The following is a 144,179-nucleotide window of genomic DNA, read 5'->3' as shown; positions in this document are numbered from 1 at the left end:
ATAGATGTTGGTGCCTTCACCAAGAACGCCTGCTCGTCTCTCGATGGTTTACATGAATGAAACAGAAAAAAGTGTGATTGATGAGTAGAGAAACCGGTTCAGTTTACTTGTGAAGTTTCCCACACACACGAAAAAATTTAATTCAGAAAATGAACCCATATTGATAAAAACATCCTAAAGAAAGCATTTGGTTGTGAAAAAATATTTAGGTCAGGTCGCATGCGACAGAAATAATGGCGCAGTCAGCTGACAAAAGAGAAAGTGTGCTTATGCAGGATGAGTTTTATGAACTCGACCCCTTTATTCCATGATTGGTTTCCTTGATTCAGCCGTAAATAATAGATGTTTTATTTTACAGCAAAAGTTACGTATGGTTAGGTGAACTGTGAAATTGTTTCCACGAATTTCGACAACGCTCTTCATTGGCTACGCTATCAGTTGCGTCACTCTCTACGTCACGTCCAAGTGCGCTAGCCATTAGCAGCACCGTTAGTGACGCCGTTGTCGGCGTTGTCAAGCACGCGAGCCATTGGCTCTACCCTGCATGACATCATTCATCTCTTATCAGCCGTGCCCACGAGCTCATGTGCAGCAGTTTCAATTGACAACTTTCACATAGAGAGGGCCTGCATCGTACCAACACCCGAACAGCAGAGAACTGTCCAAGAGCAATGCTGACAGCTGCTCTATGAGGTAATTTATGTTTGCCGTGCTGACGCAGCAGTACGACCACAAGTGCAGGCTCAGGTGGTGAAGCGTCAGCGCCAACTGCGCACCGAACATCCGGCAGGCCTTCGAGTTGAATGCAAGCAACATTGGCAAGCCGGGGAAGCTGCGTTAAGGACAGAGCAAACTCTACGGGGAAATGGTTTGAAAGTGTTCGATGGTGCCAACACCCGCTTTAGGCGAGAGATTCTATAGCGACACTCAGGCTTCGGCGGGGACTGATGCAACGATCCGTCGCTAACCATCTGTACGTAGTGCTTAGGCGGTCTTTTGTTTCTTTTTTTTTTATTTCGTTTCACCCTGGCACCTTGCTTTAGTTGCTCTTTCCAGTGCCCAACTACAGCTTCGAGAGCACGTAACAATGTTTTATTACCTACCTTATTTATAAAATGAGCAAGTGCGCATAATGAAATTCAAAGCAAATAGAATGCTTATCTTTTTGTTACGGCAGCGAAACAATAGTGTAATTTGCGGGGCATATACACAGTGATGTTCTATACATCAAGTTACATGTAACTTGATAGTAAATATTTTGCAAACACCTTTAATCCCCTGTTACTCTGATTACTGGGAATGTCGATCGGCCTTGTGCTCAAATAATTGTGGGCGTTATCACGTAGAAATTGGTTATGCCAGCAAAAGAGGCGGCGAAGCTAGACTGCTGCAATATGCCAGTGCAGCACCTGACCCAAGCTGATGCTATGTTTGTCGCTCTGTTTTTTGCGTGCGTACTGCTCTGGGCTTACCATGAGATGGCCCTCTGTATTCCATTTGCTCAAACTATTCTGTGGAGCTGTTCATCTTTAATTGCGTTCTGTTTGTGGGGTCATCAAGACATGACTTAGTGATTGTGCCAATAATTCCTTGGTTCGTGCGATCAAGCAGGAAGCGTTCGACAGAGTATAACACCTGCTGTCCACCTTAACGCCACTTCTTTGTGACCTCCGGTACTATTGTTGCACATTCTACAAATACATTACGTCATTTTCTTTTCCACTGGATAAATAAAGTTCACGGATGCATAAAAGTGGCAGATCCCAGATACAGTAGGATTCAATGATATGCGAAGAACGAATGAGGAAGGTCGATGTATAATTTATAATCAGCACTACGTTATAAGGTGGACGAACGTATGACACATTGGACACTATTAGAAATGTTGTGAGCACTCACGTTTCTAGATAATATGCAAGTATGTTGTTTATAGTCACCCAACGACAGCACCACTGTCGTTTGCAATACTAGCATTAGCAGTGGTAGGCATGTAAATTATAGCGTATATGACTCCCATTTCAAGATTAGAGTATTTTGACGTGTCGTTTATCTTTGTCATCTAGTACCGTCACGTGATACCAAATTTTTGGATATGTGAAGCTAGCGAAACGGCTGCGAGAGCACTGAACGTACTCATGTTTTTATGTTTTACATGACAGACCTGTCATCAGTATCACGTTTGGACGTGTCATTTATTTCTTTAGTCTATTCACGTGACGTAATACCAAAATTTGGTATATTTGAAGCTCGCTAAAACGGTTCACGAGCGCATCATCAGGGTGCTGTGTAGTCATGTTTCACATAACACTCCTGTGATCATTATAATGTTTGGATGTGTCATTTGCCTTTTTCGTCCATTTGCGTCACGTAATACTGAAATTTCGTATATGTGAAGCTACCAAACACGGCTACGAGCACATCGTGAGGGTGGTGTGTAGTCATCTCTTACATTACATGCCTGTCATGATTACCATGTTTGGACGTGTCACTTACCTTTTTTGTCCGTTCGCATCAGGTAATACCAAAATTTGCTACGTGTGAAGCTACCGAAAACGGCAGCGAGCACGTCGTGAGGGTGGTGTGTAGTCATCTCTTACATTACATGCCTGTCATGATTATCATGTTTTGACGTGTCACTTACCTTTTTTGTCCGTTCGCATCAGGTAATACCAAAATTTTGTACGTGTGAAGCTACCGAAAACGGCAGCGAGCGTATCGTGAGGGTGGTGTGTAGTCATCTCCCACATTACATGCCTGTCATGATTACCGTGTTTGGACGTGTCACTTACCTTTTTTGTCCGTTCGCGTCAGGTAATACCAAAATTTTGTACGTGTGAAGCTACCGAAAACGGGAGTGAGCGTATCGTGAGGGTGGTGTGTAGTCATCTCTTACATTACATGCCTGTCATGATTAGCATGTTTTGACGTGTCACTTACCTTTTTTGTCCGTTCGCATCAGGTAATACCAAAATTTTGTACGTGTGAAGCTACCGAAAACGGCAGCGAGCGTATCGTGAGGGTGGTGTGTAGTCATCTCTTACATTACATGCCTGTCATGATTATCATGTTTTGACGTGTCACTTACCTTTTTTGTCCGTTCGCGTCAGGTAATACCGAAATTTGGTACGTGTGAAGCTACCGAAAACGGCAGCGAGCGTATCGTGAGGGTGGTGTGTAGTCATCTCTTACATTACATGCCTGTCATGATTATCATGTTTTGACGTGTCACTTACCTTTTTTGTCCGTTCGCGTCAGGTAATACCGAAATTTGGTACGTGTGAAGCTACCGAAAACGGCAGCGAGCGTATCGTGAGGGTGGTGTGTAGTCATCTCTTACATTACATGCCTGTAATGATTATCATGTTTCGACGTGTCACTTACCTGTTTTGTCCACTCGCGTAAGGTAATACCAAAATTTTGTACGTGTGAAGCTACCGAAAACGGCAGCGAGCGCGTCGTGAGGGTGGTGTGTAGTCATCTCTTACATTACATGCCTGTCATGATTATCATGTTTTGACGTATCACTTACCTTTTTTGTCCGCTCGCGTCAGGTAATACCAAAATTTGGTACGTGTGAAGCTACCGAAAATGGCAGCGAGCGTATCGTGAGGGTGGTGTGTAGTCATCTCCCACATTACATGCCTGTCAGTATTATCATGTTTTGACGTGTCACTTACCTTTTTTGTCCGCTCGCTTCAGGTAATGCCAAAATTTGGTACGTGTGAAGCTACCGAAAACGGCAGCGAGCGTATCGTGAGGGTGGTGTGTAGTCATCTCTTACATTACATGCCTGTCATGATTATCATGTTTCGACGTGTCACTTACCTTTTTTGTCCGTTCGCGTCAGGTAATACCGAAATTTGGTACGTGTGAAGCTACCGAAAACGGCAGCGAGCGCATCGCGAGGGTGGTATGTAGTCATCTCTTACATTACATGCTTGTCATGATTATCATGTTTCGACGTGTCACACACCTTTTTCGTCCGTTCGCGTCAAGTAATACGAAAATTTGGTACGTGTGAAGCTACCGAAAACGGCAGCGAGCGTATCGTGAGGGTGGTGTGTAGTCATCTCCCACATTACATGCCTGTCATTATTATCATGTTTTGACGTGTCACTTACCTTTTTTGTCCGCTCGCTTCAGGTGATACCAAAATTTGGTACGTGTGAAGCTACCGAAAACGGCAGCGAGCGTATCGTGAGGGTGGTGTGTAGTCATCTCTTACATTACATGCCTGTCATTATTATCATGTTTTGACGTGTCACTTACCTTTTTTGTCCGCTCGCTTCAGGTAATGCCAAAATTTGGTACGTGTGAAGCTACCGAAAACGGCAGCGAGCGTATCGTGAGGGTGGTGTGTAGTCATCTCTTACATTACATGCCTGTCATGATTATCATGTTTCGACGTGTCACTTACCTTTTTTGTCCGCTCGCTTCAGGTAATACCAAAATTTGGTACGTGTGAAGCTACCGAAAACGGCAGCGAGCGTATCGTGAGGGTGGTGTGTAGTCATCTCTTACATTACATGCCTGTCATGATTATCATGTTTTGACGTGTCACTTACCTTTTTTGTCCGCTCGCGTCAGGTAATACCAAAATTTGGTACGTGTGAAGCTACCGAAAACGGCAGCGAGCGTATCGTGAGGGTGGTGTGTAGTCATCTCCCACATTACATGCCTGTCATTATTATCATGTTTTGAAGTGTCACTTACCTTTTTTGTCCGCTCGCTTCAGGTAATGCCAAAATTTGGTACGTGTGAAGCTACCGTAAACGGCAGCGAGCGTATCGTGAGGGTGGTGTGTAGTCATCTCTTACATTACATGCCTGTCATGATTATCATGTTTCGACGTGTCACTTACCTTTTTTGTCCGCTCGCTTCAGGTAATACCATAATTTGGTACGCGTGAAGCTACCGAAAACGGCAGCGAGCGTATCGTGAGGGTGGTGTGTAGTCATCTCTTACATTACATGCCTGTCATGATTATCATGTTTTGACGTGTCACTTACCTTTTATGTCCGCTCGCTTCAGGTAATACCGAAATTTGGTACGTGTGAAGCTACCGAAAACGGCAGCGAGCGTATTGTGAGGGTGGTGTGTAGTCATCTCTTACATTACATGCCTGTCATGATTATCATGTTTTTACGTGTCACTTACCTTTTTTGTCCGTTCCCATCAGGTAATACCAAAATTTGCTACGTGTGAATCTACCGAAAACGGCAGTGAGCGCATCGTGAGGGTGGTGTGTAGTCATGTTTCACATAACATGCCTATCATGCCCAGTTGAAATACCACCAGTGTGTGTCTGGTGCATTCTAGTGTGATCTGGTGGATACACCGGAACACGCTGGTGTGTTGGGTGTAAACATCAGCCTAGAGTGCTGTGTTCTGGTGGGAACATTCATTCACTCTGGTGTGTCCTGGTGGGATGTGTTCTGTTGTAAAAGTTGATCCAGGGTGGTGTGTCCTGGTGGGTACGCTCACCAGGCTAGTGTGCTCTGGTGGAACATATTCTAGTGGGAAGACCACACTGGTTTGGTGTTTTCTGGTTGGGCGTGTTCTTGCGAACTCAAGAAATATATTTTGTGCTTGGGGCTTGCACTCAAAATTTTCTTCAACCGAATGCACTCGACATCACACTCCTTAATATTTTTCTCAACCAGACTCACTTGTACTTAACCTCACCAAAGTATTACTGAGCCGGTCGTTCTCAGACTCGTGGCTCAATCATTTTCAATGAGTTGACTCATAAGTAGGTCAACTTATAATGAGCTTTTCTAACCATGGTGTGAATGATCTCACAATTAACCATGGTGTGAACACTCACAATTAACACTGAAACCAGGAAACACGTATAACAAAAATTGGTTTCATTCCGATGTTTTTGTTGCCATGAAGAGTGCGCTATGCCCTTGACAAACAAATACCAAAATCATCTTGGCACATGCAGCTTATTGATGCACCGTCGTATTATGGAAAGCATAATGCCATGCTTCTTGCAGTACTATTTCAGCGTATTGTGGCATACCTGCATGGTTTCTCAAGCTTTGTTAAATTGTCCACATCCGTATGGCAACCCCCAAATCGACAAGGACAGTTCACTTTATTTGAAAACTCTGTGTCTGTGTGCAACCAAAATTTATCTTTGAGCACCTGCGAGTTCATTCATCCTTTACTGTTTACATGCATCACGTACAGCCTACAGCGATCTACTCAGTGGTTGTTACTATCCCCTTGTGACAGACATATGCTTCACTGTTTACATATCACTATAATACCACCACTTCAATATCAAAACCAAACAATTTTAGGAAGTTGTATAAAAAATGAATTAACTGCTCTCCAAACAACTATAAATTTTTGGCACTGCAACTTTTTTTAGAAGCAACAATACAAAAACTGTTGACTTTCATAGTACTCCTTCAATGCTAATATTTACCATATCTTGTGCTCCGCTTAGTCAGTCCATTGTGACCTCGTACATTTCAATATGTTATCAGTGGTAGTTTAGTAAGCACACTTTTATTGAAAGGCAACTCACACAAGGTATTTTTATCAAAATAAAGTCCTGTGAAATAGATTGTGGGCTAAGGATGAAACCCACTACCGTAAATTATGCCTCTTATCAACAAGTATTTAGATGAAGTATAAAATGTCGTGCGCTGAAGCATGTGGGTAGGCAGAAAACCTGAAGAAAGAGAGAGAGAGAGAGAGAGAGAAAATTTATTAGAAGGCAGAGAGGTCGGCCGGAGCTAGTTCGCTCTAGCCTGCTACTCTACACTGGGGTTAAGGGAAGGAAAGATGGATGAAGGAGGATGATGGCGACAAGAAGAGGTGGTGTGTATGTACAGTACCAACATGGCATTGTACCATACCGTCTAGTATCTAGTCCAGTTCCTTTGATAAAGTCTAAAACAGCCTTTGTAGCAGTTTTTGACACTGTTTTGTCGTTCATTGCTTACAATATGTGGCTTTCACTCAATGGCGTTCGTACAATGCTTTACAACGTTACAGTTACCATTTTTCTTTGCGCCACGTTTAATGCGCAGTCACAAAATATGTGAGCTAAAGCTTCGTGCACTCGGCAGTGCTCACAATTCGGGCTGTCCGCATGGTCGATTAGGTGGGTGTAGTGAAGAATGAAGGCGAGGCCCAGGCGAATCCGATGAAGTATATTAGGATGTCTTCGGCTGATTTTAGCTGGAAGACGAAAAGTTATACCGGGGTCTGTTTCCCGCAGACGCTTGTTCCGATGATCTGGTAGTGACCAGTAAGTGGCAGCGCATTCACGCATGAGTGATCTCAACAATGTGTTGACGTCACTTCGCGAATACGGTACTTTGACGTACATAAGAGCGTTGTAAACTGCCACTCTTGCTTCGCTCTCGGTTATTCCGTTGCCAACCAGGCCGCAGTGTCCAGGAATCCATTGGAGTGTAATCAAGTGACCGCTCCTGTGCGTTAGGTCAAATGCTTGGACAATTCCTAATGCTAACGCGTAAAACTGGCCTCTTCTTGAGCAAGAATGAATAGCTTGAAGTACTGATTTTATATCGGGCAGAATCGTCCATTTACACGGGGCTTGGTCGTTGACAAATTTTATGCCTTGCTGTGTAGCAACAAGTTCTGCAGCTGTCGAAGATGACCTGTGATGAACAAAGGCCGACATAGGACTGATAGTAATGAGGTTGAGTAGATAGCTCCTTAAGTTTACAGAAAAGAGGAGTTCATGCATGCTCACTTAGGAAATAAGTTTTGTGCGTATGGCTCACTTGAACTCATCCCCCAAAATTTTCTGTTAAAGTCTCTTCGATTAAAACACACCAAAATGTTACTCACCCAAACTTACTTTGATCAGACTTGCTGCTTGATCTGAATGGGAGTTAGTTGACTCATGAGTAAGTTTGCTTACCTATGTATACCAATCTCTGGTATCTCATATTTGTTTGCACTAACCACATCTTGATGTGGCACAACACAACTAGCCTGGCCAGGTGATTTCCAGTTCATCAAAGAACACAAGACAGTCCTACAATTTACTGTGAACAGGAAATGTGTACACGTTTTGGAACTGATGACCACCAGAAGGCACAGAAACCGAAGCTGCGCTGTAGTTCATATACTTTATTTCAGAATACAAAGTTAATTACACTAACAAAAAACTTTTCCATGGCAGTTGATAAGTACAAGATATTGCATAATTTTCGTATTATGCTTGCCAAACAGATACTAATAGTAATAAATAATTCAAAAATTCAACACACAACTGTGCAAATTAGGTACTTGAATATGGGAGTACCTAAATTCTGCATTGTATTGTTTCATAGCCTTCACATCGCAATAAATACAAAACTAGATTTAAAGCAGTCATTAGTACCAAGCTCGTGTGTATGTCTGGCATACAGCAAACACATTTCTGTATATATGCGTGAGGGACAATTTGACAAGGCATCCTAGGTTCAATGACAGCATTTTACATGGTGTTCACCAGTGCAGCACATTTTACAATGTGAAGAGCCACACAATTATTGTAAAAATGTATTACTTTTTTCTGTACGTGAAGATTTGACTTCCATGAGCACAAGGTACTATTGATTGCAATGTTGAGAGGTGATGCAGATTAAAATGGAAAAACTTTACAAACTACCTCAACGTATACGGGGCTTGCCAAAACTAGAAAAATAGATAGATAGATAGATAGATAGATAGATAGACAGATAGATAGATAGATAGATAGATAGATAGATAGATAGATAGATAGATAGATAGATAGATAGATAGATAGATAGATAGATAGATAGATAGATAGATAGATAGATAGATAGATAGATAGATACGCTGAAAGTCGCTGAAATTCGGTAAGAAATGCTTCGCATTTAAAATATTAAGAAAACCGAGAAGCTACCTTAGCACCTCTAGCAACTGTGATCGTGCTTTATGACCATCATCGTATGAGCAACGAATACATTCACGAGTGCGCATACATATCTTCTCATTTCTTTCCTTCTCATGTTTGTTTATTTTGCAATTCTGCTGCTCTTTGGCTCATTGCGCTAGACTGGCGGAGTGGATGCAACCTAGTTATCTCTCTCTTTTTTCTTTTATCTCAAGCTCATTTGCTGCGCATTCTTCAACGCTTTCCACTCCGTATTTCTCTATATTGCTTAGCTTCTATGTGATTGAGAATGAGTGTCCAGGTTGTAGCGAAGACCGAAGAATTGATGCTGCCGCGACTTAAAAAATTCAAAGAACTTTAAAAGCTTCAGAGAAGACATCTCTTTATTAAGTGACGCTCAACTGCTCGCTACGCTTGCACCACCGCAAAGTTTGGCGTTACCGGGCCGTCAGCATGCGAGTTCTTATGAGAAAGTGCACAATGCTCCTTTATCATTACATGGGACTTGCAAAATAAAGTTACATCACCTAAGAAGTGGCAGTATGAGTGATTTTATGGTGTACATTTGTCACAATAAAGTCACGCATTCTGGTTGGCGAGATATTTCAAAAGGCTGACTGACTGTAAGGGTCGAGCGAGTAGAATCCATAAAGGTGAACACTGCCTTCCATTCGGATATATTATGAAGACCAGAGAAACTTGATGTCAAATTATATTTCAAACTATGGATCTGTACATCCAAACTATCCCAGTACTGCAAGATCTGAGTGAATTATCTATATCTGCAAATTTTAAATTGACTCAAAAATTCAATGTCACTCTGAATACGTTGTTTCTTTATGGAGATCTATACGCATAGCGTACATATATGCTGTAACATTTTCTCAGCACCTTCGCTCACAGATTCATGTTTTGTAGGACACTATTCTAAAATTACAACAGCGTACGACAGTTGTGATTTCTCTTATACTTCTGGCGTTGTGTGGGGTGGTGTACTCCTGGTCCAGCCAAACAACAAAGAGGAATCCATAGCTAGGATGCCGGAGGGAATATTGAAAGGTAGGTGAAATGAGCACAAACTGCAGCACAAAATTCAATCTGTATCATCTTTAAAGTTAGAGATACAATATCTGGGATAATGGTGACGTTGGAAAACGATGGCCTCGGAAAAGGGCCAAATGTACACATTTGACACTAAACCTGCAATGTATATTTGCAAAAGGTGGTATCTCCTGATGTAAGTTGGTGTCGCTGTTGAAGCAGATTTGGGCATTCCAAGACAAACTCTCTGATTTCGCACATGAATAGCTTGAAGTTAGTGAATATTTCTCCAGCAAATGTTTCCAACAGCAAACAAAATGCACTTATATAAGCACAAATAGTGCTGCGTGCAACTGCAGCGTTACGAGTAGCTGCTGAAGTACAAAGTTTTCTTGAATAAAATTTTAATAATTGGAAAACCGATGTCACTTCCAGTTTTTTATATATGACATCAAATCTGTGGGAGAGATCTATCTCCATGGTAATGCTGAATAATCTGCTAGCCAATGTGTGAAAAATCTGGCCGTTGATGGCACTGGCGTAATGTGGCACTTTCGAGTAAACGTCAGCAGTGCATGTTTTCTGTTGATCCTTTGAAACCTTTTTTGTGCAAGTAAATCGCTACCAAGTAGCAGACTTATAATTCATTGCACGTATCTTGCGACATGTCACACGTGAAACCCAAATACCTATACATCCTGCTTACGTAGAAACCTCGATGAAGTTGGCGAAGTCTCTAGGATGTAGAAAGTGCAATGCTGAACAAGCTAAGCTTTAGTATTCTTTACCTAAATGATCAATGATTTAGATCTAGAGCGGTAAAGTTGGGCCATTTTCGATACACATAAAAGTTTATATTTCAGTCAAGTAATTGTAGAAAAATTGAAGGGCTTGCCTCCCGAGGGGAACCATTCGAAAGTACTCAGAGTGACCTTATTAAATACATCTCTATATGCGCCTAGGTATTTTGCTTCGGGAAGCGTATCAACGGCCCACCCTGCCATGCAAGGAGCGCACTTATCAAAATTTTCACAAGTAACGATTGGATATTCTACTTGCTTCAGGTATGAATTACCCCAGCAGAGGGCAAGGAGGCACCTTCGTGAAAACTCCGCGAACCACCTGGTCATCTTCACAGACAGGAGCTTCCCTCAACAATAGGAAGTGAGGCCCATGTAAGGAACAACCCAGCATTGTTTGATAGATCGCTATATCTAGTAAGGTGGGAGTTCCAATGAAGGCAAGCGTCATTGAAAAAGTTATTGAATTGCTGAATTTTGTCAAACCTACTCGCTTTCCATGAACGAGTATTTCTTCGGGCGAGTTGGTGATCGATAATCAAGTTTCAACTCTACGCAAGAGCCAAAGGCAAGAAAACCAAGGTCGACGTCATACGAACCTCCCAATGTTCTCTAGAGTATCAGCATCATTTTTGTCCTCATAGCTGACATATTCCTCATCCTATTTCACACATACACATCTGTTAGAATGCTTGCTTTACAATGAAATGCATTTTGTTTATTCTCCTCGAAGACATGTTTGTTGACCCATTCAGACTGTGTGGAGCGCCAATAGAACAATGTAAAATAAATTTTGACTATGACGAATAAGACATTGGTGCTGCTTGTAGGACTGATACTACGCCGTGAAAACAGTACTATTCATCGGAGCGTGTTTCTGCCATACAACTACAACTGCTCTTCGGTTTTCGCACAGTCTATACAATTGCGCCGCGGGCGGTACGTCTCGACAACAAACGGCGTGCTTGAACGCTCACCAATTTCAGTTCGGCGTTTGCGTAAATCGACCTATAGTATTTCGCAAAAATATTGATTGCTAAAATGCCATTATATAGCTGCTTAGGAGTGTATAGCATGCAATTTGTATATTTCGTTGGGCCAAGAATACAAGCTTTGCTCTAGAAGTATTTTTAAAGTTATATATAATACGCGTTACCGAAATGCCAGAGATTTGCTTCATCGGCTATAATGAGCGGCACCACCACGGCCGCTGCCCTACAGGCATCACGAAATTTTCGCGTGTGCGTCGAGCTGCAACTTAACACACCACTGAACAAGCGGCAGGGTCGTGTTGCACGCAGGCAGATACATGCCTGGAGCACGTTGTGTTCTTTCGAGCGCAGGCTACGAAACTTGTTACGTAATCACCAATTTGCATGATATATTTTACTGGTAATGGTTCTTCTAGAGATGCCAGCGTTGAAAGGTGCCGAACTCTTCTTGCTGTAAACAAGCCGTCACAAACCAGCGGCGATGATCGGCGAGTAGCGGCCTGAGCAGTGTGCTTCGGGGCCGCTCTACAAATGGGATGAACTGGTTGGTTTATAATACGCGCGGCTGCGTTACGTGCACAAGCGTAACGCAGATGACCACGCTCGCCTGTAGAGAAGAACGCGAGTGAATTATTGATGACAATGTTCTCGCATATGGGAACTCTTTTAGGTGAATATGAACTGCACGCTTTGAGAAGAATTTTGGCTTGGTCCTAAATACTCGTCCACGAATTTATTTCACGCTGACTTATTGCCGCAAAATACCCCAACCGATAGTCCTTTATGCAACTAACGTTTCACTCAAATATCTCACAGCGACAGGCAAGAACAGCCTGGTGCAGTCGAAAATAAATGCGCCAACCACGAGCGGTGCCTCATGTGGCATACTTGTGGAGTTAGTTCTACGTGGCTTCTGTTGTATTAATGCTGTGTTTCTGAGTCTTCGTCTGAAAGAAATGATAATATGGAGGCTAGGAATTTTCAAGGTTACAGCTATCTTAGGGTTTCGCTAGGCAGATCAGCCTCCTTCACAATATTTGTATACCTGGGAACGTGGTCTTGTTAAGCTTACTCATCGTCAATCATGTGAAGGCATCAATTTAAGAGATAGCTCTGTAATGTGCCGTTTTAATAAAGGTTGGCGGTATCTACAAACGTAAACGACAATGTTTTAAAGAAAAAGAATGTAATTATTTTCCAAATGGCAGGCTTTGAATGAGTGTGTTGATTTAAGTTTCATTAGTCTCCAACGTTTTACGGCAAAGCTTGTGGGGTTCCTGAATGAGATCACCGCTCTCGGAGCGAACAAACACAACAGATGCAGTCGAAGCGAACCAAACATTATGTACCATAATTCAATTACTTTTACATTGATGATTTCTTCAGCTGAATCAAATACGTCCTCCTTGTCACGCTAAAACAACCTTATACGATATTCAACTACACTCAATCAAACCGAAGAACAAAAATTGGCCCCGTATCTGCATGGTACACTGGAAATGTCGTCGAAAGACAATAGTATTATGTCTGGAGAGAGTGAACAAAATGTATATTTGATGTTCTGCGCAAGAAAATCGGTAAATGGTATTCTGGAGGCGCTGCGTTAGAGTGCCTCGAGCATGCAGCGGAGGCGAACGCGCGCATCAAGTCACGTCACACGTGACACATGAGCGCTATCTGGCAGTTATTTTGGAAAACAAAGCGCGCGGTGTGTGCACTCGTCTCGGAGGTGATAAGGTGTAGAACGCAAGGTGACGGGTAGGTGCCATCACTGTGTCGTCTTAGTAAAGCGTTGGAAACACTTGCTTTTTTGTGCAGGCGTTGCATGATCAGCGCAGCATGATAAACGCTGTGGTCCTTAGAATTACTTATGTATGTCTTTTTAGTAAAAAAACACACATACAGATTATTTACGTGTTGTTATAATGCCTTAGATATGCGCAATATTTTTTTTCAATTGACAATCACACCATTATAAACGCTGAATCTTGAGCTATTAATATTAGTGGGGGCTGCGGATGGGGTCGGCCGTTTAGGATATCGTCTGATGCCTTTTAGGGTGCTGTTAATGGCGGAAAAACAGATAAGTGTACAAGCAGACAGACCAAAATTTTTCGACGAGGGTCCCTAAGAAAGACTATTGTCCTTAAAAAAATGTGGCTCATCTTTCTTTCTAGTTTTCGGTAAAACCTGAAAGTTAAACGGGACTTCAGAGAGATAGTAAAGGGTTTATTGTTCACTGTTTCACTACAAGGCCAAAGGAATGAATGTTAGAGCAACAAATTGCAAAGTCACGCGATGAACGGCAAGCAGCAGCAGCTCGAAACTTGCAGCGCACATCACAAGCAGAAAGCACGCACGAATTGAGCATAAACAGGAAGACCGTGGACTAACAACTGTCACAGCTCGATACTTAAACCACGCTGTAATTAAAGAAAGAAATGTGTATGAAACGAACGGACAAGTATACACAGGCGAAGTGCCAACAACTGTCCGAGTTCTTACTTTTCTGTATCTGACTTCTTTCAGCAGCGTGCTTCTTCCGTAAATGCGGCCACGGCAGCAAGGGACGTGACCTTCGTGCTCTCCCGAATCACGAGTCTGATAAGCGCGCGAAGGAGAGACCACACTGCGTGGAGGAGAGGCGACGACCTTTAGAGTAGGCCCAACGCACGCTCGCCGTGCCATCTTGCTACTGATGACGAAAACACGCCGTAACAGGCAAGCTCTGAGGACAGCCAAATGGTATATGGTGTATACAAATGGCTGTCTGATAGCGCTCGTGGCTACTTGCGCACTGTGGTGTATACAGTGGTTAGCGTCACACGCTGTAGTTGGAGAGGTCGCTGAATCGACGCCCCACGGCCTTTGTATGCCTTCACATATCTTCTCTCCACTCTCTATATATTTTACACATCATATCTAGGACGAAGCACGTCAGCGAAACGGTGGTGGAACCAAGCATAAAACACTTCCGTGTTAAAAGGTAACACCAAGGCGGCGTTGCGGTGCCCCACTCGTCATGAGGGGCCCACGGGAGACGACTCGTGGTGCTGCCTCCATTGGCCTACCACGGAAGACGACCGTTAACGCAGCCGCAATAAAATAGAGCCTCTAATGTGTCATGTGTAACCAACCAGCCTCGCCGCCAGGCGTCCCTGCTGGTGCTGGCATCATAAGCATGGTGATGATGAACTCAGGCGTGAGCACAACGCCACTTATCACTCGGTGGTTGTCGACCCTAAATGCCACCTATCCGCAAGACAAGTGTGCACCACGCGTCGCAAACGACTTTAGAGGAGGTGATAGCACCAACACAAGTTGTATAAAATATAGCCCAGTCGTAACTTCTTGAAGAAAAACAGTGAACGCAGCCAACTTTATCGCAATATGTGCCATGAAACTTCGGTAAGCACCGCTACTCAGCACATGTTTGCTAACGATAACGATTATAGTAGCAAAACATTCATTAAAAAAAGAAAGGATTTCTGATAGGTGGCTGGGCTTTCAGTCTATAGAGCCGCTGGCACCAGCAACCTGCTATGCCTAAAGTGTTGCTTAGGCCACCTGTTCTCCGCTGGGGAGCAAACTCTCGTCATGCTCCACTCTGAATGTTAGCACCGGAATGTGAAGCGAGTCGCCCCGCCGCGGTGGTCTAGTGGCTAAGGTACTCGGCTGCTGACCCACAGGTCGCGGGTTCGAATCCCGGCTGCGGCGGCTGCATTTGCGATGGAGGCGGAAATGTTGTAGGACCATGTGCTCAGAGATTTGGGAGCACGTTGAAGAAACCCAGGTGGTCGAAATTTCCGGAGCCCTCCACTATGGCGTCTCTCATAATCATATGATGGTTTTGGGACGTTCAACACCACGTATCATCAATTTGAAGCGTGTCAATATTGGGTGGCATTAGTTCACACTCCTACGTAATGTGAGCGAGAGTTGGCTGCCCTCCACATCAGGGGCGTATGCCACCTTACGCGATTGCGTGGATGGCATTTTTTAAGCGCAGGTGCACATTTTTATTTACGGTGTCACCGTTCGCTTTTTTTGCACCTGGCTGAGGGTGTGGTGAGGAGTATCACCGTCGTTGTCTACGCGGGTGTTCTAAGATATCGCGAGGGGTGTGGCCCCGCCACGGAGGTCTAGTGTATAAGGTACTCTGCTGCTGACCCACAGGTCGCGGGTTCGAATCCCAGCTGCGGCGGCTGCATTTGCGATGGAGGCGGAAATGTTGTAGGACCATGTGCTCAGAGATTTGGGAGCACGTTGAAGAAACCCAGGTGGTCGAAATTTCCGGAGCCCTCCTCTATAGCGTCTCTCATATTCATACGGTGGCTTTGGGACGTTAAACCCTACATTCAATCACCGAGGGGTGTGGGGCGTAGGTTAGTAGTAGGTGGCTATCCGGTTATGCACAGTCACTCGGTGAGCAATAGCTGGAACTGCACTGTCCATTCTATCATTGCTCGTTTATAATATATGTCCGGGCACTATGTTATGTAATGTTCATTGTCTAGTTTTGCACCTAAGGGACGCGCGACACATGCAGATGCCCAGCCGTTAGTGAGATCATCATCATCATCTGGACTACACCAACTGCGGGGCAAAAGCCACTCCCATGTTCCGCCAATCAATTCGGTTTGGTGCTTTCCGCTGTCCCGTTATACCTGCAAACTTGCCAATCTCAGAAGTTTGCAGTCATTTATCCCTTAGTGAATCAACAACATTATATTTTGGAATTCGTAAGGATATGGGAGCTCTGCCTTATTATTTTTAGTTTTCGTATATAATGGTACGAATTAAAACAGAAAAATTCAACTGAGCTTATGTCACTTGAAAAAAAAAAAACAGCTTTCGACACGGCTCAATGTAATGGGTGAAAATTTTGTGACCTTCTCTAGGTTTCATCAAAATTCAGTCACCTCACTGGCGTCTGCGACGTGGTTTCAATAGTCAGCTGCCATCACTGAGTATAATTAGTGTTAAGAATTATAGTTATGCCCACAGGAAGAAGTGTGACGTTGCAAGACTAGCTTCAGTGTTTCTTACAGAGCCACAGATAGCAATGTAATGCCATTTGGCCCTGAGGGTATTATAAATAAATAAATAAATAAAAATGTCGTACGGGACCTTCTTTCCACTCTGAGATAGCTTTTCACTCTTCAAAATGTTTTTGACAAAACTCTCTTCGCCCATTTTCAGAAAGGCTGCGGCGAGAAAGCACTCCTCAGGACCCAAACTTCATGAACTTCATGACCTTGTTGTGTTGAGGAAATGAAAACAAAAAAAAGGTGGTGTGAAGCACACGTTCAGCTATCCTAAAAATTATTATGCAGTGTCACTTGGCAGTGGCCTGTAAACAAGCGTTTTCGTGCCACGGTTAGATAAGTGAAGGAAAACGTCTTCCTCTTTCGTGAGGGAGAAAAGCCAGTTCTTGAATTTTTCGGAAATGCGTGTTATTTTGTGCCTGCTTATTTACAAGTTGGAAAAATTTTTCGAGCATCGGCTGTGCTTAAGCCGAAACTCCAACTTTTAGCACCGGGGACCATGTAAATCAATCCTTGCTTTTTTTTTCCCTAATCATGAAAACTTTTGGATTGAAGTACTTGTTTTCCATTTTCACTCGAATTTAGCAAACTTTTCGAACAATAGCAAATTACGCCAGCTTTACACCAGTGGTGCCAAGCCAGAAGTGTGCAGCAGAGCGGCCTTCCTTGTTTCATTCTAGCTAGCTCTTTCTCTTTAGGGGCGAAGCGCTTCAAGGCGTGAGTTTGTCCGCCAGTGGCTATCGTAGCCACTCCTATAGTACTTGGAGTACTTCCTTAAAGGTGCTACAGCGCTCGCTCTCATCACTAGCTCGTTCACGCGGCCGCAACTAAAGAGTGGTGGGTGCGATTTCATGGACCAAGCGCTCAACGAAGACGTGGAATTCAGGCCGGGAGTACCAAGCACGGTAAAATACCAGCAAGAAGACCACAACAAACTCTTTGCTATGATTCGCCAGCTTGGCAAACCACACGCGTTCCTCACGCTTTTTACTGCGGAAGTACACTGGGACAGGCTCCTCTAAACTTGGGAACGGCTGCGACAGAGATTCATAGTTCGCCTCGTGAATTTGCTGTGAGTTGTTTTTCATATTCATTTATTCCATCCTTTTATTTCGACAGCAAATATATGGACACTGTCGGCTGGGTTTCGACGCCAACGCTGGTGGCGAAATGCACCGAAATGCACCGTATATATACACGTAAATATGCATACGAAAACGCAAGAAAAAAAAAGATCACAGAGAGAAGACTCCGGTGCGCGGAACAGAAGTTGGGACCTCCGCATCGTGAATGCGACGCGTTAACCACTGAGCCCCCAAGAGGTACCCCCTCAACGTTCAAACGCCAAGCTATTCATATCTGCGACTTACCGCTGTTGGCGGGCATCTCGAAGGGGGGCGGGACTATCGTGTTTTCTCCATTATCAGCAAGATGGCGCAGTGAGCGCACGGCGGCTCTAATCTCTCACGCGTACTTTGGCCTGTACCTGTGAGTGCGTTGCGTGCGTCCTTTGTGCGTTAGAAACGCTGGGCACATTTCGATCTGCTTGCCGTTCTGAGTGTAACTCTCCAATTTGTTGCTGTCGCGTTCATGGCTTCGCCTTTGCCGCAAAGCTGTTACTTTTTTGGTCTTTTGCTACTTTTTTTTATTCTTTTATGCATGTCTATCTTGTTATGTTTCTTTTTCTCTTTTTTATATTTTGCACTTTACTATTTCACCCTCCTTCTTTTCATCCTCATCACCGCTACTTGTCTGTCCACCCCTTCATTTACTATACTACATGATACCGAACTATACTATACTATACTATACTACACTATACTATACTATACTATACTATACTATGTATACTATATTGTACATTACAAGGCTACATAAGCAATGCTTAAGTTGCCTGCCTATTTGCCACTGCAATTGTATGGGTGCCATCATTCTTTTTATTTCCTCGGAATGAAAAAAAAAAAGCTTGGCCCATTCCCACTCTGGGAATGGCAGGCAGTTCAGATTCATTCACGGTATTCTTCCATGTAGGAAATGAATGATGATAGTTTATTTGAGATAAGAATGAACGCCACCTTGAATATGGAGTCATGAGGTACATTAGGAAGAGCCAAAGATTGCAAAACAAGTTAGTAAGGTTGATAGTTGGTAGCTCAGTGGCATATCTCGTACAGCAAAACCACACTACTTATTCCCATGGAAGCAGTTCTCCAACTACATATGCCATTTTAATGTTCCTAATGTTCTAACGATTGATGTTTTCATTCTTAAAGCTTGAATTCATTAATGCTAAATTGTGAACATAGAGTAGTTTTATGTTAATAAAAGTAGTGTTTAAGAAGAGTAAGCAGTTCTTCCACGTGACTGGAGCGGTATTAAATGTGGAGAAAACTAAACTTTGGTTAACGGAGAACAAAACGCTTTAAATCTAATGGTAATATATGGAACAGTTTATTGCAGCTCGGGCACCTTGTGCCTTTGCATTATGCAGAACACTTGGCCACACGGCTTGTCAGCACTCACGCTTGTCCAGGCCGCCTCGCAAGCATGAATGTGGTGAGGAGAACTTTCTGTGTTCGCCTTGCGCAGGTATGCAATGTCTTTGTTGTCACAATCATTATGTACGTGTGTCAGGTACTAAACTATTCCTGAGATAAAGATTAGGCTGCACATACAGTATTCACCACTTACGGAGGGGGGGGGGGGTTCTCAGTAGGAACCAATGTGCAGTAATAATAATTTTCTCCCTTCATTACCTCTTCGGACAATGCATTTTATTGTAAGATATCTTTTGCCAAGGTTTCTGTTTTACGAATTGGCATATTTCTCACACTTTCGCACCACGCCTACCCTTGGCTATGGCTAACTCAAGGTGCACCTATAGATTGTGTTGTGGCCTACGACTTTTATGAAACATGCACTGAAGCCTACCTGACTAATGGTAGAATATTACAGTATTACAATTTAAAGGTGTTGCAAAATTAGTTCCTCCCCAATGTCCTCTTTGCTTGGCGATACGAACACGAATATGTGCGAGTCGTACAAACTAAGCGAAGTGAAAAAATATAACAATAGCAAAAAAATGATCCCACCCCGGAGTACTGGGACTGTGGGATGACCAGTTATCAGTTCAATATTCAGGAACGTCTGATCTCCTGGGATGGAAATCCCGAACGGCTTACCTTCAGAACATGGTCGGCAATTGGTCAGCATTTCTGTGGTGAAAGTTGACGTCATAAAAAATGCTAAAGTACTCTCGTGATTTTATATGCTGCAATAATCGTTGCCAGTAGTACAAGGCTCAAAAAGAAGCTGTTGTTTTTTACTGCGATTTTATTCAGCGAACTTCTGCAACAAAATGTCAGCAGCTGAATAAGCACTTCCCCGCCTAAATTTAATACCCAAATTGTGAATGACGCCACTTTGAACGGGTGGTTCTAAAAAATGCGATAAGAATAATACCGTCTACCTAACCATGTGTAGCGCTGACTTGCTCAAGCGTGAACCGCTTGACAAAGGAGCTTGCTTGGTGGTGCATTATGGCGGTGCTTCTCTAGCTGCAACTAGGCGCATCAATGCCAACCGGGCGTCCCTCCAACCTAGAAACGAGCGAACGTGGGTTTTAACGCGATAGCCTTAACGAGATCGTGTGGCAGAAAACCCGCCGCCGGCGTTGGCCCCGTTGGTTGTGAGCGAAAAACCATACAATACCTCGAGAGCACTTAACTGAAATATGACGAGTCTTATCTCTTCAATACAGTTTCCAAGAGATACACACCCTAGAAAAAAGTCCTAAGCACTCAGATCCTACACAGAGTGTGTCAGAGAACGTCAGAGGAGTGGTATCTCACTCACGTCGTTTGAGCCTGGGCGCGAAGCATGGGGTCGATGCAGTTGTCGTCGTAGTTGGCATCGGTGCGGGGCAGCTACATGAACAGTAGGAGAAGCAGCCTTTGTAGGCCGCCGGTGGATGCTGTACAAGCTGACATTGCATTTCACGCACTGGCCTCAAGGTTGAGTCCCGGCCGGAGAGCCTCGCCTGAGCTCGAGCCCGAAGATCGACAGCTCAGACCTGTGCACGGACACGGGAACGTCTGTGCAGCCTGGTAGTCCTGGAGCCCCTCAGGTCACGGGACGATGGAGGTATCAGCCTTGGCTAGGGTCCGAAACCCGACCACCCTGATACGTGGCTGGTCTTCCTCTCTGGTGACCACTGTGACTCTTCTTTATCTTCTCCGTCACGGACGTGCTCCAAACAATCGCTGCGTTGAACTGGGGCTGCAGTCATTTATTGTTTGTTGGTTCACATCCGTACCAGCTTTTTCCTTGTTGCCGAGTTTCAACTTGGTTCACGGCGTGCACTCAAAATTCGACTCACTCAATCCGTTTCAAGTTCCGCGCAATCCAATCACTTTAAATTCCGCGCACTTCTTTACAGCGTGTCATTTACCTTCGTCGTTCGTTCGCGTCACGTAATACAAAATTTCGTATATGTGAAAGTAGCAAAACAGCTGCGAGCGCATCATGAGCGTGGTATGTAGTCATGTTCTTACAGTACACACATCTGATAATTATCATTTTTTCACTAGCCATAGACCTTTGTAATCCATTAATGTCCTGTAATACCAAGTTTGGTACTCTTCAAGCTAGCAAAATGACCGTGAGCGCACTATAACGCGGCGTGTAGTGATGATCTGCATGACATGCATGTCATAATTTCTACGTCAGGGTCTGTCACTTATGTTCGCCATGTAGTCATGTCATACTATACTAGTTTTTCAATATGTCATGTGAACTCCTAGTCTTCCGCAAGAGCAGGAAGACTAGGAAATGCAAGCCATAATATTCATGACATATATATCATGATTTTCATGTTATGAGTAGTCACTAATGCTCGACATACCGTCATGTTACTTTATACCAGTTTTGATATCAATAGCATTATCAAAACAGATCGGAGGGCTAAAAGTCGTAGGTGGCTAGATAGATAGATAGATAGATAGATAGATAGATAGATAGATAGATAGATAGATAGATAGATAGATAGATAGATTCGCTCAAAGTTGCCGAAGTCCTCCAAGAAATGCTTCACATTTACAATCATGACTTGCACGTCACTGTTGTCATTATATGCTGATGTTGAGCTCGCACTTGTTACGCTCGCTAAGTATACACCAAAATCGGTGTTGTGTGACGTGACTGTATCACGAACATACCAAAGGTGGTACCATAAAATATTGATAGGTATATAAAAAATGTCATGACACGCTGTGAGCTCGTGGCCATCTCACTCGATTGATGTACACCAAAACAGACTGTATTACGAACGTATTTGACAGGGGACAATAGGAAAGTAATAACTTGCATGTTATACATAGAATTATTTCCTGCCATACTCACGGTGACCTCAAGATCGTTTCGGTTGCTTGATATACGCTAAAATTGGTGTTCTTTATCGTGGCACTATAACAAACACTTAGGTCAGGTGGTAACAGAAAAACAATGACATGTACGTCATGATTTTTCTGGTGGACGTGCTTCATGGCAGTCAGTCGACCCTTATACAGTGTAAACTTTTTTTCTGCTTCTAGTTTCCAAAAGAGTCAGACTGGTTCCCGAAAAAAGTTAGGGCACCTTGCCCTTCTTTTGACCCTTCATTTTGTTGGAGTGCACACAATATTTAGATGTCTGTCATTTAGAATGAACTGGTCTTCAAATTGCAAAAACTCGTAGCAATTTATTCATTTATTCTATTTACTTATGTAGCCTACATAATCTAAAGGGACATCATTGTTGGCGTAGATTAACGAACCACACAGTTGTACTGTCAAAGCAACAAGATACACAGCATAGCCTGTGCATCTCACCGAAAACACACATGTTACATTGAACAATACCGTTATTATGGGGTAGACTGAGAACACAAACATGCAACCTATTCTGTTCAATAATTGTAAAAGAATAAAGATGATTGAGCGAAAACACCAGTACGACAGCTGACCTCACAGGTTTTTTTTTAATCATCATTACTATGTTATACGCGTGAAATCAAATAATGAGCCAGCGGTGCGAGAGAAAGTACAGAAATTCCGAGTTTCGCTTCAGAATAGATTCTAGAATCTAGAAAAGATACTTGGCGTTAGCGTTGACACAATGAACGATAATCTTACAAGTATCATCAAAGATGGTGCAATGGAAATCGTAGGTAGAGTCACTAGACAGGACACTGGCCAACTATTTCAGTAGACAAAAAATCTTGCTAAGAGACAATAAACCACAAAGACCTTAATGCAACGAACGATATAGAGCCAGTGTAGCTTTCGAAGTTAATAATACGTGCAGGATAGCCGACATTTGAAGGTATAAAACGGAGAGAATCGCGCAGGCTGTAAAAAGCGGCAGAAGCCTAAAATCTGCAAAGGCAAAATTTACATAGGCAAAATCGGACGTACAGAATAAGGGACAAGGAAGGCAATTTTACAATCAATATGGATAGGATAGTTGAGGTGGTGGAGGAGTTCTACATAGAGCTGTACAGAAGCCGAAACCACCAGGTTTATGTCATAACAATCACTAATAGCCGAAAGGAATTCGACATTTGTCCAGTAAAGACAGAGGAAAAAAAGCCCTGGAAGAAATGCTAGGAGACAGGGTCGTTGGTGAGGATACGGTAACAACGGACCTGCTAAAAGATGGCAGAGAAATCATGTTAGAAAAACTGATCACCTCATGTATGTAGTGTCTTATCACAGAAAGGGTACCAGAATCTTGAAAGAACACTAACATCATTTTCATTAATAAGGAAAGAAAACGCCAAGGACTTGAAACCACACAGGCTGATCAGCTTGTCCGTTCTCTAAAATGTATTTACTAGAGTAATCGATAATAGAATTTAGGCGAAATTAGAGTTCAGTCAGCCAAAGAACCAAGCAAGATTTTATGCAGGGTGCTCCAAAGTACGCCAAATTCATACAAACAATCAGATAATAGAGAAGTGCGCGAAATAAAATCACCTCCTATAGATACTTTTCATAGATGACGAGAAGACGTCTCACTCAGTCGAGAGATCAGCAGCTGTGCAGGCACTACCGAATCAGGACATCAAAGAACCCTACATAAACTTACTGGAAGAAATCTACAATGGATCCCCAGCCACCAAACTTCTTTATTAAGAAAGCGACAGAATTATGAAAAGAAGAGTGCAAAGCGGAGAGACACGATCTCTTCAATGTTAATAACCACGTGTTTATAGAAAGTTTTCAAGACTCTTGATTAGAAGAATTAGCAATAAATGTTACTGAAGAGTATCTAAGTAACCGGCAATTCGCTGATAACCTTGTCTTGATGAGTAACTCAGTGGACGAACCATGTCTCAAGATTACAGATATGGACATGAAACCTGAAAAGTGGGTTAGAAAATTATTATTTACAAAACTAAAGTAAAGTGCAACTGTCTCGGCAAAAACAGCCCTTTGCGATAGGTGGAGAGACGCTGGAAGTTGTAAAAGAATAGATCTACTTAGTAAAGATAGTAACCACGGAGCCAAACCATGAGAGTGAAATACCTACAAGAATAAGGATGGTGTAGATCACATTCGGCAAGCATTTTCAAATCATGACTAGTAGTCTGGCTATAATCCTTAAGTAGAAGGTATATAACATCTGCATCTTACCTATGGAGCACAAACCTGGACGCTTACAAAAAGCGTTCAGCCGCATTTGAGAATGACACAGAGAGCGATGGAAAAGAATTCAAAGATGTAACCTTAAAAACAACAAGATAGCAGAGTGGGTCAAGAAACCAACTGGAGCTAAGGATATCATAGTTTAAATCAGGAATGAAAACTGGAAGGTCGCGGGTTCCAATTCCGGCTGAGGCGGCTGCATTTCCGATGGAGGCGGAAATTTTGTAGGTCCTTGTGCTCAGATTTGGGTGCAAGTTAAAGAACCCCAGGTGGTCGAAATTTCCGGAGCTCTCCGCTACGGCGTCTCTCATAATCATATGCTGGTTTTGGGACGTTAAACCTCACATATCAATCAATCAGGAATGAAAACTGGACTATAGCCGGGTCCATAGCAAGTAGGTTGGATTAACTGCTGTTCATTAAGGGTAGCTAACTCGATTCTTTGAGAAGGCAAACGCATGAAAGGAACACAGGAAGTTAGGCGGGCCGGTGAGAATAAAATGTTCACAGGTGTAACATGGGACCAGAAAGCACAAGACCGGGTTGATTGGTGGATCGTGAGAGAGGCGTTTGCCTTACGGTGGACAGAGGGAGGCTGCTTAAAAAGATGTGATAAGTAGTACGTGCTCCACATGCATATCCACCTGTTAATACGAGTTTTGTCACAAAATATGGAGTAGCAGAAGATTACTAACGGAGTACACTGGAAAAAAGTTGTGACTAACTTATGGGGTGGTGATAGTGTTGATGGTGACGTTCCGCCAGGGGTTTTTATCCTAGCCCGCATTATCAGCAATACATTATCGCCAAAGCTTTTCTTAATGTGGTACAAAAAGTTAGCTACTTCGCAAGTAAGTTCTTTAATCACGTAAATATGTGGAGTATTACAGATAACTGAGAACAAATGTTGGGTGGCGTTTTTAGCGTGCTGTAGAAATTGGGGGCTAGCAGTGTTGAAACAAACGAGAGCAGCTCGCGTACTGCAGCTTCAACTTTGTCATTTCCTCCAATCGCAAAAAGCGATGGGATTCAAAAATAATTCCTATCAAAACGCCTGTTCTAAAGGAATTTGTATCGCCTGTTCCCCTGTTCTAAAGGAAAATTTTATCCCCTGTTAAATTTTATCAATTGTGTCCTAATGCAAACTAGTCGGTAGGACTTTACGGGCGAAAGGATCAACAGAGAAGGGCACCGGAAACGTTAAAGCGGGGAGCCAAACCTCCTAATCTCGCTTCAATCTGTCCACTTTCACGCTTAGTTTCACTCTTTACGCCGTAGACAGCGCTTTGTCTTGTGTCCTGTTTTGTGTGCTGTTTTTTTCTTTGTATTGAGAAACACCTGCAAGCCAATATGTAATTTTCGTAGCACTGACGTTTTCTTCTCTTCAAGTATAAACATGAACCAGTATTTGATGTATTGTGAGTGTGCGTGCATATGGGAATTATATGGTTTGCCGCATATAAGTATGCGTACATATGGAAATTATATGGTTTGCTGCATATATAATAGGCCGCTAACACCAATCGAACGCCATTGTTTAGGTATATATTAGCCATCTCTTAACAAGACCGAAGCAAACAATTCAACCAAATACTAACAACAAATTTGTCAATTGTCTCAGTAAACAATAAAGCTATAGTTCCAATATATAGAATTATTCTCGAAATATTAAAATTTCCAGGCCCTAACTGGGCTTCAATATCTAGCTAAGTAATTAGCACTACTTAGTAACTATTACCCTTCCTTAGATAAGACTAGCCAAGCTAGAACTCAGTAGCAACACAAAAATTCAATTTGGCCTATTCAGAGCTACATAGATTTTGACTGTTGTACGTAGCCTAATTATACTTAGCAAATTAGGTATACCTCGGCTCGACTAAGCTCAATTAAGCTTGGCCTTAGTTGCCATGGCTTCAGAAGTAATATTTATGGTGTGCTCCACTTGACGAGATAAGGGGAAAATTATCATGAATACAATAGTTTTCTTTTTACGCCACATGGATAAACCTCCCCTACAACATCTCTCCTGTAAAAAAACTGTTATTGGTTTCTCTGTAAACAATTCCATTACACACACACACACATACACACATACACACACATATATATATATGTAAATGGGCTGCTTTTGAACTTGGCTTCTCTTTGGTTTGTTAAGAAGAACCAATATATATATATATATATATATATATATATATATATATATATATATATATATATATATATATATATATATATATATATATATATATATATATATATATATATATATGCAAATGGGCTGCTTTTGAACTTGGCCTCTCTTGGGTTCGCGAGGAACCAATATTTGTCAACTACTAGAGGGATTCCTCTCGACCGAGAACCAACATGGCTAAAACCAAGCTAATGCGCAAAATGTGCAACGTACCAGTACCATTTCGACATTTCGACCGAGGATTAGATTGGGGGTATAGAAAGGGTTTCTGCCGACTTTGTATGAAAAGGTTTTGAGAATCCGCAAAAGGCTGCAGGCTTAACAAACATGTTTATAAGAAGCCATGTTAGGCTCTAATTAACAGCTGTAGCATTCTTTGTGCATTGTTGACCTTCCGTAAGCTCGAGGAGGGAATAAAATCGAACCACTGTGCGCTTGCTTATGGAACTAAAAATGTAACTGCGAATAACTGTGAAGTATTTAGCTAGGATGTAGTGTTGTTTCGTCTCATCTTGTGGCCTTATGAATGAGCACTTGATTGACCTGCGCTTGCACCCTCATACTTGCACCTCTTTGATGTATAAAAGGACCACGCCATTATTAAAGAATGCCAGTGTGGGTGATTGACGAAGGCACATATCACTAACTTTCAGAATGTCCGCAGCGTGGCGCACCAGTTCATTAGACAGCAGGTGAGACAGTTTAAGGAAACTGTTGAGCCCAAAGTCATCAAGAGCAATAAATGCGGAAGGTCACTTCAGTAGCATTACGTTCTTTGCTCAAACGGTACAGCAATATTTGGCATAAATAGCTATTTTAACATTCTTTTGTTTTGAAGTATCTATATATGTGTGACAGAGTGTGTTTTTGCTAATGCTATTTTCTTTTATTAAGCCATGAAGGGCTTTCATTTTTCTGTGATAGCACAACTGATGGTTGTCTGCGCTAAAACTGATTCAAAACCGATTTTAACTTTTATGCAAGCTGTAACACGCAAACTGACTGCTGTATGTTTTACATGGCAGTGCGAACTGCATTATGTGAGTCCCATTTATTAAAAATCCAGGGGGTAGTCAGCACCGTAATTTTTGCCACATATGTTTGCCACAACATATCAGTATAAATCTGATGGACACAAAGTGACAAAGTGAAACAAAATTTCCTTTCTGCCTCGCGATTTCCTGCAACGAATCGCACACCCTGGAAAATGAAGCTTGTGTTGCTCATAAGGTTTCTGCCGTTTTATAGCGGCAATCCTATAGAAGTGAGAGACCATGCTGCTGTTACAAATTAAAAGCGACATGTTGAGAAGTTGTGTATCAGTGAGAAGCAGCAAACTTTTGTAGCGTCAGTCATTGAGATGTCACTCTTCTTCCGGTGACCTCGCTATTTGATGCCATATGTAACGAGACGTGAATGATGACCCATTATTAACCACTTGTGTGACTCTGTCAACTAGTAATATTTTTGTCTTATGATATCGAAGAGAACAAAGTTTAGACTAGAGCACTGGATGGGCCCGGGCTGGCTCAAAAGCCTGGACACGCCCTGACCCTTGGGTCAGGCCAGGCTGAGTAGGCATGGCTGAATTAGGCCCGGGCCGGGCTCGAATCGGGCCCTAGCTCGAGTCATCCCTGTACTAGGCCCGGGTGTTATATAAAGGGAGTTTCAAGAAATGTGTCCAATATTTTTTGAAAATGTCACGAGTAGGGCACACGCAAGCTACTTGCGGCGTTTACTTTGGCAGAAGGCTTCTTCAGATATGTACAAACATTAATAGTGGAGTAGTTAAAAAATGTAAAACAATCAACTTTTATACAATAAAAAAACTTAGCTTTTAATTGAGAATATTTTCAAACTGAATGGTAGATGCGGTGTTTGGTGCGTTGGCTTCAGTTTCGCCTGCTAAATCACCCAAATTTCATCACTCCGTGGTCATTACCAGAGCGGCGACCGTCTTACCAAACGTTTTAGAGTGGCTATTGACTATTCAAGTAAAACCTTTATTTGCCCTGTTTACCAGACTGGCTGTTTCCACTGGTAATTAGTTAACTGTTCTCTTTCTGTAATTAGTACAGAACGAAGATGTAATTGTTTTTATCTGCGGTGACATTACTGAATCTTTAATGAAGAATAGACTTAACGACGTCATCATTGCAGAAGGTAAACCACTGGCGTATGCAGTTGTTTTCCAAGCGTCACCGGTGAACCCGGAGTAAGTCTTCGGATTAGATCCAACCGATTGCGGAAAGTAATGCCAAATAACAGCAAAATTCGTTGGGCGTAGGATACCAGAGCGTTTATTGCTAATAACTGGCAAATAGAGTGGGCTCTTCAAGGACCATCATCCCTGAAAGAGCAAGGTGGGAAGCATGCGAGCAGTGGTATCTGCGTTCTGCGAACAGATATCTCTGAGGAGGAGACTTTCTCTCACTCGTCAAAACAGGTTTCGGGGCTCGACACCAGTGGTATTGCAAGAAAGATATTCCAAAAACAAGTCATGGACTCGGAAGATTCAACGAATCTATCAATTTCTGACATTTTCGCTATGAAGGTACGCTACTAACGACACCTGTGAAGGATCATCGCAGTGTTGCCATTTCTTTAAATAAAAGAACAGTTGAAAATTTTGTGAATAATATGAAGCCACACAAGTCATCGAAAATGTAGAGAATATCAGCACTCATAAAAGTTCCGAAGTAATTAGCCAAACATCTGCGACAAGAGCTCAAGTTGCAAACGGGCCACAAGAGTACCATTCGATGTCCAAATTGAAGAGGTAGTCAAAGACAAACACACTCTTGGCGTCAGCTCTCACTTTGACAACGCAACTGGCCTGAATGGCTGCCGCCTTATCACAATCATGCACAACTTAATTCGAGTGAAGTGCATCGTGGGCGTCGTGATTGTAGCCTTCGCGAGAACTCTCACTGAGCTATGTGATCGGTTCTGGTCACTAAAAGGAAACTCACGTGTTAAACAAGTGTGCAGCAATTGTGATGCATGAGTGCGATTTATGCTCAATGCTTCCTCAACAGCTATAACACCTTTCCAAAAGACAGTGTGTCTCGATAGAAGCTGCTTCCAATCAACAGAGTTGACAGTGTTGTGAATGGGGCTGTGGGGGGAGAATACGGTGAAAGGGTATATTGTCGTCGTTAAACGTGTGCAGGTTGAAGCAGGGCACATATTTAAAGTGAAATTGCGGCTAAACATGGATCTCAGAAGGCTTTTCACTCCTTTATTGCACAGAATTTCATAATACAATAAGGATGTAGTGCTCAAGACAGGTAGTCGTGAACTGAAATCGGCGCTTTAGACAAACATATTTTTAGGGTTTCTCTACAATCGCGCAAACAACGTGAAAATTGTAGCTGGGCGTTAATTGTTGTAAGAAAGATTTGTGGAATAACGATACGAACTGTGAAAAGCTGTCTGTGAAAAATATTGAGGAAATATTCAGTAAATATAATTACCGGGGTGAACGATCTAGAAAAAGTGCGCACGACACGAACTGAAGAGACGAAGAAGGGTAGCGGGCTGATTTTTGTTCTTGGAGCGTTCGAATGTACGCTATGCTGTAGATGGCACTGCGCTGAACACCAATAAAGGCTCCAGAGAGATTTTCCCACAATAACATACCACTTTAAAATATCGAAGGCTGTCGCAAAAAGACGATGAGATCGGCATATTCAGGAGTAAACGAGGCCGGTGGCTCACTTGCGAACGAGTGTGGCTCGTTGTGACAGATTATGAAACTACGGTGGCGGCTGCTCGGGAAGAAGGATAGGGAAAATAACTTTCTTGTTTTGACCCGCAGAACATAGTGTACGTCGGAGACTGCCGAGAAGTCAACAAGACAGCTTTAATTTATGCAACACTGCCCAGCGTAGTGTATTCCTCCCAGAGTAAGCTAGAGTATGCTGCTACTTTTTTTTATTTCACGGCGTAATAAATGACGTTTTCCGGAGATGTGTTAAAGGCCCGGCTGGCATGCATTTGTGTACAATCATAATAAAAATGTGTGCCATTTTTTCCGCTTCATCAGGGTACTATATTTCGTAGTCGTTCGTTGAAATGGAAAAGTCAGATTGTGTGGCTAGCACTGCATACACGAGGCAAACAACTATACCTACAATTATGTTTTATATTACCTTGCGAATATACTTTAATATTGTTAGAGCTGTGATTAGCTGAAAGTTGAGAGTATGCCAGGGAAAGTCGTGACACTGAAAGAAGTTTCAAAACGCCCACTTTAGCATATACCTTGTGTGAGGAATCTATCTTCTCTTTAAACGACAGTTTCTCGTTCATGTTCAAGGCATGACTGGTTAAAATAGACGAGGCTGGGCCGGGCCCAAACTTTTCAGGCTCTTGGCGGGTACAGACCATGTTTCAGAAGACCAGGACAGGCTCGGGTGGGTCAGAGCATGAAGTTTTCGAGCCGGGCCGGCATGATACCGGAAAAATTGGCCTATGCAGTGCTCGAGCTTACATCTTGGTGAAAATGTTCCAATCAGGTTACAGAACTTCATCTTTTGTCGGGCTTTACATTTGTCCACTTGCATTTCGGACCTTCGAGAGACGGATCTGCCATTTAAAGGGATAACGAATAAAAATTATCGAAAATTCAAGGAAACACGGCAATTCTGTTAGAACGGCGCGGATGTTCCGCTAAACAAAGTTCACATAATTTCGAGTAATTTGGTTGTATTTTTGGTAGATTGTCATCGCGCGGCGGCAGCGCGTGACCCTTGCTGTCACATTATCCGAGGCGCACGCAGGGTGCAGGTGTTCAGACCATTCTTGTCCCTGTTTCCACTTCTCCTTTCATGCTACTCTTTCTTACACAAAAGTGCTGATGCTTTAGCTCCAAGCCGGGAGCATTACTCGCTGCCAGTGCCGTTCGTAGTGGAGTCACTCCACGCCAAACATACAAGCTATTTTAGCGACCACCTCAAATCGATTCGGAGAAATATCCTGCTGATTGACTGCATTGAAAGCTGTGAATCATTAGAATATTTCGACAAGAAAAAAATGTGGTCACGTGAGTGCTTTCCGGATTTATCTAAACGTCGTATGGCTGTTGTTCGTAAAAAAGTACCATTTAAAGTGTCACTCCCTCTTTCAATACCAAATTTAGTTTACATAATAAGTAATGGTGACTTTGCAAGGTGTTTTAACTAATCATTATTAGTGCAATTCTTTGGCCACATACACCTACAAGAATTTACCAAAAGAAATTATGTTTGCAGTTTTTCTATTGCCTTACTGCTCTTTTAATGAATATCTGAGAAATTAGTAATTACTCTATAGAAGGTATATTTTGCGAAAAAAATTGCCTTTGCACCCCTCAAGTCACAAAACTTTACGAGAACAAAATCATAGATTTCCCAAAATCATCAGTTTTGTCCTCATAGAGGCCAATTTGCAGCACGTGGTGGTCTAAATAAAGATAACATTTATATCCAACTGGAAAGCAAGTGAGCAGTTCTTTAGATATCCCAAGTTTCTTTTTGTTTCATGGAAATAAATAACTTTTTTAAGTTTCCAATTGGCGGCTATCTTCCCATTTGGTTATATGACAGCTCCCCTCTTGTTCCCTGTGGCCCCGGCATTCCTCAAGACAGACAGGGTGTTTCTTTTCTGTCTGAGTATAAATCAACGACATGCTTCGCACACGGGTGATGTTATCGCATGCGCCCTTCGTGCGACTGAGATGGGTCGGCTTGCTTCTCCTTTGCTTCAGCCGCGTTCGTAGTGCTTGCTCACGTTCATTTACCCACGGCTAGAACACACAATTTCAGGGGGGCTGTTATCGATTTGGACTTTATAAGGTGCGTGACGGCGATGCCGATATCGGAAACACGTCAATAGTATTCATAACACAGTAAAAAGATTTAAGGGGAAACTCTGAAAAAACGAATGTTAGTTACACACACCCAGGCTCTTTGTCAACACATCGTGCCCCCAAAAAAAGTGGCCCGGTAGTGGCATTTCGGCTAGAAAATAACTAATAAAAGCAGCCAAGTTCTAGACTTTTCTGTAAGGTCCACTGAAGACGGACATTGTTCGCGTATCTACAATAACAGCACTACGTCCGTTGGCATCAACGGCCATTTTATCCTTCTTCCCACTACCTGAGAGGCACCCGTGAGCTTTACGTCGATCTTTGCCGTGCCTCTGACGAACAGTTTTTGCAGTGAATTGCGTTCCTGATAGCATGACACATCGATATTCGCCACTCCGTGTGTGGGCACCGCACTCGCGGAGAAATGATTGATTTAGGATCAGGGATGTCTAAACTGTGCTTTACAGTCATTCTAACACTTTAGAATTGTGCCTACTTAAAGTGACAATTGCCGGCAACTTGTACACCGTCGTGGCCACCATGAAAGGCCTCGCCAGCACGGGGCACTGGGCAAGGCCGCTATAGAAGCAGCTAAAATGCGATGCTTGAGGTTTCTGCATTTGAGCTTCGCAACATTTCTAACTGTTACCTATACTGTACCTGAAGTAAGTAGAAGGTCAGTCATTGCCAGCAATGCCTTTACGGAGTGGCGATACCCAGTGAAAGCCGCTTTCTGGCCTCCGCTGGCAGTATACAGCGGGCGTGCCAGTGTACAGATATATGCAGTTATATCAGTACCAACAATTAAGAAAACACTAATAAAAATACTAATGCAATCCACTGAAAATGTGTGCGACAGAGTCAGTTCACGAAGGCGTACCAAATTAAAACTGTAAGTTGCATGTTCTTACTTATTAGTCAGAAAAGTACCGGCTAAGTGCAGCCGGCAGCTTTCGTGTACAGCCTGCGTAGCTGAAAGCGCGACGCATCGATGGTCAGCGCTCCTTGTGTGAACATCGAAACAAGGCAAAATAGTTGATTTAGGTTCATGGATGTCTAAACTATACTTTACAGTTATTCTCACACTTTAAAGTTGTGTGTAAACGAAGCAAGAAGCGCCGGTAACAAATATACCAACGTTGCCGGCCCGTCAAGCTTAATGCTCACTGGGCCAAGCACTGGGCAAGATCGCTCTCGACGCGGTGCGTTGGGATGGTTGAAGATGCTGCATTTCAGCTTCGGAACATTTCTAACTGTTACCTGAAGTAAGTAGAAGGATAAGCATGACCTTACATCCTTCATGCGGTGTGGCGGAATTGAACGACAGCTTTTTTTTCTCGCCTCCGCTGCAGGAAACCTTGCGAAGTGATCGAGAGAGCTCATTGACGTTTTTTAACGGCGGCAAAAACCATGTCCTATTTCTGTTAGGAGTGGCATGCAGCTGCAGGCTTACAAACACCGCAACTTGGAATCGTTACAGCAATACACGGATGATGCGAATATGGCCGGTATACGTGGGGGCATATGCAGAAAAGGTGCATTATAATTGTTGCGATACGTACATGCGCCGCAAAAGTTACGTATGCTCGGTATCTGTTAGGGTAGCACCTCTCCGTGTCATGAAATCAAGCGTTTTATATTCAACGACACCGAAACTTACCACGGCATACGCTACGAAAGTGTGCCCCGCCGCGGTGGTCTAGTGGCTAAGGTACTCGGCTGCTGACCCGCAGGTCGTGGGTTAGTATCCCGGCTGCGGCGGCTGCTTTTCTGATGGTGGCGGAAATCTTGTAGGCCCATGTGCTCAGATTTGAGTGCACGTTAAAGAACCCCAGGTGGTGGTCGAAATTTCCGGAGCCCTCCACTATGGCGTCTCTCATATTCATACGGTGGTTTTGGGACGTTAAACCCCACATATCAAGCCAATCACGCTACAATAGTGTGCACGCTTCGCTGGTAGAAACAGTGCGGGCTTAAGTATTCACCAGCGCTTCGCAGTGTGCACCAGCATCACAGCCATTAAGCCAGTGCCCCTACCAGTGCGATACAGCTTTTTCCCCGTACGCCCAGCGATGTGCCGATGATTACAAGCGTGTACCAGTGTCTCGAGTGTGTACCAGTGCCACAAAACGCACTGGCATTACGCTGGGGATGCTATTTTTTGTAATAGGGTAGAGTGACTACTGCAGCAGTGGGTTTTGCAATCCTTAGCACGAACAAGATCACGAACACATTTTTTTGCGTCACCATATTTCTTTCCGTTAGGCTAGATATAGGTAGTCTGTAGTGCGCCAAACATAAAATGGTCGCTCGAACTCGAAGCATCATTGCGTCAGTATGCACAATATATATTGCAATGAAGAATTGAAGAAAGAGAACATGTAGGCATTAATATAGTTTACACGGTCACACGCACTTTCTGAATGTAGGGAATCCGAGATTACAATATGTTATCTTACTTCTCCCCCCCCCCCCATCCTAACCTTCGGTCTTACTAGACATTCTGGAGCGTGAAACGTGATGTCGGTTGAGGACAGTTGACAATCATTGAAAAGCCAATATGAAACGTTATGACTGAGCATGTGTCTCTAGTACAGCATACAGCGTTCAAATGACTGAAATTGAGAAATGCATTTTTACCTTAGAAAGTAAGTTTAATGAAACTCTGCAAAAGTGCCTATTTTGAAGGCTGACGTGTGTTTACTGTACATAGCAGTGCCGTAAAACCACACCGTTTACGCTATAGTATCACCTTTCCATGTTACCACGCCACGATCTACGAACCAATTTGTCTGCGTGGGTTTAGAGATGCACACGGTAATGCAATGATGGTGATGATGATTGCTTATAAAGGTCTTCCTTCAACAAAGCAGCGCTTGAGGAGTGTTACAAAAAAGGTCACAGCTTTGTTGCAAAGGCGAAGCAATGAACGAAATAGCGACAAATAGGAAGGACCCGCGCAGAATGGAAAGCAGATGGAAACGTGCCCCGCGTTACTCATGCGCATATGACGCACGAAACGTACTCACAGATTCAGATGCGCATGAATATGTGTCTCAGTTGTTACTTCGCGGTGTCTGAAAAGCGCGCTTTTTTCGCAAACAAAGACTTCAATGATTGCAGTGACCTTTGTGCGCCCGGTAGCTACAACAGAATCGTTCCAGGTGAAGCCCGAGGCCAGCCAAGATGTATCCGATACTCCCCGTGAGATAAGGGCGCGCGAGGGAGCCTCGCCTCTGCTCTAAGCGGGGCAATCAAGTACGCGTGGAAGACTAGAGCGCGCGCTGTCACGCGGTGTCACGACGTGCGCTTATTGCGCCATTTTGCTGGTAATGCTGAAATTACAATAATTCAGCCCCCCCCCCAAATCCTGTCAGCAGACGTAAGAGGTAGATATAAATAGCTTGCCGCTTGAACGTTGAACGACGTGCTCTTCAATAGCTAAGTAGTTAACGCCTCGCATTCACGACGCAGGCGTCTCACGTTTGATTCCACGTGTCGGAGTTTTTTTTATTTCCTGCATTATCACATATATATATATATATATATATATATATATATATATATATATATATACATGTAGGATACGATATCGCAATAAAACAAACGTTTAATATCAGAGATTATTAAGCCGGCTGTAATATGTTCAACTTGAACAAAAATCCTCGGGGGAGTATGTGCCACAAAAATAGGGCAAGCCTCACTGCTTATGAAAGGAAGCGAGAACGAGCATGTGAAAGAAAAGAGAGAGAAAGCGCTAAACAACAAAAATAGTTACAGCGAAAATTAGGGAAATAAAAGTAATCAGATAAAAACAATTGGGGGATCAACAATATTCGCGTTTATGAGATGAACGCGATTGCCATATCTTGTCTATACTGTATACGCCCACCACTTAGTGCATACTTCTTACTGTATAACTCAAGAATATAAACTCAAGAAGTTTATATTGAGGATTACTACTATGAATAATAAAGTTGAAAGTGGCTTGTGTCAGCGAGGCGTTTTCATGTGGCATCAGTTTGGGTAATGGGTGTAATGGTTTAAACCACGAGCAAATATGCGCAAGCAATTTATTCCAACTTGCTGTGCACCCACTAAGTAGTCTTGAGGAATACGTGCAGTAGCGTGTGTGTTTTTGTCATAAGTGGCTGGCTTTAAACCACGACGTCGTTATGATAATCACATGTTCTGACAAATCGGTGGCAATGTAAGCTCAATCTACGCCATATTAGTGCAATAATACATATTATATTATGAAGCCCGCATACAGGACGCGTCTGTTTGTAAAGCATGAGCAATATTTTCACTGATTTTACAAGAAGATAAGGTTACTGCAACTGTATTTTTAAGTAAACTGTGTGGTAGAACACCTGCTTGCCGCACAAATGACCTAAAGCCGATCTTCACTCGTGCCAGAAAAAAATATTATTTATTTTATTCGCAGTTTCTCGATGTATCAGTCACGCACAAGATGACAATTTTCCCTCAAAACCAACGACTGCGACACCGAAATATATGTGAAACGACCTTATTATTGCTATCAGGTTATAAGATAGAAAAATAGAGGAAGACATAGACACAGAGAGAAAGAGATGCAAAAAATTCAACAAAAAAAAGGCAAATCCGACGTACATTGGGAATATATGATATGCGAAGCACGAATGAGGAGTGTTGATATGTCATTAAAATCAGCACAACATTACTAGGCACATAGGTGCAGTACACAGTAAACAGAAGTAGAATGATTATGCAAACTCGGGTATTATCTAGATAAGATGCAAGTATGTTGTTTATAGTCGCATGACGATGGCACCACTAACATTTTGCAGTACCAGCACCAGCAGTGGCACGCATGTAAATTATTCAGTACATGACTTCCACGTTAGGAATAACATGTTTGCACCTAGCATTCGTGTTCGCCGTCCATTCACGTCACCTAATACCAAATTTGGCATATGTGAAGCTAGCGAAATGGCTACGACCTCATTATGAGAGTGGTCTGTAGTCATGTTCTTTCTGGACACGCTGTCATGACTATCACGTTTGTACCAGTCGTATACCTTCTATCCATTCACGTCACATAATACCAAACTCGGTATAGGTGAAGCTAGTGAAGCGGCCGTGAGCGCGCTATGAGCACTGCATGCCGTCATGTTTTACATGACAAGCGTATCGTGATTATCATGTTTCGATATGTCCCTTACCTTCATGGTATAATAAGGTCACGTAATACCAAACTTGGTATATGTGAAGCAAGCGGAACGGCCGCAAGCGCATAATGAGCATGATATGTATTCATGCACTCATACACAACACATATGTCATGATTATCACGTTTGCACCTGTCATATACTTTCGTGATTCATTTTTTTTATTCACATCAGGTAACAACGAATTTGGCATATGTGAAGCTAGTGAAATGGTCGCGAGCGCACTATAAACACAGCATGTAGTCTTGTCACACATAACACGCATGCCATGAATGTCATGTTTGGACATCCCATTTGCCTTCATCATCCGTTTGCCCCACGTAATACCAAGTTTGGTATCTGTGAAGCACACGAAATAGCCGCGAGGGTATTATAAGCGAGGTATGCAGTGATGTCCTCACATGACACGCATGCCATGATTATCTGTTTCCACCAGTCATATACCTTCATGATTCATTCACGTCCCGTAATACAAAATTTCGTATATTTCAAGTTAGCGAAACGACCGCGAGTGCACCATGAGAGTACGGCCTGTAATCATGGCTTACATGACATGCATTTCATGATTTCATCGTTAGGGCCTGTAACTCATGTTCGCCAGTCAGGTCATACTATACCAGTTTTGCAATATGTCATGTGAACGAAACCACCACAAGAGCAGCAAGACCGTCAAATGTAAATCATGACATTCATCACATACATATCATGATTTTCATGTAATGCCTAAAGAATTATGCTCGTAATAGAGTCATGTCAAGCCATACAAATTTTAGTGTAGATCCCACCATCAAAAGAGCTGGAAGTCGTAAGCGGATGGATGGATGGATGGATGGATCGATGGATGGATCGATGGATGGATGGATTGTATTTTGTTAACCGGAGAATCGTGTTTATGAAATCAGCCTCCACTGTCTTTTCTAGACGCCCCCAACCTTCGACTGAAGTCCAACAATTCGACGCTTTTTTGTCTACTTGGCCTGTTGACACAAAACGAGCGCTCAAAAAAGGGCGCGCCGTCAAATTCTCGCGACGAAGCTCCGGAGAGACGCCCTGAGGTCCACGACAAAAAAGAAAACAAGCATCCAAATACTCCCCGGCGCACGCGTCCCTCTCCCCTCGGAAGCGTAGGTTCGCCGACGAACCTCCTCACATCGGCGGCCGAGCCAGCCCTGGAAAGTTCTCGATGGAAAGGGGCCGGCTGATGCAGGGTTGCGTCATCTATCGTGGACGGCCCTCGGACCGTCTCGCGCTTTCCCCAGCCTTCTCTGCGCATCGCGCCGACGAAATGATGAGAATTTTCTGGAATCTCGCGCGGAAGGTATTTAACCGAGCAGCAGAGACGGGACAAAGCAGAAGAAGAAGGAAGTTAGCACCAGTGTGCGTGGGGTTATTCCGCCGCGTCTGTCGGTGAAAGTTTTGTCCTTAGTGACAAAGCAGGTGAAGAAGAAAGTATGCGCCGGAGTGCGTAGGGTGTTCCGCCATGTCGTCGGCGAAGGTTTTGTCTTCAGTGACAAAACAGGAGAATAAGGTAACTCGCGCCAGAGTGCGTAGGGTGTTCCGCCTTGTCGGCGAAGCCTTTTGTTCTCAGTGACAAAGGAGAAGAAGAAGAGGATTTCCACCTGAGGGGTGAAGACTCGAGCTACAGGCAAAAGTGTGTGTCTACCGCTAGCGAGCGAAGACACGGGGCAACAGCTGCGTGTGTGAAGCCGACCTGTTACCGGCAAAGAAGTTTGGAGCCTGAAGAGCGGCCAATTGAGACGCGAGGTTTCCTGGAAGAGAAACTTCGGGGGCAGTGGAGACGACAACAACGCTGGACTTTGAGTGAGTGATTCTCGGTAGAGTATCATCCAGACTTTTTTCCAAGAACTTTGGACTGAATAAGTTTCCTAACTCTTTAGTCTTTTTGTGTCTTGGTTGTTCGATGCATGCGACTGCATTGTAGTGCATATTGTTGACTGTGTCTGTTGTTTCGAGTGTGGCTGATTGTAGTGTGTAGCACATTGTTTGATTGGTGACATATTGTATTCAACTATCGTCGAGGGTGCATTCTTGTGTATCCTTTTGATCTGCCATAATTGAGAATATAATTTTGTTTTGTTTATCAACTCTCGGCTCTGACTTGTTCTTTGGGCCACAGCCGGCGTCCGCTGGCGCGCCAAATAGGACCATTTCTAAATTGTCCACGCTTTCGTGCTGCGGTTCGGGGGGCCGAAACTTCGGCCCTTGGAATTAGCCCGGCGATCGCCTCCCAAATTAACGGGACCCGTGACACCTGTCATGCCTAAATACCGTGTGTTGAAATTTAGGCTTTATAATTTTCTCAAAACCAGGCTCTCGAGAACACGTGAGAACCATTCGTGCAAATAAGTTAAACAGCCAGGGAGACAGGAAGATGAGAATTGTCGCTGTCAGCATCAAAATTAACTAAAATATGAAAATTAACTTTTTATAGGCTGGGCTAAGTTGACATGTTTTTATTTTTAAAAATGTGGGTAGTTGTGTTTGTACACACTTTCAGTTGGAATATTTTTTCTAGCTCACCTGAGCTCCGAGATATCTAGCTCAAAAATTTAATCGTCATCTGCATGAATACGCATTCGAAAGCTGAAGGCAGCGCAAAGCTGCTCCCTAAAGTGACGCATCTCTTGTGTGCGCTGCTTAGTGTTTGAAAAGGGTGGAAGTGTAGGCATAGGTGATAACAGTTAGACTTGCACTCTCGGCCGTCGAAACCAATTATCGAAGAACCCTTGCAACCAGTGTCGTAACATGCAACTGCAAGGCCTCTAACCATATTTGGAGATACCTAGCCGAGGTAATTACGCGAGCGGAGAATCTCGATGCCAGTGCACGTGCGTAATAATGACTAAAGAGACGCGTGCGTGGCCATTGCCTGGGCTGCGCGAATAGCGTGACTTATGATGTCCGAGTACCGTAACTTTAATTGAAATGAAGAGCAACAACTCCACCTACAATAACTGAAACAGTTTTAGCCTTGCTACTGCATATTTCCTGCTGCTACATAAGTACATAAGCTAAATTCTGTTGTGCACAAATCTCAACAAAACTATTCCTCCTCCAAGACATCAATGCCTCAGAAAGTGTTCAGAATGCCTGCCTTCGGCAGCAACGCAAAGGATACACTGCTCTCGCGTCGACTCGATGACTCGGCCCACTACTCCTGCAGGAATACTCGCGCAGCCAGATGGTATTCCGTCCTTCATGTCATTAACATCACTGGGCTTAGTTTTGTAAATTCAATATTTATTCATTTATTTATTTATTTATTTATTCATTTATTTATTTATCGATACTGCAGGCCAATATGCTGGCCCATGCAGGAGGGGCAAATACAATAATACAATGACAAGGCATTCACAAAAAGACTAACAATGCAAGAAGAAAAACGTACAGTGCAAGACGCATGAGATTCACGACACAATTGCAAGAAATGTTTAAACACTGATCATATTTATACTAAATATTAAGAGAAGTGGTTTTCCGATTCTTTTGTAAAGGTGTCCGATTGTATGACGTGAACAGGTAAAGAGTTCCATTTTTTTATGGTGCGCGGAAAAAAAACTGTTTATGTGAGATTTGGTATTCAACCTTGCCCATGTCGAGCGAGAAAAGGTGATTAGTTCTTAGTGCCAAAGTTATCGCTCCTATGCACCCCGAGTCCACTGTTGTGGAAGATGTCTGTCCAACTAGTTCTTTGCACTGGTCGAAAAATGTTGTGGTGCTGAATCTTGCAGAAACCATACTTGGCACAGATTATTCAGGGAGAGACTGCAGACATGGTCATCAGTGACAACACCTCATATTTTTTTCCGTGTACATCTTACCCTTCAAGTTGTCCACATAAGAGTGAGGCCTGATGATCTTGTCCCCGGGTATGCCGCACAACACATTAACACTCCAGCGTACTTGATGCCTGTGTTGCCTCAGCCAGTGTGAATTTTCTTGTGCCCACTATAGGCGTTGTGAAGATTAATACGTCCATTGCGGCAAAACCAAGCTTCGTCATTCTAAATTATTCTATGCCAAAAGTCATTTTCTTGATGAGTTTTGATGATTGCCCAGTTGCAGAAGTCAACTTGCCTTTCAAAGCCTGCCTCATTTAGGTCCTGATGAAGGTAAACGTGATATGGATGGAACTTGTGCCTTCTCAGAACATTTGTGACTGTTCCGACGCTGCAACTGCACTGATCGGCAGCCTGTCGGATGCTGAGCTCTGGCGTTGGGGTAACGCACGCGACAACGCCGATTTCAAAGTTTTTATCGACGATTGCTTTCGTGGTTTATCTTCGAAAGTGGACAGAGCCTGTTGTGCAAAAGCGTCCAAATAGGTTTATGAAAATGGGCCTTGTTGGAAAGGAACGGTGTAGGTGGCGACACGCATAAAGCTTCATTGCTAATAAAGCGTTGTCATTCATTTAAGCGATTGCAAGCACCAGGTATACTTTTTCTTATGTAGAATATCTCATGCCAGAAGCAGGCATATTAGCTCAAAAGGACTCCACGTGTATTTCCTTAGTAGACCTTCAATACAGGGACGCTGCGCTACCGGAGTTAACCTAGTATAGGAAGGTAGAGCTAACGCGTTCACAATATATCTCCGTTTGATATACACTGATAAAAAATCTGCTTAAATTGGTCTTCTGTTATCGCATTCATCGGGATCATGTCTAAGGCTCATGGCGCACGACGCTGTCACAGTTTCATTTCGCCGGCCGAGAGGAAAAGGGTAATTGTTATCATGTATGCCTACGCTTCCACACTCTGCCCACACTAAGCACCAAACGCTACAGATGCGTCACTTTAGGGAGCACGTTTGCGCAGACCTTCACTCTTTTGCATGCGTAATCATGCCAAGACAAATAAACTTAGGAGCCGGATATCTCGGAGGACATTCGTGCTACAAAAAATCTACAACTGTAACTGTGTACAAGCACCACTACCTACATTTTTTAAAAAATAAAAAAAGCCAACTTACCGCCACCAGCAAAAAGTTTAATATTATATTTTAGTAAATTGGGCTGCTGACAGCGAGAATGATCATCTAACTTTTTGTCCCCCAGGCCACTTACTTATCTGCAGAAGTGGTTCTCACGTGCCTTCGAGCGCCTAATTAAAAAAAAAATGTAAATATAAACTTTGAACACCCAGTTTATTGTCACTTTATTTTTACTATTTATTTAGTTGAAAAGGCAGATGAAACTTTGAAATTGATGTTATTGTCCCTGAATACGCAGTCCTCAGTAAACAATTACTTAATATTTGCCTTCACTGCGCGCGCGCCCGTGAATTTCATTACTGTCATTTTCTATACGAGCACCACTTTAACTCACTTAACATTTTGCCAGAGATTCCAGACTTCAGTTGGGAATGGTCTTCTAGTTGGTAATGGTCGAACTCGATCAAACATCACTAAAACTGCAAAACTCACTTGGGGTTCATTAAACAATAGCGGAATGCGCTTTTGAATTATCGTCAATTGTCATTTGAGAGATAGGTTTCATAGCGACGACGTTGTGTATGTATGTATGTATGTATGTATGTATGTATGTATGTATGTATGTATGTATGTATGTATGTATGTATGTATGTATGTATGTATGTATGTATGTATGTATGTATGTACGTATGTATGTATGTATGCATTGCCACTTTCCTTTCCTCAAGTTTTATCACCCCGTTACCCTACGTTCCGCGCGAACCGCAGCTACGATGTTCGAAAAGCTTCGAGGCTGTAGTAGATCGTTTTGTTAAGATTACGCCCACTTCGTGAACATTTCAGGTTACTCTAGAACTTACGTTGCCGCTAGCGATAACGCTAGGACATTTGATGGCGAGTGTATAAATGCCAACGCGCTTCGCCGCCTGTCATGACAGTTGATCGACTGCCGATGCTCCGTTCGTCACTATCAGTGCAAGACTTTCCGTTTACCATGCACAGGTTCGCCCAAACAAAGTTTACTATTAGACCTGCAGCCTGCTTCATTCGTTCGCGTCACGACTCCGTGACGGTATGTATGTATGTACGTCTGCATGTGAATGAATGAATAAACTTTATTTGAAGTCCATCATTTTCTTCCGGGTGAGGTGGGGGAAGGGGAAATTAGCGCCTGTCTCTGCTCACCTTCCGTCGACTATGAAGGCTGTGCCTAAGGTGACCGCTCGAAGTCCTTAGGCGCTGATGGAATTCTTGGCTTGCCAGACGACAGTTTTTTTATTGGTGTTCAGAGCACTTGAGCTGTGTGAGTGAGCGGGCAATCACCTCGTTCGAGAAAGTGCATACCTCTCCTTTTCGCTAAATTTTATCTTCTACTGCACTTCCACAACCTACGACGTCGCTCCATACTTTTTTATGGAAATTCAAAGTAAGCGCCTTCCTCATCATTCAAATAGTGTACGGATTTCTCCTAAATTTATTCGCATACAAACTGTGCGGCCTGCCGTAAGTTTCATCGCTTTGGGGAGTACGTTTTACTGCATATGTGCAAATGGCCCATCTGTTTACTTTTGTCGCCTTCCTCGGCGCTCCTTCACGTACATCCACGAACTGAAAAAAAGTACCACGCGATCTCTCCTGAATAGGGAATGACGTCACTACGTGACGCCATATGACGTCGCCATCAATTGAAGTTGTGCAATGGTGAAAGCTTGGCCGAGGCTGCATAGGAGGGGGGGGGGCAATGTCTTAATGGAGGATCACGAGAGCACCATGCGGCAGTTGATGCGCAGGCAGTGGGGGAACATTTTGCGGACCACTCACCCCTACAAGTATGATTAGAAAAGTCAAGCATCGGGCAACAACAGAAATCATGGAACCATTCGCTATAAGCAAGAATGAAAAAAAGTGTCAGTGTCTCGACGGTTCCATCGTCCGGTAAATAACTTGAATGTCTGAACGCAAATCTTGCAGATGTGAATCTGCAGATATAAGAAAACACTTCGGAGTGCAATGGTGCACATGCATTTGTGCCCAGTAGTTTTTAAGTGTGTATACACTTTATAAGCGACCCCAAACCATTCACCGCCGTCGGCGGCGTCCACAGTCTTCTCTCTATCTTTAAAAGAAAGAGGACTTGGCGGGCCGCAGCGCGACGCTCTACCGAATAAGCCACGGACGCGACGCTGATATCGGTGTCAGTAACGCGCCTTATACCCCCTCCCCCTTCGCTCGCTCCTCCGCTCTCCTCGCTCGCTGCAGCTGCGCGCGCACCCCTCTCTCTCGCGCGCCCGTTTTCTCTCTCAGTCTCCCGTCGAGAGCGGGTCGTGCGATGGATGTCCCGGAGGCAACGCTACCATCAACAACGAATGCAGTACAACCGAATGCCAGCACTGCCCCCGTCGTTGGAGGTGACGGTACCGCGGTGGTTTCGCCGACGTTGGAAGACAAGGCGGCGCTGCGAAGGGCTCGTGAGAACGAACGTAAGCGGGCGAAGCGTGCAGCGGATGCCGAACTGCGTGCTCGCGAGGCCGAGTGCAAGCGGGCGAAGCGTGCAGCGGATGCCGAACTGCGCGCTCGCGAGGCCGAGATGAGGCGTCAGCATCGAGCCGCGAACGCGGCACAAGAAGCGGAACGACAACGCAAGCGTCAGGCGGAGAAGGGCGATGAAGGCCGGCGTCAAGACGCCGCTCGCAATCGTCAACGGCGAGTGGACGTTCCCGAAGCCGTTCCAGCCAGTGAACGTGCCGCGCGGGAGAGGGTGCGAGCCCTGGACTTTGCTCGTCCGGACGCGTCATGAAGTGTTAATAAATAATACTTCGTATATAATGTATCTGTGTACAAATGCTTCATGACAAACAACACTAAAAATCATGAATTACACTTTAATCATCATCATCAGTAATAGAACTCCCAAGCATTTCCCCGAGGGTGAACATGGTTAAGTGCGAATGCACGGGTGATGCTATGAGAGGGAGTAAAGTTTAAATCCGTTGGCATTCGCCAGTGAGTTAACGTAAACTCCCCCGTGTGATCAAATTGCGATTCCCAGGAACCATTACACCATAAAGGCACCATAGTGTGATTAATAAATATAATAGTGCGAAACAATAAATAACCCTCATAGCATCACCCTGTGCATTCGCACTTAACCATGTTCACCCTCGGGGAAATGCTTGGGAATTTTGGCCTTTCCGTGAGGTTTTTCACTACAAAGGCATTGATGTGTACCAGCTTTTCTGTGTATGTGTTTCTTACTTCTGTCTGCGCCTGGTTTTTGGGCTACGAAATAATGTGAATAAATATGGTTACAAGTGACTCTAACCAGCTAGGCCGCGTCACTGCCTTGATGATGCCATAGGCAGCGCAACAACACGTGAAGTGCAGATACTGCAGCGGTGTGGTACGCCTTGCGTAGGTGTTTCGCCGGGCCAATCAAATAGATGGGTCGCGCTGGTGCGCTCATGCGTGGCAAAGATGCGTCGACTACGCATTTTGGGACCACCTGAAGAGCTGAACGCTTTTGAAGAACGCTCACGCGAGAAGAGGCGAGAGTGCAGCCGTCGGCTTTGTCGGTCTACCGCCTTCAGAAAGTGCAACAGCTCCAATTTATTTTTAACACAAAAGTACTTTACGCCGCTGCCCTCCACGGCTTCGCTGACATTCTGCCCTTACAAAGAACAGATTACAAAGAACAAACTAAACGGCTATCATTTGTCGCCCGTAATCGAACCAGATACCTCTTGATTCTCAGTGCGTGGCGCTCACCACTATGCCACAGAGTGTACGTTGTTAAGCGTGACAATCCAATTATAGGCACTATACACCATTTGGGAGTCCTTAGAGCTTCGAGGTATTAGCGCGTTTTTGTTATCAGTGGCGAGATGGTGCTACAGGTTCGCGTTGGGTGTGCTGTAAAGGTTGCCGCCTCCACGAAGGGCCACCTCCATGGAGTGTGATCTCTCCGGCACGTGCGCTTATCAGACTTATACTCCAGGAGAGGACGAAGGTAGCTTCGCACGCTGCTGACACATGGCTCCAGAAGAAGTGTGACAGTTGGCGCTTGGCCTGTGTATACTTGTGCGCTCGTTTCGTGCGTCTTTTTTTTTTTTTTGAACAGCGCGTTTAAGCGTGAAGGTCTGACCATCGATATTCAGCGCTCGTCATGTGTATGCTACTTTAGTGCGTGCTCTCTGCTTGAGGTGCCTGCTGCAACTTTTGAGTTGCTTGCCATTCGTAACGGGACTTTGCAATTTGTTGCGTTGCTGAAACAATGCACAATAAACGCTCAACCAGTTCTGTTAATACACGTTTCATTTGTATAAGGAAAGACACGTTTCAATTTTTTCTTATACGGATTCCTTTATAGGGAGATCAGGCACGCTTTTATAATATGTGCCTTCGCACCCGCTAACGTTTTTGTATTTCTCTTGCTCTTATTATCGCAGGGTGACATACGATATTTGCACTGCCTACACCTCACCATGTCCATCTCTCTTTTTTCTCTGGGTCTCCCATGTTACGCTTGGCTGTGTAGCTTGCGCAATCTGCGCTCAGAGCTGTTCAACCGAGTAGGGTCATTGAATACTTTGCGCTAACTGAAGTTATCATGGCCATCAGGAACAAACTGCAGCCTCTGTCGATTGTTCTACGTGTAGTGACCGCATCACCAACTCACGAGGGGAAAACGATGCTTGCTATGTATGTCAAGCTAACAGTGCTTGTGGCAAAATCATCAACGCAATCGCCTCCTCATGAACCAACAGAGTTAAGTAACTCTTCATGAAGCTGTAGATTTGCCAAATTCGGAAGCATTTCATTCTAGCCAACCTAATGCATTGTTTACTGTCTTTTATTATGTGTGTAGTGATGGCTTCATTTTTTGTGGTGATATGAGCGGGTGCTTGTCCACAATTTTACGTGTAAATGTTGATGTTTGCTCACAGCGTTCACATACACAAAAAAATGACGCGGCTGGTTTCACTGTGTTTGCGACACGTCAAAACGGGTCGAATTTTGATTAACGAAGTATTTAGATCCATGCATGAAGGTACTCTGGCGTAAGTACAACAATGTAAGTATTTATTTTGTTGCTTCGTACTTGAGGCTACTTACCAATAAAAGTTTAGTTTGTTTGGTGCATGAGCGCAAATTGGTTTTTTTTTATTTGGACTTATCAGGAGAACCAAACGCGACAAAAAGCCATCAAACTACTTTAGGCAGTGTCTTGAGGGAACCATCTACTTACACTCAATATATTGTATTTTTTTTTCTGTTTTGCAGGGTCCGGACGCATTGGAGAATCTCCTATAAAGCGTTTTGGTAGAAAAACGATAAAAAAAAGCACTGCTTCCTGACATGGACAGAACTCATTCTACTTTTGCTGCATCGAGGTTGTTCCGTGTTCCCAAAGATGCTCCCGAGAGGTGTTCTCAAGAATCTCCAAGTCAAGCCGTTCACAAACGCGGGTTCGAATAGAGTTTTAAGGAAGGCTTTTTTATACCTAAATCTGAAAAATAGGCGCTAGAAATTCTCAAATGCATTGCATCACGAGCAAGGTGGACGAACTTTAAAGCCAAAAACACCTATGCTTTTCTGCAATAAAACAGCAAAAAGTGGTGAAGAACACTGTCGGACATATTTAGCTTCAAATCAATAAATAATTTAATGAACTGGAAGCCTTCAACAAAAGGTATTAGCACAAAGAAAGACTGATGGTGTTTTATCTGCTAGGAGTTCGGAGGAAACAATACGCCGAGTTCTGTCTAAATTCAATACGTGGAGAGCAAAAACTGGGCTTACGAAAACTGCATGAGCGCCCACAGAGTGAACTTAAAGTGCTTCTACAGCAACAATTGAAGAGATAAAATTTTTTTCACACTTTTCTGTTGCCCCGTAAAATGGAGCAAAATAAGACCCTCGGTGCAATTTTTCTTTTTTTAAATAAACTGTGTATTTGGGGCAACGCGATCATATTTATTTAGCTCGTGCCTTGTTCCCGAAGGAAAAATTCTGCATTGATGTTGAATGGTAAAGAGTTAAATAAAAATGTAGTCTTAATATTAAAAATTTTGTCGCATTTTCCGCCACCCTGCCCTGGATGGCACGGTATATATAAGTTGTTTCTTACCCTATGAGTAACTTTATGACTCATAATTCTAACATATTTAACGAATAATAACAAATCTACCAGCACAACAAATTACGAGAAATCTGCCAGCAAAACAGCTATGAAAAATAGCCTGCTAGTTTAATATTTCGGAGCTCGTCATAAACTTTCCCGTTTAGCATTGTTTCATAAAAACTTCACAACACAAGATTGCATGATCAATTTATTCATACTCCGCACTATGCATCGCGTCGCAACGATCGCTCTCATATTGTTCAAGTTCTGTCTAGCCACCACGTCACGATTTCCTATTGTTCATCTATCGGACATTACTATCGTGGAACCACCTTCTCTATAACATTGTATCTATTAGTGATAAATCTTTGCTTCGTGACACATTCAACAACATTGCCAACTAGAATTGAATTTCACTTTAGCCATATATTTTGTATTTCTTGTTTTCTTTCTCCATTTTGTGAACTTTGTATTTCTTTTCTACTCATCCTTGACGTCGAACTGTTAAAAGCTTTTTAGATGCCTCACTGATTGCTTTTTGCACTTTTATATTTCCATTTCTTGTATTACTTACTTTCGCAAAACACTTTGTAACAGGTTCAATATTTTCACCCATTGTAATATATTTATACATGATTGTGCTTTATACTTACGTTGTACCAATCCTCATTGTAACCTGTAACCCGATACCCTTTGAAATGTCTTGTTTGGCCCTGAGGATACAATAAATGAATCGAAATGATAGTTCAACGTGTACACGTGCGCGAATGTGTGCGATGGTGCCTAAGCGTTGTTTGCGCATGCATGCGTGCTTGTGCGTACGTGTAAGTGGGTACGCCTTAAAAGGTTTTTTTTCTTACCTTGTTTTTTGGGACAGTTTTCTGCTCCAAATGTGTTCTGTATTATTCGCCACGTTACTTAAGTGGCAGGTCTCCTTATTGTCCTCGTTGTTCTCTTAGTCCGTTGTTACCCTTTTTTGCGCTTCAGCTGTTCAAGACATGGAATACCAACTAGCCCGCTCCCACACCTTGCTCCTCATCAGACCAATAAATATTAGTTCATCAGAGCAACGTCCAATAATTGAAAATAGATTTTGAGGGCCTGTATATAGAGTAACACTCATGCGCTAGTGTACCAGCGCTCGTAAAGAGATACAGCTATATCGCCCGTTCCCGAGGGTTGTAGAAGCGAGCTCCTTGGGCTTATACGATCACGTAATCTCCTTCGAGAGCTGGCGAACTTCAAAGAACATGTTTTGTGTTCTCCGCCCACTCTTTTTGTTCTCTAATTTATCAAACTTCATATTTTTTCAATGTCCAAAACTCCAAAGTACAATCGCAGCCTCGCTTCAAAGTGTCTACCGCCTCTGTTTATTACGGCAACGTTTTATAAGCGACGCTACTGCGATGTCAGAATTGTTTAGTTGCCTTGATCACTGGAAGCAAATTGGAAAACAGCAGCTTTCTGAGACAGTCTGCTAGACGTCTTACGGGAACAACTCGGAGTGCTTTTATGGGCCCGCGAGGAGGGTAAACAATCACTCTTTTCTAAACAATTACACTTTGAAGAAATGAGAGCTGCTTCAACGTACCTCTGCAACTTCTAATAAATTACGGATTAAAAGCGTGCATTCCTAAGGAACATTATCGTCATGAACATTGTGAAAGACTAAAATAAGTGCGAAGGGAAACAAATAAGATACTGCACACACAATAAAGAGAGAATTGTTTTTGAGGGCTTCATTCGAGGTGGGAAGAAAATTTTAGGTAAAGAGCAGTCTCTAAGCCTTTGCTGTAGGGTATTTCTACTTCAAAGAACCTCTGCAATAATAGCTACCAAAGTGAAGGGGTTCCTCATGACGAGAAAGGTCGTAGCTGTCTTAAAACGATTCCATTTATTTAAGGTACTGTTTACTCTCACCTAAAGAAATAATGACATTATGAAAAAAAGTTCCATGATCAGGACAAGTATGATTTGCGCTTTCATAACATGGTTACTTCAACGCAGCATTGATATTGCGAACTAAGCTAATTGATTTGCCGTCATCTGGTGAACCGAAATAACAAATGGCGACAAACAAGACGAACGCTGCCTCACAGTTGCTATAGTAAGCGTTATTCCTGTTTGTTCTTGTTGTGCAGTATTTTGTTGTTGTTTTTTTAGTTTGGCAAAACTGGCAAAAAGAATACGTTAGCACTTATGCTCTGGAGCATTTATTTTTATATGTACGTGGTTGCAAACCATAACCAGGGGAGGAGTGTTGACAAGAAAAAGAAAACTGTTATTCATTTGACCGGGAATTTCAAAATTGGTAACATTAAGGAATTTTAACTATTTTATAATTCATTATATGTAGATCTTATATATTATCACTTTCACCTAATTATTCGTTTCTTGATCAATCTACCAGAGTGGGTGTGAACTATACACATAGTCAGTCATCATCATCATTGTCAGAGACTGGAACGTTAGGAACGGAGAATGAAAGCTTTAGGCGCCTATAATAGGTCATAAAAACTGCCATTTAGGTATAAATAGGCGGTAAAATCTATCGTTTAGGTATATATAGGCACTATTCATAATTACTTCACTACCATGCACAGGACAATTATTCAACTTTTAACAAAAAGTGCAGGCAAATTCTGTGCTTTGGAAAGCTAAATTTATTTTTTTCGTGAAAAGAATAACAATAAGCATAATCATTTCAACATATTTAGGTGAAGTCGGAGGTAATTTAACATTGTAGAAAAACTATAAAAACTATGACAAACCAGCATCATCTCAAGGTTTTGGGCCTTGAATTGTGCTTGCTTTCTGTCAGTATTTGCTTTAATTGCATCCGGAACATTTGAATCAGCACTACTCGAAACTTCAGACACTTGCTTTAGCACATAGAATCCCGGACTCTTTTCAAGGCAGATTTAAGCTTTCAGACAACACTGTCAGCGACCGGTCTATTGGGGGACGGGGCGAACCTTTCCTGCACGTCCGAAAAAAAGAACTGGGTATCCTTAAGCTTTGTGTTGAATGCGATAGCGATATTCTGTCCCTAGTGCATACTTCAACCAATTAGTACGCAGTTTCTATTGAATAATGTTGCTCGAGAAGTTTAAATTGTGAATTGCTCTATGTGGCTACGTACTGTGTAATGGATGCACTTGAGTTCGCAGATGCGTATATAAAAATAACAAAATGAATTTCTGTGCCGATGGAATGACCACAAAATACATGTCATTTGCGCAGATTCACAAGTTATTTAAATAAATTGGCAGTAGCGTAAGATGTTGGGGAGTTTTATGCTTATGCCATTCTTCAGAGTGGACGTCAAACTGGAAATACTGTTGGCTTTTCCAACGCTTCCCTGCTTTTCACAACCACCGTTTCTCGATCGACGGATTGCCCCGCCGCGGTGGTCTAGTGGCTAAGGTACTCGGCTGCTGACCCGCAGGGCGCGGGTTCGAATCCCGGCTGCGGCGGCTGCATTTCCGATGGAGGCGGAAATGTTGTAGGCCCGTGTGCTCAGATTTGGGTTCACGTTAAAGAACCCCAGGTGGTCTAAATTTCCGGAGCCCTCCACAACGGCGTCTCTCATAATCATACAGTGGTTTTGGGACGTTAAACCCCACATATCAATCAATCAATCAATCAATCGATCGACGGATTAGCGCTGTGATCAACTGGTCCATTGCGTCCCAAGTACCCTTCATGGCTTCTTTTCATTCCGCATTGATAGGCAGACTTCCGACAGCTGCCGTTATGAGGAACATAAATGCCAACAAAGCTTACGTATAGGCTGTATACGCGGCAGCACTAGCCTAGATTATTTTCGGCTGATTAGAGTACGTTGTAGCTACACTGTACTCTAGCCTCCGAAACGCAACCGCCGGGCTGCATACTCTCGAACCTAGCGACGGGGACCTTCAAGGGATAAGGGGTACACTAGCGTTAGCCTCTACTCGCTTCGCTACAGTACACTCTAGCCACGCTCGCGCAACCACCATGTTGCATTACTTTCGAACCAAGCAACAGAATTTTTTTAGGGGGGCCAGCTTAGGGGGCAAGCGCGTCAGAGTTTATACAGTTAACATCGAACGTCTTAGCATTCTTGCGAGTGGTGACGTAGGTTTCAGAGTAATGTGCAACGTTCACAAAGTAATCCTAACAAAATGATCTAGTGCAGTCCTGAAGCTTCGCGAACACTGTAGGTGCACTTTGCACCGAGAATTACTGACAGTGAAATGGAGTTATAACAAAACTTGAGGAAGCAATGTGGCAATATTGTCGTCCTGATGAAACTAAGCATCCAACAGATTTGTTGGGCTTAAAAAGCTATTAGCAAGTAATTGACATCGCTGAGCTCAAGGGCCTTTCTTTCTCAATTCAAAAAAAGAAAGCGTGCAGGCATACCAATATAGCTGCTAACGATATTAATATACAGAAGGATAGAAAATATTGATGCAGTTAAGCAGGCTTCATTTGTTTCAACGTAGTACGGTACAGGTAATTTGTAAATCGTTGTGTTTCTGCCTTCGCCAAGCTTAACTTTGCAACGTCTGATGAGAACTCATATTTAGAAGTTTGCATTATGTTTTCCGTGGCAATAGTGGCAACTGCTTAGCTAAAATTAGTTTTTACACTAAACAAGGCCTCAACGTATGTACGCCTAAAGACCTTCTTATTTCAGTGAGGTAATGATAAATGGAATCAAAATAGGGCAAGTGTGATCGCTCGAAGTATCGATTCTAAAACAGTAAGATAAATGAACATGTTAAGCACTTGAATAAAATTATATTTAATTGGAGGAGTTTGAAAATATTTAATGCTTTCGAAGTACTGCAGTGCGATAAACTAACCAGGTGGAAACGAGACGACGAGGACAAGCATTTATCAGCGCTCGTCCTTGTCTCTTCATTGTGCTGCAGCATTTCACGTTGAAAAAAAAAATGCCCCAGCCTGATCAATTCGTCACTTTGAGCCAATAATACTCGAAGGTTTATGCTACATGCATTACATGAAGTGCTTGTCTGGCCTCCTGATTGATTTACAGCTTCTGTCATCAGTATGGATAATATGAGATAGGGTTACCGTCGGAGTTTCTAGATAAGTTTCACAAGAGGCTCTTCGATTTCGCAATGCCGTCATTCCTGTCTTTTCCTTTCACGTCTCATGATATGAGCTGATGAAAGATGGAAGAAAAACAGAAATACACTGTCATCGCTTCGCCGGTGGTGTCGGTGTCAAAGCTGACATTTACTAGCTTCGATGAACATCGCTCATATGTCTTCTAACTTTATTGCTTAAAATACCTAGGCTTCGGAGATTAAGCAATCGAGGCGTAGCGGGCAGTACAAAGACCCGAGGCGCAGCCACGCGTGAGAAGAGAGGAGGTGGGACTAGACTCGCATCATCAGCCAAAGGGTGGCGCAACGTATACCCGTCAGTATCCAGCGGAGATCTCGTTTTCACTTGCCGGCCGGATACAGGAATCCTATCATGAGGTAATAAAGGAAGAGCGTAACGAAAAAAGGATTGCTACTCTAGCGGCAAGACAAGAATGAGGACAAAAACCTTTTTATATGATTTAAAACTGAAAAAAAGTGCAGAAGTACAATTTTTTTGTTCAAGTTGAAGACAGACGGTAGCGAAAGTTAGAGAATATGGGCTTTTTTATTTGATTTTTTGTGAATCTCAGTGACAAATCAGCTGAAGTTGCTTTGGCTCAATGAGTAATGAAAAAAATTCATCTTTCCTTAACCAAGTTTCTTGTGCCCAAACTACCCCACTAAAAATGTGGCGGTGCTTACTATTTTGAAGGTTCTAAGTGGTTGTTACAACATTCAGTGGCTGTATAGCAAGTGCAGCTAGTGACAATCTAATGGGACCTTTGCTACCTTGACAGTAACTTCAGTGTTAATCGATCAATTTATACAGACAATAAACGCAAATAAAGAGTGACAGGGCTCAGCATTGTCATGTTACGCTGATGAATATTTCCCAATTAGTTGAACTCACTACCCCGGTAAGTGTACACAATAATTACACGTAACTACTGTTTACATACAAACGAGAAAAATCACAGAATACTGAGACTTTTACGCGACATAAAAAGGCGTGAGCACGGGGTGAGTGACAGGGGGAGTGGCCACCCACCCCCCTAGTCACCTAAGAGGGGAGGGGGGTGCGAAGTGAGCTTTCTACGCTGACCAAAAAGGAGTTAGGCGCAAAGTCAGAATCATACCTTGACATGGTACGGAGAATGGGCTTGAGCACTACCCGGGCTGGTTTTTTTCGGCCCGGGCTCAGCCGGGCTCGGCCGGGCTACGAACTTATTTAATATTGACTGCTGGAGCCTTGCCCAGAGACTCGAAGCGATACCTGTACCCGAAGGAAAAATTCGCCTACCCGACCAGGCCTGACGACAGATCGGGCCCGACATAGGCCTGAGCTAATCATATAGGTGGTGTTGGCCGAACGCGCAATCGACCACAAGGTGTTCCAAGTGCAAATATCTACGTTTTGTTTGTAGATGCGTCCGTAACAATCGTACTTCAACTCACAGTTTCTTCTTGTAAAAATAGGCTCACGGTGGAAACAGCTAAGCTGATATACAAGGTGCAATGTTTGTTTGCTTGGCAGTGGTACACCATGTCTACTTTTTCTGCAAACACTATGAAAATGCAGTCATATGAAAATGCTTCAACAGACACCCGTCTGGTCGGGAAAAATAATTGAATAAGAATACGAGGATATCGTCAATAAGAGAAATATCAGTGCGTTGACGTTGCACGACCCGGAATAGGACCCTCGTTCACAAAAATTGTGAACAATGCTCCAATTCTGGGGGCTGAAACATCAACCACAAAGTTTATCAAGAGTGTTTCGCAGCATATATTGTACCATTTAAACTTCTTTGTTGTATGACTATAGTTTCAATACAGAACGCAATGAAAACAGCACATACCAGGAGCAGAACGCTCTCTTCTGTTTGTTCTTATAGCGGTCTGTAAAATTTATGGCATTCTGTAACGACAAAGCGAATAGTGCGCTTTTCTGGATATGTATCATCTGTCTTCAACATAGTAGCACCTTGCCACAGCAAGAGAAATAAAGAAAGCCAAAGTCACTTCCTTGTTGTTACCACGCCAACTCAGACAAAAAGGTATACAATGAACCACGTGAGAAATGAAGAAAAAAACATTAGGTCACAAGCCAGCATTATTTTCATTTATGACACTACTGCTAGTACATAGGTGACGACCTTGAGAAAGAAAGACTTAGCAGATGACACGCCCAGCAGAGCGCATATTCACGTCATGCGCTTACCGCCGTCCGGTTGAAAACTATAGCCCCATTGTACGATGCTGGTGCATAGAAAAGTCACCGCTCGCGCATTATAGTTTAAGGATTTGGATGGCTGTACATCACACGGCACGGAAATCATAATTGTCAATTTTGAAGCCGACCCGTCAGCAAATATATTTTACCTGACGCCTCGTTTAAGGTAGGGCAGGACAAAATGAGCGAAAACTTGAATATGGTGGATATACATATTTATTTCACTCGTTATTCTTTTCACTCGTTATTTATTTCACTCGTTATTTTACCGTTAAACATCAATGCAGAAATTTTCTTTTGGGTATAAGGTGTGTGCAACGTAATATGACCATGTTGTCAAATTCTGAAACTTTAGTTTAAAAAGAAATAAACAAACACCAGGCATGCCATTTTACCCCAACCTGTCGGGCAATACAAGAGTGTGCAAAAAGTTACAGCTTCTTCCGCTAAAAGGAACCATGTGTAGATGCAAAACAGCGGACGCTAATGCATACACTAGTAGCAGCGTAGACACTGGCGCTCATCAAGTCATTCCGCGAGAGATAATCTTGAGGAGGAGAAGCACGCAGTGAAATTGAACACAAAGACCCGTCGTCCACTTTAGTTAATGCACACGGTGCGAATTTTTATTGTTTAACAACGCCCTGGTAAAGTTTCCTCCGGCACTACAGTGTAGGTCAAGATTCAGTGTCTGTACATACGGGGTGACCAGTGAGCGGTTATGCAGTGCCAGCAGTCGTTTTTTTTCACTCAGGAAACTCGCTAGCAGACGTTGCTTGCGTCGGCGTTGCCAGGCGAGAAAGGGGGGAGGGGTGTAGGAGAGGGACGCTGATGGGCAGTTAGGGTGGTCACGCCACACACTAGAAGGAGCTCAACCATTTGGTGCTTCAAATCTAAAAAAAAACTTCATCTCTTTAGTTGTTCCACTTGAAGCACTGAGCATTCACTCCGTAAGCACTCACGCAATCCTCAAAAGCCCAGTTCTTGCACTCCCCACATTGAATCGAGACAGACTCCGCTGCTGTGTTGCTCCGAAGCCTTTAAGCTTAATTGATACTCCGATTTCGCGGCACCTGCGTTACTGCTATTATATCAACTGAATGAAAAGCCTCATCATAGTCTGTAAACGCTATGTATAAAGGTTGGTTGTATTCCGCACATCAGCTGATTGATAGTATGAATATGGTATTTTGTTAAGTGCCATGTGTGAAAGCCTGCTTGGTCATTTGATTTAAGTCTAGCATCGTCTTAATTCTATTAGTTAATACTTTGTATATAGCTGGTAAAGAATGCTCCGTGTGCATATCATCCTGTTTTCTGAAGTCCTGAACGTCTCCTTTCCTATGGATTGAGAATATGTTCGCATTCTTTCAAAAGTCCTGAGATACTTCGTATACCGAATGGCCAGTTTTTTTCTACGATCTCTCCACCATCTTACAACAGCAGGTCTGGTATTACGTTCTATTTACTAGTGGATTTGCCTCTTTGCATTGCCTTTAGGGCTTTCTTTACTTCCCCTGTCATTACTGCTGCTATGTCAGGTTGCTCTAGGCTGCTACTACTTCATTTAGAACATCATCCCGGTTGTCTTCAGATCACTGCAGATCTCTTTAGAACTCCTCCGCTGCTCAAACTTTTTATTCATATTGGTTGTGAATTGCTTCCTTTTTCCTTAATGAACATATTTTCTTTTCGCCTGTGCACAGTCTTGGCTACACAGGTTTTAGGTTTCTTCCTCTCTTTAAAGCACGCCCAATTTTCTCCATGTTATACCGTCTTATACCAGCCACCTTACGCCTATTGAATAACTTCGAGAACTGCGACAGCTCTATTTTGTGTGTTGCTTTTGAGGCTTTTATGGTTTGACGTCTCTTAATGAGGTAGTTTGTCTTCTGGGATAGTTTACTAGTGTCCTGTCTAATAACTGTACCCCTAACTTCCATTGCACACAACCTAATGATACTAGAAAGATTGTCCTGTCTAATGACTGTACTCCCAACATCTATTGCACACTCCTTATGATAATAGTTAAAGTATTTTTCATTCCACACCAACACTAACGTCAGTTTCCTTGGTTAAAGCTGCGAATCTATTTTGAAGAGGAATTTTGAATTCCTGTTCTCTTCTTTCTAGGTGCTAGTTCACTAATTGACTTCTTGCATATCAGTTCCTGCTGTTTTTCTCAAGTTAGGTGAATTTGAGACCTCGCGGTTCTATGGACGGAACCTGTGAACTACTTCCACCAACTACTTTCATGCACACAAAACAAGTCTATTTTAATTTTTCCACGCCAATAAAGATACAGTATAACACTGTAAAACGTTTTCTGATTAGGACGAAAATTAGAAGATTGTTCATCACAATGGCGGCAATGAGTATGCTTTTGTCTCATTAAAATAGTTATAATTTCATTTTCATGTTGACAGTCGACAAAGACTGACCATAAGCGTCACCCGAAACAGAGATGTTGCCAATCTACTGGAGGGACGAGAAATCCTCAAATATTGGCTTATATTTCAATAAATTAAAATTTTATAGCTTGAAATTGCATTTTATACACTTTAGGCAGACTTAGCTGGCCATAGAGAAAAATTCTGCTTTCTTTTCTCGCGCGTTCAAAGAGGCGTTTGGTGGCACGGCTGGCGGCGCGTTTGCTTGCCTGTCTACGGCGGAAAAACGCGAGCACTGCTTCTCGCGGCGCTCATGAGTACAAACGAAGCAAAAGAAAAACGTTTTTGACGAATATCGGTGTGACAGACTTCATCGAATTTTCGAACCGAGCTTGAGAATCTAACGTAGTCTAGTAACATTGCGCTAGTCCTCGTGCGTTAAGTGCATACTAGAATTACTCTAGGTACTTCATTGAAGATTCTGCCATCCCGTTCCGTTTCACCAAGACGTCCATGCTGGCTCTCGTAGGACGTGTGGAACACAGAAGATCTAAACATACCTTGAATACAGCATGAACGTTATGTTATTTTGTGAAGCACGCCTTATGTTTGGTGTGATGGCACATTTGACACGAATGGGACCCCTACAGGTTGTTTCACAAAACCGCCGTGCAAGTGCTGCCGGAACGCACAACTTTTCTGATCGACTGGTTCGCTTTTCAGACTCAGTAAAAAAACCTGGAGAAACTGTGGTAATAATTGTGCGTTTGGCTCTTTGCGTGCTTCAAACCATAACTGCTACGTTTTCCACTGTGAAACAAAACTGGATGAATCCCGTAAAAACTGCAAATGTTTTCAGTTTTGGACTTTCACCGACACTAAAATCGTCATCAAGCCCGCCAAACAGTCTTGTTGACATTCATCACACTATTGAATGAAGAAGACCGAACGCAGATCGGAAATCCTGTTTTAAAAACTTCCACTCACTCTCCAGAGAAACCGCTGCAAGGTTGGACATTTCAGACGGTACGTTTTCTGTTGCGATTGAAAACCGGAAAGTGATGAAGGACAGTACACAGTGCTTTTAAGACTCCTTCACGTTCATTTACGGTTAGCCCATTTTTGTGGAAGGTATTCAAGACAATTTAAAAAATTACTTCGAGGTTGGAGTAAAACGGTTGTCCTCTAGCATCCCCCCTATCCGGAGCAATTTTCGCTCCGGCTCGCCGGGGGAATCGCGTAGCGCACCCCGAGTACTTTTAAAAGTATTTCACTCCGGCGGACTGGAGCAATCGCGTGGCACCGCCGGAGTACTTTGTACTGGCATTTTCCTCCGGATGGCCGGACTGATTACGTGGCACCCCTGGAGCATTTTTTGCGTGTTTTTCACTACGGCTGTCTGGAGCTTTTATGTGGTACTTCCGGAGTGTTTTACGAAGGTACTTACTTCGTCCGGACAAAGTTTCAGTAAGGTGGACCAGTACTTTAATTAAAGGATTTCCTCCACTCTTTATTTATTCTATGATGATCGTTTCACGTATTGGATAGATGAAGGAAGTTTATACTCTTATGCAAGCTCTGCAGATGTACTGTGTAATCTTTTCCACAGCGCTGTAATAGATAAATTCAGGAAAACAGTTGAGTTTTATTCTTTGATTTATTGAAAATAAGACTCCAATTCTGGATGATTACCTAACATTTAGTAAAAGGAGACACGAATAAAAAAAACGCGAGAAAAGACACCAAAAACAAAACACGTCAAGACAAATCAGATGAAATCAACATCACTCAAGCTTGAAGCGCATAGCTTCAAAATGCTCCCTGTAATGCTGCAGAACGATGCACGACAAACGAAGAAAGCGTGGCCACCGAGAACAACTCTTCACTATCTCCGAAGGACCATCCATCCTATTCATTGATGACGCAAGGGTTGAGCTGATTGCTTCCTGCAAAATTTAGCAAAAAAAAGTTATACATAAAAACTGCAAATCATGTGAGAGGCACGGAAACTGAGCCACGGACACTATACAGTCTGAGAGTCTATGAGAAGAAGCAACTTCTACAGCTGACCACACATGCGCACACACGCAAAAACATGATGAGCGTTCAATATCAGGAAGCAGATCCGATGTAATCCTTCGTGAGACAGCCGCAACATGATAAAAACACACCTCCCTGACGCGAACCAAGTTGAAAACCTGGTGAATTTTTTTACATAATTCTAAATCTATAGCTGTACTTTTTCTGAAACATTCAGAAGCAATTTTTGACCAAAATAATTTAATTTCAGTACTCTTGTAAACGACATCACCAATGCCCCTCCAGATAATTTTCTGATGATCGATATCTGGGGTTTAACCTCCCAAAATCACAATAATTTTCTCATTTTATCAATTAATATTTCTAATTCTTACAGTCCCATTTTAGTGCATGCTCATCATCATTCTTTTAGCAAAGTGGGCCCTTACAGTATGCTTGGTTGCGGCCTGTCTTTAAGAAAAGCCTTGCTTCATCTCCTTTGTACAATTATTTTCGAGATAATTTTTCAGTGTTTTATTTTTTATTCGCACTGCCCGCTCTGTTTTGGTACTTGTCGTTGTGAACATTTTTCAAAGTAGTTGTTGTATGAGCATGTATTTCTTCAAGACAAACAGCTTGAAGCACAAAATAAGAAAAAGTTCACTACAACGTAAAAATATAAAAAAATAAAAGGCATAAACACTACGCCATTTAAGCCAACTGAATTTCCACAGAAATAAGGGAAGGCTGATCAGTTTCCTCGAATGAATGGTCCAGGCACACGTTCGGAGGCCACAGAAGGTGATGCACGTGCAAGCGTCACGACGAGTGTTCCAGGCTCGAAGAGCTGATTTTTTTTCTTTTCTTCTGTTCACAAGGTAGTGTCGTTGCATTTCCTAGGTCAAAACTACGCCTCAGCACTCTTCCCACTCCCGTATTTTGCAAAAAAAAAAAAACACTGCAGCCACAGTCACAGCAGCACGACTGGAAAGAGAAAAAAATACAGCAGCAATGCCAGTTATCTCTTCCATTATCGTCACAGAAAATGCGGCCAGTTTCTTGAAAAGGTGCCTTCTCCTTTCTCTGTTTTTTCACTACAATGTCCCCTCCGTCTTAGAATGTTGAGCCGAGCCGGGCTGTCATATGGGTTAACTTTAGTACCCCCCCCCCCCTTTCACAGTAACGTCGAGCGCGGCACGGCTCATTCTGCCAAGCAACTCCTTTTTCTTTTTTTTTTTGCATTCCCCATCTCTAATATCATCAGTTTGTCTCGCTCATCTCTTTCTTTTCCTGAAAGCATCACGTCCCGCGAAGAGCCTAGTATACTTGTAGATTAATATCTCAGACACCATTCATCCACCCTCAATAACTTTTTCGCAAGTATGAGTGCGTGTATACGTTATAACAGTCTGTATCATTTACAATGTCCTACCCCTATTCACTACATTTATAAAGAATTAACACTGATTTTAGGTATTCAAGCTTTATTAGTTAAGCTCACATATTCTATCAAAAAAGTTTTTTCGCAGTGGTAGACCTCGACGTGGCATTTATTGATATTGATAGCGGGCAAATGTCACCGTTTATGTGTATTGACAACACCAAAAATATATATAAACCACTTAGGTTTACCTATGAAAATTATTACCGTTTCATAGAATCAACCTAAAACTATGGTATTTTCTATTGTCGCATATGTAATCAGTGCTCCAAATAATACAGCAACTTCATTCAATTTACCGAAGGCTTTATTGCGTTAATGCTGCGCAAAACAGGACGAGTAAAACAAAACAACGACAAGGGCTTGTGTTATTGACTTTTTTGCGCTACATTTACGTCATAATGAATCAGTACCGACTCGCACATCTCTCTGTTTTGCTTTACCGAAGTTGTATTAAGAAAAAAAAACAAGTAGTTCAAATAACGCACTATCGGGATTTCGCTGATTTTCATTTACGTCTTGTGAAATTAGCCAAATATTGTATTAGCCAGATTGTATAAATTAGCCAAATAGGTCGAATTAGCCAAATGGTATAAATAGCCGTACCTGAGAGAGGATGAAAATATACGCATATGACAAGTACGTGCAAATTGATATAAAGACATCGGTATAAAATATGATACACAAATACATTTACCTTCTATTCTCGTACAGCACTTCCGAAGCTGTCCCGACAAAAGCGATAGATTCCAGGCCTCGCAGATGCCAGTGCACACTGCCACAGCCTTCTGCATGATATGTACCGACGGCTGCACAATAAGATTGTAAAAATAGTTAAATCACACATGACAAAATATGAATAGGCATGCATATGACAAATACGTGCAAGATGAAATAAAAACATACGTGTGAAATATGACATGCAAATAGTTTCACCGTGATGACACACATCATAAAGACGCATTTTGATCCCCGTAGCGCAACAGCTCAAGTTCGGTGGCCGCAGCCATAACTGCGAGGCGCCGCGAACCACCGTGCCCCCAACAAGTCGGCGAGTTCTAAGCAAGCAAACCTTGAACAAGAGAACGAGCTTACGCTGAGCCGCTGCCACGAACAGCGCCGAGTTGCTTTGGAGCGAGCGCCACAGAAACTGATGGTAATGCGGCCCTTTTTCACTCACACTCGAGCGAGTGTGTCACTGCACTCACACTCGAGCGAGTGTGAGTGCAGCGAGCAAACGTGAGTCCACCGGCGTGGCCGCTGCCAACAGCCGGCGCCGAGCTGCTTGCGACCGATTGACGGAAGAGCCAACTGTAATGGTGCCCAGTTTTCGCATACTCCGTTCCAACACTACCTAAAGTCCCACCAGCCCGGGCCGGTGCACCTACAGCGTGCGACAAACTACAACTAACCTGGTTACGAGCAACCCCAACGTGTTTTGGACGACTTACAGCACAGCGACGAGGTCTCAGCCCAATATCTTGAGCTTGGAGCTCATCATGACCGCGAACATAGGCGAGCACTCGATGAGCAAGCGTCCGGGTGGCCAACGTCAGCGGCAGCGAATTGCAAGGCGATCAAAACGCACAGGCGAACTGCAAACGCTTAAGCCGTCCTTCGCGGTGTATTTCGTGCATGCGATTTACAACACGACGAAGCCCGTTGCCGGCCAGCGCGACCCGTATTGCACACGCTACAAGTACGGCTGATAATGTATCCTTCTCAGCTGCCATGTTGGCCTTAGTTCCCAACCGGTGGTGCCGTGAGTTGGTCGGGACCATCTTGGCTTAGTCAGAGATATACAGCGCGGCGTGGTGACGTGTCGGTACCTGCTCAAGACTTTATGGGTGCGGCGAAACGTAAAAGCAGCAGCGCACGCTCTTCTAAGCGACACAAAGCACCGTGGTGTGATTCCTGGATCGTCAAGCTATCCGAGTGTGACGTAACGCCAACCATCACTAACATAATACGGGAGAAGACGGAGCCAAGAGAGAGGAGGACCGCTAGTGTCCTTGACGACGCTTTGCGCACCGCCCGCATCTCCCGGGTGGTTCATCCATTCAAAGACTATGTGGTTTGAAACTATGTGGACTATGTGGCACGCACCCCTCTGTGGTTAATCTTCAAGGGTCTATCTGTTCATCGCGCGCGCCTATTGGGCTCCGTTAGACGTTTTTCAGGTAATTTTGCCTTAGAGTGTGAGCTTCAAAACTTGCCAAGTAAATTGGGTAAGTAACTTGGTTCATAATCGCACCCCTCTAGATGTTGTTGAACAGGGGTTTGAAACTCAAGCCAGGTGCGGCAATATAACATAATTAAGCCCTTCAAGTGCCGACTCAAGGATGAAGGTAACAATGGGGTGTTGGCAAGGGGTTGGTTTGCACACACTATCGGCAAACCTAACCAATTAAAAGGACGCCTTTTTTGTGTCTCAAGTAGTACAGGTTATTCCTGAATAGTTTTGGCGGCTGAGTTAACATCCAACAACATGTTGATACCAATCTCTGAAATTAGCAGGGGATGCCGAATCTCAAAGACTGCTTTCGTTTCAAGGTTGCGCTTCAACACATGGTGACCACATAGGGTGCCTCATCAAAGCAGTGCTTTAAACCTTTCATGCCTGCGTAGCTCACGTACATACGAAGTATGAAAATGAAAAAAAAATGTGGGGTGAAGATAGTCAAGTGCATGCCACCAGCTGCAAGCAACAAGTTCGCGAGCTGCATGCGGCCCGCTGGCCACGGGTTTGACACGCCTGTGGACTGAAGTCCGCCTATCCCCACAAGGTGGGCACGCGGCCGGGTAAAGCGTTGGTTGTATCGCGCGTAATTTCAGTATATGCTGATATACGTTGCTTTAGATTTTCGGAGGGTCGGCGGCCTCTTTCCCATCAACGGATCTGTGAGGTGTTCCAGGTTCTTGTCACATTAAGCACTGGTCAACAAGAATCCACAAATATACCCTCGTAGAAATATTCCCTGTAACACGTTCAATTTTAGTATATTGGTTAATTTTAGCTTGAATAAAGCTTTTCAGTGTCATTTTTCATTTCATTTTCATTCATTTTATTACCTCAAAGACACCATTTGGGATATTACATGAGAGAGTGGGTGATAGAAAGGCTATTATTATGAGGGTAGTAATGATGGCATGTTTTCATCGAGCCCAATGAGTAACTGCTTTGTACATATATATTGCATATTGTGCTTTCCCAGCTCTGTCACTGTGGGGAAAGGCTTATAGTGGGGTATATAAGTAAAACTACATAAATAAACCTACACAGGAATAATAGGTATCATCTACAAAACTAGGGGATTTACGCTCGGTTTCTAAACGTGCGAGCTTGAGCGTCCACCCTTACGTTGCCTTCAAACCCTGAGTTTCCTGTGAACCTGATCATTTATACTAATCACGTAAGCTATGGGTAGTCTTTCGGTTGGTTGGTCAGTCGGTCAGTCAGTGAACCAACTTTATTGTAGTCTTAAGGAACTACTACGTCGTAGTTGCGGGCCGCAGCCACGTGGAGGCGGGAATACCATGGTCCTCCGCCAGTTTGAGGTCTTTTTGCCCTGTCCTTAGTAGGTTCTGGGGATAGCCGCTTTGAAGTGCTTCCGGCCATTTCTTCTGTTTATTAAAGGAGACAGCTTGCGACGAAGGTCATTGCGGGAGCGAGTGTGCTAATGAGCACTAGTCTTCACTGCACTGAGGGCAGTGTAGGTAGATGTCTGAAGCAAAGCGACTAAAGTTTTCTCTCAACGAGAACAGGCCCGTTTGCAACAATCTCAGTGTCGAACATTGAGGTTTAATTAGATGTGGGTGTGGACGCGAGAGTGGGAACTGCCTGCGCCTAACGTGATGATGTTTCGCTATCTAAATAGACCAAGTGGTCGAAGTTTTGCTCACATTGCGGACTGCCATGCATATCAAGTCCGTCACGGTGTGCTAAACTTGATACTTAGTCATTAACTAACTCGTTCGTATTAAACTTGCTGGGTTTTACAATGGTTTCTATGTGCACCGGGAATAATGATATATTGTGAGAAGCATCAGATTGTCTTTTCTTGATTACAGACACCACCATTTTCAAAGTTGGAGGGTAGAGAGAGGCTGATATGGCTGATCTTGGGTCAGTGCAGATGCAAGGCCGGGAGGGGTCGTTTGTAGTTAACGCCATGGTAGGTGGTTCAGCCACTTCTACTATGAAGTACCTCAGCGAGACTGCATAAAAAATTTCCCCGTTGGGACCAGCTACAACAGATATACAAAGGGGCAGTTTCCTGGTCTCACTGCAGTAGGCTTTAGTCATCTCCTCTAACGTGTATGCTCCGGGCAAATTGAGCAGACAGAACAAGAACATAGGGCCGCATATATTTCTATAATAACTCTGTTTACAATACCACATGCGTCTTCCCACTTTGCTTGTATCGTTTCCTGAAACGGCACCTCCAACTTGGAGTAGCAGGTTATGGAGCCACCACCTTCTCGGCCCACTTCTTCATCTTCTTTCATTTTAACGTTAGTGTTCCTCTAGATAGGCGGCTACATTACAGACAACGAAAATGACCCACAAAGGCAGCCACTTTTTATGGCGCTGAAATTTTACTGTCTCCTACATAAATATTTCTCGTTGCTGATGATTAGATGACTGTTGAAACTCTTAACCAGTTCTGAATAATTAACCTGCCCGGCTAATAGCAGGTCTTGGTTTATCTTGGTCTCACGTCTCGAATAGCTATAAATCTTGGCTCATATTGCCCCCGAGGTGGCAATCAAAGGCGTGAATTCAGTCTCGTAACCAGCACCGTTCTGGTGGTTCTCTCTTAATGCCGACACAAGCAGTGTTTATATTGTTCTTCACCCCACCTTGTATAGCTTTCATGCAGTAAGGATGCGATGAAAACCATGGAACCATTAGTGGGATGAACTGATCCCTTGAGTGTCGTAGCTGTCCAGTTGCACCGAGCCTTAGTATACAGCGGTGACTCTGCTTCTATGGCATGGTCCCGTATTTGTATACATTTTATTGTTTCTTTATGATAGGGTGAATGAAAAGGTTTTAGCAATACTTAAGACAATAAGGTGCAGGTCAGCGTTTTATAATTAATAACGATGTCTTGCTTATTTCTAGCTAACTTAGAAGCTCGCTTGCTACTTTTCAATTTTGTCAGTGGGATAATCGTAAATTGTACCATGAGCAAGAAAAGAGGTAATATAACACGGCTGACTGCATACGGTGTTTATTTTATCCTCATAGATTGCTTCTTGCTCATTTGGCATGATATCCTTGCCTCTATATCTATTGCAAATCCGATCAACTATTTAAATGGTGCTTTATGCTGTGTGACGAGATTTGACGAACATAGAGGCGAATTTCTATGCCCACTTTTACCACAACTGGTTGTTTCGCGTGTTGATGATGTAAACCATGTTATGCCAGTGGGCGAATGAACATCAAAAACGGTAACACACTGCAAAAACTGCAGCATTTCTTCCGCTCGAAAACAGATACCTGTAAGTACCAGGCATGGCACTACACTCACTCGAATGATTGCACATTGTTTTACAAAAGAAGCTTTCCTAATATGAAATGGCTGTAATTGTAAAGACGAAAGGAGAAACATTACTCCGCTGTGATATTTATTTACCACCAGCATTTTGATGGCATTCGAAAAGGTTTACAAAAACACAGACACGCACGCGCCCGCACACACATTGCGGTGTATGGGGTAATGTGTTTACAGATTATGAAGATGCATTTGTGGTGTAACTCTGTAGACTGACGCAAAGGAAAAACGCAATAAAACTGAAAGGCAGCCGAGTTGGAACTTTTTCATTATTGGGCAGGTCACAAAAGAAACATACAAGAACAGAAAACAAGACAAGTGCTGGTTTTACAACTGCAAATTTATTTGAATTTGATTGATTGATATGAGGGGCTTAACGTTCCAAAACCACCATATGATTTTGAGAGACGCCGTAGTGGAGGGCACGGGAAAGTTCGACTGCCTGAGGTTCTTTAACGTGCACCCTAATCTGAGCACAAGGGCCTACAACAATTCCACCGCCATCAGAAATGCAGCCGCCGCAGCCGGGATTCCGCGCCCTGCGGGTCAGCAGCCGAGTACCTTAGCCACTGGACCACCACGGCGGGGCTGCCCCGCCGCGGTGGTCTAGTGGCTAAGGTACTCGGCTGCTGACCCGCAGGGCGCGGGTTCGAATCCCGGCTGCGGCGGCTGCATTTCCGATGGAGGCGGAAATGTTGTAGGCCCGTGTGCTCAGATTTGGGTGCACGTTAAAGAACCCCAGGTGGTCTAAATTTCCGGAGCCCTCCACTACGGCGTCTCTCATAATCATATAGTGATTTTGGGACGTTAAACCCCACATATCAATCAATCAATCATTAATATTGTGTCAAAACACGGAAAAACGAGCCCTTAGGTATACGCTTCTTTCGCTTATATATATATATATATATATATATATATATATATATATATATATATATATATATATATATATATATATATATATATATATATATAAAGAAGAGAGAGAGAGAAAATTATGCGCCACACAAGATTACATCTGATCAATGAAACCATTTTCTTGCTCTCATGAAACAACTGATAGCTGGCTAACACAATTGGCAACACACTTCGCCATGTGTTAGGTCTCGACAATCTCACGTGTCCGTTGATCGTGGTGGCAATATATGATTGATATCTGCTCAAAGGAAAAAGTGCAACTGCACTCATGGTCAGGACTGGTTAGGTGAGGACGATACCCCCCCTTTTAAAATATTGTGATGCTACCGCAGCCTGACTTTCACACATCTGCCGCTCTATCTCATACAGACACTGCCGCACGTGAAAGGAATTGTATGAACTACACTGGTCAAACACGCATTGTACTTGTCAACGCCCTCGATTGTGCAAGCGTTATCAACCGCCCTTGTACTTCCCTTTACGCATATTTGAATCTTGCCACATAGGCTACCCAATTTAGTTCCACCATAACAAACAACATCAACTGCATGCATAGGCGGAAATGTTGTAGGCCCGTGTGCTCAGATTTGGGTGCACGTTAAAGAACCCCAAAGAACCCAAGTGGTCGAAATTTCTGGAGCCCTCCACTACGGCGTCTCTCATAATCATATGGGGGTTTCAAGACGTTAAAACCCACATAAAATTAATCAATCAACTCTATGCATACTGCCTCCCAATTTTCTTTAGTCTACTAAAATGGAATGATTGTATACGGCAGAAAAACGCTTACGCTCATACTGAGAGGTCACTAGTTGGTTGGTAGACGGCGCATTACTTTTTACTCTCTTTAGCAAGCACTCAGAAGCAGAAACCAAAAAAAGCCGAGGGAAAACCTGCTGTTTTAGGCCAATCACACTTTATATAGAAACTGTCCTCTGTTGTCTATAAACAATATTTTGCATTAGCTGAATGTAGACATGAACTGACTATAGCCTTATTCAACAGTTTTTAGAGGGTATATTTAAAGTTTAGCAGGAATTTTGCCGATCCCAGAGCTTATAACCACAGACATCCGCATCGTGAAATTGCAGAGTTGGGTCAAGGAGCTGAAGCTTATTTTTATCATTGGTGACTTCGCTCGTAAAGTCAAGACTATGCCCCCTTTCTCTAAATTTTTTCAGAATGTTTACCTTATCATGAATGCTACCAACACTATAAAAACAAATATTCATCTGGCGATGAATATTGGTATGTGGTACACGTACTTAAACATACGTGTACCACATACCACAACCCCCAAATTCTCATTCGAGATCGCGATCAATTCTACTGGACAATATGCCACTGAAGACACGGGCAACTCTGGGGCCTATGCAGACCCCCGAGGCCTCAACAAATAACCCCCTTTGCCAAAAAACAAATGTAGAGCCAATATAAAAACAAAGAAACTCAAAAAAAACTTTGCACATCTTTCAAAATACCACGTTTCGTCATATAGTTCAGTAATAGTTTCCTTAACACAAAGTAACAAGAGCTTAGGCGGCAAGGAGTAGACATCGAGATCAGTGTGATTGGCTTAAGACAGCGGGTGTTCCTTCTGCTTCTTTTTCTACGCCTCAGCACTTGCTCAAGAGAGTAAAAAGTAATGCGCAGTCTACCAACCAACCAGAACCTCCTAATGTGAGCGTACGTGTTACACTGTCATGTACTACGTTCATTCCATTTCACATAAAATGAAGGAATTCCGGGGCAGTAAGGTGTTAAAGTTGTTTTGTCACGTGGAAATAAATAGGGTAGTCGATGTAGCGACATTCAAAGACGCGTAAAGAGAAGTACAAGGGCAATTGATAACGCTTGCTCAATCAAGCACCTTAAGAAGTACACTGCGTGTTTGACCGGTGTAGTTAAATAAATATTCTTGAACGTGCGGCAGTGACTGCATCGGACAGACCGGCACACATGTGAATGTCAGGCTGCTGGAGCTTGACGATTCTTCAAAGGGTGAAATATCGTCTCACCTCGCCAGTGATTGCCACGAGTGTGGTTGCACTACTTCTTTTGAGCAGACATCAATCATAGATCGCCATCATAATCGACGGACACGTGGTTTGAGTAGGCTCACCACATGGCCAACTGTGTTGGTAATTGCGTTAGCCAGCCATCTGTTGCGTTTTTGAGCAACATACTTGTTTTATACATCGGATCTAATCTTGCTTGGTGCATCATTTTCTCTTGAGTGTACACACACACACACACACACACACACACACACACACACACACACACATATATATATATATATCTATATATATATATATATATATATACTATTGATTGATTGATATGTGGGGTTTAACGTCCCAAAACCACCATATCATTATATATGATTATGAGAGACGCCGTAGTGGAGGACTGCGGAAATTTCGACCACCTGGGGTTCTTTACCGTGCACCCAAATCTGAGCACACGGGCCTACAACATTTCCGCCTTCATCGGAAATGCAGCCGCCGCAGCCGGGATTCGAACCCGCGACCTGTGGGTCAGCAGCTGAGTACCTTAGCCACTAGACCACCACGGTGGGGCGTATATATATATATATATATATATATATATAAACACAAAAGGCTAGCCCTTAAGTATACACCTGTATTCCTTATTCATTAATTCATTAACGAGGGTCTCGTAGTGGCAGTTTTGGTGCCTTTAGGTTGTATACGGGGGACAATTGGTCCGCTACCAGTTAGTAACAAGTTCACGTGCTACGTGACGCCAAACAGGCTCATAAAGAGTGTGCCATACTCGCCGCTATGGCTACTACTGGCGCTGACTGACACTCTCACGTTTAAATTGACATAAATACCCAATAAAGTGGCTGGGGTATCGCTGTCGTGGTAGCCTGGTGGTACAGCATCGAACGCGTTATTCGAAAGTCTGAGGTTCGTATCCTGCCCACGGCAAGTTATCTTTTCATCCACTTTTTTTTCTTCTCAATTACATTACAATTGGCATAATAGCTTCCCTATTTCTTCCTTGGCATTATTGTCTTTTAGATCTCATTATTATTGTGTGAAGCACGAAAGACGAGCCTTTAAGTATACACTTGTTTCCCTTATATATATATATATATATATATATATATATATATATATATATATATATATATATTCAGGGGATAGACCAGCGCTTCGCCTGTTTTTTTCTTTTCTCTTGTGTGTGTTCTTTTTTGTGCTCCCACTTATAGAAAGTAAAATCGTCGCTAGAAACGAGATAGCCTGCAATATATTTAGAATCATTAGATGATAAATAATAATAATCCTCTTTCCATGTGAATAAAGAGAAGCCAACCGAACATTTCTTCTGGTTAACATTCCTGTCTATTTTTTTTAACCTTTCCTACTCACGCTGCATTCCTTCATCGTAATATTTTTGTAATATGCGGAAAAGTGTGTATTCGTAAATTATCAGTCATGCTGACAAACACTTCATTTAGTCTATTTTTTTTTTGCTGTATCAAAAAGCTTTCTGAGACAAAAAAAGTTGGCAAGCAGACAAAAAAAAAAGGAAAATAGACATGCATCGAGCAATAAAAACTGGATCGAGAGTGTATTAGCATAAGTATATACCTAAGGGCTCGTGTTTCCGTGTTTAGACACAATAATAATAAGATCTAATGGACAATGGGGATGGGGATAAACAACAAGAGGGAAGGCAGGGAGGTTAACCAGGCACATGCCCGGTTTGCTACCCTACGCTGGAGGAATAGGAAGGGGGCATAAAGATGAGAGAGAGAGAGGAAAAAGAAGAGAAAGAGAGAAAAAAAAACAAAAAAGGAGGATTGTCAGTCAATAAATGCCAAGGAAAGTATAGGGGAAGTTATTAGACCAAATTGTAATGTAAATGTGAAGAAAGAAAAGTGTTTGAAAAGATAACTTGCCATAACAGGGAAACATGAGCCCTTAAGTATACATTTGTTGCTCTTATTCATTAAGGAGGGTCTCGTACTGGGAGTCTTGGTGCCTTAGATTGTATACCAGGGACCATTGGTCAGCTACCAGCTCGTTATAAGTTCACGTGCTACGGGACGCCATAGAGGCTCATAAAGAGTGTGCCACACTTGCCGCCATGGCCACTTATGGTGCCTAGTGACACTACCACGTTTAAATTCACACATATATACTCATTAAAATGGCTAGGAGGATACCCGCCATGGCAGCTCAGTTGTATAGCATCTAACGCGTTATTCGAAGGTCGCCGATTAAGTTCCTGCCCACGGCAAGTTATTTTTTCACCGACTTTTCTTCCTTCACATTTACATTACAATTTGGTCTAATAACTTCCCTCATAGTTTACTTGGCAATATTGTCAGTTAGATCTCATTAATATTGTGTCAAAACACGAAAACACGAGCCCTTAAGTAAATATTTTTCTCTTATTCATTAACGAGGACCTCAATGATTGAATGATTGATTGATTTATTGATATGTGGAGTTTAACGTCCCAAAACCACCATATGATTATGAGAGATGCCGTAGTTTAGGGCTTCGGAAATTTTGACCACCTGAGGTTCTTTAACCTGTGCCCAAATCTGAGCATACGGGCCTACAGCATTTCTGCCTCCATCGGGAATGCAGCCACCGCAGCCGGGACTTGATCCCGCGACCTGCGGGTCTTAACGAGGGTCTCGTACAGGCAGACTTCGTGCCCTAGGTTGTATACGAGGAACTATTGGTCAGCTGTCAGCTTATATTGAGTTCACGTTCTACGTGACGCCATATAGGCTCATAAAGAGTGTGCCACACTCGCCGCCATGACTACTGATGGCGCTGCTCAGTGGTAGAGCATCGGACGTGTTATTCGAAGGTCGCAGGTTCGGTTTCTGCCCATGAGAAGTTATCTTTTCACTCACTTTTTTCTCTTCACAATTACATTTCAATTTGTCTTAATAACTTCCTCTAAACTTCACTTGGCATTATTGTCTGCTAGATCTCATTATTATTGTGTCTAAACACAGAAACACGAGCCCTTAAGTATACAATTTTTAGATTATTTATTAACGAGGGTCTCGTACTGGGAGACTTCGTGCCTTAGGTTGTATACGAAGGACGATTGATCTGCTGCCGGCGCGTAATAGGTTCACATGCTACGTGACGCCATAAAGGCTCATGAAGAGTGTGCAAGACTCGCCGCCATGGCTACTGATGCCACTGACTGGCTCTCCAACGTTTAAATTTACATATATCAAATTAAGTGGCTGGGAGGATAGCCGCCATGGTAGCTCAGTGGTAGAGCATAGAGCGCGTTATTCGAAGGTCGCCGGTTCGGTTCCTGCCCATGGCAAGGTATCCTTTCTTGCTTCATATTGACATTACAATTTGGTCTAATAACTTCCCCCATACTTTCCTTGGCAATATTGTTTGTTAGATTTCATTATTATTGTGTCCAAACACGGAAACGCAAGCCCTTAACTGTATATTTCTTTCCCATGTATATATATATATATATATATATATATATATATATATATATATATATATATATATATATATATATATATATATATATATATATATATATATATATATATATATTATAGGGATGACTAACAGCAGTGGCGTCGGGGCTCCAGTGCACAAGGAGTCATCTGGGTGAAGAGAAAGAAGACAAAGCAGAGAGTAGACCAGCTTGCACGACGAACGGTTGTGTTCTTTTTCATTTTCCGTCTGTTCTTCAGAATATGTATAAAAAATGAATAAACGAGTATATATATATATATATATATATATATATATATATATATATATATATATATATATATATATATATATATATATATATATATATATATATATATATATATATATATATATATATATATATATATCGCCGGCCTTCACGGTGAACACTTGGAAGACTGGTTGGGTGAGTAAGACCGCGTGAGTGTACTTCACTATTAGCATCATTCTACGAAGCTGTTCCGCGTACTATTCTATCTGACGGGGATCGTAAGACTGTTTTTCGAACATGCCGCTATCAGATGAATTTCGCACTATGACCGATCTTGAAGCAACAGCTCCGTCAGATCTTTGCGAACCTTTCTGTCCATGCAGACATAGCCGAACAGAAACTTTCTGAGCGTCTTCAGCACTCAAGCGAGTAATATACCTCCTAAATTGAACATTTCTTCGCCCTATGCCTCCACGCCGATAGCTGCATGGTGGAGCATGAGTGCATTTGCCTTTTGATCAAGGGCATAGGTGCCGAACCATTCAACGCTCTAGCGGTATAGAAACCCACCACGGTTGCGAATATCACCATTATGTGTCAGCGACTCGATGACCTTCAGCTTTGTTGTTTGAAATCAGACACAGCTGATATCAGGCCAGCGCATGACAGTGAGTTGCGTGCGGGGGTACAATTCATGATAAGAGAGGAGCTGCAACTACAGGCTACCTCGTAGTTAATTTAGGATGATGGAGGTAATCCCGATAGTTCAGTTGACCACGACGACACGTTGAAGGACTGGACAAGCCCGGTCTCTCAGATCCTGGCAAACTTCAGTTTATCTACACAGGTAACACTAATTTACGAACAAAGGCCAGACTGGCCAATAAATCAATCTTACAGTAAGCACTGGGCACTGAAAACGTCGGCATACTTGCCAAGCCCTCAGTATACTGCACACATCGACACCAACTTCTCGATGTAGTATCGAACTATGGATCAGACTCGGCGCCAAGTACAACCTTTGTCCACGCTTCCCGATCTCGTGCTCGAGCACCTAGCTTCCCTCCTCTCTATTTCTTTCCTATAAATACCTCACGCCTCATCTGAGATCTCCTCGTGGGACTAACCCCTTCTTGATGCTCCACCAATGCAGCAAAGAAATCTTCGTTCATCAGAGACGTGTCTCCGCCTCTGCGTTCCTTCACTTTGCTGGCCTCATCCTCCAAAAAATCAGCTAAAGAAAAACTCAGTCATTTGGTCAATATGCCTGCAGAATAAAATTATTTTTCGCGCCACAACAAGCTCTTCTAGGCAGCCGGTCGGCCATCTGGAGTTTGTACACATGATGCTGCCATCTGTCTACACTTTCTGTGAGAGCACACCACAATATTATCCTGTCCGGAGTGGTTTCGCGACAGTGACCACTTGTTTCTCAGACTGGCTCACCGTGAGAACGCTTCCACCGTGCGGGTGATTCAGCAGCGCAAAGTGTGGTGAACAAATCTCACAAGGTTTGACAACAAAAGTGCTTGCAGAGGCGAACGGCTTAGTAACCCGTCTGCGCAGCCAATTCTCATTATCCCCCCTTTTTGTCCGGCGCAGTGTACCGACTGGCCATCCTTCGCTTGCCCCTAACATAACTCCTTTCAACCGAAGAATGTTTTATGTACGCTTGTTGTAAATATAGCTTCGAGAACCGTATGGCAGGAGGACGGGTCACACTTAGGTTCTTTTCCGACACTTCGAATTGTGCGTAACTGTCATAAAAATAACCAAAACAACAACACAGACAACTTGTTACAGAAGACTCACCTAACATTATTACAAATCAATATCACACAAGTGTCCCTTCCAAAATGTTTGTGGTCACTCAGTCGCACAAAGACATGCAGAATACCACGAAGAGGGGAACACACAAGGAAATACAAAATGAAGAGAAACGCACTCAAGTAGTCACACCCACGCACTGGTCGGACCCTGTCGGTACATTCCTTGGTGCACCATGGGAATTATTACCTATTCAGACACAATGCTCTTATTGTCTGCCAAACTCTAACAAACTTCCATGCTGCAAATTCTCAAGGTGCCCAATGTGTTGTAGCAGTAAAAAAAGAACAAAAAAGAACAACCTTCCGCACATCCTCTAAGCTATCTCTACTGATCCCCGCTCTCTAATCACGGCAAGGTATCGCTGCATGTATAAGACATTCCTTTATGTGAGAAAAAATAGTTGTCGTACTTCTGTATAGTCAAAGCCCAGCGTGTCAGGCGAGCACCAGATCATATAGAGCGTGTCAGATACGCGAGTGGGTGACGTGCCGTTACTACCTTGATTGAGGCACCTGACCACAAGTCCTACAGGCTGAGTGCCCACACGACAGTCAACCCCTTTGTTTTACTTGACAACGAATTTACTTGTTTTTGGGACGTTAAACCTCACATATCAATCAATCAATTTAGTTACTAAGAAGCAATATTATTTCGAAAAAAGATGATTGGTCTCTCTTTCCCGTTTATCCCTAAAGCAACATGGGCTTTTATTTATCTTTTTGAGGCACCTGTCATTAATACTAACTCGTTCATGTAATGCGGGGTGCATGGCGAAAATATAACCTCCTGGGCCAGCGTAACTGTCACAAAATATTTTTTACCCTTCGAGATCCCTAGGAAAACTGGTACAAAGTGGTTCGTGAGCTCTGTAAATGGGCTCATTACCTTCGTGTTTCTGGGTACATAGTACCGGTAATATTTTACATGTCCCAGCATACCGTGGAGGTCTCTCTTAGCTGTGGAGTGTTTTTAGTTGAGCAACTGCACCTAACCTATAGAGCTTGGGAGAGTGACAGCAGACAACAATGTGTCCGAGGTACCTCATCTAGGTTTGTGGGACCCAATAGCTTTCCAGGATCTTCGCTAGGTCTATTGGCACATAACACACAGAACCAAAGTTAGGGCGAGCCAAAAATATGCACCCAGAGTACACTCACTGAATTTCTGTCCTATAAACATTCCCCACTCACTGTTAAGTTTGTCCATGTCATCTGCAGTGAAATTTATTCACGTCGTTTCCTCCCGAACATTTCGCCCTCGGTCTCACTGCCTGAAGCCTGTATTTGTATCGCATTCTCGGCAAATAAAATCTTTGTATTTGGCCGCTATGGCATCTCAGTTGCTCTCATTTCGTCTTTACGATCGACCACCTCAACGACAACATGCTCCGTTCTCACTATAGGAATCGCCAATTCCGCTGACCCTGCTTGAATCTGCCCCAGTTTTTCCAAAGTGCCTGGCGTCTGTAGGAGATCTACTTCTGCAAGCTTATTTGTGATCGCATACGGTTCAATCAGCTTAGGAACAGCACCTCTCTCAGAAGTATTCAACCCCAAAGGTCAGCCTGAAAAGCATGCCCAAATGCTCCTTTCAGGTGTGCTGTTCCTTTTCGCTGGAGTTTGCTACAGCCGCAATTAGCTCCTCTCTGCGAATGATTATGCCAGATCCCGAATATAGACACGCCTTAAACGTGTTCTCCTCCCTTACTAACCCATGTTAACATTGACGTACTTATGTGTGCGACAGAAACTTTGCCTCTTGTCATAGGTTCACACAGTGCCCTCGCCATGAACCTTTCAGGCGGATGCACTTCTTGCCCCCTTTCTGCTGCCGATGTTTTCGGTGTCGTTTGCGGGCAATGCCATTGATGGTGCCCACTTTCCCCGCAAGCATAGCGTGGGAGAGCCCTGTTCCCGTTTCCTAGGGATGACAGGTCGACTGCACGGTGATTAAACGACTCGCCTTTTTTCAACTTAGCAACAGTGGTTTTACCCGATCTTCTGCTCTTTGTGCTCTTGTCATATTTTTGCGCAAGTTTCGCTAGAGGCTGGGGCCTAAGCCACTCTGCTGTCTCATTGTGTAGGACGTATGTCCAATTGTTTGCATTCATTAGCTGTTCGACGTGGTCGGACATCAATAACACACGTAGCTCCTGTGGTGTTTTAATCTCCCTACTATGAAGGTAATAGTGAAGTAGGATCTCAAGCCTACTGGCGAACTGCCCCCACAATTCATCTTTCTTTCGACTGGTGTTCCTCACGGTGAGCTTCAGTTCCTGTAGGTTGAGGTCACGAACCTCTTGGTAAGAAAGAACTCGCTCCTCAGTTCTGTTTGCTACCAATGTCCTGGCTTTCTTATTCAAAATCGGTATAATACTAGCACCTTGAATATCTTCGGGAGTACCGCAACTTCTAAGCATATTTTGAGCGCTCGGTAACCACGCAGGCACCAGCTCATCGGGAACCAGCGTTCGCGGAAAAACCAGTCACAACTGATCCTCATACTGTGCCAAATCAAACCTCTCACTCCATTCCACCACAATGTTTGTCTATGATTGAAGCTTCAATTTTTGTAATTCAAATGGGAGCTTCAAATCCTCTATTTTTAGTTCCTTCTTTTGAATTTGAACAGCAGGATCCGCGCTTTCACTAGCAACCACTTTTGCGTCAATCGTACCCGCCGATGCCTCATTGCGATTTGACTCCTGGTCCTCAGTAGTCCAATCTATTTTCTGACTTCTCGTCAACCTTGTCGCCTTGATGCTCGCGGAGAAAGCGAAACACGGACCCACCTGTAGGTCACTGTGCGTAGATGAGTCGCCACACTACCTCCGGATAAAAGTTCTAGTCGGCAGGTAGTGGAACCATTTTTCCGCTGTAGTTGAATGTACGTGTACCACTAAGTCTCTGCCTTGATATGTGTGCCGTTTGCCGATCACGTGCTGGGTCTCATGATCTCCGTAACTCCAGCAGCCGCCAGCAGCTCTGGGGGAGGAGCCGATGCTCCCCACTCAGAAGCTGCCACTCTTAATTCTGGCTCAGCGTATTGTCACAGTCAACGTTGCGCCTAGTTTAGGTTTCTTGAACTGCATATCTTCATCTCTGCTCTGACGTCGCCTGGTGACTTTATTTTCACCCCCACCTTTCATTTCCGGTGTGTGTGTGCCAGGAAAGCAGGATGTCTCATTGTCCTCTATGAAACCGCCACGACATCCTGCTGACTGTTCCCGTTAAGATTTAGATGATGGAGGTAATTTCGATGATTCAGATGACCATGACGATACGTTGAAAGGCTGGACAGGCCAGGTTTCTCAGTTCCTGGGAAACTTCAGTTTGCCTCCCTAGATTTGCTATTTCTTCCTGCCTCTCTGCTTTCCTCTCTATTTCTCTCTCTCTAAGTTTATTTACACACTGAAACATATTTACAATCAAAGCTGGGATGGCCCCTAAACCGACCACACAGTAAGCACTGAGCTGTATCAACGTCCGAGCTACTTGCTGAGCCCTTAGTATACTGCACACATCGACAACAACTCATAGATGTAGTATGAAATCCTAGTTAAGAGTTGGTGCCAAGCACGACCTGTGCCCATGCTCCCAATTTCTTCCTCGAAAACCAAGTTCCCCTCATCTACATTTCTCTCCATTAAACCTCCTGTCTCACCTGAGGCCGCCTCGTGGCACGAACATCTTGATGCTCCACCAATGCAGCAAAACGCTCTTTCGTTTCTTTCCATTACACACCGCCCATCTTATCCGAGACTGCCTCGTAGGAACAACTTCTTTTTGATGCTCCACTGATGCAGCAAATAACTCTCCTTTTCTCAGAGACATGTCTCCATCTCTGCGTTCCCACACTTTGCTGTCCTTATCTTCCAAGAGCTCAACTAAAAAACTACGTCATTTCGTCTACATACAGCCTAAAAGTACATTTGTGGAAAAATAATCCTGGCTAGCCAGCCGGTCGGCTGTCTGGCTACGCACGATGCTGCCGTCTGTCTTCACTTACTGTGACAGCCACATTATCCGGTCGGGAGTGCTGTTATGACCGGAACCACCTGTTTCTCAGATAGGCTCACCGTGAGAACGCTTTCGCCGTGCGAGTGACTCACCAGCGAAAGGTGAGGTGAAAAAAAAAGCTGACGGGGTTTGGCAACAAAGACGCGTGTAAAGGCGATCGCCTTAGCACCACGTCTGCGCAGTCACTTTTCATTATATCCCCATTTAGTCAGGTGCCGTCTACCGACTGGTCACCCTTCACTTGCCCGAAGCTTAACTCTTGTCTTCTTGGATGGATGGATGGATGGATGAATGGATGGATGGATGGATGGATGGATGGATGGATGGATGGATGGATGGATGGATGGATGGATGGATGGATAAGGCTGTACCCTTTAGATCGGGCGGTGGCTAGCGCCACCAAGCCAGAATACGTAATGAACCAAAAACTAGATTTATTTTTTTTCTCTTAAATAGTGAGGTAGAGGATTCATACTTTGCAGTGAAGGGCTGCCTCAGCTCTGTATAGCGTCACGTACAGGCAGCCTCCGCAACCTCGTAAGCGAGGAGCTAGCATCTATGACGTGCGCACGCTTTGAGCCCGCCTACAACACCAGTACCCACCTGCACTCAGGTTGCTGCTCTAGCGTCTGTTTCTCAGCAATCGCCGCAGTATGAATAAACAATGCAGCCTTCATTAAATGCTCTCGCCCCATGAGCAGTGCTTTTCTCTTTCAATGCCTGGCGCCTGTCGAGACCGATTTCAATTATTGCGGAATGCACAGCCCCGTTTTACGGTTCTGCTTTTGACGTCAACACTACGAAAGGCGCTGTTATGGTGACTTCGAAAGGAATGAGTTTGCCCCTGTTCCACAACATCGCCGCCTGTACTTTACCAGCGCCACTCAGCGTCTCCACACTACTTCGATGCAGCCTCTACTTTCCGTTTCTCGTGCCGTCGCTCCCCGTTACCTATGTGCCGTTTCTCATCCCCCATTCATCTAGCTACCATGGCATCTGACCACTATCCAGAAAACTAAACAGTGCAGCCTCAGGAACAAAAGCTGCATTTAACAAATTCCATAAACCTCCTTTGAAAAGCCCTTCGAATGTACTTCTAGTGTGTGTTGAGGGTATAGGGACTGAACCCTTAGTGGACACAAACCCATCGCTCTCAGTTTTCAGTGCCAACTTGTGTTCCCATTTACAAAGAGTCAAGACACCATAAGACGGCCTTATGCTTCGCTTTGGTAACGTGGTTTATGTTCGGCCATTTGGTGTTTGCTCGGCACGAGCTTTTATTGGCGGCATCTTTCACCACATACAGTTCCTCGTTCTCTCATCGTTTACAAATGTGCTGATTTTAAAACCGGACTTCCTCGCCTCAGCATCAGCCGTGATATTTTGCAGTCAAAAGGTAATTCGCATAACAAATACTGCGCTTTCACCTACTAAAGTTGCTCGTAGCCAGCGCTTTGTCACCGCTGATGACTATTTTACTCCTCCAAGTAATAAGCACAATCTGACCTTGACATCCTATACTATTATTACTAGTGATGAGTTCCTGGCACCGTGCGGACGCTCTATCTCTGGTGGGCTTATCACTTATCCTTGCCTGGTGTGCGTTTGTGAGGGCCGAGCATTAGTCACTTCAGTTAATTCTACTTCTTCGCCTGTTGTGCTGCTCCAGGGCACCAATGTGGTTTGCTTTACAGATACGGAACCACTTTCTCTGGTGCCCCTCTCACAGACTCTTTATCTTTCTCCTTGAATACTGGTGACCATGATACAACAGCGGCTTTAACAGTCACAGTAAATTCTAATCTCTCTTCAGCGCAAAAGCAAGAACTTTGTTGTTCACTTCAAAAACAGACCTTCAATTGATGCTAAATCCAAGCTTCTGGGTCGTAGTTCCGTCGCCGTGCATCGCATTGAAACGAACAGCAATGCAACTGTACGCCGACACCCTACCGGAGTGTCTTCCGCGGTGCCGGAAATCATCGTGGACAACGTTGCTCGTATGCTTCAAGTAGATGATATCCGGCAGCTCTTGGTCATCACATCTAGTGCTGGTCCAGAAGAAGGATGGTTCGGTGCGATCTTGCGTCGACTGGTGAACAGTTAATGAGATGAAACGCAAAGACGTGCATCTGGTGTAATAAATTGATGACGCACTTGACTCTCTGCGATTGCGCTGAATTTTTCTCCAGACTCGACCTTTGGTCTGGTTATTGGCAAATACCCATGCACAAAGCGGACAAGGAAAAGGCTGCCTTTGCAACACTGGTGTTTTTAATGAGTAATATTAATGAGTTCAGCGTTATGCCTTTTGTTTTAAGTAATGCTCCTGCCACGTCTGAAAGCATATAGACAATGTTCTACCCGGCCTTAAGTAGAAAAAATGTCTCTGTTGCCTTGATGCAATCCTCACTCTCTCCTCTTCTTTTCGTCAGCATATTGATTGTTTGAACAAAGTTTTGACGTGTATTTCAAACCTTGGATTCGGCTAAACCTAAAGAAATCTCAGTTCACCAACAAGAACATCAAAAATTTGGCCCACCTTGACAACAAAGATGGCACTTGGCTGGATCCTAACAAGCTTGCTGCCGTGATATGCAAAGCAACACTGTAAAAGGCACGAGCCACAGAGTGACACCTCCTCTTAGATGATGCGCCACCGCCGGGTAACCAAGAATCAATGCCTACAGCCATCAGCTGCAAAAGTGTCAGTCGAGAGCCAGGCAACCCAAGAGACGTGGTTCAGCACGTGCTTAGTATCCTGGAATGCCAACAGCCAAAAGCGGCGCCCCCACGGGTTTAACGTGAGAAGGTTGCTGCTCCGAGATATCCAAGCATGTTTGTGTCTCACTCAAATTTCCCTATCTCTTGTCCATTTTTGCCGGGTTGTCAATTAAGTTGTTTCACTTACTCAATTCCCTCGGCCTGGCCTGAAAATCAGAAACACCTACGAAGTTCACTTGGCCCGGCGTCCTTGTTTCGCCACTTCTTCAGTGATTTTGCTGCCGTTGCACCACTGCAACACATACTGCTGGCATCAGGATCTGCCATCGCATGGAACGACGACTGCGAGCTTGTATTAAGCCCTCAAGCATGCTTCAACATCCGACCCCCTTCTGTGTCACTTCGACTAGAACTTATCTGCAAACAGATGTGAGTGACCATGAAATTGGTGCAGTTCTATAGCGGGCTGCCACTGCTCGAGAGAGAGTTATTGCTTATGCTAGTCGGGCTCTCACGGCTGCTGAACAGTCGTTTATGGGGTAAAAAAATTTTGACTGTGTCTGTACGGACGCTTCCCAATTATTACAAGGCATCATGCCTTATGCAGGCTAGCGATGCCAAAAAACTTGTCTGGTTGCCTGGGTCGTTGAATGCTGCCCTGAAACAGCACTATTTGGCATAATCTACAGGTCTGGCAAGAAAAACTAAGATGCATACGCTCTCTCCAGCTGCCCCCTACCACTGTCATCGCGGAGTGCGTCTGTCGATTGCTCACAATATGGGAAAAACACTGCGTCATCCCTCCCATTATCCTTCCTTGCGGTTGCGGACACGCTGGCTTCCAGCCACGACACCGAGTTCGTCCCGAGCCAGCGTGATGAAACACATTGGAACTGCATTACCCAACGCCTACGTAGATGATCATTTCCTCCTAATGCTAGATTGCACCGACAACTACGACAACTACTCCATCCATTCGGGGGGCAAAGTAAACGTGGGAGGTGAACGCATCAGCACGCGTCACCACGTTGTACTACCCGGCGACGCACGCTCAATTCGCCATTTTGCTGTTAAGGCTGAAAACACGATAGTTCCCCAAGATCGCCAACGCTAGCGGCAAGTGGTAGATATTGGTAGATAGGTTATCCTTTCAACATTGAAAGAGGTCCTGCTTCATGGCTAAGCGGCTATCGCCAGGCATTCACTAGCAAGAGAACAGACATTCGATTTCACACGCCAAAGTCTTTTTTCTGGATTATTTTTTCTTGCGTTCTCATATATATGGATACGTATACATATACAATGAGTGACGTCGGTCACCAACGCCGACGCCTGCGGTCAAATCCAGCCAACAGTGTTTATATAATTGCTATCTCAATAAAATGCGGCGCCCATAGGAGGAAAAAAGATTTAATGCAAACCAAGACCCTGAAAAGAATCACCTGATACACGTTTCATTGAAAAGTGAAACCACAAAGCGAACAAACCACTAGGCATATATGGAGCCAATAAACGCCATTTCCCCTATGCTCTTCTCCTCTCTTAGTTTTACTAGGCTGGGTCCAACAAGATTCCAAACCATTCTCCTTCCTTCTTTCTTTCATAGCGAAGGGTTCGTTCTGGCAATTCCAATGCATTTCGGTAGGCGCGATGGTTTAATAGTGAGCTGTCAGCCCACAAAATACCACATGAACAAAAATGCTCGTCAAAGTGTATGGGGAATGAAACCACCATAACATCGACGGTACAGGGTAATCAGAGGTTCTAGTTTCGCTTCCTACCAGCATCTAGTTGTCATTTCGTTCACTTTGACTTCTTTAAGGTGATTGTGCTATTTCTACACGAAAGTTACAAGTGTACAAATGACAACCTCTATAAGTTATTCGCTTTACTGTCTGTTCATTTGGCTATAGATAGTACGCAACAAAAATTACAAGCTCAATGTTCGTTCACGTCCCTTCGTTCTATCAGATATTGGAAAGAATACATTATGAAAGAACTGTTCAAGGCCTGCAAATACCATCGCGCTGGTGTTTACGCAATGCTCAGTGGTAGGTGGAAGACATCCACTGATTCTCAGCTGTTATTTTAGGAGAAGTTGAGTGACAACAGGTTTTAGTATTCTGTGTACCTCCCCTACAGTAGTAGCGATTATACCTGGTGGCTGGAGCGTCTAAGATGCAACAAACACATTCAAAACACTATGATACTTGAAAGCTCTGGGAAATTATGTTTATTATATAAAACCTAGTTCTACCGACACTAGTGCAAGTGTTATCTACATGATCTAATGTTCATATTGTCATAAAGAGGGCATTGACGTAACAGGACAGCCTGTTATTGATGGATGAAATAGTCACCGCATGGACACGACAAAGGAAGAACCAAAACTAGTGGCAAAGCAATCTATTATAGCAGGCACAACTTCGAGGATCTCAAACTCTACATAATTTAGTCAAATTTCCGGTTCACAAGATACTAAATATATACAGAGTCATATTTTTTTACAAAGGTAATACACTCCAGCAAGTGCGCATAAACATTTCTAAAGAGGCTCTCGAATCCATTAGGTATGGTGCATACACAAAGAAAACCAATTTTAGTTAAGCCCTCCATCTAGGAATTTCAAACCTATCATTGTTAACTTCTGGCAACTTGGTTTCAGCGACACGTGTACATCCTCACTTCACCAACGCTTCTTCGTTTTCTTTCAAATGCGCAGCATTTCTTAATAAGCTTCGGCGACGTTGAGCGTATCTATCTATCTATCTATCTATCTATCTATCTATCTATCTATCTATCTATCTATCTATCTATCTATCTATCTATCTATCTATCTATCTATCTATCTATCTATCTATCTATCTATCTAGCCACCTACAACTTTTAGCACTACTGGACGTTTCGATAGTGAACTCTCTACCAAAATTGGCATGCCATAACATGATTCTATGCCGAGCATAACAAACTCGTCATAACATTAAAATCATGACATGTAGGCCATGAATGTCATGTCTTACATTTCATAGTCTTGCTGCTCTTGCAATGGTTCCGTTCACATGGCATATTGCAAAACCTATACGATGTATGACTAGAACGTTAAATCCCACTCATCCATCAATTCTTCACCGTCTCAGCATGGTTGCTAGTGCAGCAGTGTGGTAGCTCACGCGCGCAGTCGCTGGTTTCATTTCATAATGATGGTTATTGCGAGGTCTTACGAAACTTATCCTGCCAAGTGCAAGTTGGACGGAAGAGTTGTACTTCACGCCTTTTAGGCGCACTATCCGCTTATATGATCAAACCAACGAGCCGATTGCAGCGCTTGCTCCGAAGCAAGTGGTCATTATTTATTTTGTTTTAATAATTGCTGTACTTTGTACATTCCGACATTACGATATCATTCAGAAAGACACCGTTGCGGAGTGGTAAAAAAATTTCGACTACTTCTTTAACATGCACTTAGATCTAAGTACACGGGCTTTCAGCATTATACCTCCACAGAAATGCAGCTGCTGCCACCGGTGTTCGACTCCATGACCTTCTGGTCATCAGTCAGAGCAATAGCTACTAAAACACTGTGAAGATTGTTCAAATGGGCTCACATCCGACGATACACACTTAATGATGTCCTGTGTAATTTTGTTCCTATAGACAGGATACCAGAATTTTATTGTGCAGTTTTTAGGCTGTAGCTATAGCCCTCTAAGTGCGACCTCATAAAGATTACACTTACCACTATTCCTGCCATATACAGGCAAAATAATAGTATGGACTGCACAAAAGCACAGAGTATATTTATTTCTGGTGAATTATCGCAAGCTGTCTGTATACCTGCAGCCTACACGACTTACTGAAAGCTATGGCGTGTGAATACTAGCAATTCACGTAACTTTCTCATATTCCGCTCATCTTTTTAGCCCCAACTTCATATCCACAAGAGCCATTCAAAATATACAGCGTTCCTGCCTTTTTTTATTCTTTTTTGTTTTTTGTCTTTCTTTCTCTTTCACTTGCTAACAAAAGAGTAATGAACTTATCATATATTTCATGGTCCCCGTTACTGAATGCAGGCAGCTTGCAGTACGTGCACGTCATTAGGACAGACCTGGTAGCATGGACAATTGAACTCCTTTTATAAGACATGGCAGACAAGTTTCGAAAAAGAAAATATTGTATATTGCTTTATTTCAAATTCACTCTCATTTCCGAACAACAATATTTCGCTCACTTCCTCGTAGGACAAATGTTTGAGAACAATGCGATTTCCAAAACCTGTGTAACGACTGGTTTATATGTTGCAGTCAAGAAGAGTGGCCTCGTCGGCATCACTATGGGCGTCAGCTTTATCTTTATCGGCATGAGCTTGTGCTTGCTGCAAGGTAAGTACAAGGGGTAGCGATGGCCATGCGTTAAAAAATGACGGCTGATCAGCTTTTCATGGGGCTTTGCGCCATCTCTGTGAGGAGGGAACACTTCCAGCGGAACATAAAAAGAAAGTGGATGTGAGATCTATCTATCTATCTATCTATCTATCTATCTATCTATCTATCTATCTATCTATCTATCTATCTATTTGGCCACTTAAGACTTGTAGCTCTCCTGGCCATTTCATTATTGCTATTGATATCAAAATTGGTAGGAAATAACAAGACTGTATGATGAGCATAATTGCATAGTCATAACACGAGAATCGCCCCGCCACGATGGTCTAGTGGCTGAGGTACTCGGCTGCTGACCCGCAGGCCACGGGATCGAATCCAGGCTGTGGTGGCTGCATTTCCGGTGGAGGCGGAAATGTTGTAGGCCCGTGTACTCAGATTTGAGTGCACGTTAGAGAACCCCAGGGGGTCAAAATTTCCGGAGCCCTTCACTACGGCATCTCTCATAATCATATGGTGGTTTTGGGACGTTAAACCCCACAAATCAATCAATTAATAACATCAAAATCAGGACATGAAAGTCTTGTCATAATTTACATTTTATGGTTGTCTTGCTGCTCTTGCGGCAGTTTCGTTTACATGAATATTACATAACTAGTATGGTATGATATGACTGCATGGCGAACATACGTTTACATGCGTCTTCAACATAGGCCGTCACAGTATCGTTGGGCATCCGAATGCGGCCACGGATCGCTCTTCATACTCGGTCATTGTGATTGATGCTGGTGTACGGGTGTACGTGTCCAGTAGCCGACGAAAAAGTTCATGCCACGAAGTTTGTGTTCCTCACGGTTTTGCACCTTATTTTCACTCCCCTCCTCCAAGTAGAAACACAGCTATGCAATGCTTCGGCTGTGTCGTGCCATCCATTCAAGACAGCCACATGCTTGAAATCAGCCAACCAGGTTTCGAGATCTTCCAGCTCGGTGCCACAGAACGGCGTCAAAACCTGTGGGCTCTCAAGCGTGTAGCGGTTCATCACTGTGATTTCCATACTGGTTGAATTGGTTTGCACAGAAGGGCTGGTCATGCTGGTTGAGGCGCCGCGAACGAGAACGAGACTTGAGGCCCACGTCTCCTGTTGATGCAGCAGCTGGCACGATGCACAGGGGTGCTAACTGGCACTGGACTTGTGGCGCGGCTTCCAGGAGAAAATTTTAACATCCGTGAGGGCTACCCAGTACCTCGATCAATCGCCACGTCACCTGAGAGGTCCAGGCAATGTTTATTAATCGTAGAGCAGCAGGGCTCTTGAAAAACCGCATCAGTTGAGCTAGCTCTCAAAAAAGAAGAGTGCGCGCACTTCTTTCTTTCGAAACATCTGCCACTGGACATGCATTTGACCCATTATTATGGGTGGCAATATTAACCTCAGCATAAAATTCTGCACACTGATTAGGACGAGGGAGTCAGTGTCTACAAAAAAAACACAGATAATGTGCTATCTATCTATCTATCTATCTATCTACCTATCTATCTATCTAGCCGCTCACGTTTGGATGCAGTTGTGGTCACCCCGTTAACTTGGCAAGAACTAAAATTATCATGGGAGGGTAAGATTATTTGACAAATATGGCGCGCTGGCCAAGACATGAATGATGTCACGATCCCGTCGCGTACGCCCTCAAACACTTCCCGCTGGACCGTGGCACATACCCACGGGCCGGAATGTGCCCCTGGTATGCGGGTATGTGCCACAGGTGATTGACACTTAGTATCTACCCAGTAACGACGAGAACACACACACGGGCAATTAAAACGCGTGAGCGTTACGAAGTACCCGACATCGGTAGCGGCTGCGGCGGCTGCATTTCCGATGGAGGCGGAAACGTTGTAGGCCCGTGTGCTCAGATTTGGGTGCACGTTAAAAAACCCCAGGTGGTCAAAATTTCCGGAGCCCTCCACTACGGCGTCTCTCATAATCATATGGTGGTTTTGGGACGTTAAACCTCACAAATCAATCAATCAATCAACATCGGTAGCGTCCACCTTACGAATGCAAAGAATAAATGTTAGGGTTCCAGCTGGAATCGAGCGCAAGCATTCTGCGTGGCAACAAAACATTTTACCACAGAGATACGCCAGGTATCGGAACTACTTTTCAAGAAGACGCTAATTTTCATGAAACGTGAATAGTGGTTGCAGTGCTGCCTGCCCAATTTTATAAACAGTACATTTGTACTCCTTTGATACAGCCGTAACGTCGGGTTGACGTCAATTGTGGTTAGTTGCCATGAGCTGAATTTGATTTATGTAGCACTGTCCAGGTTCAGCATCCATCAAAATGCAACGTTTTACAGTTCATGACAACGCACAACCAACGCGATTGGCATTTGTCGGTGTGCCAACCATTCGCACCGCTCTAGGGCATCGGGCGCTTTTCACTACCGGTCGAATCAGCCGCTTTCCACGCAGTGGAAAAGGCTGCCCCATGGATCTCGCGAGAGAGCTGCCCCGGATCTTCCAATCGAATATACAAGGATCCCTCCCAACTTTCCAATGGAACAGGCTTGCTCCACATAGAGCAGAAAAAGTGCTACCAAAAGTGCTTTTAATGTGCTTTTTGATAACACCATAACTTTGTTGAGATGTAGCATACTGTTCTGATGGCATTTGGCATTGGATGCTTATTTCTTGTCTTGCGCGCAATTTCACGCGGAGAAAATGACTGGACAAACATCTGTGTTAGGATACTATTATCACTTATATCTTGTGCATGTGCGGAATTTGTCTTTGTCAAACCAGTATTGAATATTTTTTCTTCTACTTAGAAAGTACGCTGAAGCCCAAAACGTACCCGGAAGAAAAATTTTTCTTACATTCCGCAGCGAAAACTCCCAGTCATAAGCATGAGACCATGGAGATATAACAGAGTTACGCATCCTTATTACTTGTTTTAATAATTACGTTAATGCATCACCTTAAATAGAGGTAACGTAAATGGATAATGTGTATCTTTTTCGGAGACTAACGAATTGCATATTTTTTTTACTTTGCTTCAACAGGACCTACAACTTTACTCTTGCATGATTTGTGCAGACGGCAACCATGATTAAGAAATATCCTTAAGACCATGGCCGCCTCCTCATTTGCAAGTACCAAGCTTATGCTATTGGAGCATCCTGTTGTGGGAATTATTTTGATGTATTAAAGGTTTTGCTGCATGAAGATTGATTTTGTAGCCATTAGCTAAAAGTTTCGGTTGATTCTTTTCTTCGTTTGTGAGCTTTTGCAGCTGTTGTGGATTTTCTAAAAAAATACAATGAAACTATAGAAAGTGACGTTAATGGTTAGCGCGAAGGAACACAAAGTTCTGAAATAAACAGTTTCTTCTGATCAAAGTAGGTCCTTTCCATTCAATTTTCTTGAATCGAAACTCCTCTTACATCTTGACAGAAAAGCTCAAGGTTTTTGCCCTAACTATAAAAGCCTTGGCTTTTTGTTTGCACGATTGGACTACTGTCTGGACTATTAGCACCCTGTACTCCTTCTTACTTCCTACCAATGGCATGACTGTGGTGTGTGCTGGTCTTAGGGAAGATGATGCTACGCCAACTGACTCACTTGTAAACGTAAATATCGCTTCTATCTACGCCATCAATAAGGAAAAAACGCAGATGGAGGACGCACATGCACGGCGACGATGATGTAGAAAAAACTTTCTCCGCCTCCAGTCCCAGTTTGCACAATCTCCGAGAGTTTAGATGAACTCTGTATGCATACTAACATAGACGAGATAACAGAGGCACAGATCAGTGCCCAGACTGTTAGGCAACGATCGCGCAACGCTGGTAGGAGAATCCTTGACGAGGTTGGGTTGTCTTGGGAATCCAGATTTACATTGCCAACCGAAGGATTCGGTGAAAGGTTATAGCCGAAGCCATCCCATGTTGGGGAGGCTAGTAAAAATGATTAGTCGGAAAGGTGAAAGCGGCGCTCCGAAAATATTTAGGCTGAAGCTGTCTGTACGCAGAACGGTCCACTATTTTAACTGGGATTGAAGCAGTGCAGAATTCAGGGCAGATAACGTGTTTTGATGGTCCGGCTAGCAAGCCTGCAGCTCTCACGTGAGCGCATATTATAGTCGACCAGCAACTGACAACGTTACGTCAATAAAATACATTGGCAGACCTAGCCACAAACCAAGGTGCCAATGACTACCAACTAAGTTCGCAACATCGGCGAATAAATATGAATCACTTCAGCAAGCGATGGAAACATGAATATTAGCTGCATCGGCGCACACCTACACATCAATCGAGAAATTTAAAGGTCGGTGACATGGTATTTGAGACATTTCTAACACACTCAAGTTATTCTGGCCACTAGGCTGGCTTCAAGAGCTGTACCCAGGAGACGACGGAGTTGTGTGTGCTTGTTCATTCCGGATAAAGGGCAGCCAAATATTTGAGGCTTGTGCCAAAGCTTCACTGTCTAGAGCTTGTTGTGTCCGCGTTTGGAGCCCCTGAAAATGTGAGAGATCAGCAAAAAATGACACAGAAGTATTGACCGTGTTTTTCTGTCTGCGCAGTTTGCGCCTATAAGTGCGTCCTTCGTTGCACCAGGCACGCACCTATTGAGTTGGTTGCGCCAGGCACGCACCTACAATGGGCGGCTCAGTGTTCCATTGCTGCCATGAAAGGCATTTTCTTGGTGGTCTCTCAGCTCTGTATTTCTGACCACGCTCCACCTATAGAAGGCCGATGTTCCACGCCAAATGGTACCGGGAAACGAGGATTACCAAACTGGTAGGGCCCTTACCGTGACTCGTACGCCCCCAGTATAACGAGGGTAAGCGTAAATCTACTGCAAGAGCTCTCCTGAAAAAAGTTAAGAATGTACTGGACTCATTTTTTGTTGATTGAGTGCAGTGTGGAAATACGAGAAAGTTCGCAATGTCACTTATTTATGGACAGGGAGTGCTTCGCGCCTCCGTCTCGGTAATGGCGGCTGCACCAGGCATATAGCTGAGCGAATTGCACTTACGTTGGCATTGTCCGGCCCAGAGTATTCCTACATTTACACCAACTCGAGGAAGGAAATCAAGGCTTTTCATTCTGGCAGCTTCGCTTGACAGGCGTCCTTTATTCCAGATAAAAGAGCGGGTTCCGTCTCTCATTTCGTCACTTGGTTCCCTGCCCACATGATAAAGAATGTTCTGAAGGGCTTCCCACACCTCGATGAGCTGGCCCATCATCGTGAGCAGAACGACACCCGAAGCTCAGGAGAAATCAGTCAGCTACTCTGAGAATGTGGCAGATGGGATCTTTCCAGTCGCAGGGATTCCTCAATAAAGTATACTCATACGTTGACCCTGGTTGCGCGGACAGCCGTGAAAGCGCCTTTTCTGCAGCTCACATGTTCTGCTGATGTTCTGCTGACGTGGGAGCGGCAAGCGTTTACAACAGCCCCCCATTAGGGGGTTTTGTAAGTAACTCCTGAGGATTGATTAAAGTTCATTGTCTGTCTGTCTGCCTGTCCAACTGTCAGCTTTCAGTTAGTCGTGCATGGCTGTGGAGAAGCAGAGCTGATCGGCACTTGGCTGTATTCAAGGCACACTGTATTCAAGCGCCGATACAGAAAGTGTTCATGTGATCACAACAAAAATTCCAAGTATTGATTAAGTATTCATAGGGTTTTGTTGGAAAACGCATGGTAATCTTAGCACCAAGTGCCTTAGGTATTTAAATTTTTTATTAAAATTTAGTTTATTAGACCTCACTTATACGTTCAAGGTTTGATCTCTACTATTTTGCATCCCAAATCAACTTAGTCTTGAATATAGCCTAAGTGTCTTAATTAGTGCCAAATAGGATCAGTTTAATTAGTCGTAAGTGAGGTTAGCTCGGCTCACCTCACTGAGCTCGGCATCATTAGGCCCACAAGAAGTTTTACTAAACTTTATTAGACCCTGACTTTGTGTTGCTTAGTTATTTACCCATAACCATGCTCCACTAGGCTGAATTAGGGTTGGCTATTATTAACTTAGCCTAACTAAACACAGTGATGCTTAATCTCTCTGGACGTGACCGCACCGGCTTGACAATAATTTTTTGTTGAGATAGTGAACCAGAAAAGCAGGGTGGGCGGCACAAAACCTCTGCTGTAGAAATAAAAAAAATACACTGCTTCGTGGCAATCAACTCCGGCACACCAGCGTAGCTAACGCAGGTTTTATCACAACTACCATATTTAGAGTATTCCCCTTGCTACTAACACTGCTTGTTTATCTCTTTTAGGTTTTCTCTATTAGGTCTGTATTTTGCTCTTTTTGGGCATTCTACCAATTTTTACATGAATAAAGCAAGCTCTCCAGCGACACTTAGTCCATATTTCATAATGGTGAAAATAAAAAGTAAAGACTGTAGCGATTTTATGGGATGAGTTCGGCCGCTTCCGCATGGGTGACTCTCCAGCCGGCTCTGAAGCTAGCCACTTTTCGTAGAGGTGTCTTCGTCTCTGTGGTCATTCTTCGTGCTGGTCTTGTTGCTGTGTTTTTTCCGCTAGTTCCGCAGGCTATGAACATATACACTTGGGAGGGTCTCAGTTGAACAGGTAAAATGAACAACAACAAATTTTTTTCAGCATAGTTTTTCCCTGCGAGATAGAAAGCTTACCTATCGTAGTAATCATAGCTGCCCTCATCAATCCCAAAAGTACGTAGCTTTCAATCTGAAAAGCTCTGAACAAGGATGAGTTTTTTTTTTATCCAGCAACGCTGAAAATTGATAGCAATGCCGGTCGCCTTTCTCGCGACTTGTGCATGCCGTCACTGTTCTTCTTTTGCAGATGTTCTGGTGACTATGCTTAACCACGTTTATGCTGAGCTTTACATTTTTTTTTAAATATTAAGCAGGTATACTGATACGATGTTGATTCATGCAGTTTCCATGTACTTATGCCGGGTTGCGCGTACCTGTGCCCATGGTTGTGGCTCCATGGTCGTAGATGGTTTGTCCCGCCGCCATTACACTCTCAACACACGAGCCAAGCCAAGTCCCCGAACACATCACTGCGCATATGCGCGGCCATGCCGACGAGCAATACAGGTCATTTCTGAGAGAAATTTTGCATAGAAGTATCACGCCGCTCCAAAGCCTTAGTGATCCGGAAACATCGTGCACGGTTTCATAAGTACGCAGAAAAGTTCCTCAGGACGCGCTGACAAGTGCGGGATAATTACGTCATGCGAAGGTAGCGCCACTACATGCGTACTACTAACACATGCCTATATGTACATTTTTATCGAGTAATATCTTTTACTATAAATAAACTGTAGTGAAGAGAAATGCGCACTACTGCAGCGACCTCGACACGTTGGCGCGAGGTGCGAGCTAAGGCTGCCTGGTTGCTTCTGCGTTGCTGCCCGTATACCCTGCTGCTCTTGCTGCTTCTACATCGCCGCTGCTACCACTTTTGAGATTGCATTTACATCATATTTTGGTCGACAGTGCGGCGGTTTTCCCTGGTCTTGGCACTGCGTAGCCGAAAGCTGCCGTCCGTCATGCCTGACGACGCTGTATTCACACCCCCACCGGCTTTGTCACGCAGGGGCTGTCTCGGTACCCAGCTCTTACGAGAACCCGCCAGCTTCAGCGGCACCGACAAGAAAGACGTTGAGGATTGGCTGGAATCCTGTGAACGAGCTAGCGCTACCAACAAATGAGACGATCCCACGAAGCTTGGTACCGTGATGTTTTATTTCACAAATGTTGCCAAGATGTGGTACAGAAACCACAAGGTGGATATCTCCACTTGGACGACCTTGAACGACTTGGACGAGCTCAAAAGCGGTAGCAGCGGTGGGGCAGAAGCAGCAAAAGCTGGCCGGATATACGGGCAGCGTCGCAGCATCAACCAGGCAGCCTTAGCTGGCGCCTCGCGCCAACATGTTGATGTCACTGCAGTAGAGGGTATTCCCCTTGACTACAAAGCAAACAATATCTTAATACCAACGGAAAATTGTTGACCACGTACAGTAATTTACGGTCACATGACACGGCACATCGGATGATTGAATTTTCTGCCATCAAGTGTCACCGCAAGCTATTTTCACTATTTTGATTGAAGAAAAAAATATAACGCCACCTTTCACGAGAAAAACAGGGTTGATTTAAATCACCATGAGGCCCAATCTTTCCGTCCATGCAGTGATCTCATTTCTTGATTTGGGCAGTTGTTGATTTCTTTCATGTTTCTAGCTGTCTAGATATACCAGGAGTCTAAGAACGGTTCATTGGGGTGGCTACTTTCCATGTCGAAGTTGATGCGATGGAGAATTTTCGCGCTCTATCCTGTGAGAGAGTTTCGCGCAGCGTTGAAGCTATGCACATCGTACGTTTTAGTATTGCCGTATCTTCACGGGCCAGGTTTTTGTCTCGCCCATGTAAGTATAGAAAACGCAATTGCTACGCACTTCTTTTGCAAGAAAATCAAAGCAATCAAAGCTAATGCCACAAGGGCACATTAGATCATCGAGATTGTCCATGAAAACATTGAATTGATTTTTCCTGCCCCACCTAGCAGATGTATTCAGGTGAATTGTTGGCAACTGCAGGGTGCCATTATATATATATATATATATATATATATATATATATATAGATATATATATGTATATATATATATATATATATATATATATATATATATATATATATATATATATATATATATATATATATATATATATATATATATATGCTCTGCTGGCAATGAAGAAGACGATGATGATCGGTGGCTGTTGTAGTAGCTCGCGCACGCCGCTCGCCATCAGCCAGACCTGCCTGATAAAGCACATTTTGCAAGCTGCGTCTGAACTTTTTTCGACGTACAACACCTCTATTTTAAGTGGTGGAGGAGCCGGGGTTCCCATCAACCTGGAACTTCGCAATTGGACGCTACCCTCACCGTTCACCATGACTGCTCCTGGCCCTTCTCAAGCTGCCTTACCAACGACAGTCTACTGTACTGGCGTGCCTCGGCAACGTGACCCACCAATTTTTCGCGGCAACGACGAACAAGACGTCGAGGACTGGCTCGTCGAGTACGAAATCGTAAGCGCTTCCAACAAGTGGAACGCCTGCGACCAGCTCACAAACGTGCGGTTTTACCTCGCTGATGTGGCCAGCCTCTGGTTCAAGAACCACGAAGGCGAAATCACCAACTGGTCCGCCTTCAAGACCACCATCGCCGCGGTCTTCGGTCGTCCCGCCGTGCGGCGGCTTCGCGCGGAACAGCGTCTTCGTAGTCGAGTCCAGCGCAGTGACGAGACCTTTACAAGTTACATTGAAGATGTCTTGTCTCTTTGCAAGCGCGTCGATGAATCTCTAACCGAACGCGACAAAATCAAGCACATCATCAAAGGAGTTGACGACGATACCTTCCGGATGCTCGTCGCTAGAAATCCACAGACCGTCACCAATGTTGTCCAGCTCTTTCAGGAGTACGACGAGTTGCGTAAGCAGCACGTCTCGACGCGCAGGGCCGCTGAAGATACGGCTGAAGTTTCCGCCCTCGTGCACGACGTCGCTGCTGATCACACCGTCTTACTGCCCCACATCAAACAATTCATTCGTGAAGAAGTTGCACGTCAGCTTTCTCTTGTGGCCGAAGCATCCGCGCCAGTGACCTCGTTAGACCCACGTCTACGCCAGGTCACTGAGACACAGGTCACGCAGGCACTGCCTCCATCACCATCTGTCCCTACGCCGCTGACCTACGCTGCCGTCGTTGCTAGACCCCCCAGCCCCACCTGTCTCTGGAGCATACCGGGGCAATGGGTCCTCCTATCCTACGACGCTGCCTACATACATGGCACCCCATCCCGTTTCGCCCCCAGCACCTTCTGTCGTTAACCCATGGCACACCTTGGACAATCGACCCATCTGTTTCGCATGCGGTTTCGTGGGACATATAGCACGCTACTGTCGCCGTCGCAACTTCCAGCCTCCAAACCATGGGAATTCTGCAAATCACCAGGCTGCTCAGAATCCCTAGCGACCATCTTCTCCTATCACCGACTCATTGTCCCCACGACGCCCTGTCGATTCTCGCCGGTCATTACCACCCCATCGCCGATCTGTCTCCCCGATGCTTCGGCGCACGAGCCCCGCTCGAGAGGAAAACTGACAGCCGCAGTTCCGGAAGCAAGAACTGCGTCGTCGTCGAACTTTCTAAGACCTCCTCTTTGTCTCACCAACGAAATTGATGTGCTAGTAGAAGGTGTTGCTGTACGTGCACTTGTCGACATAGGCGCCGTCGTTTCTGTAATTAGTGAAAAACTATGTCATGATTTGAGAAAAGTTACAACGCCGCTTGCGAATCTTGCTCTGCGTACAGCCACCTCCCATTTCATCGCGCCGACAGCTCAGTGCACAGCACGCGTTCTTATTCAAGATGTTTGGTACGCCGTCAACTTTGTTGTTCTCCCACGTTCATCTTACGACGTCATACTAGGATGGGATTTCCTTTCTGCCCATCAGGCCCTCGTCAACTGTGCTCGTGCTGAACTCACGTTGACGAATCCGTGCCTTGATATCGACCACCACAGTCCCTCGAAAGTGTTTGCTGCAGCTGACGTCCGCATCGTGCCGTTGTCCGCCGTTCTATTACCTGTGTTTTCCCATGCTGCCACTAACTCGACACTCCTGTTCCAACCAACTATAGCTAGTGTGCAACACCGAACCATCGTCCTCCCGGTTGCCGTCATCAACTTTTCCAATGGTTCGGCGGTACTTTATGCGTGCAACGTTTCTGCTTGCCCGTGCATCGTGCTACGCGGCAAGTGTCTGGGAAGCCTCGAGACCTTATATTGTATTTTCAAAGACCCGATCTATCCAGACAAGCCATTTTTACCGACTTGTGCCATTACACCCGCAACTGACGCTAATGAACCTATGGATGTATTCCGCAAGTCCATTGATTGCAACCTCACGCCTGGGCAGCAGGAACAGCTGATCAAGCTCCTACAGCGTTTTCGAGCCTCGTTTGACCACAATCAGCCTTCCTTAGGCCGAGCGTCATCTGCTGTTCACCGTATAGATACCGGTCAAAAAACGCCATTACGGCAGCGTCCATACCGTGTGTCAACTACCGAACGCCGTGCCATCAATGAACAGGTTGACGACATGCTGCCACATGGTGTAATCGAACCGTCAAGCAGTCCCTGGGCCTCTCCCGTTGTGTTGGTGAAGAAGAAGGACGGATCCATCAGGTTTTGCGTGGACTACCGACGTCTCAACCGAATCACGCGCAAAGATGTCTATCCGCTGCCACGCATTAATGATGCTTTGGACTGCCTACAGGGAGCCGAATTTTCGTCTTCTTTAGATCTGCGCTCTGGATACTGGCAGGTACCCATGGCAGAGGCCGATCGCGAGAAAAACGCTTTCATCACGCGCGACGGGCTTTACGAATTCACAGTCATGCCGTTCGGCCTCTGCAACGTGCCAGCTACTTTCGAGCGAATGATAAACTCTATCCTTCAAGCCCTCAAATGGAACGTTTGCCTTTGTTGTTTAGATGACATTGTCGTGTTTTCAACTGATTTCGCAACCCATTTAACCCGCCTCAAGAAAGTCCTCGCGTGTATTTCTGCCGCGGGGCTGCAACTGAATCTGAAGAAGTGCCATTTCGCCGCTCGAAAGCTTACGATCCTTGGCCACGTGGTTTCAAAAGACGGCATTCTTCCTGACCCTGCCAAAATTACTGCCGTTTCAGCGTTTCGCAAACCGACCACCACGAAAGAGCTCTGAAGCTTCATAGGCCTGTGCTCTTACTTCCAGCGCTTCGTCCGCAATTTCGCGACGATCATCGCTCCTTTGACCAAGCTCCTTGCCGGCTCTAGAGACCTTTCAGCCTGGTCTGCCACCTGTGACAATTCTTTCGATGAACTGCGCCGCCTCCTCACGTCACCGCCTATTCTGCGACACTACGACCCAGCGGCACCCACAGAGATCCACACCGACGCTAGTGGTGTCGAGCTAGGTGCTATTCTTGCACAGAAGAAAGACGGCTTCCAAGAGTACGTGGTTGCCTACGCAAGCCAAACTCTTAGCAAAGCTGAAATCAACTATTCCGTCACTGAAAAAGAATGCCTAGCCATTATTTGGGCGATAGAGAAATTTCGACCTTACTTGTACGGGTGCCCTTTTGACGTCGTCACTGACCACCACGCCCTCTGCTGGTTGTCTCACTGAAGGATCCAAGCGGTCGCCTCACCCGATGGGCATTACGCCTCCAAGAATATAATATTCGCGTGGTCTATTGCTCTGGCCGGAAACATTCGGACGCGGACGCCCTATCCCGTTCGCCCCTACCCCCTGACCCGGACTGCTGCGAAAGTCTAACCTGTGATGCCACTGCCGTCACCATCGCCGACATGCCATCTGAGCAACGCAAGGACCCTTGGGTTGCTTCGATTCTAGACATCCTGGCTGGGCGGACGGCTTCTCGCACGTTGCGTCGGCAAGTCGAGCACTTCGCCACTCGCGACGACGTGCTGTACCGACGCAACTACGCACCCGGTGGACGTCAGTGGCTACTCGTGATTCCACGTCGTCTGCGATCCGAAATTTGTTCCACGTTTCATGACGACCCCCAATGTGGCCACGCAGGTTTCCTGAAGACTTATTCTCGCATACGTCTCCGATATTACTGGAGTGGCATGTACCGTTTCATACGACAATACGTTCGGGCCTGCTCGACATGCCAAAGACGAAAAACTCCCCCTTATCACGCCAGCGGTACCTTGTTACCCTTACCGTGCCCATCCCGACCATTCGACCGCGTCGGCATCGATATCTATGGTCCCCTTCCCAACACTGCTGATGGTAACCGCTGGATCATAGTTGCCGTCGACCATCTCACGCGGTATGCCGAAACTTCATCCCTTCCCTCGTTTACAGCAAAAGACGTTGCGACTTTCGTGCTTCACAACATCGTATTACGTAATGGAGCACCTCGGGAGTTACTGAGTGATCGTGGTCGTGTATTCTTGTCAGACGTCATCACAGCATTGCTGCGTGAGTGCCACGTCGTTCACCGCACTACAAGCGCCTATCATTCCCAGACCAATGGAATGACAGAGCGCTTCAACCGCACCCTTGGTGACATGCTGTCTATGTATATCTCGTCAGACCACCCCAATTGGGACCGAGTGCTCCCGTTTATCACGTTCGCCTATAATACCGCCATTCAAAGCACTACTGGGTTCTCTCCTTTTTCCTCTTTTACGGACGCGAACCTTCTTGCACGATGGACACCATTCTTTCGTACAAACCTGACTCCTCAGAGTCCACGACTTTGTCTCAAGCCGCTACATACGATGAAGAATGCCGCCAAGTGGCAAGATCATTTACAACCCAAGACCAAGGACGCCAAAAGCACCACCATGACGCATCAAATAACACTACTTCCTACGATCCAGGTTCACTCGTCTGGCTGCATGTCCCTTCTGCTACACCTGGCCTTTCTACCAAGTTGGTCCCCAAGTATCACGGTCCATATCGTGTGCTACAGAAAACGTCACCAGTGAATTACCTCATTGAGCCACTGGAACCATCTCCTGACCAACGTCGTCGTGGCCAGGAAATCGTCCGCGTCTCGAGACTTAAGCCCTGCTACGACCCTCCCGTGTTTACTTGTCCATAGGTCGCCAGGATGGCTCCTTATTTCGCGGGGAGTAATTCTAAGGAATTAATGAATCTGAATAACGGACGCTCTGCTGGCAATGAAGAAGACGATGATGATCGGTGTCTGTTGTAGTAGCTCGCGCACGCCGCTCGCCATTAGCCAGACCTGCCTGATAAAGCACATTTTGCCAAGCTGCGTCTGAACCTTTTTCGACGTACTACACCTCTATTTTATATATATATATATATATATATATACAAGTAGGAGTGTCAGTCAGCGCCATCTATAAGCCAAGCGACGAGTGTGAAACACTCTTTTATGCTCATATGTGGTGTCACGTAGCACGTGAACTTATTACGAGCGGGCAGCTGATCAATAGTCTCTCGTATACAACCTTATGACACCCAGTCTGCCAGTACGAGACCCTCGTTAATGAATAAGGGAAAGAAGTGTATACCTAAGGGCTCGTTTTTCCGTGTTTTGACCCAATAACAATGAGATCTAACAGACAGTAATGCCAAGGAATGCATAGGGGAAGTTATTAGAACCAATGGAATGTAAAAAATAAGAACCGTTTTTATCCACTTTTCTTTCTTTTTATTTACATTCTATTGGTATAATAACTTCCCCTATACATTCCTTGGCATTACTGTCCGTTAGATATCATTATTATTGTGTCAAAACACGGAAAAACGAGCCCTTAGGTATACACGTCTTTCCCTTATTCATTAACGAGGGTCTTGTTCTGGCAGACTGGGTGTCATTAGGTTGTACACGAGAGACCATTGATCAGCTGCCAGCTCGTAATAAGTTCACGTGCTACGTGACGCCACATATGCGCATAAAAGAGTGTTTCACACTCGTCGCTTGGCTCATAGATGGCGCTGACTGACACTCCTACTTCTAAATTCACATATAAATCCAAAAAAGTGGATGGAGGGAAGGCCGCTGTGATAGGTCAGTGGTTAGAGCATCGAACGCGTTATTCGAAGGTCGTAGGTTCGATTCCCGCTGACGGCTGGTTATTTTTTCATCCACTTTTATTTCTTCTTATTTACATTCCATTGGTTCTAATAACTTCCCCTATACATTCTTTGGCATTACTGTCTGTTATATCTCATTATTATTGTGTCAAAACACGAAAAAACGAGCCCTTAGGTATACACTTCTTTTCCTTATATATATATATATATATATATATATATATATATATATATATATATATAGGAGAGAGAAAGGTGGATCAGAGACAGGTAACAAACCGGGGTTTTAGATATCACAGTTCAAGTCAAGAAGAAATGAACATGGATCGAGCATGTAGCGCGTAGGCAGAATAACCCCTGGTCACTAAGAATAACTGACTGGAGGTGGAGACAGATAGTTAAGTGGGCAGATGAGACAAGGAAGTTTGAGGGTATAAATAAAGTGGCAGCATCATGCATAGGACCGAGTTCACTGGCGGATTTTAGGAGAGGCTTTGTCTGGCAGTGTGCGTAGTCAGGCTGAAGATGAGACGATGTTGACGTATATATACATCGATTCAATATTAAATTAAAGTGTGAGTTTGAGTCTGTCCGTGGTTCCTCTGTTGTCATAAATTTTTGCGTAATTAGGTTTTACTTAAGGTCGAGGCTTGTCAGTGGGCGTGCGCCGTAGCCATGATTCCGATGACAATGATGACGCTGAAGATGATGACAATGAAAATCACCGAAAACCACTGGCTTGTGCATTATATCAAGACTTGACATGTTCTACGATGCATTTAGTATGACTGGAAAGAGGTAACAACCACAAACATAACGTGCAGAGACCTCGCTTCTGTCAGCTTCAGGAAGGTTCGATACCACAAAGCAGTAATAATGAAGGCAAAAGGAAATTAGGGACTCAACACAACCTATCATTCATGTCCAAGAAATATTTTGTATACGTTTGAACAGTTTCGTCACTCATATACATGCGTGAGTGGTCAATGTAACGGGTTATTTTCAGTAACACCGAACGACCTCACTGCTTCACCCACTCATCATCATTCACCTAGTGGATATACCAAGTTTTAAGGTGTTTCACATTATGGACAATCCGTATAATTAGGAACACAAACTACACACCCTATGTTCTGGAATAAATGCACAATGTCCTTGCATCAAAGTCTTATATTTGGCTCTATCGTTGAACTCTTACATTTACTAAGTGTTCCGGGAATGTCTTTACTATAATATGATGGTGGGATTACATACAGAGATAGATACAGAGAGTTTGAAAAATTTTAACTCATGCGCGAGTGCCCGCACAACTGCACGCTCACGCCCGCTCTCACAAGCAGGCACACACGCTACCCCCCTCCCCCAATACACATGTGCACACAGTGACAGTCAGTGTTTTCGAACCACCCTACGTTCAAACAAGAGGGAGTAAGTTCCTTTCGCCTTCTCTGCTTTTCTTACAGGGAATGTTTCCCCTTCGACATTTATTTCTTAAAAGCATGAGCACAATGTGAGCATTGATTGATATGTGGGGTTTAACGCCCCAAAACCACCATATGACTATGAGAGACGCCGTAGTGAAGGGCTCCAGAAATTTTAACACCTGGGGTTCTTTAACGTGCGCCCAAATCTGAGCACACGGGCCTGCAGCCGCCGCAGCCGGGATTTGATCCCGTGACCTGCGGGTCAGCACAATCTGAGCATGCACTGACCGTTGAACAGATGATGATTTCGCGCTGGTCAGTTACATGACAGCACGTAGTCTGCCAGCACATAGCAGGTTACCTCCTGCTATGTGCTGGCGTAGCACATAGCAGATGGTACTTTGCCACGGGCCGCTGATGCGCTGCAGCTCCAAGCGCACATTTTCCTGGGTTGCTATAGCATTATTTTTAGACGGGAACCATAATTAAATGTACAGTAAAGAGAAGGTTGAAAAAGAGAAGTTTTAAGTTGCTCACTCATGTAATTAATACTGTTTACTGTCAACGTGTATGTATTCTCTACAGCAGTGAAGCTTCTGAAATATATGTGTCAATTGTTATTTCAAACCCTGTATTTACCTGTCTTTGTAGAAAGTTTTTTATAACTAACACTGCTCCGTCCTTCAACGACATTCATGGGCTATAAGAATGATGTCTTGTTTCTGCTCTCTGCGCTTGAACCATCTAATTAAAAATGTTGAAGTAGTTTCACTGCCGAAAGAGAAATGTGTATAGAGTTCTTCGATGGCTATAGCTAATGCGATTTCCAAAAGAAGCGTAGTGGCTCGCTTATATTGGCTTCTAAGTAACTAAAACTGCTGCTGTGGCGTCTAATTAAGCGATGCTTCTAAGTAACTAAAACTGCTGCTGTGGTCGTCTAATTAAGCGATACTTCTACAAAAACACACCCACTTTAATGAAATGTCAACACGAGTCCTTGAAGTCGGCAGAGTTCCAAGCTATGCCTTCGTGGTCTCGGGTTGCAGCTTTGAAGCTGCTAAGATCGATTCGTGATTCTGGCCGATACCATTATCCCCAAGTTTGGCTCAGCTTACTCAGGGCGAGTGATGGACCGAGCAGGGTCAATAAATTTTTCTTGCCCAAGTTCGTTAGCTGAGCCTAACCAAGTTTCTACGACTGCTGTTCAGCAGTGGCAGATTGAAGCTCGCACTTTTATGAAACCCGAATTCAATGCACTGGAAACAGTATGGAGTCCACTTGCTCAGTGAACGTTTCTTCCGCTTGAATACTGCATTACTTGAGAACCTTATTAGTGTATTGTGCGCGCACGTCTTATTTTTATAGGCAAGTCATTAGGTCAGAGGAAGTGGCACTTGCTTGGAAACTACACTTAAATAACCTATAATGACATGACTTGCTATTTCATAGAATACAGCTAATCACTACCTCATTCAAACAAGCTCAATTTATCAATACAGTAAGTATCTAGCAACAAACCTTTCTCGACGGAACGATAAAGAATGCTGCGTTCGCTATGGCTTAGTGTGGCGTTCACCAACTCAAAAAGTAGTCGTATATTCAAATAGAGTATTCACCCTTCTGCGCTAACAGAAATTGTGAGGGGGCCATAGAGCGCCTGTTACCCCAGTTTTGCTAGTTTTACCAACACCACTAGACTCTTCATTGTGGTTTGATCAGGCTCTTTGAATCAGCCTTATACCCAAAAAAGCTCTTGGAAGACTGGTCCCACAGTTAATCAGCCCCTTCTGTATAGCGTTCTTGAGTGCAACTAAGTTGAGAAACCACTTTTGGATATGCTGCAACGTGCGTTGGTTCTTCTATACGTTCACGTGTTTTATGTTTTTTTCTTACACCAGCACTTCAAATTCCACGCATGGAGTTTAAAACTGAACACAATCTACATTTACTCAGTGTTCTGCCTTTTTTGCAACCACCTTCCCCCCTTTTTTTAACAGAGGTCTCCAAAACGCGGCCCGCGGTCGGCCCATAAGTCTCTTCCCCTTTCATATTTTTATCGGTATAGTGTTAAAGAGATCGTTTCACCAAAATTATGGTGTTGGCGTCGGTGGCGTTGGTACAAAAAAATATGCATCTTATGCGTTACCAGAAAATTGAGAACAATGCAAACAAGATAAGAAATAAAACACCCTGGGACAGAGTGGAAATTGAACCCACGTGGCTCACGTGACAAGCGGATGTTTTACAACACAACCACGCGTTTGACTGTGAATACTATAAAAATACCTTCCTCTGCTTGGAAATGCAGTTAAGATAACTTTCAAGCTTCACAAACACACGCATCCTGCATGAATTCATTACAATACAACATGCAACGTTTCAGTAATAATGCCTGGTACAAGCGCTCATTGCCATCGGGCGTCAGAACATACATTTATCATAACGACTTCACGGTTTAAAGCCGGTCAACCACCACAAAAGCCACGCACTATACGGCGTCTATTCTTATAAACTCAGCTTGGAATGCCTATGCGCTTGTAATGGTTTCTAGAAAAGCGAAGAGTATATCCAGACGCCATGACTGGCTTTCGGAAGGGAAGGTCATCAATTGACAGTGTGATTGATTTGGCAACAACCATTAACACCAGAAACAGTGCCACCGAATAATGCCCGCAGTATTTCTTGATATCAAAGGTGCATTAGACAATGTTCTGCATGACGTCATCCTAAATGCTCATAAAGACTATGGCATTGGTGGCCGCATGCATCAATGGATAGCCAGCTATCTTCAAAAACGAACTGCATTCATGTCTACTGCTGACGGTGACAAAAATAAGTATCCCGTCTATCGTGGCGTGCCTAAAGGGCGATTCCTGAGCCCAACGATATTTAATATCGTACTTGTTGGTCTCGTTTAAAAGCTCGTTGAACTAGGAGGCAAAATTTCTTTGGCTGTGTGCGCAGATGGCCGCAACACCACTTGCATTTGGAACACGAGTCTAACACGTTTTCAAGTACAAAAAAACTACAACGTGCGGTATCAACAACGTCGGCATACCTCAATACCTGCGGACTGCAACTATCATTTACGAAAAGTGCAACCCTGCCATTCACGAGAAAATTCATGGCTTGCTACCCCATAGTGATTGATTTGTGGGGTTTAACGTCCCAAAACCACCATATGATTATGAGAGACGCCGTAGTGGAGGGCTCCGGAAATTTCGACCACCTGGGGTTCTTTAACGTGCGCCCAAATCTGAGCACACGGGCCTACAACATTTCCGCCTCCATCGGAAATGCAGCCGCCGCAGCCGGGAATCGAACCCGCGACCTGCGGGTCAGCAGCCGAGTACCTTAGCCACTTGACCACCGCGGCGGGGCTACCCCATAGTGATCGATGGGAACATAACTCTTTCGGTCTCTCATCACAAGTTCCTCGGAGTTGTCATCGATCGTGATTTGTCTTGGTCCAAGCACATCTCATCGCTAAGAAAAAAAATAGACAGCTTTGTCCAAGTCATTTGCAATATGTCTGGAAAATCATGGGGACCAACAAAATCTTCTCTTCTGCAGCTATACCAGGCACTTTTATTGGATACCTTTGATACAGTGCTGCTGTTCTCTCCCATGCTCGCACATCAGCTGTACGTCCACTCGAGGGAGCTCAGGCGCGTGCCCTAAGAATTTGCCTCGGAGTACCTCGATGCAATTCTACATGGGGCACCATTGCAGAAGCACTTGCTTGTCCAGCTCGTGTTTATACTCAACACGAACCCCTACGAGTACATCTGAGGCTACTGACAAGGCATCGAGATCACACACTGGCCGACACTTTTTACACACGACCCCATGCTGCGTGCTCAGAAGCCGTTATGTCGCACCGAGATCTCCTGCTTTCAAATTATGCACCACAAGCTATCTCCGACATACCCCTTTGAATCGATCGTGTGACTTTAGATCCCAGGAATAACAAAATAGTCAAAAATATCAACTGCTGGTCTTAAGCATTTCAGTTTGGCGTGTATTGACTATGTGTACGGATATACAGTACGCATTTTTGCAGATGGCTCTGTCACGCAGACCTCCTGAGCAGCAGCTTTCACTGTGCCTCAAATGGGAATCACTCAACGCTTGAAAATAGCACACCGGACATCATCAACTGCCACCGAGCTGACCGGCATCCGACAAGCTGCGTGCTACATTTTACAGCAGAGTCCAGCAAAATGGACATTATTTTGCGACTCCAAGCCGGCCCTTCAGCTAATTAGAAACTACATGAAAGAAGACGCTGCATACAGTCCTCTGGTGTGTGACGTAATGAATATGTTGAATAAGGCATTTCAATCCGGACATACCGTTGCGTTGCATCGGATGTATTTGCAGTCATTATGGCATAGCTGGGAATGAACAAGCTGATGCAGAAGCAAAAATGGCACACACTTGTGGCGAAGTGATATTGATTCACTTTTCCCGATACGACATCAATGCCTTGCTGTTTAAAGATATAAAAACATCTATGCAAGGACTATGGAATGATCCGGATTATCACCAGAAGCGCATTTACAGGCTTGACTCTTGTCGTGTTTTTCGCCTTCCATTCCAACTAAGAGGAGACCAAGAAACGCTACTACGTAGACTGCGGCTGGGTGTTGCATACACGCGACGATATTTATGCATGATAGGACAAGAGCAAAATCCTAACTGCAATTCGTGTAACACACCAGAAACTATTAATTACATCCTGTGTGTGTGCCCTTTATACGCAGTTGAAAGACAATCTTTTAAGTGTCTTACAGATGGCCTAGACTGCCGACTCTTTTCAGAGGAGAAACTTTTGGGTGCTTGGGAACGTGTGGATCCCACTCAACGCAGTTTAAAGGGCCTGCTTGCATTTCTAAGCAAGACAGGCTTAGATTCTCGTCTTTAGAGAATTTGATAAAGTAGAGACTTTTGTGCGTGTACTACACTGAACAAGACATTGTGTGCAGTGACTCGTTGTGCTATACCACAAACATCCCTCATCTTACCCTCCTGTTTCTTTCCCTTTTCTCCTTACCCCCGTGTGGAGTAGCAGGCCAGAAACCCGCATTCAAGGTCAAACTCTCCTCCTTCTTTTCATTAAACACCTCCTTCTTCTGCTTCAAAGCTCCTAATCTCCAGAAGTGAAGGAGGGTTGGTGAAACGGTATAGTCGCGAGAACTAGCGGCGCTGCAGTCATATTTTGCGCTATCTCGGTGCATCGTCGGTAACGAATGCGCCTTGTGTTGTTGATTGATTTGTGGGGTTTAACGTCCCAAAACCAGCATATGATTATGAGAGACGCTGTAGTGGAGGGCTCCGGAAATTTTGACCACCTGGGGTTCTTTAACGTGCACCCAAATCTGAGTACACGGGCCTACAACATTTCCGCCTCCATCGGAAATGCAACCGCCACAGCCGGGATTTGATCCCGCGACCTGCGGGTCAGCAGCCGAGTACCTTAGCCACTAGACCACCGCGGCGGGGCGCGCCTTGTGTTGTGTCACCGCTATCTTGCCACGGTGAATATTTCGGTCAAATCTAAAGTTGTTTAAGACAGCCTTAAAGAACACAAATACAATGTAGATAGGGCTATGAGGGGGCATTTCGGAATTCGTAGTCGGAATTTCGGGTGCCCGCAACTTTTCAATCATACACGCGCAGTCACAAAAAACAAAGGTAGGATATCGCGCAAAATCGCAGAAGCCAAAGTACTTCTGAAGTACGATTTTACCGTGCATGAATGTAGTTTCGCGTAATCATTGGAGCAAGAAAAGTAAGTTCCTGTAGAAAAACAGTTGATATCGATGAAGGTTTGCCTCCTTTAACTGCTGTTCTGGGTTCCTTGCCGGCCCTGTTCTTTATTATCTCGCTCTCAGAAAGTGCAGATATGTTGTCGTAAGCATGAAAAAAAAAGGCAGTTGTAAGTTCAGTGCTGTGTGCGCCTTTTATTTGTCATCCTCGTTTCTTGAGCTGCGAAATATCTAATCAGGTAGAGACCGTTTATGTTGATGATAGTTTTTGTTAACACATCTTGAGGTACCTCGAGCTAAAACTCTCGCCAGTTTAAAAAAAAATTAAAAAAAGGTGAAAGGTGATTATGATACTGCCTAAGACCAATTCTCAGGGGAGCTGTTAGGTGTTTTGATTTTGCATTAGGCTGAGGCGCAACTAACTCGCGAAACGGGAAACCGTGGAAGGAGCGCGTGAGCGCGTTTCACAACAGCCGCCGCTGAGTGGCGTGCGTTCATACAGGGCTTCATTAAGAACAGAGCTCTTTAGGCTTTTCAAGTTTTTCATTGCGCCCAATAATGCAAAAGTGAGTTATAATCACCAAGAACCGGTACGCGCTCACTTGATCATGTTAAAAGGAAGCCATGGCTTCACTTCTAAAGTCAGTTTTTTTGTAACTTTTAATGTCTTGACTGTTTCGGGATTTTAACTTGCTTAAGCAAAGCTTTGAATGAAGGTAGCTCTGGTCACTGAGTCCTGGAACACACGTTAATACACAAACAAAATCAAGTTGTGTGGTCGAGAGAAGCTCAAGTCCATTTGAAACAAACGGCACTATTCTGGTTGGTTGCTCAGTCAACCGTGTGAGAGAAAAGGGACTTCTGGCACCACGGATGTGCTGGAGTTGACTGTGAACGGTTTAGTTTGCCATGAAATATTAGGCATATTGAAATCACCAAGTACCAAATTGGTCGCGTGGTGAAAACTAAGAACAACACTATGAACTGCATCATGCAAGTCACACACAAACCTTGTAGTGCAACTTGGGGAACGATAACAACACCAAAATTAATTTTCGATAGGCTAGTTTAATGACTGTCTATAGGATCTCCTAACTGAACTCAGTTTGAATATAATCAAGAGGAAGCCTTTTGTTCACCGCTAAAATCACGCCTTCGCCAGAACGTGTGACATGGTCACACCATTGAATAGAAAAATCACGTGAGTTGGAAGTTGTTCTCTGCGATTTCTGGCTGAAGCCATGTTCCTGTCATTGCGATCATATCTGGTTTGAATGTGTCAATGGCTGATTATAACAAAGCTTGCTTGTTTAAAATGCTTCTGATCTTAATAAAAAGATAGGATATATTGAGCAATGCACGTTTGCTGACCCTGTTGCGTTCCTATTTCACGGAGCTGTCGGAATGCCCAGTATCAGAAGTGCACTGCGAAGCGTGCTTGTTATTGCAAGCCATTGCTCTGGGTGCTCATAAATGCTCGAATCACTTTCCACATTGGCTTGTCAGGTCTAGACGTAGCACTTTTTACTCATGATTCACTTTTTGTAACGCACTTCACATGCGTTTACGCCAGGCTTATTCCTTGCAAACGCAAATAACTTTTATCTCCTTTCACGTGCAGCTATACAAAAGATTTCGGTAACACCTACAAATTTTCGTTAGGGTTGCTGTCGCAGAAAACACTTTTAGGGGCAAAGCTCCTTATGGCGTGGCTCGTGCGTCCCTTGTTGTCATTGTGCGTAACCACCTCTCGTTAGTACTTGAACCGGCCAGAGAGGATACAGCGGTGCTTGTACTATATAACAAATGCACATACGTTCAAAAATGCAAATGGTACGATACTATATGGTGTTTCTTGTAGAAAAATATATATTAAAAGGTGAGTTTTATGAAAAAAGGACTGACGTTACAATTACGGAAGGAGAGAGACTGCGCGACTACGATCGCGTGTTCTTCGGTGGCGCCGTGCGCCAGGAGAGCTCTATTGTACAATGAAAGCATTGGGGTTTAAGGGCAGTGAAGGCAAAATTGACTTTAAATGGGTAGAATTAACCAGGAGGAGGCTAACTGATTGGTGGCTACAATCGAGGTGCGAGTGAAGTTCAATCCTTAAACACACAGTGAGAGTACTTAACTTTATGACTAGGTGGCGTGAGCCACCGCCCGATCTAAAGGGCACAGCAGGATAAATCCATCCATCAATCCATCCATCCAAAACGCCGTCTTTGGCGCACGCGCATTTAGAAGCTCGGCGGCAGAGGATGGACATGGCAGCCGACCAACTGTGCTGCTTTCAGCGCCACGAACGGCTGATCAGGCCCAATATTGTATGCGGCGTAAATAAAACAACAAAAATTCTTTCAGATACTGGGATTTGAACCCGTACCTACATGCTCCGAAAGCGAGTGTCTTTTCGATATAGACTACACAGTCATGCTGCCACAAAGAGAATACATGTACAATACATCTAAATTACATGAATGGGTACTCTTTGTGCAAAACAAATGCAGAAAGACAACTTTCTAGTGAGACTACTGACTTTTTTGGTAACGCATTAAACGTCCTCAACGAAGCGTGTTGTAGAGCCTATTAGGAGAAATGCACAAAAAATAAATTTTATTCTTTGAAAAACATTTGATACCAAACTTTGGTCTTCATGGTCCTCCTAAGGGGTGTGTTACATGTGTAGACTTATGATTAGAGGCCAGCCTGGGTATGCAATCTAGCATTTGGTCAGATCCTTCATTGCTCGGCCGCAAAAAGTCTCGAGTGACTCTTTACGAAAGTATGTTTCTCAATGTGCTAGTGGCAGTATCGTAGAAAAGGGTCATATGCAGAAGGCGGGCGCGACAATGCGTGCATCTAAGCTCGATTCCTATTCTCATTGTATATGTATATGTATCTATATAAATGTAAATGCAGCAAATAAAATTAATCCAGGAAAATACTACCGGTGCATAGAATGGAACTTGAAACCCTTGAATCGTGTATGCAAGGCGCTAACCACTGGGCCACTGAGGAGCACCTCCTGCAACGTTCAAACGGCAAGCTATTTATATAAACCACTTACCGCTGGTGAAGGGCATCTCAGGGGGAACTATCGTGTTTTCAGCCTTACTAGCAAAATGGCGCTATGAACGTACATCACCACATTGTCACGACGCGGTTGTGCGAGCTTTCATTTCTCACGCGTACTTTTCACCGCGCAAAGGAGGTGGGTGGACACCCTCTCGCGCACCGTTATCGCGTGGTGGGGATGATTGCACATCTTGGCTGGCCTTGGCCTTTCATTGTAATGATTCTGTTGTAGTTTCCGGATGCATAAAGGTCACTGAAGTGGTTGCACAGTCTCGATTTGCAAAAAGGGTGACCTTTTCAGACACAACTAAATGACAACTAAAACGCTTATTCGCGTTCATCTGCACCTGTGAGTACGTTTCGTGCGTAATTTGTAATTGAGAAACGCGGGGCACGTTTCAATCTGCTCGCCATTCTGCACGCGGCCTTCCAATTTGTTGCTATGGCGTTCATTGTTTCGACTTTGTGCAGTGCTGTGAGTCTATTTCGCTTTTGCACCGGATTTTCTCAACACCTTATTTTATTGCGTGCGTTGAGGCACATCGCCTCTGCCTAATTCGTCATAAAAAAAAGTATACTACTGTGCCTGTGGTATCAATCGGCCACAGCAAAAGTTTACAAGCTCTTTCTGTAAGTCTATTTTGATTTGATGGTAAAACAACATAATGGATGTTATACTGTTGTCGAAGTGCTACCTGAACCAGATCCCAAAGGTATAGAGCATTCTGCACGACAATGCTTCGGGTAAAATTTCGGGAAAACATGCCAGAGAAAGTGATGTAGGAGTTCTCTGTTCACGAAGTGCAAGATGAAAAATTGACATTTGACGTCAGATCATAATGTTACTTACTTTTTTTTCACCTTTTATCAACATGAATCCTAGACGAAGGAAATATGGGGACGCAGGACCTTATTACAACAATCTTACTAACCTATAAAAGAGTATGGTCCAAAATGGAGGTAGTATTACGCCCTTAAGCACCCGATTTGGCCAGATTGCGCTTGCAGTGTATACGGCAATGGCGATGCTCTTTAGGTTGCCAGGTCTTAACTTTGGTGTGAATAGGCGTGATTTTCTCGTTAAAACTGAAGAACACTAGCATTGTACATGCTGAAGAACCTGCGAATGTGTGAAGCAAATACGCAACGCGGCAGATATGACAAGTATACGTCGTTAGTTGCTTTAATCCGTCTGCGGATGATGCCATGAACACCGAATAAAAGTTCGAACAATAGGTTTCCTTGTAAAACCGATGAAAAGCGAATGATATAGTACACCTAAACATCACTATCTGGCCATGAGTCGGTATCAGATTAGCTGGCGTTGACTTTAAACGCACTCGTGAATGACTCACTGGCGATCGGCTTAGCACGAGTTCTTAGTTATGTGAGGCCTATTAAAAGTAATTTGTGATTACTGTTTATGCTAGTGCAGACAAAATGACCAGGTATTGCTCACATCCACTTTATTTTTCTGTTCCGCTGGAGGTGTTCCCTCCTCACAGAGATGGTGCTAAGCCCCATGAGCAGCTGAGCAGCCGCCATTTTTTGAACGTGCGGCCCTCTATGGAGCCTCCGTTACCGATTGTACCTACCTTGCAGCAAGCACAAGCTCGTGCTGATAGTGATGACGCTGATGCAAATAGGGCTGCCCATTGAGGGCAATCTTCTTCACTACAACATAAAAACCAGTCGTTACATAGGTTTCGGAAAATCGCATTGTTCTATTCAAACATTTGTCGTACATGTAAGTGAGCGAAATAATGTTGTTCGGAAATGAGAGCGCATTTACAATAAAGCAATATACAATATTTTCTTTTTCGAAACTTGCCTGCCCTGTTCTACAAAAGGGGCTCAATCTTCCATGCCACCAGGTCTGTCCTAATGACATGCACATATTGCAAGCTGCCTGCCTTCACTAACAGTGACTGCGAAATATATAGTAAAGTCATTACTCTTCTGTGAGTGAGTAAAGGAGAGAGAAAAAGAAAACAAAAAATGACACTTGTGGATATCAAGTTGGGGCTGAAAAGATGAGCGGAGAATGAGAAAGTGATGTGGATTGTTAATATCCACACACCATTGCTTTAAACAGGTCTTTTAAGCTGCAGGTATACAGACAGCTTGCGATAATTCAGCAGAAAAAGATATAATCTGCGTTTTTGTGCACTCCATACTATTAATATGACTGTATACGGCAGTAATAGCCGTAAGGGCAATCTTCATGAAGTCGTACTCAAAGGGCAATAGCCACAGCCGGGAAACTGCACAATGAAATTCTAGTATCATGGCTACAAGAACGCAATTACGCAGGACATGATTGAGTGTGTATCGTCGGACGTGAGGCAATTGCTTCACTTGTCACAGTGTTCTAGTGGCTATTGCTCTGACTGATGACCAGAAGGTCGTGGAGTCGAATCCCGGTGGCCGCAGCTGCATTCCAGTGGAGGTGCAATGCTGAAAGCCCATGTACTTAGATCGATGTGCACGTTAATAAAACAGTCGAAATTTTCTGACCACTCCGCAACAGTTTATCTCCGGATGATATCACAGATATAAAAACTACAGCAATTAATAAAAACAAATAAATAATTACCACTTGCTCAGGAGCAAGCGCTGCAATCGGCTCGTTAGTTTGGTCACATAAGCGGATAGTGCGCCATAAAACCGTACAGTACAACTCTTCTGTCTAACCTGCGCTTGGCGGGGTAAATTCCACAACATCTCGCAATAACCATCATTATAAAATTAAACCTGCGACTTCGCTCGTGAGCTACCACACTGCTGCACTAGCAAATGTGCTAAGACTGTGAAAGATTGATTGATTAGTGGGGTTTGACGTCGTAGTGGACAGTAAACCCAGCTCTCCGGAAATTTAGACCGCCTGTGGTTATTTAACGTGCACCCAAATATCAGCACACGGGCCTACAGCATTTCCGCCTCCATCGAAAGTGCAGCCGCCGCAGCCGAGATTCGATCGCGTGGCCTGCGGGTCAGCAGCTGAGTACCTTAGCCACTAGACCACCGCGGTGGGGCCAGATGGTGAAAGAGCAGTGACCACACGGTAAGCAGAACTACCGCAGCTTCAGGTGTCGGCTTCAGAGCGCGTCTGCATTTCTGACGGCTGCACATGGCAAGAAAGCACAGTCGGTTTTGATTAACGTCACAGTCACGGTCGGCGCGCAAAGCTGTATCATTCTAAAAAAAGGATAGAAGGGTGCAATACGAGTACAGTTGCGCATGAGCACTGTCACGTCGTTTTATGTCATATTTCGTGGGCTATGGTGAGACGCAGGGAAAATACACGAGACAAAACATCCGCCGAAACAACAAATTGTATTGGTCGCATTGAAGTACATCTGTGTTGTAATCAAACTTATGTAACCTTGGAGTGAACATTGAACTATTTGCAAAATTTATAGCACGAGGTGAAGGAAGACAGCACATTGTTGTATTCATCCAGTTGCGGTTAAGCATGTTACGTTAAATGATTTGTTGTTTTCACATAAACACCCATGTGTCACAATGTGTGTGTGTGTGTGCGTGTGCGTGTGCGTGCGTGCGTGCGCGCGTGTGTGTGTGCGTGCGTGTGTGTGTGTGTGTGTGTGTGTGTGTGTGTGTGTGTGTGTGTGTGTGTGTGTGTGTGTGTGTGTGTGTGTGTGTGTGTGTGTGTGTGTGTGTAGACACTAAAGTATTGGGCACATGTCAAACTTATACTCGTGCTATGCTGCAGTGTTTCCTATAGACTTGTTTTGATTTCTCGCCACTGTACTGAAAAATTCACAGATCCTTCGTGCAGTGGGAATCGACGATACGCAAAGAACTAAAGAGTAAGGTTCATATGTCACATCAAAATCAGCACAACGTTACGAGGAAGACGTAAATTATGTCATGTTTTACATGACACGCATGTCAATAAAATTATGTTTTGACGTGTCTTTTACCTTCGTGGGCCATTTACGTGACGTATTACAGAATTTTGTAGCAGTGAAGCTAGTGAAACGGCCACAACCGCATCATTCGCATGGTATGTTGTCATACTTCTACATAACACGCAAATCGTGATTATCCTATTTACACCAGTCATATACCTTCGTCGTCTATTTAGGTAGCGGAATAATAAAGTTGGTATATGTAAAGCTATGGAAACGACCATGAGTGCATCATGAGCGTGGTATGCAGTCATGACATCCATGACATGCATGTCATGATTTCCACATTAGAATCCTTCACTAATGTTCGCCATGCGGTATGTCATATCATATAGGTTTTGCAATTGCCATGTGAACGAAAGAAACTATTCGAAAAGCAGCAAGGTTATAAAATGTAATTCATGACATTCATGACATACATGTCATGATTTTCATGTTATGACGAGTCGATTATGTTTGGCATACAACGATGTTATGGCTAACCGATTTTGGTATAGATTTTATTATTGAAACGGCTAGGATTGCTAAAAGTCGTAGGCAGCTAGATAGATAGATAGATAGATAGATAGATAGATAGATAGATAGATAGATAGATAGATAGATAGATAGATAGATAGATAGATAGATAGATAGATAGATAGATAGATAGATAGATAGATAGATAGATAGATAGATAGATAGATAGATAGATAGATCGATAGATCGATAGATAGATAGATAGATAGATAGATAGATAGATAGATAGATAGATAGATAGATAGATAGATTCAAAGACACCGAAGTTCTATAAGAAATGCTTCGCATTTAAAATGAAATAAACTTCGCAATCCAACTTTTCAGGAACGCAAATGTTGAAGATTTTTACTACATTAAATTTTCGTCTGCTTTGTGAATGATCTTAAGATGCACACAAGGTTAAGTTTAAGGGTTAGTTATGCCAATTATTGTGAGACCTTGCCATGTGATTACATATACAGTGTTTCCATAGAAGTTCGTCAAAAAGCGCAAATGGCATAGGTGAATGCCCTCGAACAGTCTTTTCTTTTATTCTTCAGGTAACAAACTACATAAAAGAGCAACGCAACGCACTTTCAACCTCGGAAAATTACCTAAATTTTTGCCTTGCGCTCAGAAGTTTTATTGTACAAAACGAATCGCTGGGGTTTCACTTACGCTCATAATAAAGACGTGTCAATGACATACGCTGTAATTATTGACTCGGGACTATAATAATCCGCCCGGAGTTTTAAATCGTTCAGATCAATCTTGATACAAAGGTGTTGGCACTTTTTCTTTATTGAATAAAGTTGCTGTAATCTGGAAGAAAACCTGTGTCTTGGACTGCAGCAACGTAACGCCTATGTCACCATGTGTTCCATTTATAAGTTGCTGCACTTCCTACCAAGTTGGGTTTATACAAACTGGCCCGACATCATTCTTTTATGCCAATATGCCTCGTTTAAAGGTGTGTAAAAAAATGAAAAGCGAAAATAGAATCCAAACATACAAGCCTAAAAATTTCGCCAATGCCAGACGTCCTCTGCATTTATCACTGCTAGTTTTATGAAACAAGACAGCGTAAAAATTATGTAAGCAGTTATGAAGCGTGGAAACTTGGGCAAGTTGGTAGGACATAACTGAATGTAGGAACAGCGCAACCTAGAAGTAGTTACTTCGTAAGGAGCGCTCTTTTCGGTCCTTGTTTTTCGATTCCGCGGTTACGAAGTAACTACTTCTAGGTTGCAATGTTCGCACACTCAGTTATGTAGGCAGAATGATTGTTAGACACATTCTGATGCAGGCTGGTCCCACGGCCGAAACGTCGGACTAAACTGTGCGCAAACGTTCGTTGTGTGTGAATTACGCTTCTTTCTCTTTATATATATATATATATATATATATATATATATATATATATATATATATGAAGGTTCCAGACATTGAAACAGCACCCTTCTTTCTTCTGTGTGACGCTGTAACATAAGCCGTTGACTTGGAAGTTTTGCGCTGTTGATAATAAACGAGCAACAATCATTTGTAAGCAAGTACGTATGGCTCGTACAGCAGGGATCCGAGTCACACTTCAATATGGCCAATTTGCTTTAGTAAGCTCCTAAGCTCCTTAGCAGTGCAGCTTTGTAATGCAGCAAAGCGTATTGGTAGCTGTAAGGAGTTTTGAGCAGTGAAATGTATTACCTGAGGCCTGCATCTCTCGTACCACATGACCAGCATATTGAAGTATACTTGTTTACAGCATAATGTTTCAGCACAACCTTTACCCATCCAACTATGGTGAACCTGTCCTTGACAAATGTGATACCCTATGATCAGATAGAAGTCTAGAGTAGTGTAGCTTTTTGCGGGCAAAAGACACTTCTCCAGTTGATGACGTCGCCATGTCATAATGACCTCATGGCTGACAACCTTCGCTTTGCCTTCACGAGAGCGATCGCAAAGCAGCATGTTAAATCATTTTGAAAAGCGGGTCATGAAGTGGCCGTGGCACCTATAGCTGGAGGGGGGTTCTTGACAGTGAAAAGCCACACTGCTCTCGACTGATATGTGTGTACTAAGTGGCACCCTGATTATACGGCTTTGATGGGATGGGACCACGCTAAACTAATGTAATCCGGGCATCTTTTAACAGGAAAACTAAGAATAGTATGGGCATTGACACTCGGCCTTGCAAGAAAAAAAAAACATGTACGAACTGCCTGAACAAGCCAATGGCACATCCCTGCACTTATCCAAGGAAGTTATTTTTGAAAATGGCCTGAAACATTTATTTGAAAGAGGTATAAGATAGTTTTGTTTTAAATTGAAAAATAATATCCGTATCAACGCATATCCCCTTTTCAATAAATCAAGTCTGACAATTTCCTGCACGCAAAAATAAAACCAAAACCGCATTGGCAGCAGACTCACAAAAGATGAGTCGCACACTGTGTCATTGCCATCACATGGTGGTGACGGAGAATGTTGTGTTAAAGCTTTAGTAGGATGATTGCGTGCGCAACTGATTCGTCTGCGTCGTACTTGTTCCCTTCTAATCTACACTTGGTGATCTACTGCTGTCATTTATGAAAGTGGTTATGAAAAGAAACTGGAGCTGCCCCATTGTGAATTTTCCTGCTTCTATAAGGATTAAACATGCGGATTTTGAAATATTACGGAGGAATATTCTATCTACAGTAAACACTCGTTAACAAGAACTCACATATCTTGAAATCTCGGAAAAGTAAAAAATTTTTTCTCGTGCATTAACCTCCGATTGGTGCTAGTTATTTGCCTCCTCTTATATGGAAACGTTTTTTCGGAGGATACAGCCATTATCTCGAAATCTTGACTGGGCGGGTAGAAGACAAATTTCGCTCCCAACAGGAAACAAGGGCTTCGTGCGAATGCTCCCTCTTACAATACGTGCCGAACGCGGCCATGAAGGGCAAATTTGAAATTCCAGCGGACGCAACTGTTGGCTGTGCACCTTGACAAGCAACTGTGGGAGTGATCCCGTGTTCGTGACTAATGTGGGGTGGGTAGGCGTGTGCAGCACGTGCTCATCAGTGCCATCAGTACGCAAACTTGCCCTTGTTTATGCGAGCTGGTACTCTTTGTTGATGGCCGAAGCCTGGCGCCAACTACGCCCGCATGCGATAACTGGTATCGGTTGAATAAGATATTGACATAGAATTCAGCAGCTGTGATGAGCTCTGCAATGAAGTGCGCAAGGCAATTGACTGCGTGAGCATTACTGAAGACTGCGAGATTGTCTTTGAGGAGTATGCACTCAACGAAGCGGACATCCCCGTCATTAAAATGCTGTCGGACTCCAACGTCGTTGAACGACGTAAATGACCATGTAGACAAGAAACAGCCTCAAGAAGTGCTTACGACGACAGCAACGTTTGCTGCGCTTGCTCCGCAACAATGTCGAAAGTTGCGGTGGCGACCAACAGCTCTTGCGATGTGTTGAGCAACTAGAGAACATCTTTCTCAGACCAGACGCGAAAGCGAAACAAGCGAGCATCACGCTATTTTTGATTCTCGCTAATAATTTTCCTCTTTGAATTCTAGCGCATTTACCACTGTAGTTCTCTCATCAGTGGAGCTATTCCTGGCAGCACTGGCTCTTCTTTTACACTACCTTCTTTTAAACTAAAAATATGGGGTGCGACCTCACTGGCAACAATGAGCCGGTAATGCACCCCCTCACCTTAGCAGAATTGGCCACCCTGGTGCAGTACCTCCCCAAAACCTCCCATGAACACAGTAATTATACCTTGGCCCTCAGTCCCCAGCAGCTGCTAAGCAACTGTTTAAGGTGGCGGTCACACCTGTGACGCAGCAGAGGGGGCTAAGAATCCCTGGGTGCGTACAAGTAGCCATTGGAATCTAAACTTGGCTACCTTCAACATTACACCACTATCTGGTGAGGCTGTTCTAGGTGTGCTACTCGAGGCGTTAGAGTGTGTTAAATGGGATGTAATAGGGCTCAGCGAAGTTAGGAGGACACGTGAGGCTTATACCTGCAGTGCTGAAGAATGGACACGTCCTATGCTACCGTGAATTAGTTGACAGGAAAGAACTAGAAGTGGCATTTCTCATGCACAAAAATATCGCTCGTAACATAGAAGAATACTATAGCATCAGTGAGTAGGTGGCTAGTATCATGAATAAATTTAACAACAATGTGCAGGACGAAAGGAATACAGCCTTACGCACGTACATCTAGCCATGAATATCATTTGTTTGAACGTTTTGATGAAAACGTAGAGTCAGCCATCAATAAATACACAATATATTATTCTTTTGGACTATTTTATTGCCAAAGTAAGCAAGAAACAGGCCGGAGACCATGGAGTGGGGGAATATGGTATCGGCTCTGGAAATGCCAGAGGGGAGTAATAAGTATAGTTCGCAGAACGTAATATTTTACGGAATATGAATACCTTCTTAAGAAAACGGGCTAACCGTAAGTGTACATAACAAAATCCTGATGGCGAAACTAAAAATAAAACTCACTTCATTCTGTGTGCGCACCCAGACATTGTACAGGATGTAGAAGCAGTTGGCGAAATTAGATGCAGCGCTCATAGTATGATAAGAGCTCCTAGTCACCTAAATATAAAAAAAGCAAAGACAAAAATTCATACGCAGGAAGCCAATTAATACACTGGTGGTGAGAGTAAAAATACAGGAATTCAGTGTTTTGCTTCATAATCGATTTCAGACCCTAATTAAGACGACTGACGTTTGTGTTGACCAAGTGAACAATGATCTTACCCGTACTATCAAAGACTTTGCAATTGAAGTTGGAGATTCATTCACTAGACTGGACACTGGCAAACTATCTCAGGAGACAAAAAATCTTATTAAAATACGACAAACGATGAAAGCCACAAATGCAATCACCAAAATAAAGCTAGCGGAAACTTGGAACTTAATCAATAGGCGTAAAGTAGCAGACATCAGGAGGTGTAACTTGGAAAGAATTGAGCAGGCTGTAAAAAGTGGCAGAAGTCTTAAAGCTGCGAAGGCAGACTTGTGCGTAGGCAAAACTTTGATGTGTGCATTGAGAAACAAGGAAGCCAATGTTAAAATCAATATGGATCGGAATGTCGTGAAGGCGGAGCAGCTCTATAGAGAGCTGCACTAAAGTCAGAAGAACCAGGATGTCATTGTGAGAAACTATAATAGTCCAGGAGAATTCGATATCCTACCAGTAACTACAGGGGAAGTAAGGAAAGCCCTAAAAGGAATGCAAAGAGGCAAAACCGCTGGTGGGTATAATGTAACAATGGACCTCTTGAAAGATGCGGAGAAATTGTGTTAGAAAAATAAGCCACCATATATAAAAAGTATCTCTTGACGGGAAGAGTACCAGAATCTTGGAAAAACGATAACATCATATTAATCCATAAGAAAGGAGACGTCAAGGACTTGAAAAATTACAGGCTGATAGCTTACTCTTTGTTCTCTACAAACCACTTACGAAAAATGTAAGCCAATAGAATTAGGACGATATTAGAGGTAAATCAGGCAAAGAACCAAAAAGGATATCTTGCCGGCTACTCCACAATAGATCGTAGTCATACTATCAATCAGGTAATAGAGAAATGCACTGAATACAACCAACCCCTATATATACTAGCTTTCATAAAATACAAGAAGGCGTTTGACTCAGTCGAGACATCAGCAGTAATGCAGGCAATACGGAATAAGGGCATCGAAGAACCTTACATAAACATACTGGATGAAATCTACAGAGGATCCACAGCCACCATAGTTCTCCAGATAGAAAGCGGCAGAATCCCAATATGGGGTTTCAGGCAGGGTGACACAATCTCTCCGATGCTATTCACCGCGTGTTTACAGGAGGTATTCAGCACCGTAGACTGGGAAGAGTTAGGAATAAGAGTAAATGGAGAGCACCTTAGAAACCTGAAATTCGCTGATGACATTGCTTTCATCAGTGACTCCGGAGAAGAATTCCAATTCATGATTACTGAACCGGACACAGAAATCAAGAAAGTAGGTTTGAAAGTTAATATGCACAAAACTAAAGTAATGTGCAACAATCTCGACAGAAAATGGCACTTGATACGCGGAAAGACGCTGGAAGTTGTAAAGGAATATGTCTACATAGGACGGGTAATAACCGCGGAGCTGAACTACGATATTTAAATAACAAGAAGAATAAGAATGGGTTGAAGCGCATTTGGCAAGCGCTCTCAAATCATGACTGGTAGATTGCCACTATCCCTCAAAGAATGTATATCACAGCTGCATCTTGCAAGTACTTATCCACGGAGCAGAAACCTGGAGGCTTACAAAGATGGTTCAGCTTAAATGGAGGACGCCACTGCGAGCGATGGAAAGGAAAATGATAGGTATAACCTTAAAAGACACGAAGATAATAGAGTGGGTCAGGGAACAAAGAGGGATTAAGGATATCATAGTTGAAATCAAGAAAAAGAAATGGACTTGGGCCGGACACGTAGCACGTAGGCAGGATAGCCGGAGGTCATTAAGGTTTACTGAATGGATTCCCAGAGAAGGCAAACGCACGAAGGGCAGACAGAAAGTTAGGTGGGCTGATGAGATCAAAAAGTTTAAAAATTTAAAAAAAACGTGGTAATGGAAAGCACAAGACCGGGTTGATTGGCGTATCATGGTAGAGACCTTTGTCCTGGAGCGGGCTTAGTCAGGCTGATGATGATGATGATATAGTAATGGAAAGCACAAGACCGGGTTGATTGGCGTATCATGGTAGAGACCTTTGCCCTGGAGCGGGCTTAGTCAGGCTGATGATGATGATGATATTTACTTCTCAGAATACCTCTTCTTTATCTTTTTTTCTACATTCCCACCTCTCTCCTTTGCAATAGTCGTCTTCATCTGCCCTTTTCTTTTTTTTGTTACGCCTTCCTCAGTTCCGTTTCCTTCTTTGCCTTTTCTCGCCAGTGAATGTTCTTTGTTCTGGCCTCGCCCCGCTCCGGGGGGCTTCGTTTCCACTCCTCGTTTGTCGTGTTCTTTTCCGAAATACAATTACAAGCAACAAAGGCCGCACAAAGCAAGGGCAGAGAATTTATTGAAGGCTGACTGATAAGAGTTCGATCGACCAGAGGACATTCTCCAACTCAAAGAATGGCGCCACGCTTCTTTCTCTTTGTGGTTCTCGGACATGATGGAAAAACGACCGGACTGTCAAATATTGTAGGGCTGGGGAACAGTACTGTATAAATCTTTTTTTTTTGTTCGTGGAAACGGGTTTTTCTTTTCGCTAAATTTAGGCCGCGTTCACGCAGCATACAGTGGACTGACAATGATAACATGTGATATGATACGAAAATTTTGGCATGCTGCCGTGTTAGCACGTCAATTAGTTGAAGCTTATGTGGCACTGGTGCGACTGAGTAGAGTGCATGGCTTCGGCGATTCGGCTCAACTCAAGTATAAGCAGTATTTGATAACGTACATCTCTGTTTTTCTATGTCCCCCTTGCCATCTGCCCATCCTTTGCATCAGATGGATAGCATGGATGAAAAACACCGACTCTTTTGCAGATCTATCGGCTGGCGTGCAAATACCTACCGCTTAAACTGACGCACATGCAGGTCATACCACTTCTATAGGAAACAAATCTGGTTCGTCTCTCTTTTTAGGAATCGGTATGACACAAAAATGAAATGTGTTTTCGCAAAGGTAGTAGTATTCATTGAGCATTGTTTCACCACAAGGGCAAAGGAAATATTGTTGCATTAACAAATTGCAATGTCACACGGAGAACGGCAAGCAGCTTTAAAGTTGCAGAGCACACCTGAAGCAGAAACCACCCACGAAAAGAGCACGCACAGGATCACGGCGGACCATAAACTTTCACAATTTTTATGTAGTATGTGAGCAGCGCACTTCTTTTGTAAACGCTGCCGCGGCAGCGAACGAATTGACGTTGGTGCTCTTTTTAACTACTGTAACTTCAAAGCAAATATGCGGTGGAAGCACAAAAGGTACAAAGTACCCGAATTCCGAGATAAGCTCGCACGCGAGTGAGCCACCCGGCTAGAGAACATCTATACGCAGTTGACCGTACCATGTGGAGGCACGTGCGCACAGCGACGTGCGGTGTGTCGTGGCACGATGACGTTTAGAGTGCGCGCGCATAACGCGTTCTCGTCGTGCCTTCTCGCTGCTGATCGCCAAAATGCGCTAAACTTTGCGAGCTGTTATTATCACCAGCAGTACAATGTATAAAAATGGCTCGCCGTTAAAATGCTGAACATGGTTAGCTCTCCGGTGTGGTGGTTACCGTCGCGCACTGAGGAGCGCGAGGTTGTTGGTTCAACACTCCGCTGCGGCACTTTCTTGGTTTCTTATTGCGAAGCATTTCTCAAGTTGAATTCCGATGACAGATCCAGATCAAGTTCTGCTCTGAGCTGAGGAATCACATTCTAATGATGGATTGGGAGCGTGAATTGTGTGCTTCAATGGCAGATGGAAAGCAACCGCAGATCACAGATTGCTCCGTGGAGCCAGAATTCTGTCTCTTCCGAAATGAGTGGGTTTAATTGGAAGTTCAAGCGACGTATTATGTGCGCACACCTTTTATTGAATGTCCGAGTAACGCTTTGCACTCCCTCGCGCCCTCTCCTGCTCGCTCACTAGATTTCCGCTCACCAACAGCTTCCATCGAGACGCGCGCGTTCCAATCGCGGATTTGGCGAGAGCAATCCCACTCGGATCTGCGAGCTCCTTTCGCAATCCGGCCCAGCGCTCGCAATCTGCCATCGTAACTAAACAATAAAAAACTTCGGCAACTTTGAGCTCATCTGTCTATCTATCTATTTATCTATCTAGCCACCCACGACTTTTAGCTCACCTGGCCATTTCAATGACGGGACCTATACAAATTTTTTATGCCTTAACATGACTGTATGACAAGCATAAGGTACTACTCATAACAGGAAAATCTGCATACTGCTATCTAGAGTTGTGAGCCGGCAAGCCCTAGCCAGCCGAAAAGGGTGAAGAGAGAAAAAACTGTGTGTGTTGCAACTTCGTTCTAAGATACACGCTCGTGTCTTTCTACCCCACTCTCCCTGTCTTGTCTATATGTATGTCATGATTGTCACAAGTTACATGTCATGGTTTTGCTGCTCTTGCGGTGGTTTCCTTCACATGACATATTGCAAAACTGGTATGGTATGACATGACTGCATGGCGAACATAAGTGGCAGGCCCGAATGTGGAAATCATGACATGCATGTCATGTAAGTCATGAGTACACGCCAGACACTCATGGTGCACTCGGGGTTGTTACGCTAGCTTCACATATACCAAATTCGGTACTACGTGATGTGAATGAGTTGCGAAGGTAAATAACTGGTGCAAATATGAAAATCAGGATATGCATTTAATATAAGAACATGACGACATGCCACGCTCACGATTCGCTAGCAGACGTTTCACTAGCTTCACATATACCAAATTTGGTATTACGTGGCGTGAATGAACGACGAAAGTAAATGACATGTCCAAACATAATAATCAAGATATGCGTGTCAGGTATCTTATCCAGATACCTGAGAACGCGTAAAATTTCCACTTGTGTTTGATGTGTACTACATCTATCCGCCTCGTAACGTTGTAATGATTTCAAAGTGACATATCAACCTTCCTTATTCGTGCTTCGCATATCATTGATTCCCACTTCCCACTGTAGGTGGAATCTGCCAACATTTTTCTTTGCATTATGTTATGAGTACTTTACATTATTTTTGTGCCCCGCCGCGGTGGTCTAGTGGCTAAGGTACTCGGCTGCTGACCCGCACGCCGCGGGTTCGAATCCCGGCTTCGGCGGCTGCATTTCCGATGGAGGCGGAAATGTTGTAGGCCCGTGTACTCAGATTTGGGTGCACGTTGAAGAACCCCAGGTGGTCGAAATTTACGGAGCCCTCCACTACGGCGTCTCTCATAATCATATGGTGGTTTTGGGACGTTAAACCTCACATATCAATTAATCAATCAACATTATTTTTGTGATGGAAATGCGCCACGGAGCTGTGGCAGACCCCGGCACTATACACATTCGTGTTAAAAGTAATTCAAAGTGCCGATAGTCTTAGTAATCTGCACAGATTGTATGTACTTTCATGGTTAATGCGAAAATCTTTAACTGATCTAGAAAGCTGTAACAAAACTCTCTATTCAAAAAAGTTGTTTTATCTGAAAAAAGTATCTACTTCAACCAGCTCTTGGGCCGCAACCTTTCAACGGAAGATATGCGGTAAATGCTTTGTACTTGCCCCAGCTATGGGACCGTTTAGATGACCAGAAAAATGGGCAAAACACACAGAATTAAAGATTATCAATAACGGCCGGATGTTCTGCGGGGGAGGGGGAGGGTATTACCGCCTTTTTTCATCGGCTGCACCAGTGAGTGCGACGAACATGCGTTAATTACCTTTTCTATAGAAGCTTGCCTCAATGCTCTGGATTTGTGCGTAAGGTTTTATGAGCTTGCTGAAATTTATTTAAACAAAGTTTTGTATATTTGATTTCCCTTGTTTAGGAGCATTTAAGAGCATTTAGAAGCATTTGTATTTATTATCGAAATATTAGGCTGCACAGTAGTTTGCCACGGTTGAGCAGTGGTTAAGGTGCTCGGCTGCTAACCCGAAGCTGACAGGTTCGATCACGGCCACGGTGGTTGAATTTTGATTCAGGCGGAATGGTAGAAACCCGTGTGCTGTGCGTTGTCAGCGCACGTTGAAGAACACCAGATGGTCAAAATTTTCGGTACCTTCCACTGTAGCGCCTCTCATAATTACATTGTGGTTCTGGAACGTAAAACCCAGGTATAACTAGTAGTATTTAAGTTACACATTAGTGCTCAGCTAACGGCCATTTTACAATACATTTAAAAAGCTCCAAACAACGAGAAGTTTTCTAGTGAATTTTATGATGAGCGACCGTTGGTATGCCACTATTTTTCCAAATGTCATGCCTTCTTTCTACGAAATACGTTCTTGCGACAATGTACGCCAATCATTGTTTATGTTAGGTGTTGCGGTTATAAGTTTGGTATGGGAAAGGCTCTTCATAAATGCCAGGTCTGTATAATCTACACGGGAGGCTTCTGTTCAGTGACAACCACGAAAGCATACGTTATTTTTTTTTTGAATTGTAGAAGTAAATGCAGCTTTATTTATTATGAGACTGATACAGACGCAGAAAGTCGTACAGGTAAAATAGACGTCTTGTTAGCTTTGCAAGAATGTCTTCCTTTCTTTCCCATTTCTTATACAGCCGCATCTCTTCAGCACACCCGTTTTCCAATGTAAACTGGCGCCCGTGACTTATTTGGTCAGTGTGCTACTACCAACACGCTGTTTATTGCTCCCTAAAATGCCCTCTTAATATAATACTGAAATGTACTTCCAACAATTGTAATGTTTTTTCCATTCGCTTTTTCGTGAATACAGTTTTCGCAACGTGCTAGCGATGTGCGCAAGCACAATCAAAATCACGTGCAAGCTGCCGTACTACTCACGGAGCAACACACAAGTGCAGACATTTCGTTTGCATAGCCTTCGCTCTACTGTCAGGATAAGTTCTAGCAAGTACATATTTTGTAAGTTTGGCCGAAGGAACGCTGGTAATACTTTATTCCCGACCATATTCGTTTACGACCGTATCGCAATAATGAATATGTGAAGTTAGCAAATAAAGAGCACATAATGTTATTTCCTTTCATTCTCATTGTTTGCTTGAAAACCTCCCTCTCCTGCATAACAAGCAGTAACGTTGGCGTTATCAACCACCTGTTGTTGTTGTCTCTCTATCTTGTAGAGTTTTATTCTGTGTTGTGCATGCTTACACACGTCACAAAGAAGGGTGATTCGTACCATCGATCTGTATCTTAGTGATTTGGACAGAGAGAGACAAGTGTAAAACCAGAGGCGAAAAAGGTCTTCCACTTGTCCAACTGCAGGAGGTAAAGAAATTGAAAGAAAAAATAAAATGCTTAAAGATAAACACTGAGAAGCACGCACACACAGCCGGGCTCACGGCAGAGAATGTATGTACAATTCAGAAATTACGAGTATTCCAACGCTATGAATGCTAGTTGGTGGACTTGTTAGATTGATAGCATTGTATTCAGAAAATATGCAAGAAGACATTTTGGTGCACCCCTTTCACCTCTGTGTTTTGGCGAAATTTTTTCAATACAAACTTCATACTTTCAGGTGTTAGGCATCATCTGCAATAAAAAAAACTACGTGGTAGTGAATATTTTGGGTCTCAGAATTGCGCAGCGTACTTGATCTCATAGTATTTAAAAGTTCTACGTTTACGCAAGTAGGGATCTAGTACACCATGTAGAAGCAATCGGTGAATCGAGCAACCTGTTAATAAACCATGTAAGGTAAATATTGAAGGAGCAATTTAAAACATGTGTGTCTCCATTATTTGTTGGAAGCGATGTGGGAATATCCATCGTATTATTTACGTAGCGCATTTTCTGAAGTATCATAAAATATTGGAGGACCCTTAAACTTCTTTAAGATTAGAACATGATAGGGACTTCAACCATTTAGTGCATACTTTTTTTATTCTGTTATTTGAGAAATTTCAATTGTGAAATAATACAATGTCATTATTAAAATTGAAAGTGGCTTGTATCAGTGAAGCTTTCCCGTATGGTTGCATTCTGTGTAATGTGTAGTGTTGGGAATTCATTCGTTATGACGTCGGTCAGGGAAGGCACAGTTTCATAGAGTACACGGGATTTATTTTACTATATTTGCAGGTACAAAACCACCTCCGAACATAACAAGTAAAAACGTCTGACGAGCCATCCATACGTCCTTTCTCGACCACTTTTACTTTTACACTGCTTCTCCTCCACCTCTTGCTCCCCCTCCCGGAGTACCCTTTCCCCTCTCCCGTACGCGCCTCTCTCTTCCTGATTGCGCTGTTGGAGCGGCGTACTTGAAAACGGGAAATGGCTTTTTCGCGGGATCCCCGTCCACGAAACGAGAAACATGTGTGCCGGGTTGTACAACATGTAGCATGCTTTGAACCACCAGCAATTAGGCGCGTGAAATGTGTCCGAACTTTCTTTGCACCCTACTACATGGTCCTAAATGAATACGGCAATTACGTAGTGCACTTTTTGTAATGGATAGCCGGCTTTAAGCTGCGAATCCGTCACATGATTATCACATGCTCTAACACACAGTCGCTTGTATCACGCATTATCATTGCGGTATCCCTGGTTGTAGTCTGAAGTCTGTATACAGAACGCGTGTGTTTGTAATGCATGAAAAATATTTGCATGGCATTTCTAAGCAGAGGAAGTTATTTACAATGCATTTTGAGCAGATGCCAACGGCTGTGGGGGCTGAATGTTCGATGAAGGCTAAAACGTTTAAGGCCCGTGTGCTTAAATTTAGGTGCACATTAGAAAACCCCAGGTGGTCGAAATTTTCGGAGCCCTTCACTACGGCGTTTCCGATAAACATATCGTTGTTTTGTGACATTGAACCCCAGATATTATTGCACTACTTGCTCTTTATTGCTATCAGGTTAACATTTTCTGTTTTCTGCTTACATGGTGCAATGAATGCAAGTCTTATGGTGGTCCTTTTTAATTGTTGCTCGGGACACTGCGTGCCCATTTTAATGAGTCTGAAAATAACTAGGAGGTTTGTTTGTGTTTGGTCCCCTCCATATGAAAATAACAAAAATGAAAAGGAAGTGGCCCGCACCATGAAGAGGTGTAATGGGCTCAAGCCAGTCTAACTTAAATGAAGAGCGGATGTCCCATAGTAATTTTTGCAATAAAGCGGCAAATTTTTTGAAAAAAATAACAAGGGTAAAAGTTCGTGTGTGTCTGTTTGTGTAACTGTGGGTGGGTGGGTGGGTTTCAAGACTTTGGTAAACTTACAGGTTCTCATGAGTGATGCATAATTCAGGAAAGAAGCAGTGTTCAAAAAAATACGCCAAGCGTCTTAACAGGTTTGCTTTTGTGCGGTAGATTCCCAATCCCATTTCATGCGATTTGCTCCGTCATTTGTGTGTGGCGTAATTGTTAAAGTATCGGTTTTCTGCACTACAGTGCCTTCGCTCAAATAATGTTGTCGGCACATTTAAATTAGGCTCATTCAGTTAGTAAATTGCTTCTAATGCGCTACTTTGCAGAACCATTTCTTGATTATTCCGTCATCCCTGTGAACAGCTGCCAGGAACAAACTATTCGCTTGACGTTACCCACACAGAGGGCATGACAGACTTGGCGCAGCGGCTGCGCGGACTTTCTCTCTGCCGTTGAAAGCGGCTGATGAGCGAAAGGGTTTGATACGTCAGACGCGGAGAGTTTGTGTGTGTGTGTGTGTGTGTGTGTGTGTGTGTGTGTGTGTGTGTGTGTGTGTGTGTGTGTGTGTGTGTGTGTGTGTGTGTTTGAAGGTGGAGGAGGCCGAGGGCTGAGCAGGCACCAACCGAGGCTGTCCCCGACCATGTAACGATGACATGCTCACAGGTAAAACATCTGCCATCTTTATTTGATAGTAAGTAATAAATAATGTGCCTGATTTGGATACCACATGTACAACTGATTGAAAACTGCAAAGCACTGGCCTCGAAGTCTCAATAGGCAACCAGTTTGCGAAGCTCTTCCTGCTACTCACATTTTTGTGTTTTAAGCAGAGGTGATGCTATTCTCTTATTTTATTTCGATGTCTCAATTATGTATTCGTAAGAAATTGGTAGGGCAGCTTTGGTTGACACGTATGTATTGCATGTTTTGTGTTACTAAAGATTCATGAAATCAGGTAAAAGTACAAGATGCACCAGGGTTGACACCAATAACCTCTCCGAAGATCTCGTAATCAAAGTTCGATATCTACTCCTAGTATGCGAGAGATTACAAAAAGTATGTGTTGTTATACCTTCTGATTGATGCTTTTAATGAACATGACCTTCAGAATAAATGAACTTAAGAAACAATCATCTGAAACTTCTCCTTCACATCTAGAAGCAGGGTTTTCAAACACATATGACGTGTGGTGTCGTGCTTCCGGAATTTAACACTTTGAGGGCTTCGTCAGAAAAGAAGGTAAAAACTGGGGAGAGGGGAAGGGCGGGGGACTTGTTTGCACACATTTTCAGTAAAACACACCATTAAAAAAAAGCTTTTCTATTTCTCAAATACGCGTCATTTCTGAAGAAGATTTCGGACCAGGATTACATCCAACGACATGTCGATTTCAATATCCAAAATGACTAAAATCTGGACGTCGAATCTGAGACTGTTTTCAGGGGCGAAGCCCCGTAAGGTCGAGCTATGACCGCGCTTGTCCCTTGACAATGATAACGATGACGACAATGACGCAAGAGTCCGCAAGCGTGCTCCAGAGCACACAATTTTTGCCATCATGGCACAGCTCAGGCAAGGTACCCACTATACATAGGCGTCATGACGATGACGATGATACTGAAGCATCCTATATGGCACTATGGAACTACAGTGTGCAGTTCTTTGTTGGCGCTGTTCTTCTCTTCTGATCTTCCAGTTTCACGGAATGTTTTCACGGAAACTCATCTGCATTAAGTAAGCAGCAACTGATTGTTTATTTGATATGTCGGGTTTACATTCTCAAAACCATCATTTGATCGTGATAGTGGAGAGTTCCGGCTATTTCGAACGCCCGGGGCTTTTTAAGCTGCATCCAAATCTGAGCATACGGGCCTAAAGTAATTTTGCCTTCATCGAGAATGCAGCCGCCGCAGCCGCGACTCTAGTCCACGATCCCTGCGGGTCAGACGCCGAGTACCGTAGCCACTAGACCACCATGGCGGGAGTAAGCACCAACTCGCCCAAAAAAGTGTCATTTTGGTGTGCCTGTTGTTTTTTCCTCCCCTAAATGATGTGGCAAAATTTCCCCAATTGGTATATTTGTCAGTAAGTGAGTGAGTGAGGGAGTGAGGGAAGGAGGGAGCGAAATAACTTTATTACGCCCACAATAGACGCGAGTTAACTCAGTGTCACCTGGCTAGGCCCAATCAGGGATGGTCAGATTAAACCTGACTGCCCTCGCATGGACATTCTGGACGACCAGGATTTGAACAGAGGTCCTGGGCCTTAATCAGTTTGTCCCTTTCTTCTTGTTAGAAAGGGGGGACCGGCGTAGGCACAAACCACAAAACATGCTCGATGTCCACATAACTACCGCACAAGAGGCATTCCGGGCTTGAGAACCGTTCGGGGTATATTGTGCGCCGTGCCACAGGGCGCATAATACAACCAAGGAAGTCTGCTCTGAAATCAGTACTTTACCATGTAGCGACGCAATGTTTCGAAGCTGCTTTTGAAAAAAGACCCTGTGCAGCAATTATGCCGGTGCATCAGTGGGAGTCGTAGTGCTTGCTACATGCTTTTATATCGAAGCAATAAAGGCAACTTATTCATAAGCGTTTCCCGACCGCGAAGTGCGATGACAAACACTTTTTTTAGGATATGCATATTACTTCACCGCATCGTGCAGTTTTTTTAATTGAATAGAGTCAAACAGGTCATTTCGCAGAGCTTACAGCATCACTGATTGTGGTCGGAAAATTATCATCTTGTGTGGGACAGAAAAATAAAGAAACATACAAATGAAATAAATAGTAACAAGTCTGGGTCCAATTGGTGATTCAACCCAGGTCTTACACATGGCAAACAAGTGTTCTACTACAGAGCCAAGAGTCTGCTGGGACGTAAAGCGAAAATAACGTCCTTTCTTAGGAAATGCAGTGACATTAACTTTCATGCTTCACAAAAACATGCGTGCTATATACATGCTTCACAATACTCCGTGTAATATCGCAGTAATAATGTATCGTAGAAGCGCACATTGCCATCGGGCGTAAAAATATGTATTTGTCATAGTGACTTCATGGATATGAAGCCGGTCACTACTAACAAAAACACACACGTTTCTGTGCTTATTCTCTTAAGGGCACATAGTGGGTGCATAACAACGTCGGAAAGATTTCATGCATTGGGTGTTTCATAGATTAGGGACAGGTTATCTGCATCTCGTTCAACTCTTAGAAACAAATTTTAAGGGTACCTCAATTTTTTTTTCATACAAACTGACGTTCGGTCCCTAAAGTGAGTGCCGTCGTTACGTCGGGCTGTAAGCTACTTTCCTGAGCGCCCGTCTAGTTGACGTTCCTGGTACATTCAAGTACGACCTACTCGACCAGCACAAACGCAAGAATTCATAACATAACTTCTTCGTACGGCTTTGATATCCAAAGTTTTGCAAGTTCCCATCTAGTTTTTTCAGTCGGCCTTTTTGTCCCAAAAATAATGTGTGATTTTGATAGCTGCCATTGGATTCCATTGTTTAAAGTTTATTTGTTGTGCTAATAAAACGTGAAGCCCCGATGCTAACAATGCTGCATTCGTGAAAGGCAGTAACGTGTTACAACGTGTTCTTTGGTGAAGTTTTGGTATGAGCGCCTCTATAATTCTTATCGTCGAAAAATGACCCTGTCTCATTGGAAACGTGTGAGCTTCCAGCCATGGCTGCTAGGAGCGCTGATCACGCGGCGTCCCTGAAAGCTGGGTATGAACGTCAGCTTCTTTGTTGCGCTATATATATATATATATATAAATATATATATATATATATATATATATATATATATATATATATATATATATATATATATATATGTGTGTGTGTGTGTGTGTGTGTGTGTGTGTGACGCATTAACAAGGTGATTCTAGGAGAAGCCGTTGAAGAGAAAGTGCGCGTGCTTTAGAATAAACGCATGGCATCTGGACCACGACGTGTCTCCATTTTGTAGCGTCACACAAGCCGACAGCATCGACCTCATCAACGTGCCATGGCTAAGCCAAAGCCTCCGCTCAACATACAGAAGTTCAAGGGAGCACCAGAAGACTTCCCCAACGACAAGTGGCTTCTTCTTTTCGACAAGAAAGCATCCGAGGCGTCATAGACTACCCGCCATCGGGTCAGTCACTTCAACGAATACATTGAAGGGGAAGCGTTCAAGTGGTACCTGACACAGATTTTCGGCATCGGCGAGACAACTTGGGACAATATCAAGCGCGACCATTAAGGACTACTACGATGAGAAAAAGCGACTGGGTTCCTTGGCTGAACTGAAAGAGTACCACATCATTTCTGGACTGACTGATGGTGTTCCTCCTAATGTGGAACTGGCGCTCGCCGGACTGTCTTTCAACTCGTCATTAGAGTGGCTCACCGCTCCTTAACGGGTCGAGACATCTTTAAAACGGGTGAGAGGAGTTTTCTTTACTCGTAACGCTAGTATCGCATCAAGAGCTCCACGTCTCTTCAGCAGAGCGCAGCAACCGACAATAACTCCTCAACCACGTGCCCCGCAAAACGAATGTAGATACTGCTCAGCTGCTGGTTTCCCACGACAGTTTCACTGGCACAGCGAATGTCCGCGCCGCTGCAATGTGTCCGCTATTGATATTGAACGGGGAAACGAGGAGGGCGACCCAGAGTTTCATTAATACACTTCAGTGCTCTCATCAACGGAAAGCCAGTAAATGCAATTCTCAATACAGGAGCAACAATTACTTGTATCAGCGAGGATGTGTACAAACAGCTAAAACTTCAGTTGATGAGAGACTCCAGCATCATGGTCCAGCAAGTTGCATCAAGCATTCGAACGTTTGGTCGCGTAAACATTCAGTTACAAATTGGGAACGTCATAAAGAAAGTTTATGCACATGTGCTACGAGGCATGAGAACGCAATTAATTTTTTGCCTAGACAGCGCTTCCGCATATGAACCTTCCGCATCACAATGAAAAGAAAACCATTCAAGCCCCGCTGATGCGAACCCTGACTTCAGAAAACTTATCAGAACATGAGTCTGCGTCGCTCGACTCTCTTTTAAGCATGTATGACGAGATATTTTCGAAATCTCAGACAGATATTGGGCGCATATAAACTGAGAAACATAGGATCGCACTTACCAATGCTGTCTCTAGTCGTCGAGCACCATACCGATGTTCACAGGCGGACAAAGTGGAGATCAACAAACAAGTTAACGCTCTCCTCAAGCAAGGTGTTGTGAGGCCTTCATTATCGCCCTACGCCGCACCTTTCATTTTAGCAGAAAAGAAAGGTGAAGGACGCACTCGTCTATGTATTGACTACGGGAAACTCCATGCCATAACGGTACCCGACTTTCAACCAATTTCACGTATAGATGATATTCTTGACCACTTGGGAAAGGCGAAGTTTTTCACTACGTCGGACGTAGCGTTGGGATTACTGGCATGTCCAAATGCATCCTGACAATGTTCAGAAAACTGCATTTATCACGCCTGATGGTCATTTTGAGTAGTTGGTAATGCCGTTTGGGTTGAAGAACGCTCCAGCTACATTTTAAAGAGCCACAAAATCAATAATAGCGAAACATCAGCTCACCAATGTTATTAATTACTTTGACGATGTGGTCGTATACTCAGAGACATTTAATGATCATATACGACACCTTGGGCACTATTGAAAGCTCTCAAAACCGAGAACATAAAACTCAAACGAAAAAAGTGCCAATTTGCACGCTGCAGCATTGAATACCTGGGCCACAAAATTTCACAAGGAACAGTGACACCTAAGCAAAACAATGTGGCTGCCATACTCAAATTTCCGACACCAAAACAAGAAAAAGATCTCCAGCGTTTTCTGGGCACTGTAAACACCTACCGTCAGTACATCCCCCACTTCAGCGATATCGCTCTTCCACTCACAAAACTACTCCACAAAGGCAGCAAGTGGGTGTGGACAGAAGCATGCGAGCAAGCCTTTCGTGAACTGAAGGAGCGGATAACTGAAGAACCGGTGCTTTGCATATACGACCGTTCGAGACCATGTACTGTGTACTGTGACGCATCTGGCGAAGGCATCGGTGCAGTGCTAAAACAACCTGATGACAAAGGCAAAGAACATCCTGTTGCTTACTATTCCCACAAACTACTTAAGCACGAGGTGAACTATGCTAATACAGAAAGAGAATGTCTTGCCATTGTAGATGCCATTGATAAAGGCATTGCTACCTTCATGGAAAATCATTCACTGTGGTAACAGATCACTCTGCACTCAAGTGGATGAAGAATGTTAAAAATCCCCAAGGTCGTCCCTTCCGGTGGTCTTTGAAACTGTCAATCTATGATGTGAACATCAAACATCAAAAGGGCGCAAGTAATGTCGAAGCATATGCCCTCTGCAGAGCCCCAATAGTTAATCTTCTATCACACGATGACCTTCAGCGATGCAATAATGAGCGTCCAAAACGAACGCACTCATGGGAAAATAACATCATCATCGATCAAAGAAAAGGACTACGGAAAATATACGTGCCCCATGAACTACGCCCAACCATTCTGAAGAATGCACACCAACATTTTGGGCATGTCGGAGTGAAGAAGACGCTATCACTCCTGTCTCCGCAATATTATTGGCCGCATATGGTAACCGATGTTTCAACTTACAACTTAAAAATGTTTGGAACGCTTGAATCCCTGCCTCCAGCTGAAGAGCCCTTCGACCTCTTTGCAAAAGACACCATTTGAGGATTTTCTGGATATGGCTCGTCAAAAAAGGTTATTGATCATGCGACTCGGTACGTATGGGCGTTTGCTCATGAAAGTGAGAACAGCGACGCCTACATTTCATGCTTAAAAACAATTTTTTTCTTCTGGAAAACTACGGAAGCTACTTTCAGATCGTGGAACAGGATTTACCACAGAAAAATTCAAGCACTTTTTAAAACATAATCGTATACACCAACTATTCACCTCATCTCATCATCCACAATGCAACGGCATGAATGAGCAGACAAACCTGACTATCGTAACGAGACTTAAATCTAAGATCAATGACGAACCACAGAAGTCTTGGACTAAGCTGCTTCCGGAGGTAATTGACGAATACAACAAAACACCCCACGAAGTGACCGGCTAAGCACCTTCCTTCCTGATGTATGGAATGCCATCTTATCCTACTGTACTGGAACAACGAGAAGAAACTGTCGAAGAAGCGCGAAAAACTGCAGTTACCAATTCTATCGCCTACCACAATAAGAACAAAGTCATTTATGATAGAAAATTTCTTCCGATTGAGTTCCAAGTCGGTGACTTTGTCCTTTACGAGACACCGTGGCATCCCAACAATGGCAAACCAAGTTCCGTCATGGAAGGACCCTACAAGATTCTACGCAAAGTCTCAACAGTGAACTATGAGATCGACCATTCCGTGCTACCTTTACGTAGAACCTTTGACATTGTGCATGTTAGCAAACTGCGGCGTTATTTTGAACCTTCTGAACTGAGACTTTCTGGAGGGGGGGGAAGGGAAGTGTGACGCATTAACTAGGTGATTCTAGGAGAAGCCGACGAAAAGGAAGTGCGCATGCATTAGAATAAACGCATGGCATCTGGACCACGCACGACGTGTCGCCATTTTGTAGCGTCATATATATATATATATATATATATATATATATATATATATATATATATATATATATATATATATATATATATGGCACGCTAAACAGCAACGAGACAGCAGCCAGCGGTTTCAGCAGCAGCACACGAGCCTCCGCCACAACAAGCGTATTTTTCTTCATCGTTCCTATAGCACGGCTTGTATTTGTCACTACAATGACTGCCCGGTGCAAAGGAGCCAAACTGGCGACCTATGGCACTTACAGGACTGGTGGGTCATAGTGAAGTTTCAGACGGTCGGCGTGCACAGTTTAGCTCCCACGGTGCCGTTGATTTGTATATGGCTGAATAGGCTAACCATGTAGTTGTCTGGTGATATCTGGCGCAGGATCTTGTACAGACCGTTATACTTGGGTCTGAACTTTGAGGAAAGGCCTGGGGCAGCCTATGGCATGCGGACCCGCACGATTGTTCTAGGCTTGTATGACGAAGGGAATGAGCCGCCGTCCTGGGAGTGTTTCTGGCGATCCTGATCGTGCGTTGTAAGCCAGCGTGCGACCTGCCGACATTGTTCGCATAAGTGGTGGCTTCGGCCGAAGTCATCGATTCTGAAGGATTTGGGCGTTACAGAAGAAAAGTGTCCAAAAACAATGAAGGTTACCAACCATAAAGAAGAAATAACGAGGTAAACCAGTTGTAGATTGAATTCTGCTGTTGTAACCGTGAGTAACGAGTGGCAGTATGCAGTCCCAGTTCGTATGGTCATCGGAAACATACATTGAGAGCAGGTCACCTAGCGTGCGATTAAATCACTCGTTAATCCCTTTGGTTTTGGGGTGATATGCGGTGTTTGTTCGATGCACGATGTCACATTCGCGTAGGACGGCTTTTACAGCTCCTGACAAGAACGAACACCCACGGTCACTGAGAAGCCCGTGGGGTGAACCATGCCGAAGGACGATGTTGCGCAGAATTTATGCGCACTAGTTTCAGAAAGCGCCGAGGTTTCAGCGTAGCACATAAGCTGGTCCACAGCTACGATGATCCAGTGGTTTTCATTCGGTGTGTATGGTAGGGGACCGTACAAATCAATTTCGATGTGGTCTAAAGGCCGAGAAGGACAAGGCAGTGGCTGTAGTGGCCCTGTGGTTGTGTTAGGAGAGCTCTTCCGGGAGTTGGCATAAGGAACATGAAAGGACGTACTGCCGGACAAAGCAGTACATTTTGCGCCAGTAATATCGAATTTGTAGGCGAGCATACGGCTTTACTAGACCTGCGTGGGCGCATTGCAGATCCGCGTGGAAAAAGGCACAGACGTCACAACCTAGGTAATGAGGGATTACATGCAACTATTTGCGGCCATCAGATAAGTAGTTTCGCCGATACAGAAGGCGGTCACGGATGGTAAAATCGCGTGCAGTTTGTCGAAGTAAAAGGTTATCAGTACGTGGAGACGTCTGAGACAGGTACTCTGGGAGAGACGTTTTCCATGGATCCTGCCATTGTTCAGCATACATGTCGGCATGTTCAAGTGAAGAACATTCGTAGCTGGAAACACTCTCTAACATAATAGCGGGGAAGTGGCGAGCGAGAAAGAGCGTCGGCGTTCGAATGCTTGTGGCCTGACCAACAAACTACACGAATGTCGAAATCTTGAAGACGAAACGCCCAACTAGCTAGCGACCAGATGGATGTTTTAATGACAAAAACCAACACAATGCATGGTGAACAGTCCCGACATCAAGTGGGCGACCATATGCGTAATGTCGAAATTTTGTGATTGCCCACACAATGGCAGGGCATTCTTTCTCGGTGACCGAATAGTTATTTTCCGCGTTAGGTAGGGTGCGACTAGCGTAGGAAAGAACCTACTCATCAAATCCAGATTTACGCTGGGCAAGAATAGCGCAGAGGCCTACTTCACAAGCGTCCGTATAGATTTCGGTTGGAGTGTCTGGATCTAACTGACGTATGATAGGCGGTGATGTCAAAAGATGGCGTAAAAAGACTATTGCTTTGTCGCATGCTGGAGACGACGCCGATATGTCTTGGTTGTCGGCAATTAGCTGCGTCTGGGGTGCGATTATGATTGCGAAATTGCGCACAAGATGGCGAAAATATGAGCAGAGGCTCATGAATCTGTGGAGTTTGTTTAGTGTAGCCGGCCTGGGAAAGTCTGCGACTGCGCGGAGCTTGGCTGGATCAAGACGGACACCATGCTTGCTTCCAACGCACACTAAGATAGTAGGCTGGAGGGCGGCGAAATGGCATTTCTTCAAATTCAGCTACACTCCAGCGTCCGTGAGTGAAGTCAGGACGCTTTCGAGGCGGCTGAGGTGGGAGTCGAAGTCCTTCGAGAACACGATGACATCATCTATATAGCTCAGGCATGTGTTCCATATAAAGTCTCTGAGGATGTTGTCCATGATACGTTCGAAGGCGGCAGGCACATTACAGAGGCCCAGCGGCATCACGGTAAACTCGTACAATTCGTCCGGCGTTACAAACGCAGTGTTGGAGTGGTCGGTTTCATTTATGAGGACTTGCCAGTAGCCCAATCGAAGGTCTAAAGAAGAAAAGAATTCTGCTCCTTGCAGGCGATTGAGGGTCTCATCAATTATGGGCAGCGGATAAGCACCTTTTGTCGTGATCTTATGAGGACTCGTGTAATTAACACAGAATCTGATGCTGGCATCTTTTTTTTTCTTACCAGTACAACCAGAGAGGCCCAAGGGCTGTTTGAAGGTTTGATTACGCCACGTCCAAACATATTGTTCACCTGATCATCAATGGCACGGCGCTCAGCGTGAGGAACTCAATAAGGGTGGTGGCGCAAAGGGGCATGGCTACTGGTGTCGATTTGGTGAACGATGGCAGACGTGCGACCCAAAGAAGATTGGCTATGATCAAAGACATTTTGAAGCAATTGAGAAGAGCCAGGAGTTAAGTACGCTGAGCAGCGAGAAGTTTTGGGTCAATCGAATGGGAAAAGCCTCGGGAGATGAAGTGGGAGTGGTATCAGGGGTAATGGTTTTTAAGTGAAATCAGGTAGGTGACTGGATGAAACAAAATCAATTTCCTCAAGGTGACCAGGACTTCACCATGCAATCACAGGGGAAGGACGCGAATCCGTTATAGAAATGGACCCACGTGAGTTTTTTATGGTGACAACTGCGAACGGGAGAAGAAAGCTTTTGTGAGAGCCGAAGGCGTCGGAGGGCATAAAGAAGATGCTGACCGAGGTCGCGTCACCCCAGAAGAGTGGCATTAAAATACAGGATATAGAAGGAATGCGAGTGTCTGCGGCCACGGTGACTAGAGAAGATAGCGGCTCGAAAGAGGGTCTTTCAGGCGTCGGTGCTTCACACAGGAGCAGTTCACACATCGTCGACAACTCTAGTTCAGCACGCACACAGTGAACTACAGCATGTGTGCAGAGGAAGTCCCAGCCTAAGTTTTTATTGTGTGAGCATGAAACAAAAACAACAAATTTTATTACATACAAAATATTCTGGATGACTAGTCAAGCTGTGCAAGCCTAAGAAGGTTAGTTGTGATGCGCAGTTGCCGTGCGGAGAGAGACGTCGCAAAGCGGCCTGTAAGCTTCTTCAACTTGCGGCACAATTCACCACTGACCACAGAGTTGACAACACCAGTATCGACCAGCGTTGAGCCGGGACACCATCAATATACCAAGTTGTTTCATTAGCAGGTAAAACAGAGGGCTTAAAGGTTTTGATATGTGCGCAGCTCTTGTCTCGGGAACTGCGATGGTCAGTTTGCTGCCTGGGCGGGTGGTGATCGAGGAAGCATCGGAGAAATAGCACGGCGCTGTGGTGAGGGCGACCGATCCCTGTCGAAGCTGCGGCGACGTGGCGGCGACTGATCCGGCGAGGAGAAGAACAAAGACGAATCTTTAGACAATAGGAGCCGTACCTCGCCTCACTAGTGGTTCGGTTGTAATCACGACGACAGCAGTAGCGTGCTACATGACCGGGAAGATGGCAGAAGTAGCGAATTGGCCTGTTGTCCGGAGTGCGCCAAGGGTTAGTTAATGACTGTACGGGTGGCGAAAATGGGGTGGGTGCGGACGAATAGGCGGACTCGCTGCGTAGAGGGGATGGAGCTGCCAAGCAGGATTCGTGACGGTTTGTAGCGATGGCGGCGATTGTCTTGCGGCCTCAGCATAGGTCATTGGGGCGGTGATAGGCAAAGGATGGTACATGCGAGGGAGAGTGTCAGAAACTTGCTCTTGAATTGTCTTGCGGAGCGTTGGGGTCAGCGTGTGCACACTGGTCACACTGTAGGGCACAAGATACAATGGGCATGCCACTTGTTCTCGAACGAACTGCTGGATTTGCTGCATTAGCGTGATTTGTTCGAAAAAAACAGCGCCAATAGGTAACGCCCATGTAGAGGTCGTGTCGAGGTTTGGACGTCGAGTAAAAATGCGCTCTCTGAGCAGCTCGTCGGAACTCTCACAGTGCTCAATAAGCTGGGCGATAATTTACGCGTTTTTTGCAACAACCTTGTGAAAGGCGCTGTCCTCAATACTTTTTATAATGTGCCGTATTTTGTCATTGTCAGACATGTCGGGATCGATACGACGGCAGAGGTCCAGAACATGCTCAATATACAGTGTAATACTCTCACCAGACCAGTGTGCGCAGCCGGGCAAGCGCTGTTCGGCACGGAGCTTGTGAACAGTGGATCGGCCGAAGACTTCTCTGCAAAGCGCATCTTGAAGGTTCACCAAGAAGCAATTTCAGCTTTGTGGTTGCTAAACCCCCGCTCTTCCCCACCCGCAAGATAGAAATTAAGGTAATCGAGCTTGTCTGATTCATCCCACTTATTGTGAGCGTTTACCACTTAATACTGGGACAGCTACTCATCGGCGTCTTGGTCGTCGGTCGCGTTGAAAATCACCAGATATCGCTTTCCTGGCATTCCCGATCAGCTGACAGATGGGAATAGGACTGCACGTCATTGGGTCATGTCGTCAAGGCGTCATGGCCAGGCGGGGAGTTGTGGCAGAGTCCGCGAACGGAGTTCCAGGTTGAGGCAACCAGCACCCTCCACCAAATGTAAGAATACAGTTAGATGCCACACCGGGGTAAGATAGCCCTTTATAGTGCCGGACAGCAGCGAGACAGCAGCCAGTGGTTTCAGCAATAGAAGCACGCGCCTTCGTCACAACAAACGTCTCCATCGTTTCTATAGGAGAGACTGTATTTGTCACTACAATATATATATATATATATATATATATATATATATATATATATATATATATATATATATATATATATATATATATTTATATATATATATGTATATATATATATATATATATATATATATATATATATATATATATATATATATATATATGTACCCGGGATATCTCTATTGAATATACCTATTCAATAGAAATATCAGCCGTCAAGCAGACACTGCGCAATCAGGGCGTAGATGAAGTTTATATAAACATTCTGGAAGAAATCTACAGGGGATCAACTGCTACCATAGTGCTTCATAAAGAAAGCAACCGAATACCAGTCAACAAGGGTGTAACGCAGGGGGACACAATCTCCCCAACGCTATTTACCGCGTGCTTACAGGAGGTTTTCAGAAGCCTAGAATGGGAACAGTTAGGGATAAGAGCTCATGGAGAATACCTTAGTAACCTGCGCTTCGCCGATGACATTGCATTGCTGAGTAACTCAGGGGACGAATTGCAACTCATGATTACGGAGTTACACAAGGAGAGCAGAAAGGTGGGTCTTAAAATTAATCTGCAGAAAACAAAAGTAATGTACAACAACCTCGGAAAGGAACAGCGTTTCGAGATAGGTAAGAGTGCACTTGAAGTTGTAAAGGACTATGTCTACTTAGGGCAGGTAATAACCGCAGAGCCTAACCACGAGATTGAAGTAACTAGAAGAATAAGAATGGAATGGAGCACATTCGGCAAGCACTCTCAAATTATGACAGATAGATTGCCATTATCCCTTAAGAGCAAGGTATATAACAGCTGTATCTTGCCGGTACTTTGCTACGGAGCAGAAACCTGGAGACTTACAAAGAGGGTTCAGCTTAAATTGAGGATGGTAGGTGTAACCTACCATCCTCAATGGTAGGTGT

The sequence above is a fragment of the Rhipicephalus microplus genome, chromosome X, assembly GCF_043290135.1.
Source record: "Rhipicephalus microplus isolate Deutch F79 chromosome X, USDA_Rmic, whole genome shotgun sequence".
Taxonomy (NCBI): Eukaryota; Metazoa; Arthropoda; class Arachnida; order Ixodida; family Ixodidae; genus Rhipicephalus; species Rhipicephalus microplus.
The sequence above is the reverse complement of the archived record's forward strand: the minus strand, read 5'-3'. Positions refer to the sequence as shown.